The following is a 144,179-nucleotide window of genomic DNA, read 5'->3' on the forward strand; positions in this document are numbered from 1 at the left end:
GTAAGTCCTTATTATGTAAGTTGCTTCAGAGATAAAAGTAATTACTTGGATGAGCTTGATGTCATTATGAACATCACACCACAAACATTTTGTTGAAAAAATTAGTTTTTTCCACTACAGCGATCACTTCACTTTTCGTGATACTGCTAATAGGTAAATCAAGTGAAGTGATATGTGAGTGAAAAGAAAGTGAAAGTAGAAGTGAGAACGGTAATAAGGGCCGTAAGGTAATCAAGATCAAAATTATGTATGTTGCTATTTAAAACCATAATTGTATACCCAAAGAATTATGCGAAACTTTACTTCATTATACTGTATACGGCCCATTTTTCGAACAGTTGTATCAAAAACCAAACTTAAACAGTTGTATTCTGTAGTAAAACTTACTGCTGATTTGCAATATAAAATGTATAGCGCCGACTCAGAAGCCTTTCATTTCGAATTTGGCTGTAGTTAACGTGTTGATTAATGCGCGATCGTCAAATCTCATAGCGAAATACAAAGCTTGCTACCGCATGCGGAAGAAGTAGGAGACTCCAACGGAACACATATCAGTATCGCACCCACGGACAACAGGTCAGCCTGGAAATAGATGACGAAAGTCAGCGGTATCTATCGGAATTCGAACTCAACTCGTCACTCTCCATCACGAACGCCTTCGTAAAAGGTTCTTTTCAGAACCACCATCATTTTATCATAAAGAACTGTACTGGATATTTCGTAATATTTAATTGTGTGTCAGAATGTTTAATGTAGCTAATCTGTACTTTAGTTTAGGTGTATCGTTTCAAATTATAGTAGTGAAAAAGGGGACATCTTGCACAATTCACACAATCGATCAACTAACTGATATTCGAAAGTATAAAGAAAGAGTGTCAGTTTTATTCGTATTCACAACATCCAGTTATGTCTCTGACATTACACATCCGTACTTTTCATTAAAACAATATTTTTCATTAAAAAATTCTTTCTGTCTTCAAACTTGCGCCTTCAAATCCTTCACTACCTGTTTTGTTTCGGTTTCTGTAGAATATAACAAATCGAATTGATCATTTTTTTGATGGGGTTTAATTTAGCTTTTGTTTAACATTTATAGTACACTAGCTGACCCATCGAACTTCGTCTCGTCGAATTTTTTTTTGCGTAAAAACAAATTCCGGCGCTTCTTTTCCTGATTTTAATCAATAAATCTTCCATATGCTTGAAAAATAAACTAATGAACTGATTGGTTAAATTGCAATTCAAGAAAAGCGAAAATCTTAGTCTAAAACTTTTCCGTTTTCCTTAAAACTACTCGAGTAAAATTACTTCAGTTTCAGCTTACTTCCACTGACACATTTGATTAGCAACAAACACATTCCTACATGGATTTCCTCTTGCAGAAATTATTGCGAGACAAAGATTTACGTACCTTCTATAAGTAAACCCGCAGAATAGAAACCTTTAATTTAACACGCGAAAGGCAATGGATATGGAATGTTGTCGTAAAACTATTTATTTTTCCGGAAAACTACTTTTGTTACAGAAAATATTTAGTTTTGTTTATTTTGTGTAGCGCAATCTAATACAAATGCATTGAATCAGTGTTGCTAACTGTTTTGTTAGGGGATTAAAATCGACATTCGTAAAATGTAAGTAATTTTCCATTAAACGTTTGTGAAACATTGATGAAATCTGATATTTCATCCAAAAAGTCAGGCTTAACATTCATTTGAGAATAAATTATTGTTAAAAAATATTGTTTGAAACTCAATCGTTCAAGTTACTTTGATAAACTGGTTGCTCTGCATATATGAATACATAGATCTATGACATACGTACCAAATAAAATGTACGTAATATACAAATCACCAACACAAGTTAACCTGGTTTACTCTTGATCCTTAATGTATCTTTCCATTATTTTACTGATTACTTGGCTGCGATGAATTCATCAAAAAATTGTGAATATGTTAAAAGCTTTTGTTACGCAAAAATTAAGCGAACGCACCGATCACCATATTATCTTTTGAGTCAGTGCATCGAACAGCGATTGTAGATCTCTCTCAAACTATAGTATAAAAAAGTGAACTACATATAGGAATAAAAAGTGAAGCAAAAGCTAAGATGACTACTTTAAATTTATTCCACAAATTTACCAAATCTGCCCTCGCGACTTGTAGTTCGTCACTTCTCGCTAGTCTGGTGATATTATTTAGTCGTGTTTGATGAATGTTCGTAGCGTTACAATCACAGGAACAATTTTCGATTGACAATTTAGCGATAAAACTTTTTTTTACTTTTAATTTATGACTTCTGGTCAGTTTAGTAAATTACTGACATACCAGAGACTCGGATGTTTCGCATCGCTAAGTTCGACTCCTCAGGTAGAAGGTAAAAGTTTAGATGCGAGAAACCTTTTTCTTACTTAAATGAACCATGTTACGTCGAATTTTTTTCGCACTTTATCTTCAAATCTTTACTTTTCCTTGAGTACTATGTCTCTACATTTTTCATATTCGTTCTTTTCTCACAATCTCTAGTTAGTTTGATATTGTTAAAAAACCGAAAGATAAAATGAGTAATTCTTGGGCATTCGAAAGTTCAAGTTACAATTCTTTTCAATATTGTGTCCATTAACTTTTACATGAATACTGCATTCGTTTAATAGTTTTATCAATAGTCGTCTCATTAGTCGACACCACATCATTTTGTTGAGTACCCCATGTACAATTAACGTATGGTGGAGTTCGGTACTGAGAATATATAAGAAAGTTTTATATGAAAATAATGTACAATTCTTCTTTTATAGCGGAGTGAACATGAGGAGTGATTGTACCAATACTCAGCTTACCGTTCGAGTCATTGCATAAAATCTCACAACTAATAGTTTTCAATCTACCAGAATTAACCCGACGCGAACGAACTTCAGCATGTTAAATGCAAGGCAAACCTCTTTGTTTGATCTAATTATTTAAACAGCAGAATCCTATCATTGATTCATACAAAAATCGTTCTATAATGTGATTTGTTCAACTCACGCCTAAGATGGCCAACAATAATCATCTGATTACTTTGCACACAATGCATCTTCTGGTAAACAATATCAGAATTTTTGATCCTGTTTAGGGTATAGCTAGAACACTCATATGCGTTCCACCATTAAATCATTTGGCAAGTAATAATGTTGATACCCAATTAAGCACGTGGCTCGGAATGAAGTATCACACAAAAAACTCGTTGCGCGCCAAAAGATTCTTTCAACGATCTAGTACTCCTTTCTTCGACGGCCAATCACTTATGCAACTCGTTATGCGCCAAACACCTATCGATCATCTAGCAATCTTTGGCGACTTTTTCAGTGGAAAATTCCATTGTCCATACAAAATAACTTTATTGTTTTTTCTCACTTTTCCGGTAAGTTTTCCTAATTTTTTTGATGTACGAACCCGGTGGGGGTAAAAACTGATCAAACAAAAAAAAAAGCATCTCAATCCGTCCATCCGTTCTTACGTGATGCGATTACAAAGAATGATCTCTGCATTTTTATATATATAGACTAGCTGGCCCGTCGAACTTCGTCTCGCCTGAAATTATTTTTTTAAATTTGTGTTTTCGGACAGCAGAGTTGTCAAATATTAATATTTCTTTCCATTATTTTACTGATTACTTGGCTTACAATAAACTAATTACGACAAATTCATATCCAACATCATGAATTATTGTGGATATGTTCAATGCTTTTGTTACGCAAAAACTAAACAAATGCACCAATTGCCATCTCATCCTTCGAGTCAGTGTATTGAACAGAGATTGTATATCTCTCTCAAACTAAAGATTTGACATGTGGGATGATGGATTTGATTGAATCATATCTGACTGGTCGTAGTATGACCGTGAAAATTGGCGACTGCGTTACTCCATCATTCATCGTGAGCTCTGGCATTCCTCATCTGGAAGCCATCTAGGACTATTCATATTTCTGCTATATCTAAATGATCTAAATTTCGCATGCAATGCATGAAGCTATCATTCGCCTACGATTTCAAACTGTTTCATCTCATCAAATATCTGAAAGACTCAAACTTCTTGCAGTCACAGTTGGATGTATTTTTTAACTGGTGCAACGTCAACAGAATGGTTATAAACGCCTTCAAATGTTTCGTTATCTCCTTCTCTCGTAAACGAACCACGATCATGTATGATTACACTATTTCGCAAGTTGTACTAAAACGGGAGACATCAAATAAGGATCTAGGAGTGTTATTGGATTCAAAACTTAGTTTCAAAGATCACATAGAATCTCTAAGGCATTAAAGATGCTAGGATTCATCTTTCGCATCTCAAAAAATTTCAATAACATATACTGCCTGAAATCGTTATATTGCGCTCTAGTTCGTTCTACACTGGAGTATGTGCTGTTGTTGTTTGGGCACCATATTACCAAACTGATAAGCTGCGCATTGAAACTGTTCAGCGCAAGTTCATTCGTTTTGCTTTGCGTCGCCTGCCCTGGAGAGATCCATTTAATCTTCCAAGCTACGAAAGCTCGTTGTAGGCTCATACACTTCGATTTGCTATCTGTCCGCCGTGATACACAAAAAGCTGTTTTCGTCGCGGACCACATCCAATGTCGAATTGATAGTGCAGATCTCCTACAACAGCTAAGTTTTGACATTCTTCGGCGTAATTTGCGGTTTAATCCCTTTCTCAGAATTCCTCGTGCTAGAACTAACTATGGCTTCAATGAACCGTTTTCGAGTATGTGCCGCGTATACGCAATACTTGCTCTGATGAATTTGATTTCAATTTATCTCGTAACACCATTAAAACCCGTTATCTCCGAATCTTTTCCCGCTAGTTTTATTTACATAAGTTAGACGATATGAATAGTTGTTAGTTAGCTTTGTAGTTTAAATAAGGGTAACTAAAGATTTCGTTATGTATCATTTGGTCAAATGTTATCTGTTGATACAAAAGATGAGAAGGTTTTATGCCGGCTGGAGAAGGAGAACCAAAATCTCAGCTCCAGCAGGCTTTTCCCTTGCTCCTAAATAAACAAATAAACAAATTAACAGATGGATGAAAAACAGATGACCAAGATAAATACTTTAAATTGACCCCACAATACTTTCCAAAAGCAGCCCTCGGGGATGGTTGTTTGTCATTGAATGTTTAGGCTTATTTGTACTGAAGACGTTAAAAAATTTAATAGCAAATCCTTAGGGATTATCGAAAGTAATAAACTAATTTTGAACGGTTGTCCATAACTTGCTTCACCGCTAGTGATAGTGATTTAGTCGTGTTTGATGAATGTTCGTAGCAGGATAATGACAGGATCAATTTTCGATTAACGAATTAGCGATAAAATGAAAAATACTTGGACATTCGAAAGTTCAAATTAGCCTTTTATTAAATATTGTGTCCATTAACTTTGACATGAACGCTGGATTCGTTCAAGAATTGTATCAAAAGGTCTCTCATTCGTCGAGCCACCACATCGTTTTTCTTAGTATTCAGTCCTGAGAATCAATATTCTGTTCTAGCGGAGTGAACATGAGGAGTGATTATACCAGTATTCTTCTTATCGTTAAAGCCAATGTATATAACAGCAGATCTCACAACTAATGGTTCTTACATGCCACGATTTCTCCTTCAGACATGATATTCACGATTCCCATATGGTAATTCGTCAAATAATCCGGAAGTTCGGAAAATGAAATGATTTGACTTAAGCAGCTTACAAATGTCATGAATACCATCCGTTTTGAAGTAAACCACTCTTGAAAACTCACCCGAATCGGCTGAACAAACTTCAGCATGCTAAATGCAAGGAACATATATTTTCATCTGAACTCATTATTTCAACAGCAGAATCCTATCATTGATACGTAAAAAAATCGTTACATAATTTTATTTGTTCAACTCACGCCCACGATGGCCAACATAATCGTCATCTAACTACATCTACTGGTAAATGACATTGGAACTTGTGCTTCTGTTTACGGTATAGCTAAAACAGTAATTTGGCAAGTAATGATTTTGATACCCACGATAAGCACGTGTTTCCAAATGACGAATCAATCATGCATGTAAAATCTCCACCCAAATCTACTCGTTGCGCGCCAAAAGTTTCTTTCAACGATCTAGTATTCCTTTCTTCGACGGCCAAACACTTATGCAACTCGTTATGCGCCAAACACCTATCGATGATCTAGCAATCATTGGCGACTTTTTTAGTGGAAAATTCCATTGTCCATACAAAATAACTTTATTGGTTTTTCCCACTTTTCCGGTAAGTTTTTCTAATTTTTTTGATGTACGAACCCGGTGGGGGTAAAAACTGATCAAACAAAAAAAACCTTTATTAATCCACCTAGTGGTGTGATAATGCCTTTCTCTTCTTTCATAACAGTCTCATGAAAATATGTTTCATACATTTATTAAATAATTTTAGACGCCAATTGATTCAGATTGATTCGAGTAGTTCCAAAAGCATGCTTTAGTGTTTATGTCACACAGTCAGCATCATTTTTCCAAACTAGTGCTTGACATTTGCGTTGCCTATTTGTATGAGAACAGTGATGCTAATCCAAAAAAGCCTTCTTAGTCCACTTAGTGAAATTTTTATATATCTTGAAAAATCACCATAGGGGGGAGTACATGAAATTTTCGAAATCGAAAAAAAATTTTTGATGCCAAAAGGCTTAGAATTGCATGAAACGTCAAGATTTAGTGTCATCTCGAAAAAAATTTTTTTTGAAAAAATCGACTTTTTGGGACTTAGAAAAAATATGAAAATTTTTCTAAGTCCCAGAAAGTTGATTTTTTCAAAAAATTTTTTTTTTGAGATGACACTACATTTCGATGTTTTATGCAGTTTTAAGAGTTTTGGCATCAAAAAAAATTTTCGATTTTGGAAATTTCATGTACTCCTCCCTATGGTGCTTTTTCAAGATCGAAAATTGTCAAACCTTTACCACCGGGCAGCACCCCTTACGCATGTCCGATTTAGCTCAAATTTTGCATGAAGGCATTTTTCGAGGTGCTTAAACTTTTGAGCACTAGAGCTTAACGAAAATAGAGGTGATCCCAAAATTTTGGCACCCTTATATAAGTTAAATTATTTCGGCGACGGATCTGATTTTTAAAAAAACTACTCTGTACTGTTCAACGGTTCGACTTAAAGTGATTTATTACAAATTTGAAAAGGTTTACAAAGGCCTCACTTGTCTCTAAATTCTCTGGAAAAGATATTTTATAAACATTGTAAACTGCTGAGCTGGTATCCGGTGCTGTAAGCTGGCGTTGCTACTGGTGTACTTTATTGTATTTGTTATGTCTATTGCCGGACAAAGTTGAGATAAGTAAATGGTGAGCGCGTTTCGTTAACTTCTCCTTCCTCAAGTTCGGCACGTCCCGGGCCGATACTGTTTGGTCTTTCCGAATTTGGTTTTGGTAGTTGTTCGTCTTTGTTGAATAGCTTACTCTGTCTAATGAACTTTATCAAACAGATGAGTGATATTAACCCTAAAATTATACTAAATATGGACAGGCCCGTATGTATTAGGTATTTTGTCGAATGTATAGTTTGTAGATACTCCAACTTTTGTCTGTTGAGTATTTGAAATTTGTGAAGTTTCTCTATTGTAACGCTGGTTTCCAAAAACTTTTCTTCTATCTTGATTCCTTCGAACGGTATAACGATTGCCGGTTGTTTTGTATGCAACTCGAAGCTGCTATAGGTTTTGTCGTTTACAGAGACGGAGCAATTTGTGAAGTGTACGAGAAAAGTTCCAGAGATATTGCGATTCGTCAGGTTGCAATCGGTTATCAATTCAACCATGGTAACATTTTTGATCACAATATGGTTATCTGTCAATGGTTTTATTTCGGTGTCGGTTGCTGATTCGACGAATGAACATTTTCCGGACAGTCCTCTCAGTATATTAGAGTAACAGTCATCTTTTGACACGTCTTGTAGATTTTTGGAGTTGCAGAGTAGCTCGCTTTCAATTCTTTGGCATGGGGTGGTGAGAAAATAGGAGGTTTCCTTACTGATTATTGCTGTGTGGGTTGGTAATTTTAAAATTTTTCCAGCGATGGGTAACGGTTCCAAGAGTATGATGGTAAAGCTGCCAGGTATGAATTGGGGTACCAAGATAATAAAGTATATTTTCGATGATTGGTGAACGGCTTGCAGGTCTAGATACTCGTAGGCTTGATCCGTAGTTAATAAGGTTATGTTTTGTTCTTCTAATCTATTGCTGATAAATCTAATTTCTTCTGCTTCTAGAAATCTCTTAGATATTACATTTGCTTTTGCTAATTGAATTGTTTCAAAAATTGAGTTAAGATGATTTATAATTACGTCTAGCTGATATGAAATTTTGAAGATGTTTCCTAGAGCTGTAATGTTATGGTTAATATTTCGATTATTGATTAGGTCTTGTCTCATTGCAATTATTTGTTTTGTAATTTTTGTTTGTTGTTCATTAATGTTCTCTACTAGCCTATTTATCCTGGTTTCAATCTGTTTGTTAATGTGTACCTGTTTATTATTTTCACTGACTAGGTAATTATTAGCATTTCTGAGCTCCTCCAGGTCACGGTTTATGTGTATCAGATCATTATCATCTAGATTTCCTGTTATCATCTTAATGCCTGAGCCTAAAGCATTTATTAATCCTCGTTTACTTCTATTGCTTTTATTTGGATATAATGTTTTGTGAATTTTTTCTGCAGTTTCGAGTTTATCTTTCAATACATCTGTAAGGTCTTTGAGATTTGGGAAAATCCTGAGTCCCTCAACGATTTGTCTGAATTTATCAATAAGCGGTATGTATTTATCGAGATCGATTTCGTGATACACTTTGTGGTGACCTGTTTTTATTATGCATGTTCCTATTTGTAAGGCAAGTAGTCCAGGATTTTGGGAAAGGTTTAGAATTTGGATGGTTTGGGTTTGAATGAGCGGAAAGAAGAGGAATAATAGTATCATCATCATCATGTTCACTATCTGCAAAAGAAAATAGTATTAGTGTTTTCTGATTCTTTTTAATTTTGATTTATGCAGTTTCCTATTCAAGGCATCAGTAAACGTCTTTGTGTTATCCTGTTGCACTCGAATTGCGGAATACCGTGCTTTTCTTTTGTTACGAATTCCTTGCAACCTGATAAAAACTTCATCATTCGGTTCTAGTGCTGGTTCATGTTCGCGTTTTTTATTTCGTTGTTCAAGGTGTTTTTTCTGAATGCGTTTTAATTGTAGCCCGACTTCGTCATATAGTTGGTCTCTTTTTCCAACCATATCTTCGATGTCGAGTGGTCTTTCTTCATTATCTTTCAAGCCAAAAAAGATTTCCCGTGGCTTAAGATTCGTCACTGAATGAATTGTCTCGTTGTACAGGGTGCATGCAATTCGAAACACTTCTTTACTTGTTAATCTCTCGTATTTATCCTTTATGCATCTATAGATTTCTGCCAGTGTGGAATGGAATCTTTCGACTATTCCATTGGTTTCACTGTGATTTGACGGCGTGAAATAGATGTCAACATTGAGATTATCAAGTAAACCTCTAACCTCGATAGACCGTATGGATGGCTCATTATCCGAAACTATCAATTTTGGCCTTCCATACCGGCTAAACAAGTCAAGAAGAGCTTTTCTCAAGTCAGGTATGCTTCTGGATTTTATTGGGATTAAGGTCGCAAATCTAGAAAATTTGTCAACAGCTGATAGAAACATATCTGGTTGTGAAATGAAAATATCAACGTGAACAATCTCTAAAGGTTTTTTGGGAATTGGGGATTCAGCTAATGTTATCTTGAATGGGTTTCGATCGTACTTCATTTTGTTACAAATGGGGCAAAGTTTTATGTATTGTCGAATTTTTTTCTTCATTCGGGGAAAATAGTATTTTCTGGCTATTGCTTTTTGGTTTTCCCATATGCCTCGGTGGGATTCTTCGTGTACAGTTTCGATAATCTGGTCCTGTTCTTCTTCGGTTTTTAAGTCTTGTAAAATGTTTTGGGTGATTCTAACCTTAAAAGTTTTGCATCTATTGAAGTAATTTTTGTAAACGAGTTGGATGGTAGGGATAACACGTTCAGGACAGTAAATGCAATTAATTTTCCTAGGGTTCATGTATTCTTTGAATATTTTGATGATAAAAGGAACACCAAATGCTACCTTTTTCAGTGTTCTTCGGTATACTCGGGGGAAAATTTGCTCTAACTGTTCTTCATCTCGATCTGAGAATTGAAGAACAATTTGATTAGAATAGTAATTTAAAGGGTGTAACGTCATGGGAACAAATTCACTGTCGTCGGTGTCAGCCGAATGTACAGTTGCATTGTCTGTGTTAGTATCGTCTTCTAACTCGTTAGCATTAATTTCTAACCGAGAGAGAGCATCCGCTATAGTATTCTGTTTACCCGGTCTGTATCTTATCTCGTAATCAAATTCTTCTAAAGCCAATCTCCAACGAATTAGTTTGCTGTTAGGATTTTTAAGGTTCAACCCATAGGTCAATGGTTGGTGATCTGTGTAGAGAATAAATTTTCTGCCAAAAAGATAAGGCCTAAAATATTTACAGGCCCACACGATGGCCAATAGCTCTTTTTCTATAGTGGCGAGGTTTTCTTCCGATTTAGTTAGCGTCCGTGAAGCGAAGGCTATGGGTTTGTCATAACCGATAGCTCCTTGGGATAGCACGGCACCTATTGCTTGATTTGAAGCGTCCGTAGTTAGAATAAATTCTTTACTGAAATCTGGGTATTGAAGAACTGTGCTACTAGTTAAAATATTTTTGCATTTTTCGAAGGCTTCCGTGAATTCCTCAGTATGTTGAATTGTCTCACCTTTTCTTAAACATTTCGTTAATGGCTTTGCTATTCGGGCAAAATCTCGAATAAATTTTCTATAGTAACCTACCACTCCGAGAAATCCTCGTAGCTCTTTTTCATTTTTGGGTAATGGCCAATTTTTTATCACACTTATTTTGTTCGGTTCGGGTTTTACACCATCTGCTGTCACGAGATGCCCTAGAAAAGAAACTTCTTTATGAAGGAACTCGCTCTTATCAAGTTGAATCTTCATATTGTATTCTTTCAGACATTCAAAAATCTTCTTTAAGTTTTCCATGTGTTCTTGTAGACTCGTGGAAAATACGATAATGTCATCCATATAAACGAGACATATCTTTCCAATGTATTTTCGAAGAATGTTGTCCATTACTCGTTGAAAAGTAGATGGAGCATTACGAAGGCCAAATGGCATTCGTAGAAACTCGTAGTGCCCATGATCGACACTAAAAGCTGTCTTCGGGATATCTTCCTCATGAACCTCGATCTGGTGAAATCCAGATGCCAGGTCTAAAGTAGTGAAATATTGCGATCTACCCAATTTATCCAAAATATCGGTAATATTAGGAATTGGGTACCTATCTTCAATTGTCTTCTCATTTAACTTGCGATAGTCAATGACGAGGCGCCATTTTTGCCTACCGGAAGCATCTGATTTTTTCGCAACCACCCATACTGGTGAGGACCATGGACTATTGGAAGGTTGTATAATTCCTTGGTCTAGCATTTTTGAAATTTGTTTTTGGATTTCTGCTTTATGGCAGTAAGGATAACGGTACGATTTTGCGTGTACTGGTATATCATCTTTCGTTGAAATGCGGTGTTTAATTGCGTTTGTAAATGATAAATTTTGGTCTTCTAAGTGGAAAATATCTTCAAATTCTTTAACAAGTTTTAGAAGTTTACAAGCTTCTTCTTGGTTCAAATGATCTAATCTTAATTGTGAGGTAAAGTTAAACTTTTTCTTGCATGTTGTAAATTGAGGAGTGTCAAATTCGAAGTTATTAATTTCCGCAAAGAGTGGACGATTCGGGTTTATTTTGACATCTGCGTTCGTGAGATTCGTTAAAATTACTGTGGCTTTATTATTATTAGCTTTGTAAATACCTGGTGCTACGGCTACGTCGGGTGTGAGAGGCAGAAGGGTTTCAATATAAAAATCACCATTCGGTGCATTGGTAGGTAGTTCAGCAATCACGTCTTCGTTACAATTTAGTTTCAATGTGTAGGTTGTAGGATATTTTCTCATCATTGAAATTGAATAATTAGGGAATTTAATAGAGTTATTTGAACAGTCAATTGTGGCTTCTAGGGATTGAAGAGTTTCATATCCAATCAATCCATCGAAAAAATCATGAAACTTGTGTAAGTAAAATTTTCCAGGTTGCTGATTAATGAATGGAGAGAAAAATATAAATTTATTTATTCCGTGTTTTCCGCTCACGTTTCGTACATACATTGGAGTAGTTCTAAGTATTGATTTGTTTTTCACATTTGCAGGGTTAATATAATTTTTGTTTGAGCCAGTGTCTATCAATAATTTTAGGTTGCCTAACTCGGTATCCATTTGAATGTATGGGATAAAATTCCTATCTTCTATTTTTCTGGCGGTGGTTCGAAATCCGCCGGAAAATTTAAATTGTCTTCAGTACTAGCATCTACATGTTCAATTGCTAACTGTTGACCTTCTAGTTTTGGATGAGAATTTTGATCGTATGCATTTTGGCTTGTGGTATTTATTTCTGGAATACAAAATGTGTTTGAATAGTCGAATTGTTCATAAGGGTAAGGGTAAGGGGTTATATCTGGATAGTAACTAAAATGTTCATAGAATGGATCAAAATACGGTGTTTGTTCAATGTTATGTAATTCTTCTACGTGGAATCTAGGTTGACCTGTTCGGAAAAACTGCTGTTGTGGAAGTGGTCTAAATTGTTGAGCTGGATGGGGTTGGAAGGGTTGTGTATATTGAGATTTCAATCCTGGGTGAATTTGTGGTCTTTGTGGGGTTTGTTGAGGATTTCTGTTTATATAATTCACTTGTTTTGACCTAATAGACTGATCAATGTCCATAGGTGTGGGTTTTGGAAATTTCGTAAACAAAGGCTTGGGTTCGAAAACGTTCCTAGGCGGTATTGTCACAAATTTTGGCATGCCCGCATTATAATACGGTTTCTGAGGGAATCCGTTAGCTTGTATTGGCGTTTTATAGGCTGGAAGAAATGGATTTTTCGGTGGCCTGGGGGGTGCATTGTTAATGATCGGTGTAAATTTTTTCTGGAAGTTTTGTTCTTCTATACAGGCATCGAAGGCTTCTTTCAAAGTGTATGGTTTTCTCGCACGTACATTCCCACCTATGGGCTCTTTTAATCCGCCCAGAAAAACTTGTAGTGCGTTTTGTTGATAGGTTTGAATTCTATCAGCTTTTACTCTTGTGTCGTTAATGGTTATATTAGCATTATTGATTAATAGCGACATAACGTGCTGCACACGTCCATAGAATTCTTCGACGTTGGTAGTTTGTGCCAAAGCAAATAATTCACGTGTTAGAGTAACAGCATCTCTTTTGTCACTATAGTAAGTAATTAATGTTTCTTTCATGGCTTCCCATTCGAGGCCAGTGCCATAAACCTCTAAGATCGTATCGGCTTCACCGATTATTTTATTCCGAATGGCTTGGGTCCACACCTCTAAAAAGGGTGTGTTTCCCATAGCTCTCAAAAAGGGAATTAAATTGTCCACAGCTTTTATGAATGAGTGCAATTTGACGGGGTTTCCGTCGAAAATTGGGAGGTCTCTGATCGCTTGTGGTGTTTGAAGTGAACGAATAATTCGATCAGCTTCGTTCATAATCCGCTCGGTAGCAGCGGCTGCCGTTTCTTCTTCGTTTGGAATAGGATTCATTGTAAATTTTATTTGGGTTTGTTAAACTAGTCACTTGGTTACTTAGTTATCTCACATAAAAAATTTTTTTTTTTCGTTTTCACTTGTACTTCTTTTTTCACTTTCACACACTCTATAAAATAATATAAATTTGCACTTACCTAAAGGTTTTGCGATAATCCGTCGCAGCGTATTTTAGCGATTTCCTCTCGCTGGGTTTATTGTTGGCCGCTTTCCGGTGGTAGTGCTGCTACTCCTCGATAAGCCGTCGAAGATTCGAACACCACACTTTTTCACTCGCGACACTAAGATCCTTTACGACTGCGCCAGTTAAATTATTTCGGCGACGGATCTGATTTTTAAAAAAACTACTCTGTACTGTTCAACGGTTCGACTTAAAGTGATTTATTACAAATTTGAAAAGGTTTACAAAGGCCTCACTTGTCTCTAAATTCTCTGGAAAAGATATTTTATAAACATTGTAAACTGCTGAGCTGGTATCCGGTGCTGTAAGCTGGCGTTGCTACTGGTGTACTTTATTGTATTTGTTATGTCTATTGCCGGACAAAGTTGAGATAAGTAAATGGTGAGCGCGTTTCGTTAACTTATATATATATATATATATATATATATATATATATATATATATATATATATATATATATATATATATATATATATATATATATATATATATATATATATATATATATATATAAGAGCGATAAAAATCAATGTGTTTTGTCGGTTACGTCACTTATACCATCATATATCTGGAACCAAAAGTCACAACCATTTGATCTTCGAACTTGATCAATGGCCCGGCAGTAGCTTTCAAACGAGCCCAAGTTTGTTAAAATCGGTTCAGCCATCTCTGAGAAAATTGAGCGCGTTCAAATACAACGCTTTTTGTCGGTTACGTCACTTATACAATCATATCTCCGGAACTAAAAGTCACAGCCATTTGATCTTCGAACTTGATCAATGGCCCGGCAGTAGCTTTCAAACGAGCCCAAGTTTGTTAAAATCGGTTCAGCTATCTCTGAGAAAATTGAGCGCGTTCAAATTCAACGCTTTTTGTCGGTTACGTCACTTATACAATCATATCTCCGGAACCAAAAGTCACAGCCATTTGATCTTCGAACTTGATCAATGGCCCGACAGTAGCTTTCAAACGAGCCCAAGTTTGTTCAAATCGGTTCAGCCATCTCTGAGAAAATTGAGCGTGTTCAAATATCTTCGAAAAGTGCACATACATACACACACACACACACACACACACACACACATACACACACACACACACACACACACACACACACACACACACACTCACACACACACACAGACATTTTCCGATCTCGACGAACTGAGTCGAATGGTATATAACACTATGGGTCTCCGAGGCTCCGTTCGAAAGTCGGTTTTTCCAGCAATTCTAATACCTTTCTATAGAGAAAGGCAAAAAGCATCTCAATCCGTCCAGCCGTTCTCACGTGATGCGATTACAAAGAATGATCTCTGCATTTTTATATATATAGATAGAATAGATTTGCGTTTTACAGACATTTGATCTCTATGTTCATGCAGGTGTTCTGTGAGCATCAGCAATTAATATACCAACCTTTCTGTTGTGATTTGTTCTTGACGGTCAATGATTCCAAGCATTTAGTTTAAGGTACTGATGAATTGTATGTGTACGATTCAAAATAACGATACTTTCAGATGATATAGATATTAAAGTATCGAGAATTTGTGGGATAAAATTCCCCATCTACCCTCAGAATAACTACCACCACGATTGCGGAGAACTACTGCTAGTGATATTGTCGCATTCCGGTTATAAGGAGCGAGTGTTCAATGCAACCCCTTTTTGACATAAACGAAGCGTAACTGAACGAGTTAACATTCTTCGATTTCGATTTTCGCAGTTATGCTACTTTGTAGCAAGAAACGATTGTGGTTTTACGATCTACTTCTTGTACATGATATCCCTCTAGCAGGTCGACTGACTTCGTTATGGTGTTCATAACCTCGCTGAGGAAAATTAATGCTTCGTTGGTGGAACGCATCATTTAATATTTATTTCGCAATCTACACGCGTGAGGACGTTGAATTTTTTATGCTCTGGGTTGAAATAAGAAGCAGAAAAACATGCTTGCAAACATCCGCCAAATAAAGAAACGTGATACAGGGTGAGTGGGAGAAAGGTAATTCCGACATCTGTGCGAACAAAAACATGAAGTCATTTCCAATATGAAAAGCATATTCAACTGCAAATTATTGAGTTTGATCGGATTTTTGAAAAATGATACTGCCTATGAAAGCATGATTATTATAAGTCATTTATTATTTTATAACATGTGCCGCATTATATCATACATAGTTTGATACTCCACAGCTACGGAAAGAAAAATTTTACATTCGATCGAAATAAAGATTAGCGGTGATAATCTATATTAATATAATTGCATACCGGGAACAATATTTAAAGTTTACTTGTTTTACGTTTCGTCTTTGACTCATCAGTGCGTAGCAGTTTATGTTGAACTGCTAGTGGCACATTTATTGTCGGTAGCGAAACCTGCCAATGAAAAATGGAACCAAGAAAAGGAGGGTTCTTCCAAAATTTTCATATCGGCAATAGTGATTTGCAACGATTTTTTTTGTTTATTCAATAGTACTAATAGATATCAGCAATGAAACTTGGAGTAGAATAAAATTGATTTCAAAATGATTACTACTACTCTTTTAGGTGTAAAGTACAATTGAACATGGAAAATCTTCAGAAATGTGTAAAATTGGGTAAGGTTAGGTTTTTCCGGACCAGCATTTTTTTAAACAGAAACTAGTGCAATTATGATTTCTCGAATAATAGAATGTTTAGCGATCGAATACCATTTATTTTGGATATTTTATTTGTGTTTTTCGGGCATTTGAAAAATGGTATTGCACCAAGTATAATGCTCATCTTTAAATAAACGTTAGTTTTCGCACAATAAATTTAGATCAACATTACCACATCAGACACTCATGTCCAATCACTACACGTTAAATGCACTTCTCCTTCGAATTGGACTTTCCGAGACTAATCATTGTGCTGGTGGCAAAGATTATCGCGATATTGATCATGTCGTTTGGACATGCGTGGAGTATCGTGATGTCAGATCTCAACTAATAAATTCCTTGCGCACTCAAGGTAGACTATCCAATCTCCCAGTTCGCGATATTCTTGCTTGTCGTGACCTTGCTTTCATGAAACTTGTTTATCATTTCATTAAGTCCATTGGAGTTCCAATTTAAATTTTATTTTAGACTCCCTTCTCTTCCATGAGTTCAACCAATAGCCAGCTATATTATATTGAATAAAAGTGATGAACTGATACAAACATACTTGAAATAGTTATAAGATCATGTACAAAATAAATGTATTTTATCTAATGTAATTTATAACAGCAAATCACTTGATAAAAACAGTGTTTAGATTAACTAATGAATATCAACATACTAATATGATATGCGAAATGTATTAGGTTTAAAGTACTATGTATTGTGGATGCCACGGTGAAGTAAAACTTATGTATATTGTCTATGAAATAAACGTATTTATGAAAAAAAATACCACATCAGTGCAACTGTCAAAGTCAAATTTTCACCTTTAATTCAAACACCGAAACTGTTTGGCTCACAACCTTATGGAACAATTCCATTTGAATTAGAAGGATGTTTTAACTTGTTCATGTTGCTACAATCACTATGAAAACCGATTTTGTATGTGTGTATTGTGGTCTTATACAAAATTGCTGAATAATATTTGGATCCCACTTCCCACACATTGATGATGGTCAAAGCGATTTTCACAAACGTAGATTCAGATGAACGGTCTTGTGATTCCATACAATATTTTTGAATTTTGTTTGAATCTGACTTCCGGTTCAGGAGTTGTGGGGTAAAATGTGCAATAGTATGAAAATATGCAAACTAATTTTTCTTAGAGACCGTTTTTTACAAACTTAGATTCAAATGGATAGTCTTATGTTCCGGAAATATAGAGTTATTAGTGTACAAATTTCAAATTACTTATTGACTTTTTACAGAGAGGCATGACCGATTTCTACAAACTTAGATATAAATGAGTGGTATTATGCTGCTATACAAAACTTCCGAATTTCATCTGGATCTTATTTCTGATTCCGGAATCGCGTATTGTAAGAAATTGTTCATTTTCTAAGTAACTGTCAATTATAATGCTAATAATGTTCAACTCTGTTGAACAATGCATTGATGTTGCAATATTGGCTTGTAAAAAAGACTGAACGTAATGGATTTTAGAATTCTTCACACTTTGAATATATGCTAATTCAATCATCATTGTTAATGATTACTCTTACACTAGAGCTATAAATCATGAGTAATTATGAATGATTAACACGAGGTTATATGTATATGTATTGACTAACTTGCTAACCATGTATATGCCTGAGTTTAGTAGCAAGCATGGATTCTTCTTCAAAAAACGATTGAAGACAAGAGAACATTCAAGTATTTTCGTTACCTCTGCCAGTAGTTCACCAGGCCCTTCCCGCCGATGAGATAGAATTTACGTAAAAGTATTCACCACTAACTTTTTTTCGGAAGCGACTTTCGGAATTATATAGCATGATGAGTCTAGACATGTCTGTTTCAACGATAACGAACCGAAGACCGAACAGCCTCTGGCCTCTGGTGCCAGAAATCATCAATAGCTTAATAATTTCTTAGATTACGTTATTGGAATACATTCCAATTATAACTAATAGTTCATCATACCATGCAGTTAAAATTATTTGGTGAATCTTTTCTCAAGCACATATTTGGGGTACGAAATTGAAAATAAAGTTATTTCGTAGTTCCTCATTATTCAATCGATTTTGAAAGCAAAATCAAGCGTTGATTCATTGTATTCATAATAATTGTAAAACCAATTAATTCCAATAAGTTTTCCATGCTGACTGGCTCGAAGCTGACCCTCAATGTTTATCACATTGTTTGTATATCAGGTTAATGAACGATAATACTTGACTTGTATTCATTTTATTCAGTAGCTTCTCAATGTTGAAGTTTTAGTTTTGCTATAAAAATTGCTACAATCTATAAAAAACCTGTTATACGATATTACACAGCCAAGCTTTATTGCTTCAGCAACATCAATGCATTGAACTCAACGGAGTTGGACATTATTAGCATTATAAATGACAGCTACTTAGAAAATAAACGATTTCTTGCAATACCCATTTTATTGTATTCAACTCGTTTTTATTTCAACACAAAACCCAATACTGCATAAATTCGCGTCATTATTTGATATGTAATTTTTGCTCACGATATAATGCCCCCGAGCCCACCGTGCATTTCTCACACCACCTCAATACGAAACAGCAGCGCGCAAGCAATAAAGAAATGCGGGAAAGTTTATATAATCTTTTTCAATTTTCGGTTGTTTTCGCTCAAATTTTATAATTTTGAGTTGCATTTTCAGATTCTTTGTGAAATTCTGCTACAAACACTACTTTTCAGTTCTAAAATCATCCCCGTGGGACGGAACAGTGACCGTTTATACATTTCAAAAATCAATTACAGCTCGGCAAAGCAAAATTTAATAATTCTAAGAATACTTAGTTATGATAAATTTGATTTCGAAAACTTAAGTGTTTTTGGTTTTTCGAAAATCGGTCTAGTTTTTGATTAATTGATCAAAAACGCGATTTTCGCATTCCGCTACATTTCACCTTAAAGGGGCGAATCAAATTTTTTCAATAGAAAGTCTAAACTGGTCTCAAAACTACTCCGTTTGATAGTCATTATCAGTAGACGGAAAAACAAACTGATTTTTGGCTATCCTGGCTCCCGGTTTCTGGTTCCGGAGGCATTGAAAATAGTGGTTATATTTTCCCAAATGGATCTGAACCAAAGTTTTCGTGTTGAACTGGCCGTATTGAAAATTTCAGGAATTCAAAAATAACACAACTATGTGCAGGTTTGTACTACTCACAAATTCCATCATATCAGAGCCTCTTGAATTAATTTCTGTGCTGCCCCAAATGAAATGGTGAGCATTTATGTCACTGCCGATTAAAACCGGTAAATCACTTTTGCAGCAGTATGATACAACCTTTTTGAAGTCATCGCTTGGCGAAGGTCGGTTATGCGGTAAATATGCTGAAAAATAGACATATTTCCTGTCTATGCCATCAATAGTCATACCAACTGTGACAGCACAAATATTGCGAGTTGTGAGCTCCGATATGAGAGAAACATCGAGAGCATTATTTGCAAGTATACATACACGAAGCATTTCACGTGGATTAGTCATACAGCAACGAAGACTGGGTTTCCAACGTAGAAGTTTCCCTTTTAGAATTATGGTTCTTGAACCTTCTTGCAGAAGTCTAGATAGACTCATAGTCGCTGTACGTTTATACTAGAGATTGATTTATGCTACTTCAATCCCTGTCGTCAATTACACGACAACGTTTCTTTCGTTTCTTCTTGATATATTGTCAGCATCGTTATTGACATCGTCGAGAATTTAGCAGACTTGAAGAACTAGCCTATGGAGTCGTCGAATTTACTCATCTCTTCATCATACCATTTTATACCACTTCGACTTTAGCAGTATTATGATGTACGCCGATGGAATGAGTTGCTCCAGCATAACACATAGCAATACCTTTTTCAATTTGATTTGTATTCATGTCTATAAATTCTTCCTCTTCAATCCTTTCCCTTCGCATGTGCATAGATCTTTATCCAACACGAATGTCTTCCCACTCAGCTAAGTTAAAAATGACTATTAGGATCGTTAGCGTATACTACACATCGCCCCTACGGAATTGAAAAGAACTTTATCTCAAGCGAAATTTGTAGCAAAAAGTGCTTATAGTGCACTTCTCTACTCAAACGTTCTAATTTATACCAACGTATTCTAGTCCTTTTGAAAAATCGAAGTGCATTATACAGAACGCATGAGCCATTTAGATCAATTTGTCTATCGAACAACGAGTCTCCCAAGTATTATAATTTTAACTTGTCATCCAATGTGTTTTATCAAGAATGACTGAATCCTTATCGTAACTCGATTTTGACGAAAACAAAACAAACAAATAATCAAATCTACGAATTTTGGGATTATTACGTCCAATTTTCCACACGTTTTTTTTTGCACGGTTTCCGCAATTTACAAGGTTTTGTTTTACACGGATTTTTCTGACACGATACGTAGACCCCTTGTAAAAAGAAACCTTAGTGTACTGGAATGAAGCCCGTATGTTTCACAGTTATATTTGTTATTAATACATTGTCATATGTTTCAAATTCAGTTGAAAGTTTAAAGTTAAAGATCTAAATGAAACTCATAAAACTAAAAAAAAATCAGTTAAAAGGGGAACATTTTTTACATTTCCCAAAGGGTTTTGTGAGCATTAAGCATCCCAAGTAGCAAATGTAACTTATTGAAATTCTACAATTGTTTTAGAATTGCTTTTTATGTTAGATAAGTTCAGACAAATTTTTAAATATATTTAAATCGGTTGTGCAACTTATCACTGTTAAGTTTTACAATACTACCGAAAAAATCACTATAGAACAATTTAAGGTACATCTAAAAAGTTTGAAACAATTATGCAGCAAATCACCAACTTGCCCACGTTGCACCAGCAGTTATAGAAGCTCTGCAAAAATTTTCACATCGTCATGTAATAACGAATTAACAAAACAATTGTTCAACACGGGGGGACGGGTATAGCGTGATGGGAGAGTCGATGCCTTTCACGCAGCCCGCCTGGGTTCGATTCCCAACCCCGCACATAGGGTCAGAAAGATTTTCTGGTCCGAAGAGACCTAAGATGTTAAAGCCTCTATAATTGAAACAAAAAAAAAATTGTTCAACTTATCAAAAAATTTTCTAATAGCTGTCATAATTGTATCGGGCTCAGTATATACCGAAATGGTCGTATATCTCTTGTGAAGAAGACAATAGTGAAATTATGCTCTCCGCAAGGCAAAAATGATAAACCGAATTGAAAACCTCGCATTAAAAGCAATTTGCTGCCGAGTCCGCATAGTCTCGACTGACTCATGAAATTTTAGGTCAGTGTGTGCAGTTTTCTTCATTTTAAGAAAAACAATTTGAAACTTTCAAATAAGTTGTACCAGATTTATTTGCTTGAAATGAACGCCAAACTTGCCGATATGATAATAATATTATAAAACTTTCATAAATGCAGCATTACATATGCATACAATGAAAACAAAAATCATTTAGATAATTTGTATTCGGTTTTCATCTCGCGAAAAAAATGAACAGACCTGACATCACTTTTTAAAGATATTAAACGAAAAGTTAAGTTCATCATAGCTACTCTCATAGTAATATATTACCGCTTGAGCAACTTGTTTTTGCAACTAAAGCATATCTCGGTTAATTTTTCATTAGGGCGTATAAGCAAGTGACAGTTTCTCTTTAATCACTCTCTCTTTCGATTATTGTGATGTGATTAAAAAGATTTTCTTTAATATCACTATTCTGTTTGAAAGTCGAAAGTTTCGGGTATCATTTCATGCAAAGAGTTGAGTGATAAACGTGGAAACCGCTTGGTATTTAATAGAAGTGAAAGTAAACAAAGAGAAACGGTCACTTGCTTATACGCCCTTTTGAAAAATTAACCGAGATATGTGTTCACCAAAATAATACCTACAGTGCGTATCACAAATGTCGGGTTCACTAAGATGAATGACTAAACTGTATTATTGTTTAAGTCAACTAGTTTGATAAAAATAAAAACATAAAATAATTTCTCTTTTCAATATTAACATGTTTATATTTTCTTTTATTTAGGTAAATAAATCATTACGTTGGGTGAACCATTTTCTTTTCAACACACTGTTACCCTTGATGTCATATTGGAGAATATTGAAGAAAAATTCATTTCAAAATTTCTCAGATTAATTGAAACATCAATTTGATTAAAATTGTCTGAAAAGGTGTATGAATGATTGATAGCTTTCGCATACATATTTCAAACACTATCCCGATTTATTCATTGAAATGAATAGATTGTTATTTACATAGAAATTGATGTGCAATCATCAAAACACGTACATTCAAAGGCGCTTGAAAATTTCAGGCGTACGAAAACATGTTTCACCATAAAAATGCAGTTCGTTTACGATTTTCTATTTACTAAAACATAAAAGATCAATTCTACAATATGTAGTATTACCATTTATTCATGTGCAGAATATTTTTAAAGTTTCATATTTGAGTTACGAGCAGTTGTATTAAAAATCAAATGTGAAACTTATTCATTAGAAATTATGTTTGCTATGTTTTTGTAAACATCAATTCAATTCTTGTTTACATTACGTAGTAGTTCCCACGAGTTTTACAATTGTTTTTTCGCTGATTCAATTGCTGCATTAGTAATGGGATCGATGCATGAGTTTTTGTATCAGTTGCACAATAATTGTGAATGAATGTTCGTAACAAAGGAAGAACTTACATATATATTGCACAATAAAGAAAAATTGAGCTTTTTCTATAACACAACAGTTACCAGAATAGTAATATAAACTAATTTAATAAATTGCACAATCAGTAGAAAAATACAGGACAGCAACTTATCGTGCTACTTGGGATATTATTAATAATCATGTAATGTACCTGATTCTGTTTCTACACGGAGGATACGTCCGGCGCAACATTAAAAAATAAATTGTACCGTGTTATTTCGAGAAACTTTGTAAAAAATTCGTTGTTTAAAAAAAATGCACGGCTTCTGAAAACGATTTTGTTTTCCATGTTTATACGAATCAACCACATCTTATTCGAATGATTATGTTACCAAAAACAAACCGCGACAAAACGCTATGGAAAAAGGTTCTGTACAAGATTTTTCAAGTATTCTAATTCAAGTCAAAACAATATAAAAGAATCTAAAAAAACGCTTCAGTGGTTACCAAGTTATAAATTATTTTTAAAAATAAGCTTTCCAACGATTTATTAATTTTAGTTGGTTTGACGTTAAGCCACCATAACTTAGTTCAGTTTTGCAATGACATATATTTAAGAAGCCAAATGAATGAGAAACTCACAGAAAAAATGTTTTTTACCTTTTTTTATATATATAAAAAATAGGTATAGAATTCGCTCAAACTTTCGAAAATTTTTCCGAGGCCCGGAGGGCCGAATGACATATACCAATCGATTCAGCTCGACGAACTGAGCAAATGTCTGTGTGTGTGTGTGTGTGTGGGTGTATGTGTGTGTGTCTGTATGTGTGTTGTCAACTAAGAGGTCGAGATCTCAGAGATGGCTGGACCGATTTTGATCAAACTAGTCGCAAATGAAAGGTCTCCCCGTCACCCAAAACGCTATTGAATGGTTTTGAGATCGGATGTTTACTTTTTGAGTTATTTGAAGTTTTATGTCAAAATTTTCAGTTTTTTGACAGTATCTGTCACAATTGACCTTGAAAACAGAATATGTTTTCAGTCTTAGATTCCGCACGACAATACCTATTCAACAAGCCATAGATTGTTAAAATCCTTCCATTTTTAACGGAGATATCGAAATTTTTGTGCAAACGACTTTTCCCCCTATTCCAACAGTAGGAGTTTTGAACGCTGTCTGGCAAAGAAATGCTTGGGAGCAACGGAAAATACGATTTTTTATACTGTTACATACAATTGTTTCTAAGTACCAAAAATACTGTGTACAGCATTCTTTTTCATGACAATTCGCCTCGGACCGATTTTAGCACGGCTGGTTTTTGGCAACATAATCGTTCGAATATGACATATATAAACCAGATGATGGCAGATTTTTTTAAATTATATTGTTTTAAACTACTTACAGCAATAAATGCTAGAAGAACATAACATCCATATACCATTCGAATCAGTTCGTCGAGATCAGCGAATGCGTGTGTGACAAATAATTTCACTCAATTTTCTCTGAAAATTTCTTTTCTACAAATTCAGATTCATACGAAAATTCGTATGCTCCCAAACAAAGTTCCTGAATTATGTTTGGTTCCGACCTCTGGTTCCGGAACTACAGGATGATATATGAAACGAAATCAAAATTGTGTAACTCATTCTTCTCGTTCAATTCATTCGTTCAAATGAAATCTAAGAATCATCTAAGATGCAAATGAAAAGTTTCAAGATTCTTTAAAACATCTTGCTCTTTAGTCAGATCCAACTTCCGGTTTCTGGGATACAGGGTGATTAGTATAAAAATGTCTATTCCACATAAATTAATCAGGTTTATCGGGTTAGCAGATTTGGATAGTCGATAAATAAAATTAACTTTTTTCAGTTTTAGTGGTATTCAGTTGTCGATTCAGAAGGCACCTAAAAATTTAATTCGTGCTATGATTTCTCAAAGATGTCTTCACTGATTTTCAAATATTTTGAAACAAATGTAAACTATACAGCTATTCAGGTGAATTTATCTGACTTCGGCCATACCGATTTTAGAATTCCGGTTCCAGTATAAAATCGTTTCTCAAAGCTCAATCGTTTTCTCTAAAAAAGCCTAATCAAATTTCAGAAACAAAAATTCAAATTAAAATAAACTTATATACAAAATTAATTAATTTTATAAATACATACAAAAATAATTGAATTTTATCCAATTAAGCTTCAAAGTTGTACTCAAAACTGTAATTTATTCGTCATATGGCCATACGAATCGGTTTGGGTTATGCTGGTTCCTGAATACCGGCTCTTGAAGTACCTTAAATTACCGTAAACTCTAAAGTGGAACTTACATATCATGGCATGTTTAATCGATTATCACACTTCTAGATTTAAATTCGATTGTATTTGCAGTTTCGACATTACAGAGTAATGAGTGATTACAATCTCAAACTGTCGCTTAAAACGACGGTCATTAAAATAATGTAATGAAAACTTAAACACCGAAGAATATTCATTCAAAAAACACATGCGGATTGATAAAAAAAGGTATCATCTCACTGCTAGGTGGATTAATCACGTTTTTTTGGAAAAAATACGCTCAGAGGGAGGACACGAACCTGCGTTCTTATGCAATCCGTGCATACACGGTTACCATTTCCGCCTCTGAACGTATCTCTACAAAAAATCATTTTTGTGAGTTTCTTATTCATTTGACTTCTTCAATATATATTTCTACTCAGTCATTGCAAACCTAAGCTTAGTTATGGCGGCTTTACGTCAAATCAACCTCTGAGTGTATCTTTTTCCAAAAAGAATCATATTTTCTGTGAGTTTCTTATTCATTTGACTTCTTCAATATATGTTTCCACTCAGTCATTGCATTGCAGTTTTCCGAACAATCGATTTTTGAATCACCCTTACATTTAAATAATAGAATGATTACTCTAATAACAAAATTAAAACCTATTCTTATCCACCTAGTGGTGTGATAATACATTTCTCTAGTCACTGACACAGTCTCATTAAAACATGTTTTTCAATTTCATACTAAGACAATTTCTGACACTATTTTGGGCTCATTCTTGATAAAAATGGTTTCAGATTGATTCGGGTAGTTCACAAAAGCATTCTTCAGCGCTTACGTTACTTATTCGCCATCATTCCTTAAGCCAAATGTATTAGCAACACTACATTTGAAGTTGATCATTGATCACATTGATTTGTCGGTTACGTCCCTCAGGGTCCGCCATCTAACATTTTTTTAACTAGCGGTGATTTCGACATTGGTAACCTTAATGTCACTTCTGATTTGACAGAAACTTAGTTTTATCCTTTCGTTGAACGAAAATGGTTGTGTATACGCTTGAGGAACGCGTGAAAATAGTGCAGTTTTTCTTTTTTTTACTGGGCTTGCGATCAGCTTGAAGAAGACGCCGATTTTTGCCAAAGAATCATCTTCTCGGATAAGGCACACTTTCATCTCGGCGGGTATGTTAATAAGCAAATTTGTCGCATCTGAGGGACGGAAAACCCGCACGTTATCATGGAGAAGCCGATGCATCCTCAGAGAGTGACGGTTTGGTGCGGATTTTGATCTGGCGGCATCATTGGGCCATTTTTCTTCGAAAATGAGGCAGGAGCCGCCGCCCGGTCAATGGCGAGCGCTATCGCGCCATGATTTGCATTGGTTCTTCCCGTTACTTGAAGAGGCAGCCTTGGACACCATTTGGTCCCAACAAGACGGCGCTCCGTGCCACACAGCCAACGCTACGATCGATCTTCTGCGCACAGTCTTCGAAGATCGAATTATCAGTCGAAAGTCGGATGTCGTTTGGCCGCCTCGGAGCTGTGATTTGACGCCGTTAGACTATTATCTTTGGGGGCTGTCAAAGATAAGTGTTATGTGGACAAGCCAGAGACAATTCAAGCCTTGAAGGACAACATTCGTACAGCCATAGCTGAAATAAAGCTGCATACAATCGAAAATGTACTAAAAACTATTTTAATCCACCTAGTGGTGTAATGATGCCTTTCTCATTACATCATAAATATTATCGTGAAATTCGCAAAAACAACAGTTTATTGAATAGAAATAAGATAATTTGTTCGGATCTAATCTCACAAACTCTATAAAACCTGTTCACCCTGTAGTTCCGGAACCGAAAGTAGTATCCACAACAAATAAAGGGATTCCGTATGAAACTGTAATGCCGTTTTCCATTGAAAACCACTGGTGGCATGGATTGCTCTGATTTTGCACTTTCGAGCAGAAATGCAATATTTTGATGGTGTTTCATTGCCATTTCTGCTCGAAATTGCAACACCAGAGCAATCCACGACACCAGTGTTTCTCAATGAAAAACGCCATAAGACTTTTTTAACCTATAAGTTTGTGAAAATCGATTTGGCCATCTTCAAGAAAAGGAAGTGATCCTTTTTGCAGTTTTTGATTACTATTTCCAATTCTTCCGAAACCGGATTCAGATAAATGGAATAGCCGAAGTTGGTTCGTTTGCTACCAACAAATATGACCTACAAATTGGAACAGTTTTGAACGAAGTTAAACCTATACTTACTGTCTCATTCTCTATTTCGATTAAACCAATTAACAAACGAAACGAACCTGCGTTTCTGTTACTTCTGCATATGTCAGTCAAGCTAAACAGCATGAATCAGCAGCATAAAACATGTAGCAGAGTTATTATTATTATTATTATTATTATTATTATTATTATTATTATTATTATTATTATTATTATTATTATTATTATTATTATTATTATTATTATTATTATTATTATTATTATTATTATTATTATTATTATTATTATTATTATTATTATTAATATTATTGTTATTATTGACATCACTACACAACGTGTACGAAATCGAACAAAGCTCGCCTTGTTCGTTTTGTGTTTTCTTCTTCTTTCGGTGTTGATGGCGAATTGAAAACATTGACACTCATCGCCCTGCAACTGCGGAATTGGAAATCGGAACCGGATGAAATTTCACAGTAGGTTTAAAGACAGTATGCACTTGAATTCAAATCCGGATTTGTGGAAATTGGTTCAAGCATCGCAGAGAAATCGAAGTGAATTTGTTTTAGGAGTTTTTCTTCTCCACTTTCGGTGCTCTCGGAACAGGAAAAGAGGGAACCAGTAGTGCCGAACTAAGTTATCATGCCCACAAGCTAACAAGCTCTGCAAACTAGAATAATTTATCAGACAGTTGTATGGGATTTGTACCTGTTTTTAACCATCGTTCATGGGAAAATACTAATAAAATTGGTAATTTTCCACTTATGACGCTTTAGTTCCGAAACCGGAAGTCAGATCCTAATAAAATGTTTCACAAATTTTTAGGATATTATAAGACCTTTCATTTGAATCTTAGTTTGCAAAAATCAGTTGAGTTGTTCCAGAGATAATTGAGTGTAAACTTTTTCTCAAATTTTCACATATTACCATATAACTCCGGAACCGGAAGTCACATTCAAATGAAATTCAATAGCAAGCTATGGGATCATAATACCTTTTATTTGAATCTTAGTTAGTGAAAATTGGTTCAGCCATCTCTGAAAAAAGCGGGTGCATATTTTTTTCACTATTTTGGTACATATCATCCTATCATTTGAATCTTTGTTTGTTAAAATCGGTTTAGCCATCTCTGAGAAAAGTGAGTGCATATTTTCGTTACACACACACACACACACACACACACACACACACACACACACACACACACACACACACACACACATTTGCTCAGTTCGTCGAGCTGAGTCGAATGGTATATGACATTCGGCCCTCCGGGCCTCGGTTAAAAAGTCGATTTTCACAGTGATTGCATAGCCTTTCTTATGAGAAAGGCAAAAACTGGACCGACCGTTTGGCGTACTGCAAGGCCAGCCGAGGCAGCCATTTGAATGAAATTATATTCCACAATTAACCGGAAGTATTGTACTTTAATATGAAAAAATAAATTTTGATATAGGATAAACCGTGTATGTTTTATTGCATGTTAAAAAAAAGTTATATGGCGGACCCTTACAATCACATCTCGAAATCTTGAACTGCCAGCCATATGATTTTTGATCTCAATCTACAACCCAATATAAGTCTCGAACGAGCCTAAAATAATTCAAATCGGTTTATCCATATCCGAGAAAATCGAGCGGAAATGAGTGTTGTCGTTTATGTCACGTATACCATTATATCTCCAGAACCAGAAAGGACAGCGAATAGATCTTAAAACCTGATTAATGACCCAACAGTAGCTTTTGAATTAGCCTAAGCTTATTTAAATCTGTTAAATCATCTCCAAGAAAACTGAGCGCTAAGAAAAAGAAGTGGATTTTGTCGTTTACGTCATGTATGCCATCTCTGAAAATCTTTTTTTGGAAAAAGATACGTCGCTTACGTCATGTCATGTATCTCCGAAACCGGAAGTGGCAGTTAATTGATCTACGAACTTGATTTTCAACCTAAAAGTAGCTTTCAAACGAGTCTAAGTTTGGTAAAATCGGTTCAGCCATCTGACATGTGTGGAGGAAAAAATGAGTTTTGTCGGTTACGTCACTTATACCACTATATCTTCAGAATCGGAAAGCCATACCCGAGAAAATTGTGTGAAGAGAAAAACCTTTAATACAGACACACATACATTTTCCAATTTCCTCGAATGGTATATACAACTACGGGTCTCCGGCGCTCAGATCAAAATCAGTTTTTTTCGCATTTTTTCGAATATTACGAATTTCTCGTCCATCGTATATCGTTTTCTTATGGAATTGCTGTACAAACATATTTATGGCATACTCTTATTTACAATTGACAGAATGAAAATGCATGCGCAAAATATCATCGCAGCACTTAACGACAAAAGACATGAACAACTTATTTTTTCAAACAGTCAAATAACTCGTGCTAACGAAAAATAATCTCATTAGATTCTTCTCATAAAAGAAAAAAACTGTTTGAGAGCTTCTAAAAAGAAGATTAAGTGGAGGTTCCATAGCAATATGAATCGTGTCGAATTATTTAATTGAACGGGTTAATCAAACAGAAGGACTAACGATATGCATTAGAGCTTCAACAACAATTTTTATATTTAACGCTATCAACTAACGTTAGTCTTCGTAAATATAAAGAAGTGTTTAAATTTATCATACATTTTTTTTCTGCCGTCAGTTCGCTCTACTAGTCCCTGGCAAAAACCAATTTCCAATGGCTGTTTTCCCAAACGAATTGTGATAAAAATGTCTCCAATTTCCATTCCCCTTCAACAGCCGTTTATATAAAAGCCATAATAACTATGTCAAATATACAACTTTCACACTTTTCAACATCCTTGCAGTGAAATGAACCAGCAAGCGAGTACTCACGTTATCCCGAAAGTATCCTATTATATTTTAATATCCGTATGCATTTATCGTAATTTGAATCTTGAGCAAATTGCTCTGGAGAAAATTATGACGCCAAACTGTGCGGAACGTATTCCTGGTGCAGGACCGGAATAAGCCTGTGAGGCGTTGGCGGGGTCGAGAAGCAGTGAGAGCACTCCAGGGATAATGGTTTTCGGCTAGATATGTTCGCCAAGCTATGAAATGTCAGAGTGTACGGATCCGAGAGATTGAGGCATGCGCATTTAATTCCGCAGCAAATGTAGCAACAAAGAGCAGAGCAGTGGTACGGTCGCGAAAGCAATATGAGTGAGACACAGGATCAATTCGTATAGGGTAGGAAAATGGAGCTGGTTGTTCATTGGATTATTTTCGACAGTAAGTAAAGATTCACAAAATGCATAATAAAGTGTATAAGTGAATTGCAGAGCTTTGTATACCTCATATATGCACTATCCAATCGCCAAATTTTATAATGTATCATAAACCGCTTTAGATATGTCCATCTATAAATATTCAATAATAATAATGATTCTTGCACCTCGCTCCTGCTTTTAAGACGAACATCTCAGATCTTCAAAATTGTTAAGGGTCTTAACAAGGCTTTGATTTATATCTCTATATACCAAAAATTTATCATTATTCAATAGCACGGCCATAAAATTTCGCAAAATGAATCAAAAACCAATGAATAACGATTGATGACCAAAATTTGTTTGCGAAATATAATTTTTTACTAATTAAAAATTTGTACTAGCAGGGTAGATTGTGTTGTGGCAAGTTATCGATTTTGTGACAAGTTTATAAGCAGTCAATTTTTAATCATTTTTTGCACAACATGAAGAAACGGTTACTACAACGAAACATCGCGTCAGTATCCTTCACTTTCTTTTGTCATGAAATGGCAGCATTGCATTGATTGCACTAATCTTGCATTTACTAACATAAGTCAATTATTATGATGGGGTTTCATTGCCAATTGAACCAACCACTAGAAAAATGGACAAAGGTCCGATTTGTAAACCAACTGTATATATAAAAATGTGTATGACTATAACAATAAATTATTTTGAGCTCAAATATATATATATATATATATATATATATATATATATATATATATATATATATATATATATATATATATATATATATATATATATATATATATATATATATATATATATATTTTTTTTTTTTTTTTTTTACTCTTAATGAGGCACGTTTTAGACATTATTATATATATATATATATATATATATATATATATATATATATATATATATATATATATATATATATATATATATATATATATATATATATATATATATATATATATATATATATATATATATATATATATATATATATATATATATATATATATATATATATATATATATATATATATATATATATATATATATATATATATATATATATACTAATAATGTCTAAAACGTGCCCCATTAAGAGTCAAAAATATTTTCCTGCAAATTCTCATGTCTCACTGCATTAAGACTAGTAAACGATGTTTTCAAGATTGGTCATAAAACTCTCACACAGCATTATTAAGTGAAAAGAAACCAACCGCATCGTCCTTTACAAACTCGATGGTCGTGTTCAGAAGCTCGGTGGTGGTAGCCGTCCCTCGAGCTATAAACGAATTGGAAAGTAAATATCGCAAATTGGTCTCCATGCACACGTCGCTTGCTTTCCTAGCCTTTTACTCTCTATACTACTCTCTTTCTCTTCTCCTTAAATCCTAGCACTTCGTAATTCATTTTCTCCTCGTCACGATTGGCTAACTTCATGTAGGCGGTTCCAGCCCATATCCCTTCTACTTGGAAAAAGACCAACTTTCTTACACAAATACTACAAAACAAGAGCACTCTGAGAGAACTTCATAAACAAGGTATATATTAGGTACGACATCCGACTCACTCCTCTCTAGTCAAAACTGTACTGCCACGGAGCCGATTAGGTTATACACCAAAACAAACGCTTCCAATACACAAGGATGAAAGGAGAAAAAGAGTGCGTTGAATTTTCACTCCGGCAGAGGACTGCAGCACAGACCAAGGAAACTTTTTAATATGATATTGAGCATAACGCGTTACGCTTCTCTCGACAGTTTATCTAGTAGCAGCGGGCAATTTGCTACCATTTACAGCTTCCTGGCATATTTGCTTCATTACACTGCCACAAGACTTTGTATGGTTTGGCACGACACGTGAATGCATTATTATTGTACTTTGCAGAATAATTACCACTCTTTACATACTACATTACATACTATAAACGATTTTAATCGGTGGCAAGTGTTTAATACAATTAACAACGTTCAATTTGCAGTCATTTGTATACATCTTGGAGCGTGGTAGAATAGCAGCGGGTTGCCAATAGAAGAATGGCTAGAGCAATTATTTTCTCTATCATTTTTTTAATATTTCACCATATTCTCTTTAGAATCAATTACATCATTTGTTCGATTTTTCATCGATGAAAAAAAATTGTAAAAGTTGTGCATTAACATATTTTTACTTGTTGCAACTGTCAATAACAAAACTTTAAGCTTTCATTACGTTGGCAGAGACACTTGTTGGGAAAAGAAAAGTGCCTATTACAATAACTAAGAGTTTTAATTCCACCTCCATTCATGGGCAACATGTTATACATTCAGCGAAGAAAGACGCACCGCAAATCATAAGACAAACCTTGGAGTTATATTTGAAATCATTTATGATTCGGTTGAAATTTATTCAATTATTCGCATTTCGTCTTCTGAAGATCGTGTTAAAAACTTAAATGTATTTCCTGTAATGGTACAGGTAACATAGCATCGCATCAAAACACGTATCAGTTTTAATGTTTTTCTCGTTGAAACTTATCCATCGATAGATTCAAACGAACATTAATAAAACACCTTCTTTCTTCAACATTAGATTCTGTGATATTTATTTCATATAATAATGAACAAAATCCTATTTACGTTCGATTACTTATGACTCGGCAATTCATAATTCAATCCTGATCGCTTTTGCCTAGCTAACAGCCAACTTTCTGTTGACATGTTGGGCAATAATTGACAGTTACCAAGTTTAGGATTCCCGAACCCCCCCCCCCTCAGTAATAATACATTTTGCCAAGAGAATTGCCGAGCACTTGGTTGTATCAATCTCGGCATTTTTTACCGAGACTCAGCAATAAAATTTAGGTGTGTTGCCACGGAAGTGATGAAGGGAGCACCACATCCGCAAATCATTTTACGGAAGTCGGCCATGACGAAAATTCGTCATCCATCACGATGCAATACGATTTAACGAGCAACTTCGCGTTAAGGTTACGGGCGCGGGTTTTTGCAGTGATGTTTCACTTTTTTATTCCGATTTAGGGCTTTTTGCCCCTTGTAAACATGAAACCCAGCACGCTCCATGATGTTGTGCACAGAACCGATTGACACCTTGGGATTTTAAATGCATCTTAAATTGACATGTTCGAACGGTTCATCAACTGTTTCAACGATTTCTTGGAAATTTTACTGTCCGTTGGATCACTTTCACTCTTTTCTTTCCTTCTTCGGCCACTCAAATACTCAATTATAGAATAAACATGTATTAATTCTATTCTTTACGTATCGTCTACGACTCGTCAATGCCATGCAGTTGAAATTAAAATGCTGAGTGCAAACTTGAACCCATCAATTCGAACCATTAAAAAGACGTAGAGTTAACGCTATTTGCAAAACACTTTGAAGTTTACGCAGACGATTTCGTTTTTCGACAACATGACTGGAACTACTGTATAAATTAATATGAAACACCTCCCACACGGATTTGCAACGAAAGATACGAGTATTTCCTATTGTAAGTTCGCCAGGTTTTTTGTCATTCTACCAACAGCTTCTGTGTTTTCAATGTCTTCGTTAAAGATATTTCGGAGAATTTCGTATTGTATCTGCTTCGGTCTTGGCCCTGACAAAGAGGACATGATTCCATTCCCCTCTCTACGTCAAAGGGCAGGAGAAACAGAAATACTGCGTTAATAGCACTTGGGCTGAAAAGTTCCGGGCCTAACACATAGATGGCACTAGTTTTATTGCAATTACCTTTTTGTCTTACTCTACAGAAAGGTATTAGAATTGCTGGAGAAACCGACTTTTGAACGGAGCCTCGGAGACCCATAGTGTTATATACCATTCGATTCAGTTTGACGAGATCGGAAAATGTCTGCATGTGTGTGCACTTTTCGAAGATATTTTTACCGCTCAATTTTCTCAGAGATGGCTGAACCGATTTTAACAAACTTTGGCTCGTTTGAAAGCTATTGTTAAGCCATTGATTAAGTTCGAAGATCAAATGACTGTGACTTTTGGTTCCAGAGATATGATGGTATAAGTGACGTAACCGACAAAACGCGTTGTTTTTTTACCGCGAGTTTCTCGGAAACTGTTTAATCGATTTTAACAAACTTAGACTCGTTTGAAAGCTATTATTAGACCATTGATCAAGTACGAATATCAAATGACTTTGACATTTGGTTCCGGAGATATAATGGTATAAGTAACGTAACCGACAAAACACGTTTTTTTTATCGCTCTAATGTATATAAGGGTGACAATATTTTGGGATCACCTCTAATTTTGTTAAGCGCTATTGTTCAAAAGTTTAAGTCCTCATGCAACATTTGAGCTAAATCGGACATAGGTAAGGGGTGCTACCCAGCGGTTAAGGTTTGAAAATTTTCGATCTTGAAAAATTACCATAGAGGGAAGTACATGAGATTTCCGAAATCGAAATTTTTTTGATGCCAAAAATCTTAAAGTTGCATGAAACGTCAAGATTTAGTGTTATCTCAAAAAAAATTTTTTTAAAATCGACTTTCCAAGTTCCAGAAAGTCGATTTAAAAAAAATTGTTTTTTTCGAGATGACACTAAATTTCGACGTTTCATGCAATTCTAAGACTTTTGGCATCAAATTTTTTTTTTTCGATTTCGGAAATTTCATGATACAGAACGCAGTGTACGTCCAAATGATGTGGTAACACCAGAAAACGTACAAAATATCCAAATCGTTTTGAATGATCGAAAAGTGAAGTTGCATGAGTTAGCTGTTATCGGAAAGATATCAAAAGCACGTGTTTAATTTATATTGCATGAGCATTTGACTATGAGAGCTCTGATCAAAGTGAGTGCCGCGTTTTCTCACTGTTGAACACATAAACGAAAACGTGCTGGTGAATCTGAGCAGTGTTTGGCCATGTTTAAACGTAACAAACCGAAATTGTTGCATCGATATGTGACAATGGATGAAACATGGTCTCATCACTTCACTCCGGAATCAAAATGAGCAACTGGTGAACCTCGTTCAAAGCGCCCGAAAGCAAAACAATCAGCCGGAAAGGTTATAGCCTCGGGATTTTGAGATGTGCTTGGTGTAGTATTTATCGTCTATCTTGAGAAAGGGAATACCATTAACAGTGAATATTATATAACGTTGATGAAGCTCTTGAAGGCTGAAATTGCAAAGAAACGACCGCATATGGCAAAGAAAAAAATCTGTTTAACCAAGACAACGCACCGTGTCACAAGTCCATCAAAACAATGCAAAACTACATGAATCGAACTTTGAATTGCTCCCAAATCCACCGTCGCGACTACTAGCTGTTCGCAGACCTGAAAAAATGCTCGCCGGTGAGAAATTTCGCACGAATGAAGAAGTTATCGCTGGAACTGAAACCTAACAATTTTGAGGCAAAAGATAAATCATTCTACAAAAGTGGTATTGAAATATGGATATTACGTTGATGAATAAAGTTAATTTTGAACCCAAAAAATCGTGTTCTTTTTATTAAGTCCGGGACTTTTCAGCCCATGTGTTACATACCTTCACCCCTAAAAGCCGGCCAAAATCGACAAAAAATTGTTTTGGTACAATTTATTTTCCAATGAGAATATCTTGAGTACTTTATGTGACTCATTTTCACTATAGTCATGGTGAAACGACGCATGGTTGAGGAACGGAGGGCGTCACGCGTCTGCTATCTCTGTAACTCATGTTTGCAGTGAGCGTCGCACGATCAATTTCTCATCTTCAAAATCATGCTACTACGCAACAACTCTGATTTACACGTTAAAAAATGGAATCTCGTCGTAAAAATATGTACTTTTACAATATTTCATCATATATTGGTTATTGAAATTTTTCCGTTTTTTGAATATGTGTTGAACTTTTGATTATTTTCCGGAAATTCAATAATAAAAGATAACTTTGAGAAAGCCTAAAAACAGTTCCATCGAATTCCAATTAGATTTTTGTCTAGTATTGTTAATTGTCAAAAAGAAAATCGCAACAATTTGATTAAGTCACGCGTTCAAGCATGAGCTTGATCATGCATGTTCACGTGCTTCCCGACTGCTAGTGGCTGGTGTCACTTCCCTTCGCGGTCTAATTGCATATTAACATAAGTTACTTATTTACATGTAGTAGATACTCATTTAATAAAAATAGATTCTATGGAGATAAATAAAAAAATGTTTTTAGAATAAAGCGAATGTATCTCAAAAATACATTTTTTTACATATTTTATGTCTTCAGCGAAAATACTTGAGATGGTTGTTGCTTGAAAACAAAATAGAAAAAAATTTCATTGATTTTTTTCTAATTCGACATTGGTACTACCCCCTTAACTTGGTGCCGCTTTCAATAGAAGCATTATATTATCTTGTTAAACTTCTTCGAATACACATAAGCTCTTAAAAATCGTCCATCGAAAGTCAGTACAGACTTTTGTCTTTCTCCTATAGAAAGGTTAAGCAACGGCTGTAAAAACCGACTTTTGAACCCACAGGGCAGGGTATCATATACCATTTGACTCAGTTCGCCCCATACAAAGCTCCTGAAGTCTATTCGAATCAGACTTCCGGTTCCGGAATTACAGGATGATATGTGCAAATAAAATTAAAATAAGTGCACTAACTTTTCTCAGAGACGACCTAACCGATGCTCACACACTTAGATTCAAATGAAAGGTATAATTGTCTTATACAAAGTTCCTGAATTTCATTTCGATCCCACTTCCGGTTATGCAATTACAGTGTGATTAGTGTAAAAATTGCAATTTCAAATGGCTTCTTCACTTTTCTCATTGATCTTGTTACCGATTTTACCAAACTTATGTTCAAATGAAAGGTCTCATAGTTTTATACAAAATTTCAACATTTCATCTGGATGCGACTACCAGTTCCAGAATTATAGGGTAAAGTGTGTTTAAAATTTGATATTGAGTGTTTTCAAAAAAAAATTAAACTGACCTGGAAACTGTTCAAATCGATAGCAATTATTAGTAGACAACCAAACAAACTGATTCCGGTTATCCTGGTTCCCAGTTTCCGATTCCGGAAATAGTGGTCATATATTCCAAAATGAATCTCAATCACTTTTCTCAGCGTTGGCTTGACCGATTATCACAAACCTAGGTTCAAATGAAAAATCTTGTGGTTCTATATTGAATTCCTGAATTTTATACGTTTCCGACATCCGATTGCGGAATTACGGGGTGATGATTGTTCGAATATTTATACCGTCACTACAAGCACGAAAAAGACGAAATAAAACACAGTAATTTCTAAGAGCAAATTCAGCAGTTGGAAGTTTTATATGAGCTAAAACCGAAACAAACGTATCCCCAGCAAGCCGTTTAGTTTTGTTTATTCGAACAATTCTACTCTCAAATTTAAAACTGGTATACGTTGCCGTTCTATTTTTTCTATATTTGAAACACGAGTAAAATGTTGCTGCGGATGCCAGTTTCTTTTGTTATCCGGATTTGCCACTCGGACACTCCTGAACATGCCCTAAGCTTACCTAAAAATATTCCAATCGGTAGTTATTGTCGAAAGACTCCCCAACGTTTTTTTAAGGCAGCGGCCAACCAATGCTTGGACCGTTTTTGTGCTCGTCCAAATCATCTTTCTGGAGATGGAGTTCAGCTAAACCAATGATGGGGACGACAAATGCCAGGGTGCCAGTTTTCCTCGGTACGCCCATGGCTGCTAAAGTAGCCAAAACGCCGTGTGTTTAGTGCTTCAATCAATGGCGAATATGAGGCTCCGTTTTTCCAAAACTTGCTTCAGATAGAATTGGAACAAAGACAATTGTCTGTATTTCAGTTATTTATTATTAAATTCAAGATCTTTTTTTATACAAATGTAGCGTTTTCTTTATAATTCTCGAATTTTTCCTGTAACACGGTTCATTAGGCGGCGCACATCTTCTTCGTCCATCGTTTTAGCTATCTTATTCCACCAGGTCGTCATCTGATTGATGTCTTTGACAACCTTTCCCTTTGCCTTGAGTCTCCTCTTCATGATTGCCCAGTATTTCTCAATAGGGGCAGTTGAGTGGGGTAAGGTTTTTCGGAACAAACTGGACCACTTTCTCTGCATACCATTCTTAAACGGCTTTGCTGTAATGACAGCTTGCCAAATCTGGCCAAAACATTACAGGATGGTCGTGGGATCGAATGAACGGCAAAATTCGTTTTTGGAGACACTCTTTTTGGTATAGTTCCGATGTCATTATCTTATTTGTAACGAAAACTTTCGTTTTTTGCCACAGCTCCAAATGGCCTGCCAAATCATAAATTTTCTTGCAAATATGTCGACAAAAAAAAAATTTAAAGTTGGCTTAAACATCCCCCCGAGCCGTTGCCAAGTAAAATTTTTGACCTGGGATTTGCCCGAAGTCAGCCTTGACATAGGTTTCATCGTCCATCAGAAGACACCCGTCGAATTTGGTCAGCACCTGGTCATATAGTTTCCGAGCACGAATTTTGACCACACTATTCTGTTTTATGGCAGATTTGGCTGTTTGCTAGCTCGATACTACTTGATTCCTTCCCGAAGTCGAGTTCTCCTCACGGTACTATGGGCAGCACCGAATTTTCTGGCCGAATCACGGTCCGACAGATTAGGATTCCTCTTGATCGTCTTCAAAATCTTACCACGCAGTTTCCGGTCGACAGATCCACTCCGATGATTGGCTTGAGGCTTCCGAATCGTCGTCAATGTTTCCTCATACCGTTTGATACCGCGTCATATGGTATTCCTGGACAATTTCAGCTGTTTAGCTAGCCTAGATGAAGACCACAATGGATTTTCCAAAACACAGTGCACAATTTTTTTCCATCTTTCGGCTTCCATGTTGATTGTTTACAAAGTACAGTCGATTTGCGGAATGTCAAAAACCATACGTGAAGCTGACAAAATTCCCAACACGTGGGCGCCAAGAACTTCCAAATCCGTCCACCAGGAGCGCCACAATATGAGCAAAAGTTTGTTCCAATTCTAAATGAAGCAAGCTTTAGCATAAATGCTGAAATACCACAACTGGGGTGTTAGTATTATAAAGCGCCTTTTTTAAGCCTTCAAGACTTAAAATCTTTCTGTTAAGCGAGTTTAGTAGTTGTCGTTTGCTGGAAAATATAGAAAAACTGAAAATGACAGCGTTTCAATGTAAGATTTTGCGTCGACCAAATAAGCATTTTATCCATATAAAACGTCTAATGGTCGGTTGCTACTTATCAATTAATTTTTAGCTGTGCAAATGTAATGTATTTACTGTATAAACATGCGGAGAAACAAAACTTTTTTTATATACTAATTTTATTATAACAGTCACTCTACGGACATTATGCTTCACCCTCGATTCAATAGTACCTTATGATCAAAAAAGAACCGGAATTTTCATTTTAAAATTCCCGCGCTTGTCCAATCGGTAAACTTTTATTCTCTCAACGTTGGCAATACTTTTATACACATTCTGTCAAATTTTGACGCATATCGTACGATTAGTTTTTGTTTGGCGTCTATACAAAGAAGTTGAAAAATTTTCGTGTGGCGATTTTTATAATGGATGAAAATTTAGAACAACGTGCGTGCATCAAATTTTGTGTTGCAAATGGATTTAAGTGTTCCGAAACGTTGAAAATGTTAGAAAAGGCCTTTGGTGAATCGTGTCTAGGAAAAACACAGGCATACGAGTGGTATAAAAGCTTCAAAGGTGGAACCGATTGGACAAGCGCGAGAATTTTAAAATGAAAATTCCGGTTCTTTTTCGATCATAAGGTATGCTTCGATTAAAAATATTGTTTTAAAGATTTTTAACGATTATTAGTATAAAACGTAGTTTTGTAAGGATCAAAAGTGTTGCTTTCCGAATTAATTGATTACGCAAATAATTTCTGATGCAAATAATATTTCTTTTTCTGCTTTTTTTCTATTTTGACATTCAAGGAGCATGATGCATCATTGTTGTGGGAAAATCTAAAACAACTTTATTAGCTTTGTGCCCCAAACGAGTGCAAATAAAGCTAGCATTTGGCTGATTCGCGTTCGAGAAAAATGTTCCCAACAGTGTTTAATATCTTAGAGAATTCCACAATTCCTTCTGAGAGCCAGAAATGAATCCCGCACAGCATTTTGATAATTTTCTTCACTGAAATATTTGAAATATTGAAATATATGGGCGACTTGCAACTTGTGTTACAATTATTTTTATGTTATGATTTCTTAGAATGGCGCCCTACTAATGTAATCAACCGGAACCAAAAAGTCCTTTCCATGACACCAATGGGTATTTTCATGACACCAAAAGTAACGTAAAGAACTTATTTAGATAACTGTCTTAAACTGTCGCTTTACTATCTAGAATACAAACAAAATCTTTCGAAACCAAATGGTCCTTTTTAGGACTACAAAATCTCAATCGGTCAAACGGGATCAAATCAGTTAATATCTATACACATTTCTTAGTCTCTGGCATTACATAATCAATTTTTTTCAATTTTTTGAGGTTGTTTAAAATCAAATCATTATCGCGAAAAAGTCCGCCATCTTGTAATTGTAAAACTTCCCCAAAGTAACAAAAAACGAAAAAGAGCACGTGGCAGTTGGGTTTTTCATATGTAGAAAGTGTTTGCTAAATTTGAAAATAATTGGTGAAGCAGTTTTGAAATGACGATGAACACGGACTTTTAAAACGTGCTTTCGAGCATAATGTGTCTATAAAATCGATGGATACAATTTATTTTCCTAGGGTTACGGGGGTTGTCTTATTCAATCATCATTCGAGAAATTGCGGCATGTTTGAATTTACGTCAAGAGTAAAATTCATTTATTCTTATAGTGTAATATCTAACGACATCATTACTTCTGAGTTCTACCTAGTTGTAAAGTTGCTCAATATCATTCAACAATGGCTGCAATCAAAAAATAAAGATACCATTAGTTTTAACAAACCGTTACACAACTTTTATTGACTCATCATGATTAATAACAACAACAGCAAAGCGCGATTATCTTTATCGAGCTCTATCTTCGATGATTGCGCAAGCTGTAAGACAAATTATCATTCCGAAAATACGAATCCAAAGCTTCAGCTAGAAGGAAGGGAACACGGGTGAAGAAAGATTTTAAATTGAGTAGCGAGTAAATAGAGCAAATAGCTCTCGAATTCTCAAAAGGCGGTAGAAAAATCTAAACCTACCAAAAATGGTGGAAACATAATGTGGGCTGAGTTGGGACATGGGGAACATAATCTTTTAAGAGAATCGTATATATTTTAATTACTTATCGTACTTAATTTGATGTAGACATTTCCTTTGCATGACAAAGGAGCGGGTAGACACGGCGGAAACTCGAAAGTATATCATGCGGCGAGTTTACGTCGCAATTTAGTATGTTGACTCAAGTGAGCTTGAAGTGGTTTTTAATAGCTGCACTCTTCAGAACTGTACCTTTTGAGTGTGTTGGGTTCAGATTGTATTATTGTGAGGAGAAATAGGGGCGTGGTCAACTGCTTCGGTCGATGAAATCCAATTAGAAATTAAAAATGAAACACGTGTTCTCGTGTGGTTGTATGCTACCATCTCCGACAGGCGCATAGCTCCCATGAACACTGCAGAAGTGTACTACGCTTTCCTTTCCATTTCTATGTAGGAAAATGAGATGCGGGAAATGCACAGGCAGTCAGTCGTTGGTCGGTGAGCGTTAGAGACAACAGTTTACGGTGTCCTCTCTATGATTACCGGTAGCGTGAAAATCGGTCGGATAAATTTATCGCTCTAGAAATGGTAGTGCTACAATTACACTGTTTATTCGATGGAAAATAAGTGATATTATTATGGGATGTTCGAAACTTGTTTGTCTATTATATACGAATTGTGCGTTTGAAAATAGAATAATTATCCTATTCGTTTATGAAGTGATACCATATTGCAATTAATTCGATAATATGGTTATGATGCAGTCACCAAAATCGGATTCCGGACAGCCGGAGAGCCCACCACTTTCCCAACCAAACTCGCCTTCATTATCAACTGAACCTGTGCAAATGACTCATGAAAAAATGTCAAATTCAATGTTAATAAGCCTTTCGCACACTGCACATCACCCGTCGGATATTTCCCATCCGCAGGAACGATCATCGCCGTCTCCAAAGCTTGATGGAGTAGCAATGCGATATCATGAACGGCAGGCATCAGAAGGAACCAATTTTGAGTTGAAAAACAAATATTCTCTTCTCTCGAAGGAAAACTTAAGCCTAAGATCTGTGAATGGTGACCATATCATATATACTAAAAGTGACCGCGATCTTTTAGAACCGAGTGCCAAATTTTCCATAGAAAGACTAAAACAATTAGCTGAGCATAACATAACCGCCCGTCTCAGTCCATCCGATATCGACAAAGTTCCCTCTGGAAAATACTCGATAGATCATAGCATAAAATACGTGGTGAGTAATGATTCGGGAATGCAACATTCTCAATTTCCAGCAGTGCAACCGGTTCCAGTGATTCCTGCGTCGGCGGTGCTACCTAGTTTGCAGTCAATAGCACAACATTCAGTTCATGGTATGGCAGCTCACCATAATAATCAACCACAGCAAACAAATCTACAGCAACAGCATCCCTTCGCTATCAAGTATCCTCCTAGGAGTGTTTCACCAACAGATTTGGATATCGAAAGATTCAAAATCGCGCGCTCCATAAGTAATGGAAAGGAACTCTCCGATTTTGGTTTCCGAATACAGTTAGGTGGCCTGACAGCAAACTATGCAAGAAGTGATACTAGTGAAGAACTCAACGTGGATGGTAATGAGGATAGTTCGCAGGATGCAACATCGGTAAGTGGAACTGAGTAAACTTTCATTAAATTTGTGAGAAATTATTTAATAATCTATTGACTAAGCAATAATAATACGTTATATCGATTTCGCACTAGCGATGAAAATTTCACAATATCGAACTGAAATTATATTGAGGAGTGACTAGTATGGCGAAGTTAAAACAAATATTCATTGTTACAGAATCCTCAAGCCCTAACATGCCTTGACATCTCAGAATAGTATTCAATCAATCTACTATATTCTACAAAGCCCACAGACCAATGAAAGAATTATTGAAGTGTGATAGCTCGGCCAAATGGATTTAACTAATTGTTCGGTGTTTGTTTTCTTTTGGTTGAAATTCTGGATTGGATTGGATTTGAGGATTTCAGAAAACAACACAAATCTTCAGCTTATGATTAGGTTTTTCAAATTAGGATATTTTGCACAGAAACGAGTGGCTACGGTTCATTGCACTATATATCCACGAAAAAATAAACGGTTCATTGCACTATATATCCACGAAATGTCTAGAAAAAATGCAACATCATTTCCCGGTAGACCGGAATTTTGAGCGCCTCCCAGAGCACTGCACAATCCGCCGAGTCCATCAAAAATTACCATCGCACAATATGTACTGGCAACAAGTCGAGTGATATGAAATTATTTTCTACCTGTAAGAAAACAAAACAGCTTTGAGTATTTTTAATGTTTTAAAAATTTGTGCACCTGTATCTCAATTCATTCGACAAAGCCCTAAAGATTTTTTTCGTTTGGTTAATAAAAAGACACTTACTGAAAATTTTAGTAAATTTTAATCAGTCTGATCCACGACAATCAGTATCTACAGAAATTCGGTTATTGGAACATAATTTTACCATATGGTATGCTTTTTACCGTACTCGGCGACTATTCAGACTTAGACAATGAAAACTTGCATAAAACTGATCATCCAGTAAAAATTTGCATATTTGTTGCAAAATAAAATTCATGTATTCATGAAATATCGGTTATTTTCATTAGTGTGTTGTCAGCACTTCTAAACAATATTTGATTAGCTCCGTTGTTAGGCTCTCTTGTAAGTGCTATTATCCCCAATGATTGGCTCTGTCAAACCCTCCGACTATGTATGTTTTAGAATATTTGTAAGAATTATTCTGCTTTATAAACATGCATTGTGCTAAATGTTATGCTATTATTACTCATTTTGATTGAGAGATTGAATTTAAACAACTATCAACTAACTTTGCTTCCGCCGTTTTCCGATAGGTGGCTGTACCGGCTGAGGCTGGTTAAAATACATAGATGATAATGCCTTTAAAGTGAGTGTGTACAGTGCCTAACGAATTGTCATCGCCGTTTCAGTGACAGTTGTTCTTGTTTTTGTATTATTCACGCTCGAAAATGTCTGTTTATGCGCCCAATTCTCGCCATTTGCGGGAAGTTTTACTTTTCTGTTACAATTCGAAAAAAAGGAACTGAAGCGCATCGAATGCTTTCAGAAACTTACGGTGATGCTGCTCTGAGTAAAAGAATGTGTCGGGAGTGGTTTCAACGTTTTAAAAATGGCGATTTCGATGTCGAAGACAAACTTGATGGTAGAAGAGAAAAAACCTTCAAAGATGAATAGCAATTTACTACGAGCTCTTAAAACCGGGTTAAACCATCACAGGAGATCGCTACCGAACGCAACTGATGCGCCTTAGTCGCGGGCTAAAAGAAAAGCGGCCACCGTATCAAGAGCGACATGGCAAAGTCATCCTTCAACACGACAATGCTCGGCCTCACGTCGCGAAAGTGGTCAAAAAGTACCTGAAAACGCTGAAATGGGAAGTCATGCCCCACCCGCCGTATTCCCCAGATGTCGCCCCATCTGACTTCCACCTATTCCGTTCGATAGCACACGTCCTGGCAGATCAACATTTTCAATCCTTCGAAGAGTTGGAAAAATGGATTGCTTCATAGATAGCGTCAAAAAAAGACTCCTTTTGTCGAGCCGGGATCCGAAAATTTCCGGAAAGATGGGAGAAAGTTGTCGCTAGCGACGGACAATACTTTGAATAATACATCAGTAAGCACTTTTTCGCAATAAAGCTTTAAATTTTGGAAAAAAATGACGGAAGCAAAATTGTACACCTAATAGTTTAAGAAGAAAACGAGCAATTTAAGAATTCTCATAATGAATTAAGTAAAAAGCAATTTAAGTATTAGTATATTTGAAATAATCCCAGTAGTTTAAAAAATGGTTGGCGCTTAAAATAATCAATAAATCAAAAATAGTACAGATATTTAAATCATAGCAATGTAAAATTTTCTTGGAGTAACTAATTTGCAACAGATTTGCAGAGTGTATTTACATGTTGGCTCGAATTAGTTCACTACTTTCATTGATACCATTTATGTACATTGAAACTCTTTAGCATATTTTTGCATTTATTCTTTTATCAAATTTTCGATTGCCTTTCTTAAAATCGTCAACATTTATGATCTTTTTTCAATTAAATGACTGAAATTTGAAAAATAAGAGAACAAAAAGAGGATCAAAATGCATGCTACGAAACTAATTCGAAATATACGTGCGGTGCTATGGTATTTATAATAAATCTTAATTATGTAGTTATTATATTCCTGTTCTAGACATAATTCTCCCATATTATATTTAGCTTCCAATATATATCAGACAGTTTTACTTGGAACGGCAGTATAGCAGTTAAACAGTTCTTTTATTCATATTTTTTTAAATCTGGCTCATTTGCGTACAACCTTCACGTGCCCGATTGAGCAATTTTTTGTTAGTTTTATTATTTATTATTGGATCTCGTTGTCACCCTTGGAGAAGAGCAGCATGTCCATCCAGCGTGTATTAAGAATATTGTTATTGTCAAAAGTATTGCAGTATCCGTTTTCATTTCGTATTTATTGTTGCTCGCTGTCTTGAATTGCTGTAGATGTCTAGTTGCTGCAGATGTCTAGTTGCTGTAGATACATCTTTTTGTACATTGATTGCAGTTGCTAGTTGCTCGATGATGAAAGCGATTTTGAATCAGCAGTACTGGGATCACTAGTTACCGTTGTTGAACGTTATCCTTGTCTTTGGTTGAAGGTGCCTTTTTCGCAGTTTTAGTGTAGTGTTTACCGTGTGTGTAAGTACGATGTTAAGAAAAAACTGACGTGTTATCAGTCGATTCTCGTTGGTTACCAGCGATTAACAAGAATACCTCACATTCTAACCAAAAATCACATAAAATGGAATCGCCTTATGAAGTCGCATAAATGGCACTAGCACGGGGACAAAATTCCATTACACTTTCAGAGGAAGATGGTGGCCATTTTCATGCAAATTACTGTAGAAAGTGATGAAATGTTAGTGCTGAGATATTTCAGATGGAGTTCTGATTGTTAATACTCTAACTATATTCGTAAATTGATAATCGTACCACAACCGTCGTACACAATACCGTCGACCGTACAGGTCCGCGAGAATTTAAAAAAAATGTTTATCTCAAAGCCAAATAAACATAACAACTCTCATCCTATGAGTAATCCAAATCGAAATTCACATTGATTTAAAACGTTCGATTTCAATCTTGTTGTTTTATGGGAATCGTGTTTGGTAGGAAAGGAAGAACTGATTCTAAATCGTTCTTAGTGAAAACGAATATTACCACATCACGGTTAAAAAAACGATAACAAATCACAACAAATTTGGTTTGGAATTTTGAAAAAACCACATCTGACCATATTCAGCAATGTGACTTTAATTGACTAAAAAGGAAATGATCAATAGAACAGATGACTTCGATGATGTTTTAGTAAGGGTAGGAATGATATTTAAACGTTTGTTCCGATTAGTAATCGCCGAGTGCTCTACATCACTATAAGTACCACTACAAGAAGGGCTAGCGATAGTATAATACCACCAAGTGATGGTTATAATAACCGACAATTACAACAATCAATAAATGTGCAAAGTAAAAAAATATCGATTTTCGAACTTTTAAAACAGTACGAACGTTATACAAGACACTAGATTGCATTTATAAACTGCTTAACGAGTCCAATGGAAATTACATTTCTTTTGTGGTATTTGGTCTTTCTGTTTCAAAAGACTTCGCAGCCAATTCTTAGCGTACAGAATCATTGCAAGACTAGTACTACGATGCTACTGACACTATGAATCCTTCCAGGTCGGGGCTCGAACATACAACAACTGACTTATAAGATCAGCGCCCTGTGCGAACAGGCTGATTTGTGAAAACAAATGTCGGCCTAGTACACAGTCTAAGAAGGAATTTCCTAAAACATATAAAAAAGTGTATCTCAGTTTTGAGAAAAGTTTTAAATATGGTATGTGTCTATGTGACAAACACATGTACTCCATGAGCTCGAAGATGGCTGAGGGAATTCTCAAAAGCTTACACAGTGTGCCATCTGGACAGAACCTATTCAAATGTTCAATAACTCCGCCATTGATACGCTGATTTTGAAAAATGAACAAAATTAATTAATTTTAGTTCTTCAATAGTCTTTAGTTTACTGGCATACACCTTACGCTTCAAATAGCCCCACAGATGAAAGTCCGGTAAATGTAAGTCCGTGCCTAATCACCCATCAACAATTTCAGTTGAGTGTCGCGTACGCGGTCGAATGGCCGTGTTCAAAGATTCTCGGCGGAAGAATTGGTTTTTAAAATTTTAAAAATGTTAAAAACTTCACCAATAGTAAATTACTTACGATCGGTACGTAAAAGATACGTTTACAACACGAGTTTTCGAAAACTTTCGACACACAACAGAGGTGTAATAACTTCAAATTAACGAAACTCTGGTACTGTCGATTCAGTCGCAACAGAAGTGAAAGTTCCGAATCGAGTCCCACAAGAGTTCATATACCATTCGAACCAGTTCGTCAATGTTGCAAAATATCTATTTGGCACTGAATGTGTATGAATACGAATGTCCATTTGTGCGTGTCTGTGACAAAATTATGCACTTGATTTTGCTGAGCTGTCTGTTACTAATTTTCACAAACTCTTGCTCATATGGAAAGTGTTATAGCCCCATAGAACTTTATTCATTCTTTTTTGAATCCGACTTCCGGTAATGGAACTACAGTGATACATGTGGCATTATTTTACAAGCCGTACATCAAAATCAAGTTCATATCTTAAAATCGGTTCCATTTTTGCCTTTCTCATATAGAAAGGCTATGAAATCACAGTCAAAATCAACTTTTCAAACGAGGGCCGGAGGGCTGAATGTCATATACCATTCGACTCAGCTCGACGAACTGAGCAAATGTCTGTGTGTGTGTCCGTGAGTGTGTGTATGTGTGTGTATGTAACAAAAATATGCACTCACTTCTCTCAGAGATGGCTAAACCGATTTTCACAAACAAAGATTCAAATGAAAGGTCTCATAGTCCCATAGCCTGCTTTTGAATTTCGTTCCGATCCGACTTTCGGTTTCGGAGATATAGGATGATATGTACCAAAAAAAATGAAAAAAATATGCACTCACTTTTTTCAGACCGATTTTCACAAACTGAAATTCAAATAAAAGGTATTATGGTCCCATAGCTTGCTATTGAATTTCATTTGAATGTGACTTCTGGTTCCAGAGTTATATGGTAATATGTGAAAATTTGAGAAAAAGTTCACACTCAATTATCTCTGGAATAAATCAACCGATTTTTGCAAACTAAGATTCAAATGAAAGGTCTTATATATTTTTCCACGAACGATGGTTAAAAACAGATACAAATCCCATAAAACTGTCTGAAAAATTCTGCTAGTTTGCAGAGCTTGTTAGTTTGTGGGCATGAAAACTTAAATCGGCACTACTGGTCCCCCCTTTTCCTGTTCCGAGAGCACCGAAAGTGGAGAAGGAAAACTCCTAAAACTAAATTCACTTCGATTTCTCTGCGATGTTTGAACCGATTTTCACAAATCTTGATTTGAATTAAAGTTCATACTGTCTTTAAAGCTACTGTGAAATTTCATCCGGATCCGACTTCCGGTTCCGCAGTTACAGGGCGATGAGTGTCAAAGATTTGAAATCGTCATATAGAGTGACAATACAACCACATTCGATCGAAAAATTAATACGTCGTTATTCAGAATGAGGGCAATTATCTCCAGTTCGACTGAATTGATATTGATCGATTTTATTGTTTACAGAATCTTCCTCGTTACAAGAGCTTACTAAAAAGCTATTATAATAATTTTTATTTTGTCGAATAACTTATTATAATAAAAATAATTCAATTGTTTTAATGATATACAAAAACGATATGCCCAACGAAAAATATTGGAAAAATACAGTTGTGTACGTTGGTTGATCTACTGAAACGCGCTTAATCCACCTAGCAGTGGGATGACACCTTTTTTACCAATCCGCAGGTTTTGCCTTTCTTATATAGAAAGGTTATGCAATCACTGTGAAAACCGACTTTTAAGGTGAAATGTAGCTTCATAAAATGCGCACAAAATTTTATCCGCTTCAGTTGAACGAACCGTCGCACAAAGCATACCAAGAAAAACGGATACATAGAAACAAGAACTTTTTTCAATGATTGAGCGCAGTGGGTTTACCTCTCGTTATATTGGCTTGTAAAAAAGACTGGACGTAATGGATTTTTGAATCCTTCACACTTTGAATATATGCTAATTCAATCGTTATTGTTAGTGATTACTCTTACACTAGAGCTATAAATCATGAGTAATTATGAATGACTAACATGAGGCTATATGTATATGTATTGATCAACTTGCTAATCATGTATATGTCTGAGTTTAGTAGCAAGCATGGATTCTCCTTCAAAAGAACGATTGAAGACGAGATAACATTCAAGTATTTTCGATATCTTTGCCAGTCGTTCACCAGGCCTTCCCGCCGACGAGATAGAATTTACGTAAAAGTATTTACTTGACTCGCACAATAGAGCGTTGTCCAATTTACTTATCGAATACATTCAATGCAAATATATTCTATTCTAATTGACTTTCATTATCATCTTCGAATAAGTAGAAAGTATTATTTCTGTTGTGTCAATCGGATCGTAGCACTAGCCATGTAATCGAAGCTATGCTATGAGTCGGCTGCGAAGTCTGTTAAAACAGAAAGGCCAAATTTTTAAAAGGAATGTAATTCCAAGACTTCCACACTTAGACATTTTCCTGGTGTGGATTCAGTATTCTTCCAATACGGTACAATCTAAAATAATACCTGTTATACGATATTACACAGCCAAGGTTTATTGCTTCAGCAACAACATGCATTGAACTCAACAGAATTGGACATTATTAGCGATATAAATGACAGTTACTTAGAAAATAAACGATTTCTTACAATACCCATTTTATTGTATTCAACTCGTTTTTATTTCAACACAAAACCCAATATTGCATAATTGCGTCATTATTTGATATGTAATTTTTGCTCACGATATAATGCCACCGTGCCCACCGTGCATTTCTCACACCACCTCAATATGAAACAGCAGCGCGCAAGCAATAAAAAAATGCAGGAAAGTTTATGTAAACTTTTTCAATTTTCGGTTGTTTTAGATAGAATTTTATAATTTTTAGTTGCATTTTCAGATTCTTTGTGAAATTCTGCAACAAACACTACTTTTCAGTTCTAAAATCATCCCCGTGGGACGGAATAGTGACCGTTTATACATTTCAAAAACCAATTACGGGTCGGCAAAGCAAAATTTCAAAATTCTAGGAATACTTAGTTATGATAAATTTGATTTCGAAAACTTAAGTGTTTTTGGTTTTTCGAAAATCGGTCTAGTTTTTGAATAATTGATCAAAAACGCGATTTTCGCATTCCGCTACATTTCACCTTAAACCGAGGCCCGGAGGGCCGAGTGTCATATACCATTCGACTCAGTTCGTCGAGTACGCAAAATGTCTGTGTGTATGTATGTGTGTATGTATGTGTGTGTGTGTGTGTGTGTGTGTGTGTGCGTATATGTGTATGTAACGTTTTTTTTTGCACTAACTTTTCTCGGAGATGGTTGTACCGATTTCCACAAACTTAGATTCAAATGAAAGGTCTTGTGATCCCATACAAAATTCTTGAATATTATTTGGATCCGGCTTCCGGTTCCGGAATTATGGGGTAAAATGTGCAAAAAAATATGAAAATAAGTGCACTAACTTTTCTCACCGATTTTCACAAACTTGCGTTCAAATAAAAGGTCTTGTAGTCCCATACAAAATTCCTGAATATTGTTTGAATCCGAATTCCGGTTCCGGAGTTATGGGGTAAAATGTGCAAAAATATGAAAATATGTTTTCTAGCTTTTCTTATAGATGGCACGACCGATTTTCATAAACTTAGGTTCAAATGAAAGGTCCTGTGGTCCCATACGTAATTCCTGAATTTCATCCTTATCCGACTTCCGGATGCGGAAATATAAGGTAAAGTGTGTTAAAAATTGTATACCATAAAGTCGTAAAAAGTTTTCTAATTCCTACTCAAATCTTCTCCAATTAATAGTTTTTATCTGTAGACGGTCAAACAAACCGATTTCGGTTATTCTTTTAGGAATCTAAGAAAATTATTTTGTAGAATACCACAGTATTATAGATAATAGTATGATTGATATGAAAAAGGCATCATTACACCACTAGGTGGATTAAAACAGGTTTTTTGGCATGTATTCGATGTTTTAGTTCTCATGACATTTTATTTAATGACCATCGATTTAAGCGGCAGTTTGAAATTTTATTCACTCATTATCCTTTAATGTCGGAACTGCACATCGGATCAAATTTGAATCTAAGCGTGTGACAATCGATTGAACATTCCATGAGATATCAGAGTAAGTTCCACTTTAGAATATTTTTGGCATTATTTACAGTACTTCAAAGGGCGGTATTCAGGAACCCAAAACGATTCGTATGGCCATAAATTAATATGACAAATAATTTGCAATAGTGTTGAGTCAAACTTCAAAGCTTTTTGGGATTGTCATCTTCTATATCGGTTTGAATTTTAAAAACTCATCACCCTGCAATTCCAAAATCAGAATCGAATAAATTTCATCAATATTGTATGGGACCTTAAGTGATTCAATTTGAATTATTGGTTTGGTGTTCGATTTGGCCTTTTTTGAGAAAACGATTGATCTTTGAGAAATGATTCGACACTGGAACCGGAATTCGAAAATCGGTGTAGCCGAAGTCAGTTAAATTCACCTAAGAAGCTGTATAGTTTACATTTGATTCGAAATGTTTGAAAATCAGTGTAGACATCTTTGAGAAATCGTAGCGCGAATTAATTTTTTTGGTACCTTCCGAATCGAAAACTGAATACCCTTAAAACAGAAATAACTTTATTTGGATATCGACAATCCTAAAACGGAAGTCGAATCTGAATAAAAAGCAAGATGTTTTATAGGATATTAAGACCTTGTTTGCAGTTGCTGGTTGGTTGGATGGTAAGTTGTTAACTGCAACTGGTGTACTTTGTTCTATAGGGTATACGTTGGATGGTTTCGTTGAAGGGGATGCTTCACTGTTGTTGGTGACTGTCACAGGTGTACTGGGGTTGCTTGGGTTGGTGTGAAGGAAGCACCGTTGTCCTTTGGTGTAGTTGTCTTCTTGTCCAGTTTATCACATGGCTTACCGTAGTGAACAGCTTTTTGGCAATATTGACATGTGGCCATCTGTTTGTCATAGGTAACAAGTGATTTGCACGGGATTCCTGTATCCTGACCGAATGTCACATAAGAAGGGCATGCGTAACAAACGTACGCCATTTAGAATACCGGAGAAAAATTCTTCCACTTTTCTTTTTCGATAGAGAGAGTCTCTCCGTATTGGGACATAGTTTTACGAATAGGATCGATGACACGCACTTCTATAGCACTATCTTCCATATATACTGGAATTTTGTACTTAATGTTTTCGTGCTTCACATAGTGCACATTGTTATTGTCTTTTGCGAATTGAATTGCATCCAACTCTTTATAAAAAATCTGGATGTAAACAACATTATCCGTCTTATTGCATTGAAGTAAATGTACACGTTTAATGTCAAGATGCATTTGCTCCTTAAGCAAACCTTCAAGTTCTCGTTTCGAAGGTCGAATTTTGCACTGCCTGAAGTCAACAACAATTGTATTTTTTCGTGTCGACGGTAGCTTTTGTTCGTTTGGTTCACTCATTCCGAAGTCGTTCTATTGTTCACTACACAATACTGTACTTGGTTTCTTCTGTCTCGAACGTAAGCGGTTTTGTTTTATCGACTGATTTGGAAGGGAGATGTAAAACCGAACTGATTTTTGTTATTTGTCTTTATGAATTGCATCGTATAAGGGATTAGGTCTTCTGCAAAATTCAATTTTTTTTATGCGTGCTGTTAGCGATTAAAAACAACCAAACGTCGTTCGACGACGGCTGAAGTAAACTAATAGAAAGCAGCGAACAACTCGTTTTTGCAAACACTTCAAATAGCTGATATCTATCATCCGTGGAATATTATTGTCAGATATTTTTGCAAATATATATATGTATGAAGTTTAATCTCGAACAGTATTTTGTTTTGCTATTTATAACTGTGATAATACTGTTATTTATAAGACTAACGAACGTATTAATTTTGCAGGGTTGTCCAGTTGATCTTACTCGTTCCATGGACAGTAGTAGTGCAAAATCAATGACCAACAGTGATCAGGAAACTACACCAAAGCGATTAGCTTTCTCTGTTGAAAATATTCTCGACCCGAATAAGTTCAATGGCAAACATAACCAAATCAATAACAACAGCAGTAATATCAACAACAACAACACTGATAGTAGTCAAAACAATAATTCCAGCAATCATAGTACTAATTGTAGTAACAAGTTCTGGAGTGGTTTCGACCGGGAGGATAAAATAGACGACGACCAGAGTGACTCACGATCAGGTAAATTCTAAATGCACTTCTTCTAAGCTTCTGTTAACTTGAGCACATTGAACATATGTAAAGAACGCATTTGATATGTCCATTCGAATTCGTACCACCAAACAAATCAGAAGCTAAAGCGATTCAGGTTGCAGAAAAAATCAAATTCAATCGATATACAGGCGTTTGACAAATAGTTTTAACTTCCTTGTGCTTTTTGTCATTTCGTCTGCATCGTCCAACCAAGAGTACAATCGAACGGTTAAAACGATTCATCATACTTGGTCCTATTCCGGAATGGTAAAATTGATGAAATTGCAAAATACCTGATCCCTACTAAGCTTGCTGCGAGCAGACATTCCCAAAAAAAAAAACATAAAAAGTTCCAACACAATCGGTTTAACCAGAAAAAGTCGAACGGAAGAATTGCAGGTATCAATTCGAAACAGAGTGCGTTTTCGTTGCATCGAAGCATCAACGGAGCCAAATGCATGACTCTAGTACATTCGTTCTGTCGCGACAGTAGCAATGGCCACGATGAAGCAACAAGCGGACGATTTCAGCAATGTGCATGCAAAAAAGAAGATAATACTTAGGCAAATAGACGGCAATGGTTGATAGCCTTAGTCAATTTTGTTCAGCCGATTGAATTAGCACGGATCGAATGCAGCCAGCAAACAAGCTAGTTACCATTCAACGTTTTAAGGAAATACGTGGTGATAGTGATAATTTTTCCATAAAACTCACTAGTTTTAATACAAAATACTTAATAATTAAAAAAAAATGAGACTAAGGTTGATTCAAGAAGTTTAAAATACAGTGAACGTTGACTTATCAAAAACTCGTCTAGATTGGCCAAGAACCATATATGTTCTCTTAGCCTTCAATCAATGTAGACAGATCAATTATGTTTTGAATCGATATCTAACTTGTTCCACCATAGCAATCTCACAACCGAAGAACAGTAAGTTAGTTTTTGAATTATTTTCTTCTCCACGTGATATCTTAATTATAACAATCAAATATTTTCAATTTCAATTTTTTGACCGAGCATCAGAAAAACTAATCTCACATACCACTAGACTGAATTCATGGAAAACATTATCGATCGTATAGCATTATTATAACACACTATGTTTCACTTAGGATTGTAACGGGTATTTGTTGGAGGTTTGTTTTTGCCTTTCTCTATAGAAAGGTATTAGAATTGCTGGAAAAACCGACTTTCGAACGGAGCCTCGGAGACCCATAGTGTTATATACAATTCGACTCAGCTCGACGAGATCGGAAAATGTCTGTGTGTGTGTGTGTGTGTGTGTGTGTGTATGTGTGTGTGTATGTGTGTATGTGTGTATGTGTGTGTGTATGTGTGTGCACTTTTCGAAGATATTTGAACGCGCTCAATTTTCTCAGAGATGGCTGAACCGATTTTAACAAACTTGGGCTCGTTTGAAAGCTACTATCGGGGCATTGATCAAGTTCGAAGATAAAATGGCTGTGACTTTTGGTTCCGGAGATATGATTGTATAAGTGACGTAACCGACAAAAAGCGTTGTATTTGAACGCGCTCAATTTTCTCAGAGATGGCTGAACCGATTTGAACAAACTTGGACTCGTTTGAAAGCTACTGGCGGGCCATTGATCAAGTTCGAAGATCAAATGGCTGTGACTTTTGGTTCCGGAGATATGATTGTATAAGTGACGTAACCGACAAAAAGCGTTGTATTTGAACGCGCTCAATTTTCTCAGAGATGGCTGATCCGATTTTAACAAACTTGGACTCGTTTGAAAGCTACTGTCGGGCCGTTGATCAAGTTCGAAGATCAAATGGTTGTGACTTTTGGTTCCAGATATATGATGGTATAAGTGACGTAACCGACAAAACACGTTGATTTTTACCGCTCTTGTATATATAAGGGTGCCAAAATTTTGGGATCAACTCTATTTTCGTAAAGTTCTAGTGCTCAAAAGTTTAAGCACCTCGAAAAAAGCCTTCATGCAAAATTTGACCTAAATCGGACATGCTTAAGGGGTGCTGCCCGGTGGTAAAGGTTTGACAATTATCGATCTTGAAAAAGAACCATAGGGGGGAGTACATGAAATTTCCAAAATCGAAAATTTTTTTTGATGCCAAAACTCTTAAAACTGCATAAAACATCGAAATTTAGTGTCATCTCAAAAAAAAATTTTTTTGAAAAAATCAACTTTCTGGGACTGAGAATTTTCATATTTTTTCATAAGTCCCAAAAAGTCGATTTTTTCAAAAATTTTTTTTTTCGAGATGACACAAAATCTCGACGTTTCATGCAATTCTAAGCCTTTTGGCATCAAAAATTTTTTTTCGATTTCGAAAATTTCATGTACTCCCCCCTATGGTGATTTTTAAAGATATATGAAAATTCCACTAAGTGGACTAAGAAGGGTTTTGCCTTTCTCTATAGAAAGGTATTAGAATTGCTGGAAAAACCGACTTTCGAACGGAGCCTCGGAGACCCATAGTGTTATATACCATTCGACTCAGCTCGACGAGATCGGAAAATGTCTGTGTGTGTGTGTGTATGTGTGTGTGTGTGTATGTATGTGCACTTTTCGAAGATATTTGAACGCGCTCAATTTTCTCAGAGATGGCTCAACCGATTTTAACAAACTTGGGCTCGTTTGAAAGCTACTGTCGGCCCATTGATCAAGTTCGAAGATCAAATGGCTGTGACTTTTGGTTCCGGAGATATGATTGTATAAGTGACGTAACCGACAAAAATCGTGCTATTTGAACGCGCTCAATTTTCTCAGAGATGGCTGAACCGATTTTAACAAACTTGGGCTCGTTTGAAAGCTACTGTCGGACCATTGATCAATTTCGAAGATCAAATGGTTGTGAGTTTTGGTTCCGGAGATATGATCGTATAAGTGACGTAACCGACAAAAAGTGTTGTATTTGAACGCGCTCAATTTTCTCAGAGATGGCTGATCCGATTTTAACAAACTTGGGCTCGTTTGAAAGCTACTGTTGGGCCGTTGATCAAGTTCGAAGATCAAATGGTTGTGACTTTTGGTTCCAGATATATGATGGTATAAGTGACGTAACCGACAAAACACGTTGATTTTTACCGCTCTTATATATATAAGGGTGCCAAAATTTTGGGATCAACTCTATTTTCGTAAAGTTCTAGTGCTCAAAAGTTTAAGCACCTCGAAAAAAGCCTTTATGCAAAATTTGACCTAAATCGGACATGCTTAAGGGGTGCTGCCCGGTGGTAAAGGTTTGGCAATTTTCGATCTTGAAAAAGCACCATAGGGGGGAGTACATGAAATTTCCAAAATCGAAAATTTTTTTTGATGCCAAAACTCTTAAAATTGCATAAAACATCGAAATTTAGTGTCATCTCAAAAATATTTTTTTTTGAAAAAATCAACTTTCTGGGACTGAGAATTTTCATATTTTTTCATAAGTCCCAAAAAGTCGATTTTTTCAAAAATTTTTTTTTTCGAGATGACACTAAATCTCGACGTTTTATGCAATTCTAAGCCTTTTGGCATCAAAATTTTTTTTTCGATTTCGAAAATTTCTTGTACTCCCCCCTATGGTGATTTTTCAAGATATATGAAAACATCACTAAGTGGACTAAGAAGGCTTTTTTTAGATAAGCATCACTGTTCTCATACAAATAGGCAACGCAAATGTCAAGCACTAGTTTGGGAAAAATGATGCTGACTGTGTGACATAAACACTGAAGCATGCTTTTGTGAACTACTCGAATCAATCCGAATCAATTGGTGTCTAAAATTATTTAATAAATGTATGAAACATATTTTCATGAGACTGTTATGAAAGAAGAGAAAGGCATTATCACACCACTAGGTGGATTAAGAAGGGTTTTTTCAATAAGGATTACTGTATTGTCTGAAAGTTGTTTTGACAGTATTAAGTGACGTTTCTACTCAGTATTGTTTGGTAAATCATCCAGAACAATGCTTCCAAATCGTGGAAATTTATTGTCAAAAACAGTGTTCAATTAAAACTGTTTATAAAGCACTTCGTGAATTTTATGGTGCACATAATCGGCCGTCCAAGACCACCATAAAGAACGTAATTACCAAATACATTCACTCTTCTGGATGCCAAGTCATCGACAAAAATAGGAAGAGTACGGACAGAAGCAAATATTGCTGTGGTTCAAGCCAGTGCCCTTAATTATTTAAAAATGTGAAAATTAAAAATGAACCACAATCAATTAATCTTCAAGATATGGATGTGGACCAAATGTGGTTTTAACAGAAAGGTGACAATTGTCATACAGCGACCGGAAAAATCGACTTATTAAAAGAACATTTCAACGACAGCATTATTTTGAGGAACAGACCGGTGAATTGGCTTCCGCGTTCGAGTAATTTGACGCCACTCGATTTTTTTTTGAGGATGCATGAAATTATTGATTTAAAAAAAGTGGTCGATAATAGGGCCTGCAGGATGAGCTTTGTGAAAAATAGTCGTGGAAGCCATATGCCTCGAAATCATATTTAAATGTTACATGTCAAGAAATTATCAACCGAATAAAAAAATGGCCATTTCATAATTTGGCATGTGTTTTATTGAAATTTTCAAATCAGAAAGCTCTTAAAATACACTCTTCATATGCTAATACGTATCAAACAATCGTGTACGTCATTTGTGAATGTTCTTAATTTTCAACGAACAAGATATCTTGTCAATCATCATTATTCTAAAATACAACGTCTTGAGTACCTGCTCGTAATTCAATTATATGACAAATTTAAACTCTGTTGGATTTTTAAGTCAAAATAGATTTTGTTATTCTATAGATATATCAGGATGAAGAAGATAAACACATAAGAAGAGCATCAATAGGTTTAGTGATACTATATTCTGTACTTTTTATTTCGTATACTCACAGAATGTTATGCATTCTAAAAGACCGGATGGCACAAAATTGCAGAGTGCGAGAACAATTTGCTCCTATTTTCCAAATCCAATTGCATGCCGTACCATCCAGAACACAGCAAACTTTTAATGGATCAGTAACGCCATATCGACAAAAAAGATGAAAAAAAAACCTTTGTGGGCATCGATAAATTGAATCGGTTCAGCACCAAAATTCTCGGCACTATCTCTACTTCCGATGGAAAATTTACATAAAACGAATTGATTTCTACTTCCCCCACAAACGTCCCCACAATGACGCTGTGTACGTCTGTTTCAATCGGAAAATCTCTGTTTATTATATCCCACAGTGACTGATGTTTTTAATTAAAATATCGATCACTGGTAGGAATAAAAATTAAAATCGTGTGCTCCAACATTATAATGATTATATATATATATATATATATATATATATATATATATATATATATATATATATATATATATATATATATATATATATATATATATATATATATATATATATATATATATATATATATATATATATATATATATATATATATATATATATATATATATATATATGACACAATAAACGAATTGGATCGTAACGGAGAAATTCGTACCTCAGCTTTGGGGTTCGTTTATCAAATATTAGAATCCGTTTAGAATGCAAATTCAACCACTCCATCCGAGCTTACAAATCGCTTTTCTGTAAAGAAAACAAGCTTAGCATTAGAAAATACCCTCCAAGGGATATCTTTTACGAACCATGCAATACGGAAAATCGCTCCTGCTAACTACGGCGTGAACAACCGGTATTCACCCGTGCCAGTACAATAAAACGACGAGACAATTTCAAAGGAGTGAAAAATGTTAAGGGCTTAATCGAATTAGTACGATTTCGGCTGGATATTTGCGGAAGGAGACGTGTGCTGAAAACTTGTCTTGTTCCTTCCAGCCAAACCTCTCCTCAAATATCGTAAAGATGCTTAAGACAAAGTGGATCCTCATCCACAGAGGATTTCTGTCGGTTCAGTGTTTCTATACACTTTCTAAAATTCACGCAATCATTAAATTAATTACACGGATGAGAGAAATTCTCGCTACCGTTTCGACATAACCCCAATCTTTTGGTTCCTCGCTGATGGCTTCGTTCATTGACTGTGAGAAAAGCATTTGAGAATTTTAATTTGATTTTAATTATCCCAAGCTGGCAATGAAATAGGTATCTGGGTAGATTCTCTAATTTGTAATACAAAGAACGATTCATAATGGGGGTCTCGGTCAAAGGAGTGTCACTTGTCTGATAATGAAATTTCAAACCTTATAAACAGACTTAAGCGTCTATACATAATATTACAATAGTGTACGATGTCACATGGTCAGTGGTGTATCTAGGGGGGACGAAGGAGGAACTCGCACCGGGGCATCGTTTTCAGGAAGGCGACAAATCAATTTTTGGGACCTTTTTTTTGATCGCCCAAGTCATCTATCTGGAGATGGAGTCTAGATTTTTTTCTCGCAAAACAAACGTTGGTACGCCACTGCACACACAGATAAAAATATTTTGTGAATTTACATTTATTGATCTGCAGTCGCCTACAAAGAAGTTTAAATATTTTCAGTGATTATCTGTCAAAATGGAAAATTAAACCAAATGCAGCAAAAACGCAATTAATTATCTTTCCTCATAAGCCAAGAGCTTCTTTTATTAAACCAAACAATAATCACATTCTCAAATTGAATGGCTCGGAATTGACATGGTCTGATCAAGCTAAATACTTAGGTTTAACGTATGACAAAAAACTCACTTTCAAGGATCACATTGAAGGAATCCAGGCAAAGTGTAATAAATATATTAAATGCTTGTATCATCTCATAAACAGAAATTCTAAGCTCTGTCTAAAAAACAAATTGTTAATTTATAAACAAATTTTCAGACCAGCCATACTTTATGCAGTACCAATTTGGTCAAGTTGTTGTTCCACCAGGAAGGATTCAGAATAAAATTCTGAAAATGATTTTGAAGCGTCCTCCCTGGTTTCGCTCTCTGTAAGTTAGTAAGTTAGTATATAAGTTCCTTTTCCCCATCACACAATACAAGTAGGTTTAGAATTTTCCCTACACAAAAATCCCTGAATTGCGGTAGCAAATGATATCCTCATGATAACAACCAAATCCAAACCAATATATATAATAGGGCTGAAAAGTCACCACTTGTGGCTGAACACCCAATTTAAATCTTAATAATTTAATTTTAACTCATGTTCCAATAAATAGTTATTTTAAAAAAAAGTTGACAGAATCTTCTAATGATGTTTTAGAAATTTCAAATAATATGAGAAAGGCGGCGGAATTAAAAAGAGATTTGAATTAATTTTACCAAAGCTAAATACGGTTTTCAATGCTTTTGCATACAATTGTTTCTAAGTCCTACAAAGATTGTGCAGCATAGTTTGTTTTTGGCGAAATAATCGTAAAAATTCAACTAGATTGATATTTGTTTCGGCCTAAAGCTCTTTCGTCTTGAATTAATATTCAAAAATGACAGTTCTAAAAAAAACTACTAATATTTCAGTTGCATTGCGATCACGAATGGCTATATGTTTGGACGTTTACTAGTAAATTACCATTCATAAATCTACGTGGCTCGGTAATTAACTACCCTCCAAACTTTCGTAGACTTTTAAACTTCAACTTTTGTAGACCCTCACCCTCCTATGAAAATCTGGAATGTTTTCTTTAATATTTAAGGAACGCATTTGGTGGTCAAGTCAAATATTTTTCAGTATGCGTTGGCACTAAATTATTTCTACAGTCTACGTGAGGAAATTTCTGCTAGATCGAAGTATTCTGGTATTGTAGTGAGTATTATGCGCAGTTGAGTAAAATACAGGGTGGGTCATCTGAATGAGGTCGATGATGATAATTGAGTAAATAAAACAATTGTTAACAGATCAACCGATACGATTTGAATCCTGCTATAATATACAGGAGATAAGAAATAATATGAGAAAGGCGTCATTACACCACTAGGTGGATTAAACAGGTTTTAATGGTTGATTTATCCATAACGAAGAAATCCACATGCACGAATTTATGAATATTTCGAAAGGCTACTTTGATAACTTCGAAAAACCGCGTATAAAACCGCTAACTTCGGAAATTCGCGCAAAAAGCCCCATTAAAAAACGTGTCAAAAAATATCTCAGTGTACTGTTCTTCACCTTTGGTTATGTTCGTGGAAAAATATGAAGCGCTCGCTGTTCACACTTTATCGTTGTTATTCCAACATCCCACAGCTTTAAGTCCCCACTTTTCTTCCAAGCAATAGGCATCGTAAATTGGGGGGTTATTTTTTCTCCCTCTACAACGTACACTCTCTCGATGTCAGCTTCGTTGCAATCAGAACAATACGATTCCCCCATTTTGCGCTATATTTCACCTTGCCAACGCGTGGTAGCTATGGCGGCTGTGAGTGGCAAGTGATGGAAAAATGCGCATGAGTCAGTATTTGTGAATGTCATGATTTTAGCTTGGCTTCCATTCTGGTATTCACAAAGCTGTGAAATGTACCGTAATAATGAAGAGTTCGATTCAAATGTATCGTTAGTCACCTTTTCTTATTCTCATATAACGCAGATTATGTACAAACAAAATTGTCGCACTTATACAGGGTGATTTTTTAAGAGCTTGAGAACTTTTTTAAACAATAAAACGCATAAAATTTGCAAAATCTCATCGGTTCTTTATTTTAAACGTTAGATTGGTACATGACATTTACTTTTTGAAGATAATTTCATTTAAATGTTGACCGCGGCTGCGTCTTAGGTGGTCCATTCGAAAATTCGCTTTTTTATCGACAAATTTTGTTCAGCGATGAGGCTCATTTCTGGTTGAATGGCTACGTAAATAAGCAAAATTGCCGCATTTGGAGTCAAGAGCAACCAGAAGCCGTTCAAGAACTGCCCATGCATCCCGAAAAATGCACTGTTTGGTGTGGTTTGTACGCTGGTGGAATCATTGGACCGTATTTTTTCAAAGATGCTGTTGGACGCAACGTTACAGTGAATGGCGATCGCTATCGTTCGATGCTAACAAACTTTTTGTTGCCAAAAATGGAAGAACTGAACTTGGTTGACATGTGGTTTCAACAAGATGGCGCTACATGCCACACAGCTCGCGATTCTATGGCCATTTTGAGGGAAAACTTCGGAGAACAATTCATCTCAAGAAATGGACCGGTAAGTTGGCCACCAAGATCATGCGATTTGACGCCTTTAGACTATTTTTGTGGGGCTACGTCAAGTCTAAAGTCTACAGAAATAAGCCAGTAACTATTCCTGCTTTGGAAGACAACATTTCCGAAGAAATTCGGGCTATTCCGGCCGAAATGCTCGAAAAAGTTGCCCAAAATTGGACTTTCCGAATGGACCACCTAAGACGCAGCCGCGGTCAACATTTAAATGAAATTATCTTCAAAAAGTAAATGTCATGTACCAATCTAACGTTTAAAATAAAGAACCGATGAGATTTTGCAAATTTTATGCGTTTTATTGTTTAAAAAAGTTCTCAAGCTCTTAAAAAATCACCCTGTACATTATTACAATAGTTTTCAGTTGACGCTTCCGAAACCTACATGGATATTATTTAGTAAACATTATGCTGAATCAAAGAATTTTATTTCGTAATTCGTCCAGCGTTGACGGTTCTATGAATAGGTTATTGGTCTTCACAACTAGTTGTCGTGAAGTCTATAAAAGATTTTATGATTCTATACAAAGTTCCTTAATTTCACTCGAATCCGACTTCTGGTTCCAGAGTGACAGGGTGATATGCACAAAAAAGTGAAAATAATGTCACTCGATTTTCTTGGAGATGGCTGAAACTACATCACAAACTTAGATTCAAATAAATGGTCCTAAGGTCATATGAGATCCTTGATTTTTTTCAGTATACGACTTCCGGTTCCGGAATTGCAGGATGATATGCACCAAAAATGTGATTAACTTTTATCATAGGATGAACTGAACTGACTTTCACAAACCTAAATTTAAATCGAAACTCGGGCACGATTTTCAGTTCCTGAATTACAAGATTATGTGTGATAGAACAAGAAAACAGTGTCACTCTGTTTGCTCGAAGATGGCTAAATCGATTTTTACCATATTAGATTCAACTTAAATGTCTCTAGATGCCATAAGGATATCTCAATTTTTATTCTCATTTCAGATTTACATAAAATCAGATTCAAATAGAAGTTATCAACAACTATCAACTAAGTTTTACTCAAAACTGTTTCAAATTTCACTACACTGGTAATCAGTTTTCGTTTACAGAAAAAGTGGAAAAATCTATATATTGAAGCTCACTTTATTTTCTTATATAAAATATTATGATTTTCATTACTAATTAATTTACTTATATATGATTTTCAAGACTTTTTTTTTTTGCAGTATTTTGATGAATCCTACTATAATATACAGGAGATAAGAAATAATATGAGAAAGGCGTCATTACACCACAGGTGGATTAAAACTGGTATTTGATGGTTGATTTATCCAGAATGAACAAATTCACATGCACGAATTTATAAATATTCCGAAAGGTTGCTTTACTAGGACTCCTATATAATATAAAAACCGTTACGTTGGATGTAGCTTACAATTTCTTTAGCAACCTTTTGCATCCTCTGTATCAAACGCTGTTTGGTTTCAGTGCCTTTAGATATAATTTAGAATCCAATTAATCCAATTTAAGTATCTAAAATCCGCATCTGTTTAGAGATCTAATCACTATACAGAAACCGAATTAGTCGTTAACGACCTTCAATAAGCATCCACAACAAAACTACCGCGAATTTGGTTAGTTCTTGACGTCATGCGAAATTAATTATAGCAATTATAATAAAACCCCACGCTAATTACTCAACTAAATATTGTTCAATAATTTATTTATAAAATGTGTATTTTAAATATTTAACGAGAAGAGGACGTGCAATTGCTCGACAGTGCTCGATTCGCAAAGCGATTTAGATTGTGTATTTTGGATATAAATAAATAGCTCTGTTGTCGGGAGTCTAAAATGTGCTTTCATATGTAGCAACGTAGTTGAACACGATGCGAATAGGTAGCAACTTGCAATGTGCACCGTAATTCATTCAAATTTCCGTTCGATGCTCACACTAAATGTTAAAATTGCACTTTCGTTACTGCTACGCACAGCGCATTTATACGGTATGCATAATTATGTCCATATTGTCGGCAAATGAAATGGCCACTTTGCGAGCAATTGACACGTATCGTAGGAATATATAAACCACGCTTACTAACCATTGTCATTACGACGTCCATTATCAAACGAGACTCCACTAACGTTCTGACTGTTCGGACCAGTTAATAATTTTGTGGAAGTATACAGCTTCCGGAAGGCATACACTGCTCATCTATTCTGGACAAGTCGTCGTAGCATCCCTGCTACCTTGTTATTGTATATTCAAGGTTCACTGTATAGCAGAACCAGGGTTCAACTTACGTGAGTTTAATTTGATTTTAGTAGTTTTATCAGCATCGTAAACGATGATTGAAGGGTGTTTACACCAATATCCGAATACTTTTAAAGAATGGTTAAGCAGACAAATCAACTCGAATTGGAATGAAATTGTTATCAAATTCCGCCATTAGAGTTATCGTGCAGAAAATTTAAAGGTAACAAGTGTATGTAAAGTAATGTAATGTAACGTGTAGTTTTCAAAAAAAAAATTGTAGAAGATAAGATTCAACAATGTACAAATTGGTTGATGGGTCTAGCGTGATGGGATAGTCGATGCCTTTTATGCAGCCCACCTGGGTTCGAAAGACCTTTATAATGGAATCAGAGAAAGAATGTACAGACCTAATAAATGGAATCAGGTAAAACGAGTTTTGATTCGCTTAAACTTGAGCGATCACGCGTTGTTGTTATTATGTTGCTAATTGGGATCAACTGGAATTGTACAGAGAACTTACTATCCAAATAATCCGTTTAAAAACACCTAGTACGCGTTGATCCTCCGCAAGCATTGTCCAAGACTCGTGCCCGTAGAGAATAACCGGTCTAATCAGCGTTTTGTAGATAGTTTACATCGCACGACGGCGATTTTTGCTCTATCGAAGCGTCCTGCGCAGTCCAAAGTAAGCACGATTTCCTGACAATATGCGTCTCTGAATTTCTCTGCTGGTGTCATTATCGGCAGTCACCAGTGAGCCCAAGTACACGAACTCGTCGACCATTTCGATTTCATCACCGCCAATTAGAACTCGTAATGGGTGGCTGACATTGTCGGGAGATGTTAGTATAAATCTTAATAATGGTAGTATTCGCGCGCGACTTAGTAAGCTCTGATGTTCAACGAACACTCATCGACATTGAAGTACTGGTTTTGCCTTTCTCTATTTAAAGGTAATAGAATTGCTGGAAAAAACAGCTTTCGTAGCCTCGGAGATCCATAATGTTATCGACCATTCGACTCAGCTCGACGAGATCGAAAAATTTCTCTGTGTGCACTTTACTGCTCAATTTTGCCGAAGATGGCAGAACCGACATCAACAAACTTAGGCTCGTTTGAAAGCTACTATATGGACATTGATATATATATATATATATATATATATATATATATATATATATATATATATATATATATATATATATATATATATATATATATATATATATATATATATATATATATATATATATATATATATATATATATATATATATATATATATATATATATATATGTTTCGCGTTGTTTTTTATAGAAATATATATCGGTATAAATGACGTAACCGACAAATCGCATTGTTTTCTCCACTCAATTTTCTCAGAAATAACTGAACCGAATTGCACAAGCTTAACCCTGTTTAAAAGTTACTATTTAGTCGTGAATGAAGTTCGAAGATTGATTGTTTGTCACTTCCGGTTCTGGAGATAAGTGACATATCCAACAAAACGCTATTTTTGCAGCGCACAATTTTAACGTAGATGGTGATTTCAACAAAGTTAGGCCTGTTTGGAAACTACTATTGGTTCATTAGAAATAGTTGAAATTCAAATGCCTCTGCCAGTGGTATAAATGATATAAACTTGAAAACTCATTACCGCCTATTTTTCTCGAATATGGATTTACCGATATCAATAATTTTAGACTCGTCCGAGAATAAAATTGGGCTGTAGGTTGGAGAATTGTTACCAAATAAGTGACATAAACACTGAAGTGAATTAGTGTCAGCAATTATCTTGATAAAAAACGTCCACCTAGTAGTGAGATGATACCTTTGAATATTCTTTGATGTTTTAGTTCTCATTCGATTTGGCCTTTTTGAGAAAACGATTGAGCTTTGAGAAACGATTCGCTACTGGAACCAGAATTCAAAAATCGGGTAGTCAAAGTCAGTTAAATTAACCTGAGGAGGTGTATAGTTTACATTTGATTCAAAATGTTGGAAAATCAATGTAGACATCTTTAAGAAATCGTAGAGCGAATTAAATTTTTGGGTACCTGCAAGATCGAAAACTGAATACCGCTAAAACTGAAATAAGTTTATTTGGTTATCGACTATCCAAATCTGCAAACCCGATAAACCTGATTAACTTATGTGAAATGGACATTTTTATACTAATCATCCTGTATCTCCTAAACCGAAAGTCGGATCCGACTAAACTGTTTTATAGGATCTTAAGATTTTTCATTTGAATCTTAGATGGTTCTTAGATTTCATTTGAATCTTAGATCGATTCAGTCATCTACGATAAAAATGAGTTACATTATTTTAATTCCGTAGTTCTGGAACCAGAAGCCGGATCCATACGTAATTCAGGAACCTTGTTTGGGAGCATATGATTTTTCATATGAATCTGAGTTTGTGAAAAACGGTTGAACCATATCCGAGAAAATTGAGTGAAACTATTTGTCACACACGCATTTGCTGATCTCGACGAACTGATTCGAATGGTATATGGGTGTTATGTCTTTTCAGCATTTATTGCTGTTAGTAGTTTAAATCAATATAATTATGGAATTCCTTTCAACTCAAAAATGCTGCCATCATCTGGTTTACAAATGTCATATTCGAACAATTATGTTGCCAAATACGAACCGTGCTAAAATCGGTCCAAGGCAAATTGTCATGAAAAAGGACATTGTACACAGTCTTTTTGATTCCAAAAAATAATTGTATGTCACAGTATAAAAAACGTGTTTCACGTTGTTCCCAAGCATTGCATCGACGACACGACCTGCCACTCGTGTTTGAAAACTGTATCACAAATTTAACTACCCCTCAGTAACTCAGTATCGCAGAAAAAAAACCTAAACTGGCAACTCAACTGTTGTTATTCGAATAACAGTTACCGTAACCTTAGTTACATATTTATTACTGTCAGTTATTTACGTAAAACAACAATGGCTCGAATGCTAATAAAATGGAGAAAAAAAACTTCAATGGGAAATGAAGCAAATATTTTAGGTTTATGAAGCTTATGAACCAGAATCATCTCATTTAAAGGTTAAGTAAAGCACTATGTTTTCGTGATATCGATATGATATGATATATCCTAGAAAATCGAACCGCAATAATGAATGGAAACTATCTCAATGTTTTCAGTAAATATTCAGTTTGCTCTTGCTGCAAAGTATAAAAAAATGACTTGAAGAGATTGGTAGAATATAGGAACGAAACAAAAGGGATGAAATATTTTATAGTAAGCTGAGGACATCCGTTGAAAGGTTTTTCTCACCAGGAATTTTACGACTATGAATTCAAAGTAGATCAAATCATCTCATCATTAGTTTTTTTGTATAACATTATGGTACACTATTATTGTATGACCAATTAATTATGCTCACACTTGAACAGTTCTTGACGTTTGATAAATTTTGGGAAATTCCCTTGAGAAGTGAAATGCATCTCCAATAAGACCCTCATGGATTACAATCAAGCTTTTCAGTTTGATTAAGCAGGGAAACAACAAAAATAAATGCATTATTTGTTACTAACATAATTTGTTAAGGGTCTATTGAAAATAACTTAAATTTAATTATGGTGTTTTGAATCGACATCATAGAACTCAGCAATTTTATCATCGTAATTTTTCCATTGATTTTAACTTCTGTGAGGCTCCTTTTCGTATTACGAGAAAAAAAATTTTTGAGTCTCAATCGAATGCATAACATATGAAATAAACATTGCGATACTGCGCCATTTTTTCGTATTCTGGAATGCAGTTTGTGTCAATCCGTCTTGTGGAGATTTAAGGACTATTCACATATATCCGGTTCGGTTCAGTGCCGGCACGACACCGTGCACGGATACTGATATTATTTCATTCGTTTTCTATGCGCGCATTCACACCTATCTGGCACCGTACCGTTTCAGTGCAGCTCGCCGTCAGTGTAGCGTCCGTCCGGCAAACACAAATTCGTCGTTACCGATATTTTTATATTTTCACTGAAGTTGGTATGTCACTGCATTTGCTGTGCCGGAACGGATACAGCACGGAAACAGAAAGGAAGGATTCCGACAAAAAAAGAACACTGACGGCGCACTGAAGGCACTTTCACTGAACCGTCACGGAACTGAAGTGTGTGAATAGTCCTTTAGAGATACATGACCGCACACAGAAAAATAGCTCGCTTTATCCAGAATTTAATCCTATTTCTCTTACGTTTTCATAGGTAACATACTAGCAATGGTACGAAATACTTTTCCGATTTGTTTGTTAATTTATATTATTGGGGTTACTTGACAAATAACGCATAGCAACCAGAACAGTGTTGCTCAAAAAGATTATTTTTATCATTTTCAAGGGGTCGCTATTTTTGTGGTAACTGGCGGTAAATCACCCATAAAAACTTTTCATTCGATTTTTGTCGGAGTGCCTGGTCGACGACACGTCAAACGTCTTATGCTGTTAATGTATCTTTCCATTATTTTAATGATTACTTGGCTGCGATGAATTCATTCAATAAATCGATAAAACTTTTTGAAGATACGAAAAACAAATGAGAATCGTGAAGTTTATTTAATCAGTTTTGAATGAAATATAAATTAAACACGTAACATTAGAAGGACCATGATCTATCATAAAAATCAAAATTAATTGAAAATAATAAAAACGCTGTTTTTTGCGTATTTCTACTAAATTCCTTTTTTTCATTCTTACACCCGCAACGTGTTCTGTAAACGGAAAGTGCGCTTAATTATCTAATTGTTCTGGTTTTAAATACACTAATATTCGGACTTCAATTCGGATTTAAATACACTAATACTTTTTGAAAAATTACGATAGTGTTGAAATAGAGCCAAATCTCAGATGTCTACTCTAGAGTTAGCAATAGTAATTGGACATAAAAAGTGGTTTGTCAAAATGATATATAAAAGTGCCTCACATAACGTTTATATCCACTTTGACCATTTTTTTAAAACATTTAGGTTATATGAAAACTTTTAAAAATGTATTCACTGTCGTATTTAGTAATATCTATGTAGATTTACTTCGAAGTAATCCATTACCGAATTATTTTTTCTACTCGTTTGTGCAGAATCTATTCCGGAGATATTTTTCGATACCTCGTAGAAATGGTAAAGTAAGGTGCTCTGGAAAATCGCTTTCAAAATTTTTGAATCTGAAAGAATTGAATATTCAGTTACTTTTGCTACAATCTAGTTATAGTTTGGCAGATTTTCAAAGTTCCCAGTCAAAGATGCATTATTGTCGTTCGGATTTTCTAGAGAAGGTGGGCCATTCAAATCCAGTTGATTCGTAACTGAAATACTGGAGTACTTTGGCGCATACTTGTACTGGTGGAAGAGCAACTAGAAATACATCATTATAAATAAAACTAAAAGTTGTCGAGAATATCGCGATAACAATCTTTCACATTAACGTAGTGTTTCACTGAATCCTCAAGCGAAATTATCTTCGTGATTCTTAAGAGAGTGCTACTTCAATACGAAGATATTCCATTTTGCGGATATTTGCACCATTGTTGTTCTACGACAATAGTAAATGTGAAACAAAGGTTACGGTAACTGTTCTTCTGAAACAACAATTTATCTGTCTGCGTTGTCAGTTTCAAACATTTTTTTAACAATTTCACTTTGACATTTCGAGTTACTAAGGGGTAGTTAAATTTGCGATACAGTTTTGAATAGCGAGTGGCAGGACGTGTCGTCGATTGCATCATTATCATACAGCGCTCAAAACTCCTACTACTGGAATAAGGCAAAAAGTCGCTTAAACAAAGATATCGATATCTCCGTTAAAAATTGACGGATTTTAACAATCTATTGCCGTGTGGAATCTAAATCTAAAAACGTATTCTGTATTCATGGTTGATTGTGACAGGTATTTCGAAAAAAAACTTCTTATAACTCAAAAAGTAAACATACGATCTCAAAACCTTTCATTTGGGACTAGTTTGATCAATATCAGTTCAGTCATCTCTGAGATTAAGTTCAAAATTGTGTTATGATGATAATCATAGATATTTCTTTTTTTATTAAATGTGGGTAAACACAATACACTATCTTTCAGCATAAGCCCTTAGCTACTATTATTGAACCAAACAACAATAATGTAACCTAAATAAATAGTTATAAATCGATATAATTTTATGAAGCATAATATTGGCATTAAAAATTTTTAAAATTCGTCTCACCATCCGCCCGACGAGTAGTCATCTGGTCGGCGTGCAGTGCGGCGCTGTATACGGGTAGGTCAAATATGTGTTCGTTTGATTGGATGTTCACTGCATTGCAATTCGCTATTAATTCTGGTTCACCGGTGAACGATAGGGTTGGTGAAAACGCTGTACTTGTATAGTATGCTCAGAATTACCGTAATTTTTAACGCTTTTAATTAGGTGATTTGAAGATGGGTTCATATTAGTCCTCGTTGAACATCAGATTAAGTTCCAACTGCAAATGACAGATTCTCTTTGTTTATATTCAAACTAGCTGACCCGTCGAACTTCGTCTCGCCCGATTTTTTTTTTGAATTTATGTTTTCGGACAGTAGAATTGTCAAACGTCTTATGCTGTTAATGTATCTTTCCATTATTTTAATGATTACTTGGCTGCGATGAATTTTTTTTTGTGAATGTGCTAAAAGCTTTTGTTACGCTAAAATTAAGCGAATGCACCGATCGCCATATCATCTTTTGAGTCAGTGCATCTAACAGCGATTGTAGATCTCTCTCAAACTAATGGTTTTGACATATGGGATTTAAATCGATTCCGCAAATTTACAGTACAGTGTCAGTAGGATCCATAGTACTAGCCATGCAATGATTCTGTACACTAAGAATCGGCTGCGAAGTCTGTTGAAACAGAAAGGCCAAATTCCACAAAAGGAATGTAATGCCAAGACTTTGCTTTGCCCTCGCGACTTGTAGTTCGCCACTTCTCGCTAGTCTGGTGATATTATTTAGTCGTGTTCGATAAATGTTCGTAGCGTGACAATCACAGGTACATTTTTTTATTAACAATTCAGCGATAAAACTTTTTTTTACTTTTAATTTATGACTTCTGGTCAGTCAGTAATTATTTAGTAAATTTCTGACATATTAGAGACTCGGATGATTCGCATCGCTAAGTTCGACTCCTCTGGTAGAAGGTAAAGGTTTAGATGCGAGAAATCTTCTTCTTACTTAAATGAACCTTGTTACGTTGAATTTTTCCGCACTTTATCTTCGAATCCTTACTCTTCCTTGAGTACTAAGGCTCTACATTTTTCATATTCTTTCTCCTCTCACATTCTCAGTTAATTTGATATTGTTGAAAAACCGAAAGATAAAATGAGTAATTCTTGGACATTCGAAAGTTCACATTACCATTCCTTTAAATATTGTGTCCATTAACTTTTACATGAACACTGCATTCGTTTAATAGTTGTATCAATAGTCGTCTCATTAGTCGTCACATCAATTTGTTTAGTACCCAACCTACAATTAACGAATGGTGGAGTTCGATACTGAGAATCGATATCAGAAAGTTTTATATGAAAATAATGTGCAATACTACTGATATAGCGGATTGAACATGAGGAGTGATTCCGCTTATCGTTCGAGTTAATGCATAAAATCTCACAACTAACTACATTGCACACAATGCATCTTCTGGTAAAGAATATCAGAAATGTTTGGTCCTGTTTACGGTATAGCTAGAACACTCATATGCTTTCCATCATTAAATCATTTGGCAAGCAATAATGTTGATACCCAATTAAGCACGTGGCTCGGAATGACAAATCACATGAATCAAAAAGTCTCGCCAAAAGATTCTTTCAACGATCTAGTATTCTTTTTCTCAGCAGCGAAATAATGAGCATCTCGTTGCGCGCCAAACACCAATCGTAGATCTAGTAAGCATAGGCGACTTTTCCAATGGAAAATTACATTGTCCATACAAAACAACTTTAGGGATTTTTCCCACTTTTCCGGTAAATTTTCCTAATTTTTTGATGTACGAACCCGGTGGAGGTAAAAACGGATTAAACAAAAAAAGAATCATGTGTATCCGTCTATACGTTCTTACGTGATGCGATTACAAAGAATGATCTCTGCATTTTTATATATATATAGATATAGCAAGCAAATCACCGGTTGTGCTTGTCGTGAACAGAAATCTCAATTTACGAACGGAAGCGGAAGTTTGCAAAAAAAACTTTTGTAATGAATATTATTATAAATACTTCTTGAAGTAATTGAATGTTCTATCGATGGCACGACCAGGCACTCCGAAGAAAATTCTCAATAAAACATGTCTGTGAGCGATTTACCGCCAGTTACCACAAATTCAGCGACCCCTCGTTAATTATTGAAAAATATATTTCCAGCAACACTTTTCTGGTTGCTACAAACTCGTTGTCAAGGAACAAAAACAAACTATTCTACCATTAGATTAAAAAGTTTTTGTTGGACATAGCTAGCAATTAATTGTTCGGTAAAGTAGCGTATCATTCTTAGATGTTCCGTTTCGCCTAAGGACACGAGCGAACGGCTCTTAATCGATAAGAACGAAAGCATTACGCCCAACCCGGATTTCAATACCCTTCCCGGTACGAGTTTTTCATGGCATGTGTACGATCACTCTCTGCCACAGTACGACCACAACGTCCAATTTTTGTGACTTTTTTTGTTCCTCCAAGCGATCTCTCCGCAGATTGAGTTGGGGTGATAACAATTCTGCAATCCGACGGATTTGTGATACGAACGAATCTACACTTTCGTTCGAGTTCGAATTTGCATTCTTTATTCCGTTCGACTTGTATGATTCGATCGACTCTTGTTCGGGAACACTTGAAATTTCGAACACTAACTATCAAAGCTGTCAACACTACTTACACGTTCTATATTATTTATATTATTCATTTCTTATGTCATTTTCGCTTGAGAAAACTGAAACTGACCCAGGGTAGTTTCATCAAACAAACACTTTTCATGAAACTGTGTTGGGGGTTTGAGCAAACCTGATATGAAAACCAGGTTCGAAACTGACTGGATTTTCAGTTCAACAGCGTTGAAACTAGGTTCAGAACTGACTTCAAACGAACGGTTTGACAGCAGTTAGAGTGGAAACTGGGTTAGGTTTGGTATCAAGCGAAAACGACATTACTAAACGAAACCGTCACACTTGTATAAACAAATTAGAACGATTTTAAACCGAACAGAAGTAATACGCACGCAAGTCGATCGAGTAATGTTCGAAAATTGAACAACTCGAACGAATGATATTCGAGTTCATACCCAACTCGAACGGAATGCATAATGGAAATTGCACATTCGATCGGAATATTTCGAATCGATCGACGTACAGAATAGGGGTGTATATATGTTATTCAACCACTAAACAACGATGGGGGCGGCAAATCATATTTTTCCCCGAGCGTTAAATTTCCTTGGTACGCCACTGGTTGGTAGGTTGGAACTTATCTCGGTAACACTAACACATATCGATGGTGGCCGCATCCTTCTGTATGTGTGAGTCCGCGAGAAACACCCCCACTGCACACTTTTTTCATTAGTTAACTTGCTTGCTGTATTGACTGTTTCTAAATTTCTTAAAAATAGCTTTTTTATTTAATTCAATAAATTTTTCAATTGATTAGATTTGACCAGTGCGGTGAAATTTCATTTTCAATCGAATAATATAAGATGAAAATGAAATTTATGGCCGCTGGCCGTCAGCGTATCCCTACTAATTTATTTGACTTTTGCTGCCATTTTCAAGTGAAGCTCCCAGAATTCATCGTCAGTTGAATAATCGTACCTAGTCATTTGAAGTTTTGCTTGCTTAGTTTCAAGTACCAAGTAGTATAGCTGTTTCAATGTCTTCGCTCTTGGTAGTAAGCAGATTCGAACGAATAGAATTATAAATGGAGTAAAGTATTAAAAATGAAAACTGAAGGAGGAAACAATTAATTTATGTGTATTCTGTGATTGACATTTCAGTTATCTGATTAGTCTTTCATCTATTATCTTGAACCAATTCGAATGTTTACATGAACCTCATTTGAAGGCCGCTCTCACACTATTGAAAGAGATATTTCGTTACTTCAAGAGATCAACTGACGGTAATTAAACTAAGCCTCGATTGAAGAGACACGAGTGATGAACTGAATGCTGCTCGTTCGGGCCGTCAGCAAACATTCACCCCGATTCTGAAATCCGACGGATTTGTGATACGAACGAATCTACATTTTCGTTCGAGTTCGAATTTTGCATTCTTTATTCCGTTCGACTTGTATGATTCGTTCGGGACACTTGAAATTTCGAACACTAACTATCAAAGCTGTCAACACTACTTACACGTTCTTTTTCTTTTTATATTATTCATTTCTTGGTAAAAGAAAACGGTCACACTTGTATAAACAAATTAGAACGATTCTAAACCGAACAGAAGTAATACGAACGCAAGTCGATCGAGTAATGTTCGAAATTTTAACAACTCGAACGAATGATATTCGAGTTCATACCCAACTCGAACGGAATGCAGAATGGAAATTGCACATTCGATCGAAATATTTCGAATCGATCGACGTACAGAATAGGGATGATTGTGTGTGTCAGAGAGTGAAGTTTACTGCAGTGAAAAGATCGTCAATGTGTTCCACATTCAGTTTCAATTGAATTGAATGAAGTTTTACTGCACTGGATTTGACACGATAAAACACACATCCCTTCGTAAAACGACGACACCTTGTTTGCACCCGTTGGTAGAGTCTCAGTAATAAGCAGCTTTGCTATTACCGTTCCGTTTTTCAGTAGAATTTAGTTTCCAGCAATCTGATAATGAAATCCATTGAGGAAACATGATCCGATCAGTTGAAAACTGAAACAACATAGTTCCGATCAGTTGTAAACTGAAACAAGCCATAGTCTAAAAAACAGAATATTTTACAAGTTTTCCTCCTAGATCTTGAATACTTCCACACAAAGACTGTTCAATAGTACTAGTTCGACTTGTATGATTCGTTCGGGACACTTGAAATTTCGAACACTAACTATCAAAGCTGTCAACACTACTTACACGTTCTTTTTCTTTTTATATTATTCATTTCTTGGTAAAAGAAAACGGTCACACTTGTATAAACAAATTAGAACGATTCTAAACCGAACAGAAGTAATACGAACGCAAGTCGATCGAGTAATGTTCGAAATTTTAACAACTCGAACGAATGATATTCGAGTTCATACCCAACTCGAACGGAATGCAGAATGGAAATTGCACATTCGATCGAAATATTTCGAATCGATCGACGTACAGAATAGGGATGATTGTGTGTGTCAGAGAGTGAAGTTTACTGCAGTGAAAAGATCGTCAATGTGTTCCACATTCAGTTTCAATTGAATTGAATGAAGTTTTACTGCACTGGATTTGACACGATAAAACACACATCCCTTCGTAAAACGACGACACCTTGTTTGCACCCGTTGGTAGAGTCTCAGTAATAAGCAGCTTTGCTATTACCGTTCCGTTTTTCAGTAGAATTTAGTTTCCAGCAATCTGATAATGAAATCCATTGAGGAAACATGATCCGATCAGTTGTAAACTGAAACAACATAGTTCCGATCAGTTGTAAACTGAAACAAGCCATAGTCTAAAAAACAGAATATTTTACAAGTTTTCCTCCTAGATCTTGAATACTTCCACACAAAGACTGTTCAATAGTACTAGTTATGAGACCTTCACGTCGAAAACGAATTATCAATTCAGAAATTGTAACATAAGTACAAATTATAAGATTTACCTTTTGCCTTTCTCATTTAGAAAAGTTATTTTAAAATGTAAACAGCTCTAGTTTTTCTTCGATCGCTTTACTCACATAATTGGGATTTTCTTGCTTTGTTTACAATTGAACAGAGAATGTAACCAAGGTTATGTTAACTGTTATTTCAAAACCAACAATATATCCATCTGTGTTGCTAGTTTTGGATTTGTTCATGGGATCTCGGTTTTGACAAGTGGCAGGTCGTGTTGTCAGTTCTAACTTACTAAAACTAGCTTTAGAATTATTGATGGTGTTTCACAATTATTTGCCTATTTCTCAAAAAATTAAATCTGTTGTGATTTTTTAGAGAGTTTAAAAATTACATTTTTATTGTCATTAAGATTGGTCGTGACTCGTGCACAACTCTGTAATTTTTTTGTATTTATAAAATATTTGAAAATAAAAATATAAAATCAAATTAACTAACTCGAAAGCGCTAATTCTCTAGGAAAAGTAAAAATAATAATGCTGAGCAATCAGATGTAATGTAAAAGAATCTGGTAACAAAACGTTTGCAAAGAGATATTTCTGCAATTACCGCCTCTTGCGACGCCTTTATTGACACAGTCTCAAGGAAGATCCTCACCGGCGAACAATAGATGGTATCGATTTCCCAGTCCCCTCCAGTCCTTAGAACGGCTTTTACTAATTATTAGTTTTGAAAATCGTTGTATTCTTTCAAATTTTTAAAATGTAGTGTCAATTATAAGTTTTAGTTACAAGGGACAAATATAAGAACAAGTAATTCAATTCGTAGCAAACAGAATTTCCAACACATTTTACCCTTAATTTTAGAGTAATAGAATGTTAGGTTCTAGATCGTACTTATTTTTAACCTAAAATCCCGTACTAATCAACCGCATAATTTTACTGTCAGTTCAGACCCAACCTTAGACCCCGGAATTACAGGGTGAAATTAATTAAAAAATTCAATTTCTAAGATGTGTTCAATGTTGCTCGAATAACAAAAATGCAACGAACGCCAATGATCATCGTTCGCTTTCCTTCGTATTTGTTCGACAATCGCTCTGATATTCGGACTTGTCCGTATATTCTGGTGCGAACAAAGTCGACACTGCTCCGTTGCTCGCATGAAGATCTATTCCTTGCAGTTGTTATTCGCATTGAACATACCCCCGAATGACTTAACGCGAATATGGAACGAATATTCATGCAGCGATCATCGTTAAAACCTAATTCGCGATGATCGTTCGTGCTGTCTTTGAAACAAGCCAATTAAGACGTTTTCCTCTGTATTAGTACCATAGTCTTGTGTGTGTGTGTGTGTGTGTGTGTGTGTGTGTGTGTGTGTGTGTGTGTGTGTGTGTGTGTGTGTGTGTGTGTGTGTGTGTGTATGTGTGTGTGTGTGTGTGTGTGTGTGTGTGTGTGTGTGTGTGTGTGTGTGTGTGTGTGTGTGTGTGTGTGTGTGTGTGTGTGTGTGTGTGTGTGTGTGTGATAAACCATATCCCAGCACTCCCCCATTGCTGCTACTTCACGAGATATGATATATACCAGCAACGAAGAATGTATTAGTAGATTCGGGTTCTCTACGATTATTGCTCTCTTTCGTTCAGTGAACAGTTCAACGTTATTCGAGACGGACATATTCGAAGACAGGATATGTGCACCGAGAATGGGTGAATGAATTAGTTACGCGAAGAATATGTGTAAAATTGAGTGTTTTTTCTATAAGAAATTATGAAAACAAGATCCTCAAAGCTGGTAAGAAAATTTTTGTCAATGCAATGCAATCGAATTCAGTTTTACATCGACCGTATGTTATAAAACTAACTGAAAAATTACACGAACAAACAATTACATTCAGAAAAATACAAAAATTTCCTCATCCATACATTTATTTGACACAGTAAGTCTGGGTTAGCGGTAAAGTTCATAGGGTCAAACCAATTGTCATATGTTCAAGTCTCGACCAGGAAGGCTACTTAAAGTCAATAGGTTCGTAGAACTAGACTTGTAGAGCTAGACATGTAGAACTAGACATGCCATAGCAATGATCAATGAGATTAACAGAACCCGAAACTTCGTGTATCTTTTTGATTATACTCGGATACAAATCCTTTGCCAGTACCATGATAAAGCAATAATGAAACATTACTTCTCATGAGATCATGACCATTACTGATGATTTTGTGAGAAAATCCCTTGAAAATTTTTATGATTTGAATCATTTTGCTCATAATATCACTATATCCGTGTATTTTATATAAAAAATATATTTTATATGAAAATCAATTACATGTTTTTCTGGATTTCGCTGTTACTCTATTTCTTAGAGTTACTCTTCTTCGTTATTACTGGTTCACGGATCACATCTTCGTGCATTTGTATACATCGTCGTTCTATCTTTTTATCGTCGTTACTACTGTTCAGAGTGTTGCAGTTGCTGTTAATTGTAGCAGACAATTGTTCATTTTTCAATTTTTCTCAATTATTACAAAACTATTAATAAAAAGAAAGACGTGATAGGATTAAAGTTTTGAAATATTTAATGCCTTGTTCAAGTGGTCATCTACTTCCCTATACAATAAAAACTCGATGATTCTCTCGAATAATTTCTTTGAATTGAACTAATTGTATGAAAATTTCTAATATGCATTTAACTGTCGTAGGCAAACTGGTACAATTTCAAAACTCACGGCAAGTTGGATTTTCAATGTACACTGCAGGTTAATATATGCGAGTACGAATTCATCCTCTAACAGTGCAATACTATTCAAGCAGACGGCAAAAGGATGATTTTGGAACATGCAATCCGATTGAATGATAAACGTATATGCACATCATTTGCATAAATATCGAAAATGCGTCGACTACTACCCAATATGCATGATACACTTCGGGGCACCGGAAACCAGAGTTATATTGTATTTCTATGTACGTCCTTTTAGGAAGATCACACTCTAGGGTGGTAGATCAAGGAATTAGTAATTGAATAATTGATGATTCTGGCAGATTATACGTCTTCATCCTACTGCGCTGTCTGAAAACAGTCGTATTAGAAGATGCGACATTTCGTGTCCGTCTAGCGGCCATAAGTTGAGCTGATGAACTAGCATGGGTAATTAAATAAATATGGTCCAAAAAGACCAATAGTTTAAGAGACATGAGTTGTGCCAGAAGATTAAATTTTGAATTTCTAATGATAATATAATCGAGAATCAGAGCAGAGAATGATTTCTAAAATCCCCAGCTGGTCATCTTCACTGATTGTGATTTTATTATTCACAAAACGAGTGTCTAATTTACAGCCAGTCGCCAATTGTTCTTGCCAGTAACATGCAAGAATGAGGTAAACAAAGAAACGTAGGAGGGCTGAGAGGTAATTGTCTTTTAACGCCAGAAGGTTGGAAACTTTGTCCTTTGCATCATTTCAGAGCAGAATGATAATTACGCTACATAAACGTCCGTTGTCTTCCACCTCTCTCCCAACACCATTCGTGGTTTGTTATCTACATACTTATGGCGCTATCGATCCCAAAGGAGCGGTTTCGGAGTATTTTGTGTTTAATATTAATTCAGTCTTTTTGCTCGCTTTACAGAGCAGTCTTCCGCTATAGTTGCCAGAAGACTTGCATCTCACATACACTTAACTGAAAACCACAAAAAAATGAACGTGTAGCTATGTGTTTCGTCAGGGGAAACATTCTCCCTCCTCGATGAAGTCAGTAAAACGAACACAACTACCGGTAATGTGAACAGACTGAGAGCATGGAGAAAAGTCCAATTATTTATACCCGCCTACTATACCTTCATAAATGCGGCATGTTGCTGTGTGTTGGTGTGCGAGAAGCATTTAGTGGAGAACTGAGCATCTATCTGAAAGCGAAAAAAGTCCCACGTGGGATGTGCGTTCGCAATAATTTTTAAATTTTGAATTTTGTTTGCTCATTTTCTCGTTCCACCGACGGTAGCAGCTATGGTTATCTTTACTAGGCAGCTGCTTCACTACTTAGTAAAACCATCCTTTCTATGCTCCTTGTAAATCGTTCTGTGATCGAATAGAAGCGCGCCGGGCCTTTTTGGCTAAGCATGGTGCCATAAGTAGAAATTTGGGCGTTGGTGAAGTAAGAGTTATTGTTGGGGAGATGTTTTGAAGAACCGAAATTTGTCTCTTCATCGCAGAATCGACTAAAATATACCATATATTTGATACCTGATATACATATACCTGATTCACATCTATGGCAGGGTTGATTAAATGTGTTTTTTATAAAAAAAATGATTCAGGCCAATTCGCGTACAAGCTTTACGTGGCCGACTGAGCCATGTTTTTTTCCACGAAAACGTTTATTTCATAAGGCAGTTTACATTACGTAGCATCACATTTACATAAAATTCTTATCTTAATATAATTCTAATTTAGTCATAACGATTTGAATTTAATAGAACATATTCCTCTTGTTTTTCCTTTTTCATATAGACAGGTTATGCAATCACTTGAAAACCCGGCTAGAAAAAATTGGTTCGGAGGGCCTGACACACTACCATTCGTCTCAATTAATCGAGCTGAGCAATGTCTGTGTGTGTATGCATGTAGGTTTTCTAAGAGATGGCTGAACCGATTTTCATAAACTTAGATTACGGTTTCACACGGAATTCCTGAATTTCATCCGGATCCGACTTCCGGTTCCGGAGTTATAGGCAGGCCCGTACCCAGGATTTCGTTTCGGGAGGGGCCCACAAATAAGAAATAATGCGTCTAAGTGATGATTCTTGTGCATTTAGTACTTTTTGTTTTATTTTTTATTGAAGAGTGAGTGCAAGTATGTTGCATTTTAAGTGAATATGTACTCACATATTTCGGATTGGACAATGAGAGATTTAAGCGAAAATTTCTATGTGTCAAAGGGAAGGGATCGATTTTTATATTTCTTCTAGTCCTAGTCCCATAGTTCGAATTCGACTTCTAGTTCTGGAAAAGCTGAGTGATGAGTATTAACACCTTCAATTTCAATGGTGTGTTCTTCTAAGTCACGATGTAAGAAGGAACAAATATTTCGAAACTATTCAGTAAGCTCTTCTAGTTTTGCAAAATTTGTTGGTTATTTGTCGAACATATAGTCAAGCTGATTTTAACAAATTTATATTCAAATGAAGTGCCTTATAATCCCACGTGATCCTATTTAATTTCATCGAGTCAACTTCCTGGTCTGGATCAGAGATGCCTGCAGATTTGTTTGTAAATCAGCAGATTTATAAAATAAGCTGTAGACATGTTTCAGTTGCAGACTTTTTTGTAGACTTTTGAAAATCACGTTTTTAGTAGACGTTTGTAAAAATTTACCGATTTTTTAAATTTCCGCGATCTTTCTTTTTTGTTCGCTATACCAATTCCGTGCTTCATTCTTTAAACAAAATTTGGAGTTCGCGTACTTTTTTTCGAGTTAAAATTTTTCAATATATTTGAGATTTTCAGGGGAATATATGCATGAATATATTTGAAATTTTACAGGGTGATGAGTATAAAATTTAAATTCCTAATTGGGAGTGATGATGTAACAAAAGAAAAATGTTCTTAGTAGCATTCAAAAACTTCGAAACGGAACTCACATAAATTTCTAAGAGCTCACACCAATAATTCACACTTATACTTATATTACCGAAATCGGTAATGTCCTGTTCTCTGGCGTATAATAATGGAGTAAGTCAACAGTAACCAACCGATACCATCATTATCAGCATAGGCGAACATGCTTCTGAAGCGTACTCGCGTTAATCTTTTTTATCCTGAGTATGCAAGTGCAACATCCAGCGACAGGACATCTTTTTCATTCGCAGAATCTTGCTAAAACTTTGATATGTTTGCTCAGTACTAATCATAATGGCACTTTCTGATCATCCAGTACCATTTCCTTTAAGTTTGACATTGATTGTAATCACTGTGAAACCCGACTTTTGAGCCTCGAAAATAAATTCGATTGCATAAAGAAGCGGGCTATTTAAAACTGGTTGATAAAATCTTCTAATTAGCACATCTTGTTAGTTGATAACCAAAAAATTCATTTCTGTTCCTGATTCCGGAAATAAAAGTTAAAAAACCCAAAATGAAAATTACTTTACTTCGATTTCGGGAGGGGCCCGGGCCCCTTCGGCCCCCCCTCTGGGTACGTGCCTGGTTATAGGGTAAAGTGTGTTCAACATTGTACACCGTCACCGGCAAAACAAAAACCGTAAGTGATTTTCTAAACTGGACTCAAAACCGTAATTCCCAATTTTAGGTTCAATCGTCTTTTAGAGTACGATGGCAAAATCGTATAAAATCTTCCAAATTTGAATAAAACTAGTAGTTTCTACGTCATGTTAGTTGGTGGCCGTACGAACCGACTTCGATTATACCGGTTCTCGGGTTCCGGTGCTAGAAGTACATATAATAGTGAATCCACTTCGTTTTCTAATGGATGGCCTAACCGATCAAAAAATTGTTTCATTCTCTATGTTATACTGATTAATACACAAATAATCCCTTGGTTTCTTTCAAAAATGAAAGAGATACATTTTGAGTAGAATACCACACTATTATATATGAGAAAGACATCATTACATCACTAGGTGGATTAAAACAGGTTTTTAAATATCATATTAGGTATTTTGTGATTTATTATTAAATCTACTCAAGAATATTATTTGAAAAAAATGATCAACTGCTATCTATATATATATAAAAATGGATGTAAGTTTTGTTTGTAACGCGATAACTTCGAAACTACTGAACGGATTGCCACCAAACTTGGCACAGGTACTTTTTGTATTTCAGAGATGGTTTAGGGAGTATAGTTATATGGGAGCGAGCGTAGCAAGTGTCATAAACAAGGGGGGGTCATGGAAAAATTCATGTAACTTGACAAGAATCGATACTTTTTTAAGACCATAGAAACATTTAGCATAAATTAGATATGATTATATGGGAGGTGGATGTAGCAAGTGCCTTTAAAAAGGGGGGGGGGGGGGGGGGTGTAATGTTTGTAATGACATAACTCCGGAATCACTGAACGGATTGCTATCAAACTAGGCACATGCACTTCTTGCTCTTCAGAGATGGTCATAAGCGTATTTTAATGGGGGGAGGGAGTGTAGCAAGTGTCATAACCAAGGAGTGGTCATGAAAAAATTCATATAACTTGATGAAAACCGATATTTTTTGAAGATCTTAGTAACATTTTGCATACCGTAGATATAATTAAAAGGGGGATGGATGCAGCAAGTGCTTTTAAAAGGGAGGGGGGTGTAATGTTTGTAATGACATAACTTCAAAACTACTTAACGAATTGCTATTAAACCTGGTACATGTACTTCTTGCTCTTCAGATATGGTTATAAGAATATTTCCATGGGGGGAGGGAGCGTCGCAAGTGTCCTCAACAAAGGTGGTCATCAAAAATATTATCTAATTTGACGAGAATCGGTACTTTTTGAGTACACTTTTTGCACAACTGAGATATGATTATAAGAATATTATGTGGGGAGAGGGTGTAATAAGTGCCTCTAAAAAAGGAGTGTAATGTTTGTAACGGCATAACTCCGGAACTATTGCACGAATTGCTATAAAATTTGGTACAGTTATTTCTTGCTCTTCAGAAATAGTCATAAAGATATTTTTATAGGGGAGAAAGCGTAGCAAGTATCATTAACAGGAGGGGCCATGAAAAAAAATTCATAAAATTTGACAAGAATCGATAATTTTTAAAGATCATGCAAACATTTTCCATACTTTGGATATGATAGATATGGGGAGTGGATGTAGCAAGTGCATTTAAAAAGGGGGATGTAACGGCATAACTCCGACACTAATGAACGGATTGCTATCACACTTGGTATAGCTGCTTTTTGCTCTTCAGAGATAGTTGTAAGGGTATTTTTATGGGGGAGAGCGTAGCAACTAGGACATTTTCAGAGAGGAAAGTGTGTAGGAAGGGTCCTTTACATGGGGGGAGAGGGTCAATGACGAAATTTGAATAGAATCGACATTTAGACTAGAAGGAGGGGTTTTTGAAATAAATTTTAATCTCCCATTTTTTATAAAACAAGAGAGTGGCAAAAATTTCAATTTCGTATTTTTCTTTGAATAATTTCAAAGGATCTGGTTGAATTTTGCCGGTGAATTCAAAGAGCTAAGGGAAAATAATCTTTATCTGTCTATGAACGCGAGTGTATTTAATTATCAGCATAACTACGAAACAACTAAACGAATCGCCACCAAGTTTGGCACATGTATCAAAGGTGGGAATCGATATTTTTTGAAAAGCACAGATACTTTCTACACTATTCAGGTTAATCATGAAGAAGATCTGTAGTAAGTTCACTGACAACAAGGAAGTTAAATCAAAATAGATTATAAGGTTATTTTGAGGGTGAGAGAGAACATGGATAGTGTAAGGGAAAATTGAACGGGTTTTACGAAAAATTGGTACTACTTTACGAGTACAGTATATTTCTAGCAACAGAGAGAGGTTCACAAAAATATTGACAAGAGGAAGGGGAAATAAGTATTCTCAACATTGATCTGAATTGACGAAATCATACAATCAATGTGCATTTTATTATGTCGACTGTGCCATCGTACTGTCGACTCAAGGTGATGGAAATAGGATTACAACAACATTTGTATTAACTGAATCATTATTCTATAGGTTTTCCACTCCGATGAACGAAAAAAATGGTTAAAACCTTGGTAAAATAAATTATATTAATCATTCTATAGTACGAATGTAGTTATGATGTTAAACAACCTTTCGTTATAAAATAATCTTTATCAGATGGAAATTTTTGAACAATTCATAATGTCATTAAATTTTTATAACGAGGAGGGAGTAGCAAGTGATTATATCCATGAAAGCCAAAGGTATTGTAGATCGATTGTGACGAGGAAGTACGGAAGTACGTTACAAACACATATAGATATGAAACTCGGAGGCAGTGCTGGAAACTGCTGACATTTTTTTTGAATGTCGTGTGCTGGAAACTTTCATGTTGCCTACTATTCGGGCTGTCACACATGAATGTCGCACGAACCATACAGATGAAAGTCGCATGTGACAGTCATGAGCGAGCGCTTCATGAATGTAGTGGCGGCAGTCTTACTCGTGTTGGACGATGAATGTAACGAAAGAATGATAGTCCTCAATAGAATCGGCTGCATTTTGTCTTCGGTGCGAATTTCATTTCTGGCAATAAACTTTCATGAAGAAATTCAGAACGGCGTCATTAGTGACGGGTTTCATATCCATACCGTTCCATGAAATGGTTGAATTTCAAATTGCTGCTGTGGAGGGGATCAATGACCGTAGCTTTTAACTTTGTCAAGGTGCGTAGGGTTGTCAACGAATGCAAAAAGGGAATTTTTGAAAAAAAAAATCAAATAATAATTGAATAATAAAATGAAAAGTTTTGATGAGTGGATGTCAGCAAACAATGTTTGAAGCCGTTTCTAAATACAAGATGGCGGCTTCCGGCATATCGATGTTCGTTACAAACCATCACAATATGAATATTTTTCGAATGGATTTGATGAATGGATGTTAGAAAACGACGTTAGAAGCCGTTTCAAAATCCAAGATGGCGGCTTCCGGCATATCGATATTCGTTAGAAACCATCACAATATGGATATTTTTCGAATGGATTTGATGAATGAATGTTAGAAAACGAATTTAGAAGCCGTTTCAAAATCCTAGATGGCGGCTTCCGGCATATCGATGTTACAATTGATCAGAAGGGTATTTTTCGAATGGATTTGATGAATGAATGTTAGAAAACGACGTTAGAAGCCGTTTCAAAATCCAAGATGGCGACTTCCGGCATATCGATATTCGTTAGAAACCATCACAATATGGGTATTTTTCGAATGGATTTGATTAATGGATGTTAGAAAACGACGTTAGAAGCCGTTTCTAAATACAAGATGGCGACTTCCGGCATATCGATGTTCGTTACAAACGATCACAATATGAATATTTTTCGAACGGATTCGATGAATGGATGTTAGAAAACGACGTTAGAAGCCGTTTCTAAATACAAGATGGCGACTTCCGGCATATCGTTATTCGTTAGAAACCATCACAATATGGGTATTTTTCGAATGGATTTGATGAATGGATGTTAGAAAACGACGTTAGAAGCCGTTTCAAAATCCAAGATGGCGGCTTCCGGCATATCGATGTTACAATTGATCACAATATGGGTATTTTTCGAATGGATTTGATGAATGAATGTTAGAAAACGACGTTAGAAGCCGTTTCAAAATCCAAAAGGGGGGTTCCGGCATATCGATGTTCGTTACAAACGATCACAATACGAGTATTTTTCGAATGGATTTGATTAATGGATGTTAGAAAACGACGTTAGAAGTCGTTTCTAAATACAAGATGGCGACTTCCGGCATATCGATATTCGTTAGAAACCATCACAATATGGGTATTTTTCGAATGGATTTGATGAATGGATGTTAGAAAACGACGTTAGAAGCCGTTTCAAAATCCAAGATGGCGGCTTCCGGAATATCGTTGTTCGTTACATACTATCACAATATGAATATTTTTCGAACAGATTCGATGAATGGATGTAAGAAAACGACGTTAGAAGCCGTTTCAAAATCCAAGATGGCGGCTTCCGGCATATCGATATTCGTTAGAAACCATCACAATATGGGTATTTTTCGAATGGATTTGATGAATGGATGTTAGAAAACGACGTTAGAAGCCGTTTCAAAATCCAAGATGGCGGCTTCTGGCATATCGATGTTCGTTACAAACGATCACAATATTAGTAGCCGTTTCTAAATACAAGATGGCGACTTCCGGCATATCGATATTCGTTAGAAACCATTCCAATATGAGTATTTTTCTAGCGGATTTGATGAGTAGAACTTGAAAATGATGCCTACAGTAATTCCAACATCCTAGATGGTGGACAGAATGAGCGAATTTAGTTTTTGGTTATAAACTGTCATAAAGAAATTCATAAATTGCTTTCATCTCGATATTCTTCCAAATCTTATGTTGCTGTTATGAAGGCGATCGAAAATCGTAGTTTTGTACTTTTTCGGAAGCAAACAATTTTTGAAGAAATAACATTGTAATAGTATTTGAACTACAAAGGAATTAAGGGATCGAAAATCATCGATTTTGCTCATACCAACGAATATTCACAACCTTCCAAAAAAAAATTAAACATGAATTGAATGGAAAAGAACGCCAATATTGATCTATGACTACGATATGGCCAGTTTGCATTTCTGTTGGCTGCCAGTATTTTGGCACAAGCACACCAGCATAATTTAAACGCTTGCCAACTCGATTTGTTTACTTATGTAAGATTCGCCCTTCTTTGAAAAACAGCTGACATATCATGTCAAGTGTATGTCATACATTCGTATGTTATGTAGAACTCACAGCGCAACCCAAGCAAGGAGAGCTGCTTCGTACGTTCATTAGTTCCTGAACATGTCTGCCAGCTGATGAGTATGCTTCATGAGGTTAGCCTTTGATGAATGGTTCGCATATTGAAGATACCTATGAGAAAACTAGATTGATAACTTTTAGTTCCAATGAATATTAATTGAAAAAACATTGCTTCTTGTATTTGTAGGATATATACACAGTATAATTTTCCAAGAAAAAAATGAATCGTTTGAAAACGGACTCAAATGCAAAATTTATGCTATAAAATGTCTGAAATATTTATGAAATGTGATCAAATTTGGTCTTGGTGTACAAACGTTATGTTCAAAAATGATTTCTGCAAACCTACACTAAAAAGACACCGTAAGTATTGCCTGTATGACCTTGCTTCGCATCTTGTAGCACGCCGTGGAGCAAAGTTCTTCATTCTCGTACAGTACTAACGAGAGCGAACCCTTTATTTCATTGCATTGCCATGGATTGCTTAGTTCATGTGTTAATTGAGACTGAGAGCACAGGCAATTTACCAAACAAGGGAACTGGTCTGCTCAGTAGCATATACTCTCACGCATCCAGTTTCTCTCTAATATAGGACTCTCATTCAGTTATGTCAAGCAAAGTATTCTCAGCGGGTGTTTTTTTGTTGCTTCGTTTGTTTGAGGATTCACAATACAAGCCCTGTATGCAGTGCTGTTATTTTCACGCGCGAATTTTACATTTGCTCATCTACTTGTATGTACGAGTTACGATGCGGACACGACTGGCAGCACCATGCTATCAAAAAAGTATGTCGCTAATGATTTGTTCGGAAAATATGAGAGCTGAATATCTTGATTATATGATGTCTTCTATTGCTGTTATAAAACACGTACACGCTAATCGGAAAGTAAATCGATTTCAATTGGTAATATTAGGAATACATCGCAACGCTCCAGGTAATGTTGCACGATACGATTGAATTTATTTTTGATTTGATTTTTAGTAGAAAAACATCATACTTTTTCAAATGGACTTTTTATTGCTATAATCTAATTTCGATTTAAGAGCGAAATAAGAAAATTGTCGCATATTTTGATAAAGTCTAATAAGAAGACACTTGTCAACAGTCATACCAATAAAAAAATTCTTTTTTTCGGGTTTTTAAATGTATACTCTTCTATCTGTCCCAGCAAACTTCGACTTTGCTTAAAATTTATCTTTGGATTTCAAAAACAGAGTCGTTGCACGCAATAACATATCATTCCAAACTTATTAGGGTAACAGAGGTATTTTGGCCACTTCATATATTTTGGCCCACCTAACAAACTATATGGATTCAATCGATCTTAGGTAACCCATGTTGCATCAGTTTGAAGCTAATCACATTAAATTACCTATTGCGGAAGGATTTTTCAAAGATATTAAAACATTTGGTGGTTATTTTTACAAAGTGGGCCAAAATAAAATCGTTCCTAAAGCGGGCCAAAATACCTCTGTTACCCTACTTCTTAAAAATATTTTTGAATCAGCATTTGTCATATTACAAACAATAAGAAATCCTACTTGAATCGTTCTAAACAGGATGTGCATGTGTTGTGAAATTTATTGTTGTATTAATATATACTAATATTGCTGTATAATACTACTATCTGTATTCTTAATTTTTTATATTGTCTCCATTTATCGGAACAAATCATGAATTTCGTTAAAAAGTGCAAGATTTTCATTCTGTCGATATCTTGAATTTCTTCACCAGCATCACTCGCTAGCATTTAATTCAGAACGATCGAAGATTTTGATACTAGTGACAACCAGCAGTAGGCAAGCGATTACATCATGCTGGTGTGCTTGTGCCAAAAAAATTTTTTTTTGAAAAACCACAAAACTGCGGTTTTGATCGCCTCAACAGCAAGAATTTAAGATTTATAAGAGTATCGAAATGAAAACAATCACGAATACGTCGTTATGACAGTTTATAACGAAAATGAAATTTGCACCAAAAAGATAATGCAACTTATTCTCATTCCCGCTATCTTGGATGTTGAAACGACTGTAAGTACCGTTTTCAACTTCTACTCATCGAATCCTTTCGAATAATACTCATATTGTGATGGTTTGTAATGAACATCGATATACCGGAAACCGCCATCTTGAATTTTGAAACGGCTTCTAACGTCATTTTCTAACATCCACTCATTAAATACGTTCGAAAAATACTCATATTGTGATCGTTTGTAACGAACATCGGTACGCCGGAAGCCGCCATCTTGAATTTTGAAACGGCTTCTAACGTCATTTTCTAACATCCATTCATCAAATCCGTTCGAAAAATATTCATATTGTGATGGTTTGTGACGAATATCAATACGCCGGAAGCCGCCATCTTGGATTTTGAAACGGCTTCTAACGTCGTTTTCTAACATCCATTCATCAAATCCGTTCGAAAAATATTCATATTGTGATGGTTTATAACGAACATCGATATGCCGGAAGCCGCCATCTTGGATTTTGAAACGGCTTCTAACGTCGTTTTCTAACATCCATTCATCAAATCCGTTCGAAAAATATTCATATTGTGATGGTTTGTAACGAATATCAATACGCCGGAAGCCGCCATCTTGGATTTTGAAACGGCTTCTAACGTCGTTTTCTAACATCCATTCATCAAATCCGTTCGAAAAATATTCATATTGTGATGGTTTGTAACGAATATCAAAAAGCCGGAAGCCGCCATCTTGAATTTTGAAACGGCTTCTAACGTCGTTTTCTAACATCCATTCATCAAATCCGTTCGAAAAATATTCATATTGTGATGGTTTATAACGAACATCGATATGCCGGAAGCCGCCATCTTGGATTTTGAAACGGCTTCTAACGTCGTTTTCTAACATCCATTCATCAAATCCGTTCGAAAAATATTCATATTGTGATGGTTTGTAACGAATATCAATACGCCGAAAGCCGCCATCTTGAATTTTGAAACGGCTTCTAACGTCATTTTCTAACATCCATTCATCAAATCCGTTCGAAAAATATTCATATTGTGATGGTTTGTAACGAATATCAATACGCCGGAAGCCGCCATCTTGGATTTTGAAACGGCTTCTGACGTCGTTTTCTAACATCCATTCATCAAATCCGTTCGAAAAATATACATATTGTGATGGTTTATAACGAACATCGATATGCCGGAAGCCGCCATCTTGGATTTTGAAACGGCTTCTAACGTCGTTTTCTAACATCCATTCATCAAATCCGTTCGAAAAATATTCATATTGTGATGGTTTGTAACGAATATCAATACGCCGGAAGCCGCCATCTTGGATTTTGAAACGGCTTCTAACGTCGTTTTCTAACATCCATTCATCAAATCCGTTCGAAAAATATTCATATTGTGATGGTTTGTAACGAATATCAATACGCCGGAAGCCGCCATCTTGGATTTTGAAACGGCTTCTAACGTCGTTTTCTAACATCCATTCATCAAATCCGTTCGAAAAATATTCATATTGTGATGGTTTATAACGAACATCGATATGCCGGAAGCCGCCATCTTGGATTTTGAAACGGCTTCTAATGTCGTTTTCTAACATCCATTCATCAAATCCGTTCGAAAAATATTCATATTGTGATGGTTTGTAACGAATATCAATACGCCGGAAGCCGCCATCTTGGATTTTGAAACGGCTTCTAACGTCGTTTTCTAACATCCATTCATCAAATCCGTTCGAAAAATATTCATATTGTGATGGTTTGTAACGAATATCAATACGCCGGAAGCCGCCATCTTGTATTTAGAAACGGCTTCTAACGTCGTTTTCTAACATCCATTCATCAAATCCATTCGAAAAATACTCATATTGTGATGGTTTATAACGAACATCGGTACGCCGGAAGCCGCCATCTTGAATTTTGAAACGGCTTCTAACGTCATTTTCTAACATCCACTCATTAAATCCGTTCGAAAAATACCCATATTGTGATGGTTTATAACGAACATCGATATGCCGGAAGCCGCCATCTTGGATTTTGAAACGGCTTCTAACGTCGTTTCCTTACATCCACTTATCAAATCCTTTCCAAAAATACTCATATTGTGATGGTTTGTTACAAATGTCGATATGAATATCCATTATATTATGTCGAATAATGTACATAAGATAAAAATTATGTGGAAAATCTGAAATATCGTCAACTTATTCTACGTAATGAATTTTAAATTACATAAACTTTTTTTGTTTCTGGATTTTGTTGACATCCTCGATTATTACGAAAGTAATTTGAATTTTTTCTTGGTAAATTTCTTCAACTATTGACTTTACTTTTTATTGAAATAAAACTAGAAACTGTTCAAAAGTAGTAAATTTTTGCTGGTTGACAACTCTATGCCCTTTTAAAGTACACGAATATAGTAAATTTTGTACTCTAAAGACTTACTTTTTATTTATTGCTATTTTACATTTTTTTTCAAAAATTGAAAATTGGCGCTAGTTGACAACCCTATGCATCTAGTAAATGTTTAAATGTTGTGATTTTCGATTAATATTCACTTCTTTTTCCATTTAATTCATGTTTTTTTTTTAAAAAAAATTGAGAATTTTCGTTGATTGACAACCCTAACCCGCGCTTTTTCATTGACATTGACGTTCTCCTTTTGCAATAATGATATGAAATTTGACCATTTCATGGAACAGTATCGAGATGAAAACTATCACTAATGACGGCGTTTTTGATTTCTTCATGAAAGTTTATTGCCAGAAATGAAATTCGCACCGAAGACAAAATGCAGCCGATTCTATTGAGGACTATCATTCTTTCGTTACATTCATCGTCCAACACGAGTAAGACTGCCGCCACTACATTCATGAAGCGCTCGCTCATGACTGTCACATGCGACTTTCATCTGTATGGTTCGTGCGACATTCATGTGCGACAGCCCGAATAGTAGGCAACATGAAAGTTTCCAGCACACGACATTCAAAGTAAACATCTACAGTTTTAGGTACCAACATAGGAATTTCACTTAAAACTGTCACGTGAAGGGACCGTTTCCAGCACTGCTCGGAGGTTACTAAGAAGGTATTTATAGAGAGAAAGGTGTTTTAAATGTTCCTAACAAAAAGGTTCAAATATAAAACTGACCCAATTTGTCGAGAATACCATAAAAATTATAATTATTGTGAGATCTGAGATGGTACACTGATCATTCGCAGTCTGAACATGAACGGAGTATTGTTCGATCGGGTTTCCGTCTAAGTTATGTTTCACTACAAGAGTATTTCACTGAGTAGGACAACTTCGAGAATTTTTTTCGGCCTTCCCTTCACGAAACATTTCCGAGCAACGCCGGGTAAATCAGCTAGTAAATTATAAAATAAGCTGTTATTTTTATACATTTTGTTGATAATTTCATAAAGTGTTTCGAGTTTGTTTGTATCATTACATCATTTCTATTCAAATTTAGCTATTCGTTGAACTAATAACTAAACGCAGTTGGAGTCAGAACTAAGTCTTAAAAGGGTCAATTATTAAATTGAAATCTCAATTGTAAAGCCATGTATATGTTAGATAAGATATTTTTTATATTATGGGATCTCTCCTTTTTATTATTAGATCCCTCCTGTGAGGATTGAGGGGCACTTTGTTCGTGACTCGTCTCGTCATCCATTGCTGCATCGGTGGTATTATTGTTGGTTTCCGTTTTCTCTTCGATTTTCTTGTAATTTGCAGTCTTGGTTTCGTTGCTAGTAGCTGTAGACAGTGTTGGTGATTGCCGATAATTTGACATCAGCTGCTCGATATTTATCTATATTGTATACAACATTTTCAATCCGGTAGAAGATTCTACAAGAACTTGTGTTTCTTAATGCATGAACCGTGAGAAAAATTTTCTACATTTCTTCTCTCCACTTCGTACTCTGAGTATTTCACGGCCCTTAAAAATAATTACAGTCTGGTAATGAACGGAGCTGTGTGGAATTTAGTAATAGAGAATTTCAAGTTGACAATTATCGCAGAAAATCGAATCGATGATTCGACCTGATGATTCTCATACTAGGTTGTAATATATCAAAACCCGTCTGTGGAGCATTCGCATACATTTTCATAGACAAAACATATAGAATAAGCGCAATAGTAAAGTGATTCTATCGCAATTATCAACTGCCGGTATAGAATCGAATCGCGAAACAAGAATAAGCGACCGTTTGTTGCTTCAGATAGAATCCCCACAGCAGCGTGCTAACCTGGTTAGGTTTTTTGTTGCTGCGATGATATCCGTCTCTCTTTGATGGCACTGATTGAATCGTGTGAAGAGTTACTAGTGAGCGTTCTTTGATACGGTAATAGCCATCCTTGGCTGCAAATGCGCCTTGTTGTACATTGATGGCAATTGTTGGTTGGTTTGATGGTGAAACAGGAGTTTCCGTTGTTGAACGGTTGACCTAGTCTTTGGTTGAAGATGTCCTTTTCGCAGTTTCAGTGCAAGGTTTGCGTAGTCAGGCCCGTACCCAGGATTTCGTTTCGGGAGGGGCCCAAAATAAAAAATAATGTTATTGAAGATTGCTTATGTACCTAATTTTCGGTGTGCTTTTACGGGTGTTTTTAACAGACACTTTAAACTTTTCCACTGGAACTGTTATTGTATTACATTTCTTTACGTTTACTGTCTTGTTATTTTTGTAACACATGTCTGAGATCTTCTAAATAATTATATATCTGTTTTTGATTTCGGGAACCGTAATGGTGCAGGTTGTTTACAAATCTGCCATGTAATCAGCTAACTTTCATAGGTAATCAGCGTTTTACATGGATGTATCTCACCTTGACCATTAATGATGTAAGATGAAATTGGATACCGCACGGAGAACCCTTCGAGCTTAAAATTGCGATATCGCAGTTTTTGATTTTTGCGATAGTTGATTTAACTAACTCCTTTTTGATTTAACCAATATGGTTTTTGATTTGCATATATTGAAGTAGTTGAAAAATATGTTGTTTTGAATGCTGTCAAATGCCAGAGTCAAATGCAAAATCAACAACTTTTATAGTTGAAATCTGTTCGCGTCGCTTCAAAATGTCAATGAAAACAAACATCGGTGGTTAAAGCGTTTATTGTGTTCATTCGATTTGAGAAATTTATGATTCCATAACAAGTGTTTATCTAACAACAGTGTTGTGATAAAGTTAACCTTATTTAGGATGAAAAAGATATGGTGACAAATTAGAAAATGTTAATGTGTATAATCTCGTAAACTTTCAGGTATGCGCAAAAATTTTATGCTTCAAATTCGATTAATTTACTTCCAGCAGACTGTTTTACTTCCAGCTGTTTGATACCGATGATGATGTTCATGCATTAGCAATAAAACGCTTTTTGACATGAATTTAATTTATAAAAGTAACAAGAGCGAAGGGTTTCAAACACACAGAACGCGCTGTGATTGAATGGCGCGTTTGAATTGCCGTCGCAAAATTCCAATTCCCACGGTTGATGCACCCAAGCTCATATAAATTGACTAAAATTTTCGCAAATCAATAACATTGTTCGCGTTGATTCAACTATTCGCAATGTCTAAAACAAATAAAACCGATTTAACAGAATTTTGTTTCAATAACTACACCAGTTATTTCAACTAAAATATTTGTTGAAATTGAAAGGTATGTGTCCTCACTAATTGACAGCATTTTTTTTCAAACAGTTAAATTAGTTGTTTCAACCATCGTTTCTGCTAATCGAAAAACAAAAATGACAGTTTAGCTAAAACAACAATCGATTAGTTGTACCAAATTTTAACCAATCGAATTCAGAAAATCAACTAATATTCTGGTTGAAATGGGATCGCGGGTGGTTCCGTGCGGGAAAAAATTCCGCCATACTTTTCTTTCGATGGAAAGAACTTAACCGTACTGCGACATATTGTCCCGACCTAACTGAACGCTGGTATGCGGGGGAAGGTCTTGCACGCGTACTTCTATGGCACTGTCCACCATGCACACAGGGATGATCAACACTGTGCACCTCGTTTTTAACCGAAGCGAATGCAATTGCATCTCTTTCACGTTTGAACATAATGTACACACAGTTAGACGCCTTGTTGAATCGAATCTCACGTACATCACTAACGTTTAGATGCATTCGTGCCTTAAGCAAGATTTCAATTTCGGTTGCTGCTGGTCTATCTTTGCAGCGCTTGAAACCAATACAAATTGAATTTGGTCTTGTAGGCCAAGTTTCAGGCTTTTATAAATCGTATTTTCCCATTTCGTACGTTCTGACACTAATAATTGTTCCACTATCAGGAGCTAAGCTATCATCTAATCTCTATTTCTAGCAGGTATAAAGTCTCTTGTCGTTAGTACCAACAGATTACAAATCTCCAAATAATACATTTCATTAAATTATTGTACCAATAGTTATCTAATTTGTAGATCTCGCTATATTATTTTGCCGTTACGCAACTTTCAATCATCGAATTGTAATTAAATCGGGTACAATATCTTTGCTTCGGCTTTTAGAATCGATACCGCACAAAAAATAGTTCGAAAATTGTGCAAGAATCTATCTAACAAAGAGAGCAGTTCTCACTCTAACTAATGGTTTTGCCTTTCTCATATAGAAAGGTTATGCAATCACTGTGAAAACCTACTTTTAAACCGATACCCGGAGTGTCATAATCCATTCGACTCAGTTCGTCGAGTACGCAAAATGTATGTGTGTGTATGCGCGTATGTGTGTATGTAACGTTTTTTGCACTACCTTTTCTCGAAGATGGCTGAACCGATGAATGTTGTTTGGATCCGCCTTCAGGTTTCTGAGTTATGAGTAAATGAAAAAATGTAAATGGTAAAATGTGCAAAAAAATAAAATTTGTGTACTAACTTTTCTCAGAGATAGCGTGACCTATTTTTACCAACTTAGATACAAATAAATGGTCTTATAAGCAAAGTCTTGGCATTACATTCCTTCTGTGGAATTTGGCCTTTCTGTTTCAACAGACTTCGCAGCCGATTCTTAGTGTACAGAATCATTGCATGGCTAGTACTATGGATCCTACTGACACTAAGATTCTTCCAGGTCTGGGCTCGAACATACGACAACTGGCTCCTATGCATTGAACCACCAACCCGGGAATGGTCTTATAGTCCCATACAAAACTTTTGTATTTCATCCGGTAGCGCTAGCGGTAGAAAGACGAAGGAATGTATGAGTTCGACGACAACAACGGGAAATCGAAGTCTAGTGAGCGTAAGAGTTCTGAACAATCGACTCGAAATTGGAGCACATCTGCGTTGAAAGTTTTCTTAAACACGTCACTGCGAACAGACAGCAGATCGAGTACAATGAGCTTGCACGGATCTTCAAAGGTTTTCAATTATATCTCAGGAACAGAGTACATATTTTTTCACATATGAAGGTGAAGAGTACTGCTTTTACTTGTAAATGTTTAATGTTATGCGACGCGACTTATCTAGTTTTGCTGGTCGAACTTAACATTTCAAATACCTACGGTAACGAGTCTCAGGGGAAATCCAGTGCTCCTGAAGCGTTTCGTTCTTATTGCTACAGCCGCAACGCTTATTAACGCACAGTATTTCATGTATGTCCACTAGTATGTGCTGAACAATCACTGTTAGAAGCCGAGAGGGAGTGACAGAAGAAGATAAATGATTGTCTCGTGTGCATTTGTCACATTTTGCGCTAAACGTTCTCCCTCTTGAATACATGGGCACATGGCCAATCCTCATTGAAATCGAATTGAATTAATTTTCGACTGCTTCGAGGAGGGTTGTAGGAAACATCACTAGGTTTGTTTTCGTACATCTATCTACAAATTGTGGTACATGTCTGGTGGGAATTACTGGAATTCTAATCGTTTGCGTTAATTGAAAATCAGTTGACAGTCGCTATTTAATTCTATTTCTTCACTAACGTATGAAATTCACTTGATAATGATAATACACGAAAGTTTCTCTTATGTGACAATACACACTCAAAATTGAGAACATAAACTCTCTGTTCTTGTTCGGTGACATTTTTTAAAGCGGCAAAATTTATCCAATTAATTTCAACGAGTGGTTGTATTTATACATATATTCGTCATATACCATTGCAATAGTACAGAAAGACCTAATGGAAAAATGAGAACCAAAGCTTATGGCGTGGTACTAATTAATTAGCTGTAATTAATACAGCCCAACACCTTAGCCAAGAACACCACCTAATTAGTCACCATTTGCAATACCGCAAGAGAATAATCGTTTCCACTTCAACCGTTCACGCCTTCTATAGCCACGTACTACCCTCGTCCTGGTGAGACCGTTTCACGGTCAGTTAGTTTCGCCGATAATTATTTCGATGTAAATTAATTATATTATCAACACTTCGGCATTAAAACAAAAACCCTCAATCGCGGTACCAGCAGTGCAGATTCTCTAAAACCGGCCTGGTCATGGCAACAGACAGGGAGTTTATCAACCATATCACAACCGGACTACGGTGCAGCGCTGTGTCGCACAAATGCCGGCGGCAGTAAAAACCGATAGTAGTAGCTATTTTGTAAAGAAGGCATAAAAGAGCGGATGAGTCTTTCGCAATTTCGTCTAGGTATAGAAACCATATTGCTACACATGCAGGAAATCGTACCATGTAAACGTTTCACTTGTTTATACATTATTCAAAGGGAGCGTGTATCGTTTTCAGTATACGGCAGTTGTACCAACATTCATCTCATTTGTCGAGACACGACATTATTTCGTTTGATGCACAAAAACGGTTTATTAAAAACGATATCGCGGGGCTGACCTGGAGATGATTTATTTAATTCTTACACGGAAAGACCGAAATTAGCATTTTGGCGAAAAAATTAGTTGATTTTCTGATTTTAGTTAGTTATTTTTTGAGACAACTAAAAAAATCTTACTTTTGCTAATTTAGATTTTTTAATTCTAATTCTCTTAATAATAATAAAATATTTGTTGAAATGGCTATTTTTTTTAGTTGAATTCACCAAATAAACGTGCTGTCATTTCTTAGCTAAGGCACGCTTCATATCCATTCAACTAATTTTTTAGTTGAATTAGAGAAATAAAACGTTGTTTTCAACCAACATAAATGGTTGAATTGGTTTCTGCAATTAGCAGCTATATGGCGCTCGTTAACAACGTAATGACTACTAGCCACTAGATGGCACACTACTACCGAAAAAAATTTCAGTCGCGGTTATCTTTTCTATAATTGCAGGTATAAATACGATGTTGTATTGGAGAAAAAGACATAAGCGAAACATAAACTTCTTTTTGAAAATTTTACTTCTAAATCGCTGTTTTCTTCATTCGACTTCGCGAAATCGACTCTCTCACTGAAAACTTTGAGCACTCGGACAACAAAAACCGAATACAAGTAGTACACCGGACGGCGTAGCCCGGAATGAGAAGATACAAAAAAACATCATTTGACGTGTACAATTAGAGTGCAACATTCGAAACTCACTTCACTGTTTCGCGTAAAAACATTATTACCCACAATCGCTTCAACTGCGCACAAATTCTGAATATATACACTTTCCACTAACAGTTTACGTCATTTTTACATATCGGTTTAGAAATTTATATAGGGATATATCGTAACACATGCGAAAAACATCTAAACAATTTGCGAGCAGTTTCAACAAGACTGTCCCTTTTAGCTTTTTAATGGATTGTTTTGCTTTGACACTGCTGTCCTTCAGTAATGACGGTGATAGATAAATAGAATCAAAGTTTCTGATTTTAATAACGAAATTAGTTGTCAATGAGAATTTCGTGTTGGATTGAAATATTGCTGGTTTGTGTCCAGAATATTCGCCAACTGAACACATTCTCTAAAAATAAGAGTTTTTTTCAGCACAGTAAATTCTAAATTTTAACTAATTTTATAGTTATTTTGGAAATTTTGTTGTTGAAATCAACTAATTCAAAAACAGTAATACGAATTAGGCGCAGAGCTAATTTCGGTCGTTCCGTGTAGCATTTAAGTCAACGTGTTGAAGTACATCTGAGTAGAGCAGTTTTAATAGTTAAGATGAATTGATACTAAAGTTCGCAACTAGATTGAAAATACTAAGCAATACTGAATCTAAAGCGCCAATAATGTATACTGGTTGGAGAGGTAAAAATATGAAAATCGTTGCCTTTTTCGTTAGCAGCAAACTGTTAAAGCAAATCATGGATTCTAGAGTATCGATATTGTCACAAAATCCATGTTTTCATAAAGCAAAGGCAATCGATCTTATCGTGCATTCAATCAACCAAACTAAAATAAAACCAAAACAAGAACTCGGAAGTTTTTTCTAAATGTTCTCACGAGGTACCAGGAATGATAATTGATACTTATAGACGGCGTAAGCATAGTCGAACTTTAGACAGCTTTTATGATACCATAGATATAAATCTGTTTTGCTGATAAGTTAGCTTTCTGATTCGACTAGCGACTAGCTTCAACTTATCAAGAAGATGCCAAAAAACCTTTCTCTTCAAATTCATGTAATTGCAGTTCCAGATTTGGATTACATCTAAAAGAACCTCAAACCCAGCTGAAAAAGAATGGGAAAGTGGATACTTTAGAGATTTTAAATTAAATAAACGCACAGGTTTTCGAACTAAGTGTCTGATAAATGATGTAAGGAATTTCAAAAAAAAAAAACGTCGCCATTTCTTTAAAATCAGAATGGAATAAGACTGTTATTTTATCTTCAAAATGTAACTTTAAAGTTTTGCTTCCACAGACCATCTAATTAATTTGATCAAAGCGATATATAGTTGATTTCTAGTATGCAGATTTGAAAAGTATTGAGCTTTACTTCAATAGTGGTAATTTCAAAAGGTGTGACACCGATTGAACCAAAATGGTCAAATTCAACAATTGATTTCCTCAATGTAATGGTAACAAGCAGGCCTGATAAATAAATTTTCGTTCTGATTTTCTAATGTATAATTGTAATGGAAGGTATTCATGACTGCATAACTTAACATATAACAAATCTACAGCACTGGTCTCTTGAGTTGAATATTGTACATTCAAGCCGCGATCTAAAAATTTTAGTAGTCAGTAGCACTAGTTATGAAATTGTACTACCACTGAAAATCTTCTGTTACAAAAGGTCGTGAATACGACTTACTTTACTATGGGATGCCTTTTCAAAATTTACCCTCTGAGAGAGTGATAAGTTTTTGATCGTGAATATCTCTTGTTGTATCTAACGGATCAACATAATTTTTGCTACATGCCATCGGAAATATGGTCACAATTTTATGATAAAATATTCAGTTGTGTGACATAATCTCAAATAATTCAAAATTAAACTTTTCTGAAATGTTTGGTATAAACGAGTATCAAAGAGGATAAGTCATAAGGTGCGTTTGCCTTTCTCCTATTTTGAAAGCTCATAGTTCAGTGATCTGTGAAAGGATGTATATAATCTAACTACCAATAGAATCGAAATTTTTCAACTTAAACGTGTATAGCAAAAGCATTGAAGTATTTCATTGAAAAACCTGTCTTATTTGACCCATGTCAACACCAGCCAATCAGAACGCGTTCCGAGGAAGAGAACAAAAAATCCGCTGCTGTACAACAAATCGTTCGAGAAAATGTTCCGAACAGTGTTTAATATCGTAGTGAGTTCCACAATTTGGTCCTTCTGAAAGGCAGGAATGAATCCCGTACAGCATCCGGATAGGTTCTTTCAATGAAATGCAAATCCGAAATGAAATAATCGAGATTAAAATTCTATATGCTGCCTTTTTTATAGCCGTTATGACCGCCCATTAGTGAAAAAGCTACAAACGAAATCAGGTAAAAACAAACCTCTCAACAAAATTTGGATCAGTTTGGATTCTATCGCCAATGCGAGCAGATGTATTTTGTGTCGTTTGCAACGCTAGTTTCGCTGCCGACAAGAGTGATTACGTCACAGCTGCCAGTCATTTGCATTGGTGAAAAAGCAACGGTGGAGATCATTACACAAAATCAGCCGTTCTAATGGCTCTAAAAGTTTTCTAAAGAACTATTAGGATTTCTTGCTCGCAAATCTAGAACTGTTTGATTTGATTTTTGAACTTTTCGCTTTGTGAAATTCACAGTAATCGAGATCAAGTGAAGCCTTCTTTGTTTTTGCGAAAAATTTGAAAAAGGGGAATGCTTGCATAATTCATACAATTGATCAACTAATTGATATTCGGAAATGTTAAGGAACATGTGCGTTGTTTTCGTATTCACGACATCCAGTTATGTCTCTGACATTACCCACCCGCCTTTTTTGCAATAAGTAACAGCAATCTTTAGTTGCATGTTCGAATATGGCAAACGGTATGTAAATTCATAGTCAACACAATCGATTATGTATGTATGTATGTATGTGTGAAGCCACCATCAGTTCAAGGCATTACCAGTGTATGCGGGTAGACTTACAGTAGATCCGGATTTGATTATCAGATAGCTTTCATATAACTGTTGTTAAGAAGGCCAAAATGGGCCCACGTGACTCAGGTTGACAATCCACTCCATCATCCAGTCATTCACTTGTAAGATACTCTGATGCACTCCCTGCCCCTCCCCGTTGTCGATGTAATTGAGCATAATACAATATAATACAATTTAATATAATATAATATAATATAATATAATATAATATAATATAATACAGTATACTACAATATAATATTATATAATGCAATGCAGTATAATACCATACAACATAATATAACATAACAAAATATAGTATATGTCGATAATCTATATATATATATATATATATATATATATATATATATATATATATATATATATATATATATATATATATATATATATATATATATATATATATATATATATATATATATATATATATATATATATATATATATATATATATATATATATATATATATATATATATATATATATATATATATAAATGCAGAGATCATTCTTTGTAATCGCATCACGTAAGAACGAATGGACGGATTGAGATGATTTTTTTTGTTTGATCAGTTTTTACCCCCTCCGGGTTCGTACATCAAAAAAATTAGGAAAATTTACCGGCAAAGTGGGAAAAACCTATAAAGTTATTTTGTATGGACAATGGAATTTTCCGTTGAAAAAGTCGCGTATGCTTACTAGATCATCGATAGGTGTTTAGCGCACAAAGAGTTCCAACTAGTGTTTGTCCGTCGAAGAAAAGAATACTAGATCGTTAAAAAAATCGTTTGGCGCGCTACGAGTTGTTTTGTGTGAAGATTTCACATACGTACTTGATGCGATGTGATTCGTCATTACGTCGAACCACGTGCTTAATTGGGTATCAAAATTGTTGCTTGCCAAATGACTTAATGGCGGAATGCTATGTCATATGTTCTAGAAAACCGCTGTAGGCAGGAGAAAAAGTTCTGATATCATTTACCAGTTGATGAATTGTGTTCAATGGAGTCAGACGAATAGTATTGGTCATTGCTGGGGCAAGAATCAGAAATCAGAATTTTTTTAATGAATCAATAAAAAGATTGTTCTGTAGAAGCGCTAAGGTCAAACTAAGAGTTTTTCCTTGCTTTCTTCTTTCTAATGATTTAGATTAGACTAAGCCCACACAGTAAGTGGTTATTAGATATCAATGTTCAAGATGATTACCATAATGAATTGAGACTGTTATTTCATGTTGCATATTCTGTGAAGAATGTTCAAACTGGTAAGATCAATATCAAATTACAATTTAAGCGTCGTCTCCAAGCAATCAAAAGTTCCACAGTACCTGAAAATATCCACTCTATTAGAACTCTAAAGTACGCATGGTACTTTTTGATAACTTGAACGTACAGAACAGATTCTGAGAAAAATTTCTCACTGCTTAAAAGCTGTACACACCAAATTATTTTAACGGATGTCGGTACAGTTTTACTGACTTTCAAACAGCTGAATATTCGGTAATCCGTTCAGTAAAAGTTTTATTTGCTGAATGATCGGTACAGTTCCACTGAACTTCGATCTGTCATAATTCTAATGACTTCTTCATCATTCAATACCGACGTTCGGAGAAATTTACAAATCAATTCTAAAAATATGTAAACGTCTTGACCCGTAAAGTATTACTGTTTTTTGGTAAACTGTATTAGAGATCTGGGAAAGGAAGGAGCAATTTAGTTTTCAAATATATTTCTATCCGATTAATTAATTTATTTGCGTGTGATGAATAAATTTATTTACATTTGCTCTCCATAAATAATTTATTCAAATAAAAAGATATCATTCGGATGCAATTTAGTAGAATATGGGATCACCCTTCATATTTTTAGAGTGCTGAAATAAAAAGTTGTAAAAAGTTTTTTGAATTTCACAAAATGAAAAATTACCGCTAGGAATCAGTATTATTTATTTTTCGCAAGCAATCAATTCGCACCACTATTTTTTCTCTACAAATATAACAATTTTCACATTTTTACGTCCGAAAATTATGTTATTTGACAGATCTGTATTTCTGCTGAATGTATAGTGATGTTTACTGAAATTCTTCATTATGTTTTATTAATTTTTCGAATATTGGTACAACTTTCACTGAGTTCGTCAAGAGAAATGATATTTCAGAGTTCACAGACCATGTCAGTAAATAATAAATAACCGTAACTTTTACATAGGAATTGGATAAATTTTACGTATCTTTCAGTGAAAATAATATTTTACAGATCATTGCCGCAAAAATTATTACCGAACACAAAAATAGAATTTTTTTGTGTATAAGAAACTGCTTCAAAGTTTGTTCTGTCCATTCGAGTAATTCCATAAAACGGACTGTTCAGAATATCTCACCATTTGACGACTAAATTCATAGTCAACACAACCGATTCTCTGCACAATCCGAAACATCTGCAAACTTTAACTAAAACTAAATATGCAAGTTTTAATAATCAGTTGTATCAGTATTTTCTATGTATCTTTGAATGACTCTGAGTGTTTCAGTTAATATTTGAACATAATCTTCGCTCAATAATCTGCTCCTGAAGTATGCCCACGTTAATCGAAATGAAGTTATCAGAATGGTGAACTCCAGAATCTATATTTCTTTGTTGGTTAATTGAGTTCTCCATCAAACAAAAACTCAATTTTAAAATCAACATATCTATAAGAACTTCTTTATAAGTGGAAGGAAACATAAGTCTGTCAACAGTTTTCTCTTCTACCGAGTCTTTAAACACAGCCCTTCCAGTGTGTTCATGCGACATCACGCTAACAGCATTGCTTCGGTGTTGCTCGAGGCAATTGATATGTTTGCTATGATAATATAATGTTGTGGAATTTATGTTATGCTATAGACACATTGATGGTAGACTCCATAGCAACAAACAAAGTGTCGCCATCGACAGCATCTGTGCGCGAAAATGATAACGAAGCGATGAAATCATAAAATAATTGCCATAAATAATAATCTCCTCAAAGCTGCTTCCATTTTAAGCTAGCATCGCTGGCAACGAAACATTAAAACTGTCGTATATATACGGACTACAATCGCGTCACACTGAGTCGACGACGATGCCACGCGCTGTTGAAGCGTGAAATTAATTAATGATCTGTTTACTGATTTTTCTCTTCCGCTTTTTCCTTATCGGTCTTCCTCTTGCTTGGATGGAAAATACCCTACAGCGAAAGACATGAACGACATCGAACAGGATGAGCTGGGTGATGATACAATGGGAAGCGACATCGATGACCACGCCAGTGAAACAGATTCTAAAAAAGACGGTAGCCGATCCGGTGATGGAAAATCGCAGGGCAATAGTTCTAAACCCCGAAGGTAATTTAGTTATTTTTTTCAACTGATTTTTTTTTTCGCATCAATTCTTCAATAGAGGCCAATTATTGATTGCTTCGATAAACTTGTTGTTTTTCACAGGGCACGCACCGCTTTCACATATGAACAACTGGTATCACTTGAAAACAAGTTCAAAACCACCCGATATTTATCGGTTTGCGAAAGACTGAATCTAGCTCTAAGTTTAAGCCTCACTGAAACTCAGGTATTAGCAAATAACAATGGATTTTTGAACTTATTTGACTAAATGTGATATCGCATGCTCTTTTCTTGCTGTAGGTTAAGATCTGGTTCCAAAATCGACGCACAAAATGGAAAAAACAAAACCCCGGTATGGATGTTAATAGTCCAACGGTTCCACCTCCGAGTGGTGGAGGAGCTTTCGGTCCCGGTTCCTATGCCAGTAGCCTTTTATACCCGCACGCCGTAGCCTACCCACCGTATGGACCATACTTTCATCCGCTGGGCGCTCATCACCTAGGGCATTCGCACTCCTAGGCGATAAACCAGCTGTGCTCCAAGGTACGATAAACCAGCTGTGCTCCAAGGTACGAGTTCATTTGTTAACTCGTTCCGAATAGTTCATGTACCGTCACGGTCGGGTTGTGCAAGTATGTAAAAAGTTGAATTATTTTCATCTGTCAAAAGAGAAGTTCCCAGTACTATCGCTTGACTACAATGTACATAAACGTTATCGCTAAGTAGGTAATGATAGAAATTGTGCATATAATTCGTAGTCAATTCAAGAAATCTGTAAATATTTGTATAAAGTTCCCATTGATATACACACAATACCTTCATCTATAACTTGAACATAAAATAAACAAGTAAATGAAAGACTCTCTTTGTTATTATTATTAGGCATTATATCACAAACTTACACAGAACCGGTTTCAGCGCTTTTTGCTTGGGAAAATTCTATGAATTCGTAAGTATTACCAGGGAATGTATGATGCAAAGAGTGGTCAAAACCTTCACATCAAAATTTTTTCTTTACCACTACCACTAAGCTACCCGCTTAGCAAAGGAAAACGTTATGTTGAGAAATTTTATTTATTTTACATTTAAAATAAATAAAATTTCTCAACATAACGTTTTTTGATATTCGCAAATACGTAGTTTCGTAGATCCAGAGCAATTATTTATTTATTTATTTATTTATTTCATCTTCAACCAACCGCATGGATAGAATATTGTGTAATACAATCTACATATAGGAAAGTATAGTATCGTGTTTTCTTGAAATTTTCAGGGAATGAAAAACTAACCAATTTTTACTCCGCTCATCAAATTTCGTGCAATCAATTTTTCCAGCATTTTTGTTGTTTTTGACCAAATTTTCTCCAAGTGAAACTCTGTTTTGAATGTTTTAGGCTGTTTGCGAAATTTCGTCGCCATAACTGCACAGAATTCTCCGATTGGGTAAATTCCCGAAGATTTTGTTGGGTTTATATCTTTTGGTACAAAATAAACTCTTTTGACTCGGTAATCGAACGTAGTGCCGGATGCTACATCTAGCAAAAACAGAGTTAATAATTGGTACTTTTTTATGTATGACAGATGACATTTCTTACGGTACTGTTCCGTGTAAATCGAACCATTTGTTGTTCCGAAAGTGATAAAGGATGCGTTTATTTCACCACATTCGCAAATTATCAGCTAGATCAGGGACTTCTGTACAAGTTTTGATCATTTCTTATATTGTATCATATTGTCTTTATTGTCTTCGATTAGAGTTAACCTTTCGCACAGACTTTGGCTGTATAACTAAACACTAATGTTAACTTGATAATATTTTTGATTTAAACATGTCTTAATATTAAAATCAAATAGATGATACACGCTGTTGAAACGATGGCAACAAATGGATGTTTGTTGCCATCGTTTCAACAGCGTGTATCATCTATTTGATTTTAATATTAAGACATGTTTAAATCAAAAATATTATTCAGTTAACATTAGGATAGGATTATTCTGACCATACTGTGTGCGATGAAATGAGCGTCTAAGAAAATCCGTTCTTCGCAATGATCTTCCTGGAACGTTAAAGTGAATTCTTTCGAGTAGCACGGGGCAATCGATGTTATCAGTCAGTAGATCAAAAACGAAGATTCTTTGTAGATGTACTCGTCTATTTTGCAGAGTCGGTAGGTTCATGAGAGCACAACGATTCTCGTAACGTGGTAATTAAAGATGATTCTGCCAAGGTAGTCGTCGAAGAGCAAATCGGACGAAACAGTTTTGGACCCTTTCGATCCGGTCGATGTGAACATTATGATGCGGAGCCCTAATTGTAACTCCATATTCCAAAATACTTCGTACTAAGGCGATGTAAATTGTTTTTGACAGTACACATCGTTGAAATCTTGCGTGTTGCTTTAAATGAGACCCAAAACTGCACAGGCTTTCGTAGTAACAAAGGCAAACTGTTCGATGAAGCGGAGCTTGCGATCGAGAATGATGCCTAAGTCTTTAACAGATGAAACTCGCTTAATTGTAGCCGCCATTATGGAGTAATCGAATAAAATCGGTGAATGTGCTCGTGAGAAGGTTATTGAATTACATTTCTTGATGTTCACTGTCATGCCGTTTCTATCACACCAGTCTAAAACCCTCTTAAAGTCCATTTGTAGAGCACAACAATCTAAAAGACTTGTGATGATGCGATAGAGTTTGAGATCATCAGCATACATTATTTTGAATGACGACAATACACTGCAAAGATCGTTAACGAATAGAACGAAGAGGAGTGGGCCGAGATGACTCCCTTGTGGAACACCCGATGTAACATTGAAGGATTCAGAGAGTACGGTTCCAACTCGTGCGGTAGCACTTCGATCAGTGAGATACGACATAAACCAATTAGTTATCCAATCAGGGAATCCGTTTCGTCTCAATTTTTTCACTGCGAGCTGATGAGGAACACGATCGAAAGCTTTTGAAAAATCAAAGTAAATCGCGTCGACTTGTTGCCGTTTTTCAAGTTTGTCGATCAATATAGGAACGTAGCTCATTAGGTTTGTAGTAGTAGACCGCTTTCTGACAAACCCGTGCTGATCAGTGGATATGATACGTTTTACTGAGGGGTAAATAAGATCTAACAGCATACGCTCGAATACTTAAGGTAAGCAGCTCAGAATTGAGATGCCTCTGTAGTTTGTGACGCCGTGTACGTTGCCGGTTTTGTGAACTGGAACTATCAAAGCTTTTTTCCATTTCGCTGGGAAATATTGTTCAGCAAGAGAGCGGTTGAAAAGCAGAGATACAAGTAAAGCCAAAGCAGAAGAACACTCTATCACGAAAGACGGTGGTAGCCCGTCCGATCCTGGCCCTTTGGATCCATCGACTTGTCGTAGATTATTGTGTACTTCGCGTTCAGTGAAAGCCGTAGCAGGTAAGTTCAGTAAATACATCGGTAGATTACTCAGATACGATTCTGACAAAGGCGGTGAGTTATTACTTAACACACTTTGAAAGAATGACGAGAATAGGTTAGCAGAACCTGGAACTGTCGATGAAGATTGGTCGCGATAGTAGACATTAACTGGAATTCCACGGGAGGACGTTTTAGTCCGCAAATAAGACCAAAATTGCTTCGAGTCGTCCTTCAAATAGGTCTCCATCCGAGAAACGTACAACCGAAAACACGATGCGTTCAATGATTCAAATTGAAGTTCCAAACTCCGTACGAGTAGTTTATCGTCTGCATTTTTTGTCCGAAAAATCGTTTGAGAACCTTCCTGAGGCGATTCCGCAGATTGCGCAGTTCTTCATTCCACCAAGGTGGTCTGTTGTTAAAATTTCGCTTGCGCCTTCTTCGAGGAACGAAATGTTGAAAAATCGAATTTAATTCACAATAAAACTTTTCTGTTGCTTTATCCAAATTGCCCTGCGTGGGTAATTCAACCCAATTTACATGTGAAATTTGATCATTTAATTCTTGATAATTGCATTGATTGAAATCGAAGAACATGTCCGCATCGTCATTCGAAGGCAACGAGTGTGAAACTTCAAATTTTAAAACGAAAGGGTAGTGATGGTGATCGAGCTTCATCAGAGGCGAGGGTGGTGCGAATATTTCGCAATCATTGGCATGACTAACGAATGCTAAGTCAAGTAGATTTCCATATTGGTTCGTCAAGAAGTTTATTTGTTGTAAACCAGAGGCAATCATGTTTTCAACTAATAGAAGTTCATGCTCTGATGATGCATTGTTTGGCAGTAGATACTCTATATCCTCATCCAGGTTCCAGCGTAATAACGGTAGATTATAGTCGCCTAAAACTACAATCCTAGCACGATCACCAAATTTATTGTAAAGCTCATTCACACAAAAGGCATGTTGCTCATATAGTAAAAGATCGGAGCTCGGCGGTAAATAGATAACACAAATAACGAAAGAAGTGCTATCGCATGTGACACGGACTGCTATCTGCTCAAGACGGTCCGCTGCATGAACATAAACAGAATTACTCTGGATAACTTTTTTGATTTCAATCAAGACACCGCCACCACGGAGATACTGGCTATTCTGAATGTTACGATCACATCGATATATATTATACTGGTCGGTAAGCTCTGCGTCGAGTATGTTGTCATTAAGCCAGGTTTCTGTGAGCACTACCACGTCGTAATCAGAGACAGAAAGGGACGAAAAAAGTGCGTTAGTTTTCATGCGTAAACCACGGACGTTTTGGTAATAAATTGTTATTGATTCGAGTGACGATTAGGTTTGGTTAAAGTTGAGTTGTTAGATATCGATGCAGAATGTACGGTGGAATTTGAGCAAACAATGGTTGATGTTGTAAGGATAAGAGTAGACTTGACACCTGCCGTTACATTATTTATATTGAGCTTGTTGTGATTGAAATTGAAATGTCGGTTGTGGTTGGAAATTAAATTCCCGAAAAATGATTCCTTTTTGCCATGTAGACTGCAATAATGAAATAGATTTAAACTGCAGACCAACTCCGACTTTGAAAGACACAATCCTTCCTATCTTTCCATCCTACAGAACGCTGAACAGACTTTGTAAAGAAATATACTTGAGCTTGAGCTTGAGCTTAAGCGACCACCCCTGGTTGCTACTCCGTTACTGATCGGGATTAGCTGAAATTGTACAGGGAGTTGCTAGATGATTCGACCTGGGACTGGTAAATCATTCTTCAATGTACATCTTCTGGTAATCCCAGAATTCATCAATCAGCACCGGCGCCGGTCAGGCCCGAACGTAGATCGTCAAAGGAATGGGAAGGGATGTTAGTCCAACACTTGTTGTTACTAGAGGCCGTATATACTACTGCACACTCCACAAGTGTCACGGGAGAAGGATATTTGTTAGTAAAAATTTCAGTATTGGTTTCGCGCGCGACTCAGTATGTTCCGGTTTCAAGATGCTCGGATGCACCACTAAACTCACTGGCTCCCCGAGTGAACGTTTCAACAATATCCTATATTGAAGTCCCGAGAAATCTTGATTCACAGCTCTTATTCGAGGAAACTGAAGAAAAATTTGCAATACTATACTTCCCTATTTTTTATAAATGAAATTATGTGATACAAAATAAACGAGTAAATAGGAATTAGACAAAATAGTTGATTCATTGCATTGACATATTCTAAACAGTTGTTATAAAATCATTTTAAATCACCGAATAAAGGTCAACAGATTTCACGCGCTTCTTGATTCTTTATTATTTGCGCTTTATTATTTTAATTATTTATTAAAATTATTAATTGGTTATATTGGTTGATCTGGGCAGCCGGCTGCCGAGAAAATTATTTATTTATTGTTTGAAATATTAATATCAAGTAATTTTTACTATGTATTCAATATACCGATAAATGTTCTCTGTTATTAACTTTGTAATATCAACGGATTTGCGCAATTGTTGAGTTTTATATAATTCAATTTATAATCCTGAAAGATAATCAATAGCATGGAAGAAGAAAATATACCAAATAAAACTTTTCTCCGAAACTAGACGGAAATTGATAGGTTGAATGAAGTGATAATTTAGTAAAAAGAGTAATCAGAAGAGAAGCATTGAAAATATCTGATAACTGAAAGGAAAAAGAAACTCCTGCAATTATCACCTTCTACGACATGGAAGCAGGAACCCAGTGGATCTATTCTTGGTTCGTTTTTTTCCGCCGGATTCAACACGGAATCTAGGCTGGTACTGTCCGGAGGAAGATAATATGTACTATCAATCTCCTAGTGGACCCCAGCCCCTCAGACTTTGTAACGAAATATACTTGCCTAGGAAGTTCACGTAAGTCGGTTTTGCCCCTAGTTTCGTCATCTTTCATCTAGATGGAAACGATTTGGTGAGTAACATCATTTCAGGTTTCCAGTGATATGTATTTGCATTGATGTGATGTGGATTCAATGGGGATAAAATATTATTCTAGAGTATTAATTCCAGTTTGCACCTTCTAAACATTCGAAATAAGGCAAAATTTTTCAAAATCCTGTGTAACTAGAAACAGTGTTGGTGATTGCTGAAAATTTGACAGAAGCTACTCGATTTTTATCTATGTTATATACAACACTTTCAATCCGATAGAAGATGCTACAAGAATTCGAGTCTCTCAATGCATGAACCTCGAGAGAATTTTTCTACATTTCTTCGCTCCACTTCATACTCTGAGTATTTCATGGCCCTTAAAAAAATTTCAGTCTGATAGTAACCGCCGCTGTGTGGAATTTACCAAGAGAGAATCGCAAGTTGACAATTATAGCAGAAAATCGAATCGATGATTCGACTTGATGATTCTCATACTAGGGTTCAATATTTAAAAACCCTTGTGTGGAGCATTCACATGCATTTTCATAGACACAAATTATACAAAGGTTATATGCACATAGTTAGAAAAGGCGGCAATAATAAAATGATTCTATCGCAATTATCCACTGCCCATACAGAATCGGATCGCGAAACGAGAATAAGCGACCGTTTGTTGCTTCAGAGAGAATCCCCACAGCAGCGTGCTAGCCTTTGATTTTCAGAAGGTTCACCGAGAGAAATTCGCTCTCGCACTAGTGTCTATTCTATGTTAAATGTACCATGCCGGTTTCTTTGTTGTTGCGATGATTTCCGTTTCTCTTTGATGGCACTGATTCAATCGTGGAAGAGTTGCGAGTGAGCGTTCTGTGATACGATAAAAGCCATCCTTGACTAGAAAATGTCCAGACATCTTCTTCTTATTTCTTGGCATTACATTCCTTTTGTGGAATTTGGCCTTTCTGTTTCAACAAACTTCGCAGCCGATTCATAACGTACAGGATCATTGTATTGCTGGTACTACGACCCTAATGACACTAAGAATGTCCAGACATACGGACTCAGCAATGTCCACGGCGAGATGTGAAACTCTCATCAAGGGGGATTCTTTTCTGATGTCATCAAAGTCCGCAACTATCAAGGGGAGCAGTACTACGACGAGCATCTTAATGGCAAAACGCAAGATACAGAGAATGACACAGAAATCAATCTGGTTTACACACAGTCTATGACAGATTCCCAGTATATAATCTATCTAAGATAAGTGAGGAGATCGGTAAGCTTTGGAACAACAAATCCGTGAACAATAACCAATTGCCATGCGAGCTGCTCAGACATGGAGGAGAGGCACTGGTTGGAGCGCTGCACTGTATGATTTCTACGATTTGGGAGAAGGAGATTTTACTACAGAAATGAATTGAAATAGTGGTATGTCCCATCTACATGAAGGATGATAAGTTTGACTGTTTCAGCCACAACGCAATCACATTGATGAACGCCGCCTACAGGGTACTCTCCCAAAACCTTCGCTGTCAGCTATTACCAATAGCTAAGGAATTCGTAACGCCGTGACCAGCGGAGTTTACTGGGGTCCGTGGACACAAGCAATCGAGAAAGGAATATAGATTGCTTTTCACACACTATTTACACATTTGTTTTTTATACATAGAAAACTTTTTGGTTCGAGATTTTGGTTAAATAAAAACTTTTATGGGAGGCAAAACGACGAAGGAAACCAAACAAAATTCACTATATGATATTATGAGACTAGTGCCCCTTTAGATTGCACCGTGAAATTGTGGTTTCGAGATTTTTATGGTGATCGAAACTCCACTGTCGATGAACGAGACAACGGACAATGTGAAAACTGTACGAAATGGCGCTGGATTACAGAACATAGAAGGTGCGCAAGCTAACAGATGCAACAAGGATTAGCGCATTATTCTGCAGATAAAAAGATATCCGCTGGATGCCGCGGATGCATACTCAGGACTAAAAAGATGAAGGCCAGGGCACTTTGGAAACATGTTAGGCTATGCGGATTCAGGTTCGGTTGGACTTTTTGTGTACGATGGTAACTGTTGACGAAACCCGGATCAATTATTACACGCCAAGAATAGAGTGATTCACCCTCATTATTGTTTACGGCCGTATGCGATACGTTCGGAAGTATGTCAAATTCGTATTACCGTTTACGTTCAAATCAATCGCACTCTCAAACATCGTACATGCACAAGAACGACGCCAATCCATCTTTAACCCATCGGTTCTGGTACAGACTGAAGTTGTAACGAAAAATGTTTGATATCATTTGTTATTTGACTTCTTTTGTTCTGATTTTGTATCATCATGCTCGTTTACGTCAGTATCGACTACTCCACGGAACGACCGAAATTAGTTCTGCGCCTAATTCACGAGCATGAACTTAGCGAGGCACCCCTCACCGATGATAACGCAAATAGGTGAATAATTTGTTGCTAATTAGTTACGGTAATTTTGAATTTGTTGCTCATTTTTTTTTAATTTTTTCGAGTACTTCGCTAAGTTCATATGAAGTTCACGTAAGTCGGTTTTGACCCTAGTTTCGTCATCCTTCATCTAGATGGATACGATTTGGTGACATTCATTCAACATCATTTGAGGTTTCCAGTGATATGTATTTGCATTGATGTGATGTGGATTCAATGGAGATAAAATATTATTCTAGAGTATTAACCTTCTAAACATTCGAAATAAGGCAACATTTTTCAAAATCCTGTGTAACTAGAAAATGTCCAGACATCTTCTTCTTCTTTCTTGGCATTACATTCCTTTTGTGGAATTTGGCCTTTCTGTTTCAACAGACTTCGCAGCCGATTCATAGCGTACAGGATCATTGTATTGCTGGTACTACGATCCTACTGACACTAAGAATGTCCAGACAGACGGACTCGAAAATGTCGACGGCAAGATGTGAAACTCTCATCAATGGGCGATTCTTCCGGAACTATCAAAGGGAGCAGTACTACGACGAGCATCTTAATGGCGAAACTCAAGATACAGAGAATGACACAGAAATCAATTTGGTTTACACACAGTCTATGACAGATTCCCAGTATATAATCTATCTAAGATAAGTGAGGAGATCGGTAAGCTTTGGAACAACAAATCCGTGAGCAATAACGAATTGCCATGCGAGCTGCTCAGACATGGACTCAGACATTGATGCGTAAAAACTTGAAACCGCGCATAAATTCGAAAAAAAACAAGCATTTTACTATGACTGCTATGCTTTCTAAATGTTTTATGCAAAAAATAAATTTATCATTTGATTGCAAATCACCTTTTTACATCCGAAAAGAAATTTATTGGAAATCGGTTAAACTGTTTTCATTGTATTCGAACAGTTGATTCGCAACATTCAACTGAAGAATCCAAACCACGACATGTCGCCTATTCGTCTGTAAACAAGAACGAAAAGTCTTTCTTTCGAACGATGTTCGAATACACGTATCGTTCGAAACTAAACTGACATCAACGTTCCGCATAGAAGTTTACCGATATTTAAATATTTTGTGGCAAATGATTAGCACTCGAATCTCGTTGAATTAATTCGAGTGAAAACAAAAATGATTTCAGTTTTTGCAATGACTGAGCGGAAATATATATTGGAGAAGCCAAGTGAAAGAAAAACTAACAGAAAAGATGAATTTTTGGAAAAAGATACGCTCAGAGACAGGACTCGAACCTGCGTTCTTATGCATTCCGTGCATACGCGCTACCATTTCGCCACTCTGATCTTGCTTTAGCCACACTAAAACTCACAGACATGGTTAGCAACGTACATCGAACATGGTCTACATCCTTGGCCATCACCCGACCGACACCTTATATCCAAACATCTTCTCTGTCCATCAAACACTAGTCCTCTCGCTTTATACCTATTTCTCCGATCAAGCATTGAGTAGGAGAGTGTATTTATAATCGCTTGTCACCTTCTTTAATGGTGCCAGTCGCTGGCTGGACATCGTCAGCGACAGACCCCTATGAAGGTTGTATTGATTGTCTGCCCTTTCCTACCAGAAGCAGATTGTTACGGAAAATCAAACCGCAATTGTTTTTAACGATTTATTAATTTTTAGTTTGACGTAAAGCCGCCATGACTAAGTTCAGTTTTTGCAATGACTGAGCGGAAATATATATTGGAGAAGCCAAGTGAAAGAAAAACTAACAGAAAAGATGAATTTTTGGAAAAAGATACGCTCAGAGACAGGACTCGAACCTGCGTTCTTATGCATTCCGTGCATACGCGCTACCATTTCGCCACTCTGATCTTGCTGACAATCAATACAACCTTCATAGGGGTCTGTCGCTGACGATGTCCAGCCAGCGACTGGCACCATTAAAGAAGGTGACAAGCGATTATAAATACACTCTCCTACTCAATGCTTGATCGGAGAAATAGGTATAAAGCGAGAGGACTAGTGTTTGATGGACAGAGAAGATGTTTGGATATAAGGTGTCGGTCGGGTGATGGCCAAGGATGTAGACCATGTTCGATGTACGTTGCTAACCATGTCTGTGAGTTTTAGTGTGGCTAAAGCAAGATCAGAGTGGCGAAATGGTAGCGCGTATGCACGGAATGCATAAGAACGCAGGTTCGAGTCCTGTCTCTGAGCGTATCTTTTTCCAAAAATTCATCTTTTCTGTTAGTTTTTCTTTCACTTGGCTTCTCCAATATATATTTCCGCTCAGTCATTGCAAAAACTGAACTTAGTCATGGCGGCTTTACGTCAAACTAAAAATTAATAAATCGTTAAAAACAATTGCGGTTTGATTTTCCGTAACAATCTGCTTCTGGTAGGAAAGGGCAGACAATCAATACAACCTTCATAGGGGTCTGTCGCTGACGATGTCCAGCCAGCGACTGGCACCATTAAAGAAGGTGACAAGCGATTATAAATACACTCTCCTACTCAATGCTTGATCGGAGAAATAGGTATAAAGCGAGAGGACTAGTGTTTGATGGACAGAGAAGATGTTTGGATATAAGGTGTCGGTCGGGTGATGGCCAAGGATGTAGACCATGTTCGATGTACGTTGCTAACCATGTCTGTGAGTTTTAGTGTGGCTAAAGCAAGATCAGAGTGGCGAAATGGTAGCGCGTATGCACGGAATGCATAAGAACGCAGGTTCGAGTCCTGTCTCTGAGCGTATCTTTTTCCAAAAATTCATCTTTTCTGTTAGTTTTTCTTTCACTTGGCTTCTCCAATATATATTTCCGCTCAGTCATTGCAAAAACTGAACTTAGTCATGGCGGCTTTACGTCAAACTAAAAATTAATAAATCGTTAAAAATGATTTATTCGTATTCGTTTGAAAGTATCCGTTAGACGTATGGTCGATACGGACGTAAACAAGAATGAGGGTGATTATCCGACAATGTACTGAAGCCGAAACGAGTATTCCGATGCAGTCTAGGGAGACTCAATGGGTTGGACAGATCATGACGTCGGTTATCTGGGATTGGCATGGTATACTTTTCATAAACTGCCTTGAGAAACGAAAATTAAGCCATCGACAGCGATCGAACAAATCGACGATGTACCTGTACATAAGGCAACGCTACCATCAACGATTTAGGGTTCCAATTGCTTCTCCATTTACATTATTCACCTAATTTGGCTTCCTCGAACCATCACGATCTCCTCTTGATTTTGGAGTTTTCGACCGCTGCTTTCGGAAGTCAAAAGTTTCGTCCTATTTGCTCTTCGGAAACTATCTTGGCTGAATCGTCTTAAATTGTTACGTTAGGAGAATCGTTGGGCTCTTATCAACTAACAAGATGAATATTTGTTCAGCGGTTCTTCGTTTTTGATTCACTGACTGATAACATAGGTTAACATGAAGTATATAAGAATAGTTATGCGTCCTATACACAAAAATTGGTAGACCCCTAAGTAACCATTCATTATCCTGTCTTTTCCGGATCTAGAAGTCGCATTTGACTGAAATTTAATAGAAATATATGAAACCATACTTTCGAAGAACATCTTTGCTCTCTCTGAGAAATCTTCGTGGGTTCTGTATTGTGGTTTTTGACGGTTACTAAGAAGACTGTTTGAGAAATTGATAAGAGTTATATATCGAAATATTTTATAAAAACACACTCAATACTCTATAATTACGGAACCGGAAGTCGAAGTGGCTAATTATTTTCTATTCGATTAGTTGTATAATTTTTGATCCGGCCGTAACGTAATCCTGGGTACGGACCTGTATGTAGGAAAACGGTTTTCGAGATAAACTTATGCGATTGGTAAAAGCAACGATGGATACTTTGATATGCTACTTCTGGGACGCTCTCGAGTTCCTTGAAATCTCGGATAGGACAATGATAAGATGATGGACTTTCTTGTCTCTTGTCTCGCTTTGGAAAGCGTGATTCGAAGAGCGAGGATCGACACCAAGAGTATTGAGTTGGCTAAAAATGCGTCGAAAAAAATAAAAAAAATTGAGAAGTAGAGGCTCTAAAGAAAAAGCACTACGCCTCCCACCACAAATACATATTGATGGTGACCACCGATAACGATACCAGCAGAGACATTTACAGGTATATTTTAGTAAAAAATCTTGCGTACTTTGGACTCAGAAAACCCCTTCGATCGAATAAAGTACGCCGTGGCACGAAATTGACCATCTACAAAAATCTCATAAGACTGGTTGTTTTCTATGGCATCGAGACCTGGACTTTGTTGGCAGAGGACCAACGCGCCCTATATGTTGTCGAAAGAAAGGTGCTACGGACCATCTATGGCGGAGTGCAGATGGGAGACGGAATGTGGAGACGGCGTATGAACCATGAATTGCAACAGTTGTTTGAAGTACCGTCAATCGTATGTACCACTAAAATTGGACGATCAATATCTAACGGAGAAGCAGATTGGAAAATTGACATGCGAATGCTATTATGTAATGAAAACCACGAAAATGTTACCGCATAGACGGGACTCGAACCCGTTAGTTACTCCTAAGCTATGATGTGATATGTGTGTTTCTGTTGAATTTGTTTCCGTAGATATATGACTGTAAGTTGAATGTCGTAGTGAGCAGGAACATCGAAGCATGCCTGGTTTCCGTCTAGTCAATTGGACTTTCTCTTCATGTGTTTTCATATGCAGGGTCGTTTAATTGGTAAAAACAATTTCCCCGGTTAGGAGTTAGCTAAGTCCGGTCTCTACGGTAACATTTTCGTGGTTTTCATTACATATTTGCGTTCGCTTGTCAATTTTCCAATCTGCTTCCCCGTTAGATACTGATTACTACTCACTACTGCCAACTACTCAATTATTCCTCCTACCTATTAAAGAAATATTGCTAACACGATTTCGCTATGTATAAAAGACTACTTTATTTTTCATGAGTTTCAATCACACGTCAATTCAATCAGAATAGAACAAAAATAAATTGTATTTTTAAGGTATGAGTTTACAATCGAAAGTTTAGTTAATATACTCATCTTTGAGATTCAAGGCATATAAATTGGTATATGAAATCTATTTGTTAATGTATGTTTGTATACTCTGACAAGGTCTAAATTTCTCCAAGTTACATTGAATACACTAAAACCTCAATTTACGCGAATTTAATTTACGCGACTTTTTTTACGCGTTTTATTTGAAATAACACCATTTTTTATTTAACTTAAGTGATGATCGCGTAAAAAAGGTTTGTGCATAATTAGGAAAACCTCAATTTATATACATATACAAAACAATCTGACATGCTTCAGGGAATTGAATATTGTGAAAAGTACATAATGAATTGCTTAGTTTCAAAGAATTCAAATAATGTCGTGGGCATCCAAGAATTATCTGGAAAGCAAATATTCTATATAATCACTTTTATATGACTATTGAGTGCGGTAGTACTATTCGCAGAAAATTGATATACTGTGATAAGATCTGTAGAAGAACTTGCACTTCTAAAGCTTCCTCGGAAAAGGCCTTTACGGTCTACCAACATAACCGATGATCCATCCAAAAACTACCTGAAGTTCAGGCCTTAAGATCTATAAGTGTAACAAAGTGCATTAACGCGCTTATCGCTCTCGGTTCATATTCGTGGTGTCAATAGGACTGTGATTATTCTAGACCATTCAAAACCTACCTGGAGTTGTAGTTCTTCGACTATGAACAGCATTGAAAAATTATACGTAAACTGCTGAATGTTCGTGTAGATCTTAATACCTGTTCTCACTGAAGTTCATGGACGACTGGGAATGTTTCGAAAAAAAGATCAAAACACACAAGTAAACAGTAGGTAGCAATACGACTATGAGCAGCATTGAAAAACTATACATAAACTGCTGAATGTTCGTGTAGATCTTAAGACCTGTTTTTGTCTTAAATTCTGGTACAACTGGGAATGTTTCGAAAAAAGCTCAAAATACACAAGTAAGCAGTATGGAGCTCTACGGCTATGAGCAGCATTGAAAAACTATACATAGACTGCTGTATGCTCGAGTAGATCTTAAGACCTGTTTTCACCGACGACTGGGAACCTCCCTGGAACAGCTATAAATAGACAAGTAAGCAATGTTTAGCTCTAAAAGTGTGAACCACAAACAAAAAACCTGTTTTGATCCACCTAGTGGTGTAATGATGCCTTTCTCATAATACTAATATTTTCAGAAATATCACCGGAAGATTTTGTGAAGAAAATTTTTTTTCAATCTTGAATAAAATAAGAAACTAACATAACCTTTTCAAATTGTAAACAGTTCTGTCAAGTGATAAGAATTTTTCTTTATTCTGCATCGTCGCACTAAATGATTAAACACACTTTATTCTATAGTTCTGGAACCGGAAATCGGACCCAGATGAAATTAAACAGCAACCTATAAGACTGTAGGAACTTTTATTTGAGCCTGTTTGTGGAAATCGATCAAATCATCTCTGTGAAAATTGAGTTAGTCTCGTTTTAAACTCTTTGACTACTACTTCTGGTACTTCTGGAACCAGGAACTTGGAACCAGTATAACCAAAGTCGGTTCGTTTAGTAAGTAACTAATATAGCCAACAAATTGAATCAGCTTTAATCCAAATCAAGAAGAATTTTACCCTTCGTCGCCCTAAATAACGGTGTGAAAGTCAATAGCAACCTATGGGACTACGAGATTTTTTATTTTATGAGTGACATTATTTGACCCATACTCATACACATACAGAGCCGGTGAAACATGTTAAGCCCAGGTGGGTAATTTTTCGTACCAGGGAGAACGACCCACTATTTTGAAGTATTATTTAGCCGATTTTTAGATAATATTTTGTTTCGATATAACTTTGCATGAGACGCGTAAATTCGAAGATTGAAACGATTTCGGTATTTTGTTTTTCTGGTTTTAACGTGACCAAATTAAGCAGTCATCCGGAAAAAATGTGAGCAAGTTTTGATAATCGTTATGGATGAACACAAAATTAAAGTCCGACTGAACTGGAAGTGCTTTTATGATCGTATGCGAAAATTTGGGCATGAAAAAAATCTTTTTCAAATAGGTGCCTCGTTCGCTCACAATCTATCAAAAGCAACAACGCATCAACAATTCAGAGAGCTGGTCGGAACTGTTTAGTCGCAATAAAAAGAATTTCTTGCGTTGGTATGAAACAGTGGACGAAACATGGATCTATCTTTTTTCTCCGGAGTTGTTTCAACATTTAGATAGGGAAAACGCTACAGGTAGCTGCAACAAGTATGGCGTCAGTTTTTAGATGCTCGAGATATAATTAACGTCGACTATCTTGAAAAGGAAGTACCAACAAAAGTTTTTAGTTATTAATACGTTAAGAGTTATTAATGCGTTAGGAGTTATTAATGCGTTTGAAGTATGGAATCGTAAAAAACAGCCTCATATGAAGCAGAAAAAATCATCTTTAACCAAGACAATGCACCGTGCCACAAGTCAATGAAAATAATGGCCAAATTGAACGTATTGGGCACCGATTTGTTTCTTCACCCACCATATTCTCAATAACCTAGCCCCCAGCGACTACTTGTCATTCGATGATCTGAGAGACTGAAGCCTATTTTAGGGCCAAGTACAAACCATTCTATAAATATGATATAAAAAATTTAGATAAAAAATAAAGAAATTTTGCTCAAGAAATGTTGTTTTCCAAGTTAGTTCCTGACCTTTTTGGACGATGTGGAAGCAACCTTCTTTACGGCAGTATCGAACCGCACAGAGTGAAAGTCGATTCTAATCTGTTACTATTATTTTTCGTTAGAAATTTCAAGTGGGTAATTACCCACCTTTGGAATTTTTGGGTGGGTAGTACTACCCACCGTACCCACCTCTTTCACCGGCCCTGTACACATATACATACATTGCTCAGCTTGATGAACTGTGTCGAATGATATAGAACACTTAGCCCTTCGGGTCAATTTCCACTGGTCAATTTTTCAAGTGATTGTATAAACTTCATATGTTTACGTTTCGTCTTCGACTCATCAGTGCGTCAGCAGATTATGTTGAACTGCTGACGCAATCCCTCGGATCAACATAATCCGCTGAGCAGACGTAAAGTTAATGCTATTTGCAAAACACTTTTTTATTACACAAGAAGTGTAAGTCTCGAACGAAACATATAAATAACTATAAGAAAGTATAAACTTTCTTTGTGAGAAAGGCAATAAGTGCACTATTATTGAAAAGCATCTTTATCATGATCTTGTAATAACACTAACATGTAGGTACAAATTGAATAAAAGGATTAGAAATTTACATATTTTTCACCTGAAAAATATAAATTTTAATGTGGCAACCCTGTACGTTATACGAAATTGAACAAAGCACGCTGTGAACGGAGCAAAGCAGCACGTAGCGTCGCGTACCATTTGCATCGTCATTTTTTTCGATAATAGAGGTTTTAACATTGTTGTCATTCACCTCTTCAGGCCAGAAAAGTTTTGTGCGGGGTTGGGAATCGAACCCAGGTGGGCAGCGTGGGAGTTCCGTTTTTGGAGATTTTCTTCACTATTATCGATGCTTTCGGAAGCTGAAACCGGGGGCTAGTAGTCCCAAACTAATAAGATCCGTCAACTAGATCAATTTAGCAATAAGTTTTATAAAAATGTTTACCTCGTTTTGCAATCGCTTGTGAAAAAATACACATGAAATTGAAAATTTTCACCAATCGCACTGTAATACCGGAACCGGAAGTCGGATCTGGATCAACTTTTCGGGAACTTTTTAAAGAATTTCAAAACCTTTTATTTGCTTCTTAGTTTGTGAAAATTGGTCAAGAAATGTCATAGAAAATTGATTGCAAATTTTTTCATAAATTTTCACATATTTTCATTGCAATTCCGGAACCGGAAATGGGATCCAAATAAAACTCAGGAAAAATGTATAAGGCTATAAGACCTTTCATTTAAATCTAAGTTTGTGAAAATCGGTTCAGCCATCTTTGCTTTCAGAAACGTGTGGGACTATTTTTGTCCTTTTTTTGGTGCATATCACCTTGTAATTCCGGAACCGAAATTCGGATCCATATGAAACTCAGGAACTTTGTATTGAGTGACATTATTTGTCACACACACATACACACACATACATACACACATACATTTTGTGATCTCGACGAACGAGAAAGGCAAAAAGGCATTAGCCGTTGTAGTTCTTGCTGTGACACAGTGTAGTCCCTAAGGACAATACTCCAAGTATTTCTTGGATCTTGGAACATCTCTTTAGCATTTCCTTAGTCTCAGAACATACCCAGAGGGTCCTCAGGCTCTAAAGCATCGGACGTAGTAGGATTGTTCATGTTTTTATACTAAAATCAAATAAAATTTGAAAACCTTTTTTTATGCGAAAAATTTGGAATAACGCGATGTTTTTTTTTTTATTTACGCGAAATTTAATTTACGCACCCCCGGCTCTGCGTGTAAATTGAGGTTCCACTGTATTGAATTTTTATTCATTTATTTACGAACATACTAATTTCGGAAAAAAAAATATAGCTAAGCCCCCAAAACTTTTGTGATAAATCCTTCGTTCGCAATTAGGCAAAGGCAAATAGGAATCACAAATCAAAATTTGCAAATCATTGATTAGTTAGGTTGGTTACTGTGATATTGTTAGCGTAGGATTTCATTAAATCTCGCCAGCAGAACATGGTGATTTGTAATTTGACTGATTCAAGCTAAAATGTTTATTTTTCGTTTAGATGAGCAAGTTCTACTTATAATTTCCCCGAAATAATCTGCAGGATCGTTTCCAGGATTTTATTCTCGCGGTATATTAAAATACCTGTTAGCATAAGCGTTAGCATAGTTTGAACACGTTTAAGCTTATTTTGTTTCATTCGAATTAAAATAATTAGTATTAGAATAACATTTTAGTAGATCGATTCGTACAAGTAACAGTTCCCGAATATAAAGTGATAGCAAACTAATAGCAAAGTAATAGGTCATTTTGCTTCATTTGACATTATTTTATTAATTTTTTAAATTTTTTAAATTGCATAATAATGCTCTAATTTAGCATAATAGCTTGTTTTACTATTTTTGCGAGATTTATGGATTATATAGCTTATGTAGGTATAAAACCAACGTATATCATAAATTGTTATGAAATTTTGACAACTTGTAGAGAGATTTTAAAAATTTTCAGCGAAAATGCAAGAAAAGCTCAAATTTAGTGTGGTATTCATCAGAATGTTGGATTATAAAATGTACAAACTTAGTAAAATAGTCATTCATCGTCTCATTTTATTGTGTCATTCATTCGGTATGCATTAACAAAAGAAATATATTTTTAGAAGCCGTCAATCGTGTTCACTCAGAATTAATTCAAATTTCATTGTTTAGTTTAGTCACTGTATTCTACAATTCAATATTACTGTGCTATTGTTTTGGTATTGGAAATACTTCAATTAGATATTACTCTGCTTATGCGGGTGACAATTTTAGGTATTCTGTATAGTTATTTTAGCTCTAATTTTCCACCTCACGAATATCACTTTCAGCTCTTTTACTAGTCGAAGACAAGGGCATAATAAGACATGCATTAACAGTCGGTGTTGAACAGTCGTTCGCACCGCACGCGTATAGCTCTTGGCTCCTGGAATTTTTTTCTGGCTACCTAGAGTTTCATTGATTCAAGGCTTCAGTCTTTTTCAAGGCTACCTGAATCACTAACTAAGTGACTAAGTGATACAAAGAGTGACATTAGAGTGACTAAGTGATACAAAGAGTGATATTAGAGTAACTAAGAAATTAATCAGCCTTTTTTAAGGCTAGCTAGGAGTCTAATCGAAGACTAATTTAGCCTAGTTAATTTAATTTAAAATTTCATTAATTTCAAAAATGCCTGCGTCCAACCGGAAAGGCAACAAGCCTAAGGCTAAAAATAATTCAATACGGAATAAATCACAATCCGTTATTCAACATTTTTCTAATAACATTCACGATCTTATAGAATCTGAATGTAAAAATAAAAGACAACGGACGGATTTCCCTTCCGCTGATCCTATGCCGTCTAACAATATTTACGAGATTCTTCCTGAATCCGATTGTAGCGACATAGAAGAAAATTCTTCAAAAATTCCCAAAATGGACGCTTGTCGTTCTGGGAAGAAACATCAATCTATGCCACCAGTGACGGTGATGATTTCCGACTTCAAAGCATTCCGTACTGAGCTTTCTACTTTTCTCCCGGAAGTAAAAGTCTCATTTCAAATCGGACGAAGAGGAGAATGTCGAGTCTTGGTGGATGGATTGGAAGATTACGAACGTCTTATTCGATATTTGTCCGAAAAACTTCATAAATTTTATTCATATGATATAAAATCAGACAGACCCTTCAAGGCTGTCTTGAAAGGATTATCAAATGATCAAAGTATTGATGAAATTAAAAATGAACTAAAAGAATTGCTTGGTTTTGCCCCTTCCCAAGTAATACTTATGAAAAAAAGAGCGAATGGTACTTCTAAACCACGCTCTGGAATTTCCCATGAACTTTACCTAATACACTTCAATCGAAGTGATGTAAACAATTTGAAAACTTTAGAAAAAGTACGTTTCATTTCCCACATTAAAATTCATTGGGAACATTATAAACGGCATAATCGTATTGCAAACTTAACGCAATGTCGTCGTTGCCAAGGCTTCGGTCATGGAACCAAAAATTGTCATATGGATATACGGTGTTTGAATTGTGGTAAATCGCATTCGAAAGACGATTGTCCAATGAATGAAACCACTGATAAATTTTCATGTTCAAATTGCAATGGAAATCATAAATCCAATTATTTGAAATGTCCTGTCAGAGAAAAAATTTTAAACGCTCGTTCGCTTAGACAACAAGTCAAATCAACGACCTTAAATTTACAGAATATACCTGAAAATTCTTCTAAGGCACCTGCCAATTCGTCTTCTAACGAAAACAATTTATTGACAGGTAGATCGACCTCGTCATCATCTTCTTCTAATGTCAGTTATGCTGGTATATTAGGTAGAAATCTATCACCTATTTCTTCTAATGTAAATAATCAAAACACAGGACCGCCTTGCAGTTCTTCTTCTAACGAAAACAATTTATTAATAGGTAGACCGGCCAAATCATCTTCTTCTAATGGCAGTCTACCTACAAATATTCCTTCAATGCCATTCGCTTCTTTAAATGAAGTCGATTTAGGCGATATAACTGAAAATAAAATGATCTACCTACAAGATCAACTTTTTCAAATGATCATCCAAATGAATTCGACTTCATCACTTTTTGAAGCATTTCAAATCGGATGGAAATTTGCAAATAATATTATTATGAATTTAAAATTTAACAGTGATGTTAAATAATTATTTGAATATTTTAAATTGGAATGCTCGATCTTTGAAATCGAGTGAAGATGAATTTTATAATTTTCTCAAAGTTCACAAAATTCATATTGCCATTGTGACAGAAACTTTTCTTAAACCAAATGTAAAATTGAAAAGTAATCCACATTATGTGGTTCATCGATTTGACAGGTTTACTGGAATTGGTGGTGGAGTTGCCATTTTTGTCCAACGGCAAATTAAACATCGAATTTTACCTTCTTTCAATACTAAAGTTATTGAAAGCTTGGGAATCGAAGTTGAAACCATTCATGGAATTTATTTCATCGCTGGAGCATATTTGCCATTCCAATGCACCGGCGAACAATTAAATTTCTTTAAAGGCGATTTGCAAAAACTTACAAGATATCGATCGAAATTTTTCGTAATAGGGGACTTAAATGCTAAGCATGTCCAGTGGAATTGTAGGCAAAATAACAGTAATGGTAAAATACTTCATAATCAACTCTCAGCTGGTTACTTTACAGTTCTTCATCCCAGTAATCCTACTTGTTTCTCTTCCGTGAAAAACCCGTCTACAATTGATCTGGTTCTAACAGATCAAAGTCACATTTGTAGTGAACCGATTACACATGCTGACTTTGACTCAGATCATCTTCCAGTAACATTCAGACTTTCCAACGAAGCTATAATTAATCCAATTAGTTCTGTTTTCAACTATCATAGAGCTAATTGGTTGGATTACAGATCTCACATTGAAAATCATGTGGATCATGAAACTATTTTAGAAAATTCTGCGGACATCGACACAGCAATTGATAATTTGAATCATTATATTATCGAAGCTAGAAATCTTTCAGTTCCCAAAGCTCAAACTAAATTAAATTCTCCTATCATCGATGACAATCTTCAACTGCTCATTCGGTTGAAGAATGTTCGTCGACGACAATATCAACGTTCTCGTGATCCTGCTATGAAAAACATAGTTAAGGATTTACAAAAAGAAATTAAACATAGATTTACTCTTTTGCGAAATGAAAATTTCGCTAAAGAAGTTGAACAAATTAAACCATATTCTAAACCTTTCTGGAAACTTTCTAAGGTTCTTAAGAAACCTCAGAAACCAATTCCTGCTCTCAAGGAAGGAAATCAAATACTTCTTACAAATGGTGAAAAAGCTCAAAAGCTAGCTCAGCAGTTCGAGAGTGTCCACAATTTTAATTTAAACGTTGTGAGTCCTATTGAAAATGAAGTCTCACTGAAGTATGATCATATTTCAACCCAAGTGTTATCACACGATGACATTTTTGAGACGAATTTTGATGAAATTAAATCAATTATTAGGAAACTCAAAAACATGAAGGCTCCTGGTAATGATGGAATTTTTAATATTCTTATTAAAAATCTTCCCGATGTTGCCTTGAGACTCCTGGTTAAAATTTTCAACAAGTGTTTTTCATTAGCTTACTTCCCAAAAAGATGGAAAAACGCTAAAGTAATTCCTATCCTAAAACCTGATAAAAACCCAGCAGAAACATCAAGTTATCGCCCAATTAGCTTACTTTCTTCTATCAGTAAACTTTTTGAAAAAATTATCTTGTTAAGAATGATGACTCATATAAATGAGAATTCAATTTTTTTACCAGAACAGTTTGGATTTCGTCATGAACATTCAACTACTCATCAACTTGTCAGAGTAACGAACATGATAAAAGCAAATAAATCTTCTGGGTTATCCACTGGAGTTGCTCTTCTAGACATAGAAAAAGCATTCGACAGTGTTTGGCACAAAGGTTTAATAGCAAAAATGTCTGATTTCCAGTTTCCTATTTATTTGATCAAAATGATTCAAAATTATTTAACTGATCGTACTCTTCAGGTTAGCTATCAGAATTGTAAATCTGAAATGCTACCCGTACGAGCCGGTGTTCCGCAGGGTTCGAGTGTAGCTCCAATCTTGTATAATATTTTCACTTCTGATCTACCAAATCTACCCGTTGGTTGTCAGAAATCGCTATTCTGTGACGACACAAGTCTGTTAGCCACAGGTAGAAATCTAAGAGTGATCTGCAGTCGCCTACAAAGAAGTTTAAATATTTTCAGTGATTATCTGTCAAAATGGAAAATTAAACCAAATGCAGCAAAAACGCAATTAATTATCTTTCCTCACAAGCCAAGAGCTTCTTTTCTAAAACCAAACAATAATCACATTCTCAAATTGAATGGCTTGGAATTGACATGGTCTGATCAAGCTAAATACTTAGGTTTAACGTATGACAAAAAACTCACTTTCAAGGATCACATTGAAGGAATCCAGGCAAAGTGTAATAAATATATTAAATGTTTATATCCTCTTATAAACAGAAATTCTAAGCTCTGTCTAAAAAACAAATTGTTAATTTATAAACAAATTTTCAGACCAGCCATGCTTTATGCGGTACCAATTTGGTCAAGCTGTTGTTCCACCAGGAAGAAAACGCTTCAAAGGATTCAGAATAAAATTCTGAAAATGATTCTGAAGCGTCCTCCCTGGTTTAGTACAAATGAGTTACACAGACTCACAAATATAGAACCATTAGATGTAATGTCACATAATATTATAAGCAAATTCCGACAAAAATCGATGCAATCTTCAATTGAATCGATTCGCTCTCTGTATTAGTTAGTAAGTTAGTATATAAGTTCCTTTTCCCCATTACACAATACAAGTAGGTTTAGAATTTTCCCTACACAAAAATCTCAGAATTGCGGAAGCAAATGATGTCTTCATGGTAATAACCAAATCATATATATATATATATATATATATATATATATATATATATATATATATATATATATAATAGGGCTGAAAAGTCACCACTTGTGGCTGAACACCCAATTTAAATCTTAATAATTTAATTTAAACTCATATTCCAATAAATAGTTATTTAAAAAAAAAAAAAAAAAAAAAAAAGACATGCATTAACTATTTTCTTCTTAATTTTAGTTCAGTTTAGTTTTAATTCACTACTTTGCATCGAGAACTAGTACTAATTAACAACTAACCTACAACGAGCTATTTCATTGCATCCTTTTCTTTAACATATTACTTTATAAAGGTAGTGATAGTTCTCTCTAAGGGGCTCGATAATAATCGTGCCGGTGCTACATGGTATTTCGTTGCCACATATGAAAGTCTCACCACAAATGAATTCCAACAAAAAATCGTTTTAAGGCATGGGTCGTACAATCTACACAGAAAAGATTATGATTTTTACAGGTGATATATTTCTGCAAGCGATACAATTCATAACCACTTAATTTCTTAAATGAAGCAATATTCCACTCGGCTTCCAAGTGCAGCTGTATGGATTCATATGTATCAATTATCAACAAGCAGATATGTGCTTTTGTGGGTCAGTCGATTAACCGATGTGCTCTGTGATCTAATGTTTCTCGGTTGAAGTTGCGCTGTTGTTATCAACTTTTTGTTGTTTTTTTTTCATTCGAATTCAAGCCATGTAATTTTCAAATCACACAATTTTACACGTTCTTGAAAATACATTTGTGTGAAATACGACCTTCATTTATGTGCATATTATAAGAAGAAAAATCACAAAATTTTCCAGAACCGTATACAATTTTTCACATATTACAATAATTCTTGCCTTTCTCTATAGAGAGTTAATAGAATTACTGGACAACCGACCGGAGCTCCCGAGACCCATAGTGTTCTATAATATTTGACTCAGCTTAACGAGATCGGAATATGTCTGTGTATGTGTGCACCATACAAAGATATTTTCTCTCGGTTGAAATCTACTTTTGGGTTGTGAATCGAGTTCGACAAAACGGACAAAACGCAAATTTTCACGAAGATGACGAAGTCAACTTCTACACGGTTAGCCGATTTCTGCAGGTCGTTTGAAAGATACATTTATTTTGTGGATGAACTCCGATTAAATCAATTGCATGTCACTTCCGGTTTCGGTAATATAATGGGAGTGACGTAACCGACAAAAGGCATTTTCAATCTATTCACTCAATTTTCTCAGAGATGGCAGAACCCATTTCTACAAGCTTAGGCTCGTTGGAAAGCTAGTCTTGGATTGGGAATCAATTTCAAAGATCAAATGTCTGTCATTTCTGGACCCGGAGATATGATTGTATAAAGTACATAACCGATAAAATGCATTTTTATCCCTCCGAACACTATTCTCGAGATGGCTGTTTGTAAGCTACTTTTTGGTTGTTTGGAAAGTTACTTTTTGGTTGTTTGAAATCTAATTTTTGGTTGTTTGAAAGCTACTTTTTTGTTAAGAATTAAGTTTTAAGATCAATTAGCTGTTCTTTTTGCCGGAATAATTTATTGTCACCATTGAATTCTACTATATATCACGTCACTATACACATTTACTATGTATCTCACAACACTTCCAACATGCATAAGAAACGTCACAATACAGATACATATTTTGGAGTTTTTTTTATACCCTTCATCAGACTCAGACTATCGGTTTTAAGTTTCACGAGTTAATAATATTTTAAGTTTAACTTAAAACCGACTAACTGATGAGGGATGTAAAAATCATTCCGAAATACGGATCTGTATTTTGACTTTATTATACATGTTTAAAGTCTTAAAAAAAGATAGGTTCCTTTTGGATTCCACTATAGTTTTTTCATAGTGAAATCCAATAGAAATCTATCATTCATTTTTAAGACGGTTTAGTTTCATTCCACTATCCTCTCAAAAACCAAACTTTGATGTTTAAAGCAAAGAGCCTTGGTATTACATTCCTGTAGTGGATTTTGACCTTCTGTTTCAACAGACTTCGCAGCCGATTCAGAATGTGCAGAACAATTGCATTCACACTAATTTATATGATAGTATGATTGATATGAGAAAGGCATCATTACACCACTAGGTGGATTAAAACAGGTTTTTGATAATATTTCAGATTTTCATTATTTAAAGTAACTTTGAATAGGCCTAAAAAATTGCATCGAGTTCCACTTAGATTTTTTCTAATATCGTTAACTGTCAAAGAGTAAACAAAATAATAATCACAACAATTTGCTTAAGCTGCGCGGGCAAGCATGAGCTTGTTTATGTGTATTTATGCGCACTTTGTATTAGATACTTGAGTAATAGAGGTAGATTAAAATAAAGTGAATATATTTCAAACAATATTTTTACCTTTCTCATATAGAAAGTTTATGCAATCACTTGAAAAACCGACTAGTGAAAATTGGCCCGGAGGGCCAAGTGTCATATACCATTCGACTCAGTTCATCGAACTGAGCAATGTCTGTGTGTGTGTGTGTGTGTGTGTGTGTATGTGTCAAATAATATCACTAGGTTTTCTCGGAGATGGCTGAACCGATTTTGGCAAACTTAGATTCAAATGAAAGGTCTCGTGGTCCCATACGGAATTTCATCCGGATCCGACTTCCGGTTCCGCAGTTATAGGGTAAAGTGTGTTCAATATTGTACACCGTCACTTGAACCAGCGAAACAAAAAACGTAAAAGAATTTCTAAACTGGTCTCAAAACTACACAAATCGATAGTCATTATCAGTAGGCAACTGAACAAAGCGATTCCGGGTATCCTAGCTCCCGGTATCCGGTTCCGGAAGTACCGGAAATAGTGGTCACATATACCAAAATGGATCTCACTCACTTTTCTCAGCGATGGTTTAACCGATTTCCACAAACTTAGATTCGAATGAAAGGTCTCCCGGCCCCTTACGGAATTCCTGAATTTTATCCGGTTCCGGAGTTATAGTAAGTGTGTTCAATATTGTATACCGTCACTTAAACCAGCGAAACAAAAAACGTAAAAAAAACTGGTCTCAAAACTACACAAATCGATAGTCATTATCAGTAGGCAACTAAACAAACCGATTCCGGCTATCCTGGTTCCCGGTATCCAGTTCCGGAAGTACCGGAAATAGTGATCATACATACCAAAATGGATCGCACTCACTTTTCTCAGCGATGGTTTAACCGATTTCCTCAAACTTAGATTCAAATGAAAGGTCTTCCCGTCCCATATGGAATTCCTGAATTACATCCGAATCGGACTTCCGGTTCCGGAGTTATAGGGTAAAGTGTGTTCAATATTGTACACCGTCACTTAAACTGGCAGTACAAAAACCGTAAAAAAATGTTAGAAACTGGACTCTAAACCGTTATTCCCAATCTTAGGGTCAATTGAAAGGTCTTATGGTCCTACCAAAATCACTGCATATTTTCGGATTCAACAAACATTTAAATCGTAATTTAGAGTGCGTATTAGTAGAGTTTGTATGTCATGTTAGTTGGTGGCCGTACGAACCGACTTTGATTATACCGGTTCTCGGGTTCCGGTGCCGGAAGTGCATATAATAGTAAACCCGTTTTAATAAGGATGACCTACGCATTCAAAGCACTGTTTTATTCTGTATGTTATACTAGTTAATGCACAAACAATCTCTTGGTTTCTTTCAAAAGTCGAAGAAAAATTTTTTGAATAGAATACCACAATATTATACCTGAGAAAGGCATCATTACACCACTAGGTGGATTAAAACAGGTTTTTTTACATTATTTATATCTTCAGCAAAAATACTTCAAGTGTTTTTTTCTTCAAAATGAGATAAATAAAAATATTTTCGGTGAAAAAAAAATTTTTTTTTTCGAAAGTGGTACTACCCCCTTAATAAAAATTAAGGTGCCACTTTCAATAGAAGCGTAATATAATTTTGTAAAATTTCTTTGAAGACACGTTAGCTCTTAAAAATCAGTGAAAGTCAGTACAGACTTTTGACCGTCTTTTTCCAGTTTTGGACCACTTTGCGATGGGTGTTTCTCCTAGCAGCTGTTGCAATTCGTGAATCATACGCCGTCTCCACGTTCCGTTTTCCATCTGCACTCCGTCATAGATGGTCCTCAGTACCTTGGTATCGAAAACACTAAGGGCGCGTTGGTTCTCTGCCAACATAGTCTAGGTCTCGTGGCCATAGAGAACAACCGGTCTAATGGGATAAAACCAAAAAGGTCTACAAAATGAAAAAGATTTCAACATTGTCCAAAGAGATTTAACGTAATTGGCATCGTCACTTTGAATGATGGTATTAAATTTGTTACATTCATCATCTTATAATACCGAAACCGGAAGTCGAATCCGGATAAAATTATGTACTGTAAAACCATTCCATTTGAAGTTAAGGTTGTGAAATTCGACCCAACCATCTTTAAGAAATTTAAGTGAATTCCATTTTGTTAACCACTATTTCTGGTACTTCTGGAACCGAGAACTAAGGTCTAACTGAATGAAATTATTCTTATAACTGCGAACAAATTGGAAATTTATTACATGGTCTTTTATAAGAAAAAACCTTTGAAATTGAAATTTTTACACTTATCACCCCGAAAATTTTGGAAGCCGGTCAAGCCAGCTCTGAGAGAAGTTATAAAATTTGCATGGGACCATAAGACCTTTCATATGAATCCTACACCTGAAAATTGATCGAAAAAGAAAACTGCGTGCTTCAAATGGTAACATACGTACTTTTTACGAACAGAGTTGAATGGTATATGAAACTTCTTCCGGGTCTCATTTATTTTCACATTTATGGTATAGCCTCTCTTATATGAGAACGCAAACATTTTCGAATTCTTAGTTAAAAGGTAAAAAGCCGCCAAATGAAAACAACACGAAATTATAGATTATTCGTATTATATTTCGTTCCAATCAATTCAGTTTAATATGCGTACTAAAAATCTTACAATTACTTTTCAAGACATATATATATATATATATATATATATATATATATATATATATATATATATATATATATATATATATATATATATATATATATATATATATATATATATATATATATATATATATATATATATATATATATATATATATATATATATAGCTCTGCGATCCTCTTTACTATTCTGATTCCCAGATTGCTGTTCTAAAAAACCTTTCCTATAATTGAACATTTTTAGGATTCAAAATTGTATGTACACAACAACCCTAAACGGTATTTTTCCTTTTTTTCATTTCACATTCAAAAGATACACGATCAAAAACTACCAGTCACTCCATGTATAGAACGTTGAAATCGAGACAGATTTTAATACACTTGAAGCAATAAATAACTTTTACAAAGTTGGCGCCCTACCCTAATTGCACATTTAAACTACAATTCTGCCTGCAGCATACATGGGTATTAGTCCATAAACAGATACGTGTATTTCAGCTCAGGGTGCTGGTACACAATGCATTGTGTTTTAAAATTACAGCGTGTTTCATGTGAAGTAGAACGTCGGAAAAAACTACGAAAGAACTGCGCATTTAATAAGCGTTCTACCGGTACAAAAATGATTCACAACTCAAAACTGTTCTAATGTTAAAAGTGCAACTGTTTTTATTAGAACACATAGAAAAATCTCTCGTTCTCAATTAGTTTAAGGTTTACATCTAATACCAATATAAAGCATGATTCACAAAATATAAATGTACCAACATATCTGCAATAAATGTTTGGATATCACCCCTTTTTACGAAGCTCTTGTATTCTACGACAGATCTCATGGGAACCACAACACAAAAAGTGAGCAAATGGTGCAGGAAAGGAGCGGCCGGTATAAAGTTTTTTGCTTGCAAATTAAATTGCTCGAGCGGTGCACATCATTCATTAAAGTTTGATTATCGACATAATCAAGTACACATCGAAATAAAATCCTAAACAGTTTGGTTGGAAATTGCTAAACTAAAAATATGTACAAAAATTTAAATAATCTCTTAGTATGATGACGAAATTGAATAGTAATTATAAATGCGATCCGTCAAAATTCAAGAGCGCCTGTCCGTGTTAAGAAGTCGTTCGAATCACACACGAATATCTGTTGACTCATGGACAACTTTCTGGCTACCTAGAGTTGCTTTTTGATTTTAACAGACTTTGTTAAGACAACCTGTAACACTGACAGGGTGGCAAGTAGGTTGTCGATCGCAAATTCCCTGGTTTTTCCCGGTTTTCCTGGTGAGCGAGAAAAAAAATTCCCGGTTCTTAAATCATGCCCGTGTCGCCTATGGTCAATATTTATTTTGATTATTCCTTTCACCTAAACTTTAAATAGAAAGATAGTTGAGAATTGATGTATTTCTAGGGTATCTCGTTTAATAAATAGGCACTATTCATTATGACAAGTGCATATAACAAAAGCAAAAAGTCTTTTTAGCTTTCTCGTATAGAAAGGTGCATAGGGTGCTGGTCTTACAAGTCAGTTGCCGTACGTTCGAGCCTCTGCCTGATTGAATTCTTAGTGTCAGTAGGATCGTAGCAGTAGCCACATGTACGCTAAGAATCGGCTGCGAAGTTTGTTGAAACAAAAGGTAAAATTCCACAAAAGAAATTTTATGCCAAAGCCACATAGAAAGGTTATACAATCGCTGTGAAACCCGATTTTTTAATCAAGGCCTGGAGGGTTAAGTGTCACATACCATATGAATTAGTTCGTCGAGATCAGCAAATGTCTGAAAACTGTAGGTTACACTAGTTTTGTTTTCTTTCGTGAATCTAAGAAAGTTATTTTGAAGAATATCACAGTATTATATATGAGAATGGCACCGTTGCATTAAAACAGGTTTTCAGATCTGCAGAGTGGAAATATCAGCACTAATCTTGGAATTAACATACCGAAAGTTCCGGTTCCGGAGATATAGTGGCATAAGTGACGTAATCGCCTAACTGCACTTTTCTCATCGGTTCAAACTTCTCGAAAATAAACAACGAAGTTCGCTAAACTTAGGATTATTTAAACGCTACAATGCTGCCTCTGCTAGTTTGGAAAATTATGTCAAACATTCCCGGGTAGGTAGATGTAATTTTATATATGACTTAACCGTCAAAACGTTGGGTGTTTTCAATGCGCCAATGCCTGAATTGAACTCGAAAGTCTTAGGCACGTTTGGGAGCTACCATAACGTTATTTGATAAGCTCTCAACACGGCCGTTTTACACCAAATAACTGATCCATATTTTCCATATTTTATTGGGTTTTACACACACACACACACATATATATATATATATATATATATATATATATATATATATATATATATATATATATATATATATATATATATATATATATATATATATATATATATATATATATATATATATATAACACATGGATGAATAAGTCCCGAGACTAAAGCAAATGGCGCTCGTAGTAAACCAGTAACCACGTCTTTCTAGAGTACTAACCTTTGCTTGAAACGGGTCAAAATTTTAAGTCGATCTGACCAGAAGCAGCTGAGTTATCGAGGTTGGAGTAAAGTCGTTTTGTAGTTAGTTTAAAAAATGAAAAAAAAGGAGTTTCGTGTTTTGATAAAACATTGTTTTTTAATTGGTAAAAACACCGTGCAAGCGAAACAATGGATTGAAAAATGTTATCCGGACTCTTGTCCATCGAAAGCAACGATTTGTCGGTGGTTCACCGAGTTTAAACGTGGTCGTACCGACACAAATGACGCGGAACGCTCGGGTAGAAATGTGGAAGCCGTTACACCGAAAAATGAGAGTAAAGTGACAAAAATTATAATGAAAGATCGTAAAGTGAAGCTCCGTGAGATTGCTGAGATTACACAGATATCATATGGAAGTGTATTTACTATCCTTCATGAAAAATTGAGCATGAAAAAGGTTTTTTCCAAGTGGGTGCCGCTATTGCTTTTGATGGAACAAAAACAGCAACGAGTCGATGATTCAAAAAGCAGTTTATCGCTATTTACTCGCAACAAAAAAGATTTCTTGCGTCGTTACGTGACCATGGACGAAATATGGATACATCACTACACTACAGAGTCGAAGCGGCAGTCATCTGAGTGGCGCACAGCTGGCGAAAGCCGTCCGAAGCGTCCGAAAACGCAGCTGTCAGCTGGCAAAGTCATGGCGTCAGGTTTTTGGGATACGCATGGCGTGATTTTCATTGACTACCTCGAAAAAGGTAAATCGATCAACAGTGATTATTGTATTGACTTACTGGTGCGTTTGAAGGAGGAAATCGCAAAAAACGACCACCCATGCAGAGAAAAAAATCCTTTTTCATCAAAACAATGCACCCTTCCACAAGTCGATGAAAACAATGGCGAAATTGAACGAATTGGGCTTTAATCTGCTTCCCCACCCCCCATACTCGCCACATTTAGCCCCCAGTGACTACTGGCTCTTTGCTGATCTTCAAAAAATGCTCCAGGGAAAAAGATTCGGCTCAAATGAGGAGGTCATCGCTGAAACTGAAGCTTATTTTGAAGCGAGAGATTTTTTTTTATAAACATGGTATTGAAAAATTGGAAAAACGTTGGAACCATTGTATCACCCTAAAAGGTGATTATGTTGATGAATTTAAAAAAAATTGCAAAAAAAATTTTGTTTTCATTGTTAGTCTCGGGACTTATTGATCCATGTGTTGTATATATATATATATATATATATATATATATATATATATATATATATATATATATATATATATATATATATATATATATATATATATATATATATATATATATATATATATATATATATATATATATATATATATATATATATATATATATATATATATATATATATATATATATATATATATATATATATATATATATATATATAATAACAATAGTCCTTTATCTTTTTGCGACATTCAGCAAACCAGAGAAAATTGGGTAGGGACAGGAAATGGAAAAAATAAAATGATTGTACTCAAAAGAGAGCAAGGATATGAAGATATAGAACGAAAAGGTGAGACGTGACAAAGGGTCATTTAAGCAAGCATAAATCTTCTAGTAAATTAAACTTTACATTCTACCAGAGAAGTCGGGCTTAGGCACAGAGAAGCCAGATCTGCAGATTTGTCTGTAAATTTTCAGGTTTCGTACATAGTTCTGCAGACATTTTTCTTGTGCAGATTTTTGCAAGCTTTCGAAAATCGAGGTTTTCGCAGACTTTCGTCAAAATTTACAGACTTTGGAAATTGTCGCGACCTTTTTTTTTGGTCGCCAAATCAGTTTTGCGTATCATACTTCATAGAGAATTGGCAGGGGCTGGGGTCCACTAGGAGATTGATAGTACCTACTAGCTCTCTCCGGACAGTACCAGCCTAGATGCCGTGTGGAATCCGGCGGAAAAAAACGAACCAAGAATAGATCCACTGGGTTCCTGCTTCCATGTCGTAAAAGGCGACAATTGCAGGAGTTTCTTTTTCCTTTTCAACGTTTCACTTCTGATTACTCTATTTTACTAAATTATCTAATCATTCAACCTATTAATTTCCGTCTAGCTTCGGAGGAAAGTTTTATTTAGAATGTTCTCTTTTTCCATGTTATTGATTGTCTTTCAGGATTATAAATTGAATGATAAAAAAACAACTATTGCGCAAATCGGTTGATATTACATAGTTAATAACAGAGATAACATATATCGGTATATTGAATGCATAGAAAAGAAATACACTGAAATCTTTTTTCATGTGAGTTTACGTACCGCATAAAAAAAACGCATAAAAAATCGCATAACTCTTAAAATTCGCATAAGAAAAACCGCATAACTCTGAAACATCGCATAAAAAAACCGCATAACTCTGAAACTTCGCATAAAAAAACCGCATAACTCTGAAAATTCGCATAAAAACCGCATAATTCTGAAAATTCGCCTAAAAAGTCGCATAAAAAAGACCTTAGTGTACTTGATATTAATATTTCAAACAATAAATTTATATTTTTCTCGGTAACCGGCTGCCCAGATTAACCAATATAATCAATTAATAATTGTAATAAATAATTAAAATAATAAATCGGAAATAATAAAGAATCAAGACGCGTGAGAAATCTGTTGACCTCTATTTGGTGATTTAAAAAATGATTTTATAACAACTGTTTAGAGTATGTCAATGCAATGAATCAACTATTTTGTCTTAATTCTATTCTCTCGTTTATTTTGTATCACGTAATTTAATTTATAAAAAATAGGGAAGTTTTTATTCTTTACGCGGTAGTATTGCAGATTTTTCTTCAGTTTCCTCGAATAAGAGCTGTGAATCAAGATTTCTCGGGACTTCAATATAGGATATTGTTGAAACGTTCACTCGGGGAGCCAGTGAGTTTAGTGGTACATCCGAGCATCTTGAAACCGGAACATACTGAGTCGCGCGCGAAACCAATACTGAAATTTTTACTAACAAATATCCTTCTCCCGTGACACTTGTGGAGTGCGCAGTAGTATATACGGCCTCTAGTAACAACAAGTGTTGGACTAACATCCCTTCCCATTCCTTAGACGATCTACGTTCGGGCCTGGCCGGCACCGGTACTGATCATTGAATTCTGGGATCACCAGAAGATGTACATTGAAGGATGATTTACCAGTCCCAGGTTGGATCATCTAGAAACTCCCTGTACAATTTCAGCTAATCCCGATCAGTAACGGAATAGCAACCAGGGGTGGTCGCTCAAGCTCATACTTCATAGAGAATTGGCTACCCCAGAAAGACATACTTGCTGACTGCAGATTTTTTTCGGATATACAGACTTTTCCAACCCTGTCTGAAGATATTTGATTTTTTTTTACCTGGCATCTCTGCTTAGGCATCTGACAAATACGAATCACTCGAGTCTGTGGTAAACCGAAAAAAGATCGATGAAAGAGACTATTTAAATGGCAAAAGAAAGGCATTATAACATCACTAGGTGGATTACGAAGGGGTTTTAATTACACTCGTAGCATTATGAACAATAAAATGAGCAACAAGACTATATACGTTTTCGTGCGAGAATATGAGGATTTGCTTGATAGAAGATTTAAGATTTTGAATTCAAAATGTTATCCACAATTTGTTTAAACGTTTATCGCCTGAATCGACAGATCCATACAGGTCAAAGTATTCCATCTTTATTTGTCTGTTACTAATGCTATTCGTATTCACTAGCTCTTCAAATAAAAACACAGCCTTTCTGACTATTTCGAGGGAGTTCGAGGTAACAGTAGGATCAAACATATCAAGAAATGTATGAGTTTTGGCCAACAGATATGATGAAGGCTATCAGTCTTGCATTTTACGAAAGAATCCACCATTGAAATTACTGCAATTCTGTCGAAAAACCTACGCATTTTATTCTGACTTCCAGCTTTTTACAATAATGCTCTCAAGGTTACCAGAAAAATACCTAGCATATTAATAAACATATGTTTCCAAAAATTTCGTGAACCTCTGTAGAATGGAAATATATATAAGGTTGAAAATGAAGTAAAACCGTTCTTTCAGAATCGGATTTTAGCGACACAGAACAACATTTTTCTGAGACTCTGGACGCAGCTCTGGAAAAACAAAACCAGTGACCAAGTTGGTCTCCAATTTAAAAGCATTTCGTGCTGAAGCTTTTTACGTGCCTTCCAGAAGCGAAAGTTTAAATTTCAGTTCGATGGGAAAATTATAAACAGCATAATGGCACTACGAATCTCACACATTGACTTGGCTTCAGCCATGGTACATGCCATATGGATATACCCTATTTTATTTGTGGTAATTCACTTGAAAACACGTTTGTGCAATGAACGAAGCCCTCAAGTGAGTTTTTATGCTCAATCTAATTCATTCAATGATCAATCAGATAGGTTTTCATTCTAATCATCTACTAATAACATGTAGGATTTCAAATAAATCAATGATTAATTCAATTAGTTCTATATTCTACCACATTAGAACAAATCGGATAGGATACAGATATCAAACATAAAGCAATGTGCACAATGACCGAGATTCGTGTGCTTCGTAGAACCAGCTCGCGATTCAACTGGTGTGCTGGCTCATGAGCTGGAATGGGGGGCTAGCTCGTGAGCTGACTCATGTGCTGACCTGAGTGTCCGTTCTTTTTATTCAATAATATAATATATTTTTTAAGCGCACAATGTCCGCTCTTGTCAGTAGGTGAACTTCACAAATAACACACGCTCATGAGTCTGGTTTGAAAAAGAACAATTGTATGCTGAGCTCGGACATCACTGGTTAGGAGTCTATCAGATCCAAAAGCTCAAACTAAATTCAATTCTTCTATTATCGACAATCTTCAACAGCTCCTTCGTCGACATCAATATCGCCAGTTTTGTGATCCATAGTTGCAGATTTTTAAAAGAAAATTAAACATAGATTCACTGAGCAATCCAAACCATATTCTAAACCTTTCTAAGGTTCTTTGCAAGTTCTCAGAAACCAGTTTCAGCTATCAAAGAAGGAAAACAAATACTCTTTGAAAACGGTGGATACGGTCACAGGCGACCACTTTTTCAACTTTGTGAGTCTTATTGAAATCAATATCGTACACAAATATAAGAATAACACAGGTGTTGTCTCAAGATGACATTACTGAGCCAAATTATGATCAAATTAGGGAAATTATTAACAAACTAATGCTCCCAAGAATTGCCAATAATCTTATTAAAAAAATTCCCCATATAACCTTGACACTTTGGTTGGCGTTTTGCAAGTGTTTTGTATACTTCGAAAAATTGTGTACAAATAGTGCACAGAACGCGGACTGACACTGAGAAAGATAGCAAAAATGGAAGGAGTAAGTGAAAAAGTCGTGCGAAATGCAATCAGGAAGTTCGGTGAGGATAAACCGAAAACGGGTCGAAAATAAGGTCCTGCTAACCCTCAGTTGGATAAACGTATACTGAAGGCGTTCGAGCAAAAGAAGTAGGCTTCAGTTCGGGATGTGGCAAAAAAAGTGGGCACTTCGAAGTCAAATGTTCTTCGTGCTAAAGAACGTTTGAATCTTCGAACCTATAAGAAGCAGAAACAACCAAAACGTAGTCCGAAACAAGAAGCATCGATCAGTCCGAGGGTTCGAAAGCTGTACAATACGATTCTTGCTGGAAATTTGAA

The 144,179-nt window shown here is 35.7% G+C and overlaps 1 protein-coding gene across 1 annotated transcript; it reads left to right on the top strand.

Moving 5' to 3' along the window:
• Window positions 1-42,644: 42,644 nt before the first annotated feature.
• Window positions 42,645-107,931, top strand: LOC131440732 (homeobox protein slou). The gene is made up of 5 exons (XM_058612260.1): window positions 42,645-43,783; window positions 54,388-54,688; window positions 106,959-107,109; window positions 107,209-107,332; window positions 107,407-107,931. The coding sequence occupies exons 1-5, from the start codon at window positions 42,893-42,895 to the stop codon at window positions 107,623-107,625; spliced, it is 1,686 nt and encodes a 561-aa protein (XP_058468243.1). The 5' UTR covers window positions 42,645-42,892; the 3' UTR covers window positions 107,626-107,931.
• The last annotated feature ends 36,248 nt before the right edge of the window (window positions 107,932-144,179 follow it).

Source organism: Malaya genurostris, chromosome 1, assembly GCF_030247185.1.
Source record: "Malaya genurostris strain Urasoe2022 chromosome 1, Malgen_1.1, whole genome shotgun sequence".
Classification (NCBI taxonomy): Eukaryota; Metazoa; Arthropoda; class Insecta; order Diptera; family Culicidae; genus Malaya; species Malaya genurostris.

What these genes read in the sequence shown, in the direction of transcription:
- LOC131440732 (XM_058612260.1), top strand. Translation starts at nt 42,893, where the DNA reads ATGGTTATGATGCAGTCACCAAAATCGGATTCCGGACAGCCGGAGAGC. An exon ending in GTTCGCAGGATGCAACATCG is followed by an intron (nt 43,784 to 54,387) that starts GTAAGTGGAACT and finishes TTAATTTTGCAG; the next exon opens with GGTTGTCCAGTTGATCTTAC. An exon ending in TAAGCCTCACTGAAACTCAG is followed by an intron (nt 107,333 to 107,406) that starts GTATTAGCAAAT and finishes TTCTTGCTGTAG; the next exon opens with GTTAAGATCTGGTTCCAAAA.